General features: G+C 40.1%; 1 protein-coding gene across 3 annotated transcripts; it reads left to right on the forward strand.

Moving 5' to 3' along the window:
* The first annotated feature begins 6349 nt into the window (after positions 1 to 6349).
* Positions 6350 to 102172, forward strand: LOC126302903 (zinc finger protein 492-like). 3 transcript variants are annotated; one of them, XM_049991757.1, is made up of 7 exons: positions 6350 to 6502; positions 8125 to 8213; positions 25729 to 25791; positions 33536 to 33628; positions 34554 to 34634; positions 65029 to 65066; positions 96604 to 102172. In XM_049991757.1, the coding sequence occupies exons 2-7, from the start codon at positions 8142 to 8144 to the stop codon at positions 98501 to 98503; spliced, it is 2247 nt and encodes a 748-aa protein (XP_049847714.1). In that variant the 5' UTR covers positions 6350 to 6502; positions 8125 to 8141; the 3' UTR covers positions 98504 to 102172. The 3 variants fall into 3 exon arrangements, with proteins under 3 accessions (XP_049847714.1, XP_049847716.1, XP_049847715.1); XM_049991759.1 differs by lacking the exon at positions 6350 to 6502 and adding an exon at positions 6703 to 6974; XM_049991758.1 differs by lacking the exon at positions 6350 to 6502 and adding an exon at positions 6703 to 6917.
* Positions 102173 to 144179: the final 42007 nt, after the last annotated feature.

A 144179-nucleotide genomic window follows, 5' to 3' on the forward strand; every position in this document is an offset into this window, starting at 1 on the left:
GTGTAACTCAAACCATGTACACAAAATATGAATCATTCTGTATAGAAAGTGAACATTTCAGAAGTAATTTTCTGTTAATCAGTAATGTAACAAAACAAATCTGTAAGCATGTAAGACTGTGAAACCCTTAACATGGGATTATAAAAGAAAGAAGTTATTTTGAAATAACAAATAAATGGAGAGGTGAAACAATTAGAAATAGGGTAAAAGGAAATACTACTATCAATATGTAAGATATTGTAACAGACTACTGCACACAATGAAGTAGAGGAGTATATATGTAAAATAAGTTACAAATATAAGATGGGACACAAGATAAGATAAAAAATACAACATTATAACAAGGTCTAAGGTACATTAATAAATAATCTAGAGAAAATTTATAACTGGTAGAAAATAAACTTTTTCCCACTTGCTTTGAAATTTCAACACAAAACTTTCCAAGAAGAGACTCAACTCTGTCAAAATTTTAGGTCTGGTACTAATTTTATATTAACTACAACAGAGCAGAAAGTAAAAAAGAAGTCCATAAATGGACAAAAGTCGTTAAGATTTGAGCACGATGCTATTTCATCACTAAAAGCATGCACAGTATAAGTGCTATCTAACGTCAATTTCACCACAACTTTCCAAAGTATCTAAAGAATCAAGAGTTATACTCTCATACAGAATGGGTAATGCTGAATATATAAAATTGTACTTCTGCATTTGATCACTTGGGCCTTAGAAACACAAATGTTTCTACAACTTCTTAAACAGTGACAATAAACTGCAGAACTCGGGGATCATGATCTAGGGTAGTGGAGTTGCAAGAGCAGTTAATTAAGACCAAATAATATGTAGAAAGGTTATCAGAAGTGTTGAAAAAATCCAGACTAAATGGAATTAAAATAAGGCCGTATGTTTTATTACAGATGAAAAGAGTGGAAGTAAATACAAGTGTAGCCTTTATAGCAAATAAGAAAATTAAAAATACTACAGATATTAAAGGAAACTCAAATATTATATTAAAACTGGTTTTAAAAATAAAAAGAGAGATATACTGTGGCAATTGCTTGAACCTATGGACCAACACTCAGATGCTGTTGAGATATAACACCTCTACAAATATTTACAGTTATTTCAAGCAGAATGACCTCCTCCAAACCAACAAGCACGAATTCTGAAAACCTCCATCACACAACACACCCCCCTCCCCCCCTACACTTTTTTTGTATTTATTTATTTGTTTTATTCCACATACCATCCACAAAAACAAAGATTAAGGGAATAAGGTAGATGGAATATTTCCTGATTTATAAAAACAATTTGACTTAATACTGCACCAATGTTTATTATCAAAAGTATGGTGATATGGGTATCAGACAACATATGTGACTGGGTTGATGTTTTCTACGTAAACAGGGTACAGCATGTTTTATCTTAGATTGAGACTCTTCAACAGAAGTACTTTCTGGTGCACACAACACAACAGCAACATCAGAAATCCTGGAGCAGGTACATAAATACCTCAGCCAACTGTTCTCCTATAGATCTTGCATGTCATTCTGACAGACAAAGACAAATTGAACCTGTAAAGAAGTATGGAAAAAGATGATGTCGATACCACCGTTAAATCCACCACAGCTGGAAACTCGCTAGGACACATGGAATTCCCATTGAATTCTACCATATGATCTGAGATATCGTCAGGGACATCTTCACCAGTCATAAATGATGTGATTCGTGGTCAGAAAATACCAGAAGATTTCAAAAAGTAGCACACTATCTTAATGCTGAAAAAAGCAGCATTGTGAAAAATAGAGGATTACAGACCTATCACACTGACTACAATATAGCAGCACAATGCATGGCTGACAAAGTAAAAGTGCTGATGAAGAAAATGATACACCCTCACCAGACATGTGCCATGCCCAGAAGGGCCACCTATGAGGCTTTAGCCGAATATAGAGAAGTCATAGGCATTACAGCAGTAAACAAATTCGACACTGCGATTGTGCCAATGGACTTTGATAAGGCCTTCACTAGAGTGAGCCACGGCTATCTTTACAAGATTCTAGAAAAACTATGCCTGGATACTCTTCCATCTGAATAATAATGAATATACTAAAGAGCACCACCTCCAGGCCATAAATAAACGGCCGTAACACAAAACTGATGGAAGTTCAGAGGTTGGTGAGACAAGGCTGCCCACTCTCAGTGGCATTATTTGCAATGGCCCTGGATCCCCTACAGCGGAAAACCAACACCATCACCGGAATCAAGTTGCCCGGCACTACAGTGAAATATAAAGCTTACACTCACAACATAGGATCCTTCATAAAGATAAGACAGACTTTCCAAGAATACAAGAGCCCTCCAAAATGTTGAAAAAGTGGCAGGGCCCAAAATAAATCCACACAAAACTCCACTCGTATTTATCGGAAACCACAAACTTAACAAAGTGAGCCCGTGGTACTTGAGACACACAAATATCAGTGAAAATGACAGCCAAAAACTGGCAATCAGCACTACACAAAATATGAGAAATTGCAAGATCAAACAGAAACAGACTGATGAACTTATTCCAGAACACAAGTCTCATCAGCGAACAACTACTCTCAAAAGTGTGGTTTCTGGCTGTCAAACTTCCTACTGCTACCTACTATCACTTCCAAGATCAGCGAAATTGTAATGTCCTTCTTCTATGCCCAGGCAGAATTCTTCACTACGTGAAAGCGAGGCGACACAGAACTGTCTGGTATTGCACTCAATATTTGTGGATAATTTCCGCTCTTGGCACTTATGTGAGTCTGTATTTGTGTTTACAAAATCAAGTCTCTTTAGCAAGCAAGCTTACATTCAAATTATTACTATCAGCTAGTTGCATTGTTCAGTGGTTGCCACCAAAGTTGCTCATCAACAGATACTAGATGGTCAATTCACATTTCAAAATCAATTGATATCGTTGATTGGCATAGCACATGTACAATGAATTAATTAATTCCTTCGAATGACACATTCTTCAGTTAACACAGCATGACGTTTTGTATGTTGAAAATTATTTCCTTTAATATTAATGTGGAATACTACATCATCATCTTTATTGTTATTCTTATTGTCCAGGGATAAGCCATACTTGGTTCACTTCTTGTGATGCTCGGTTCGAAATCGTAGGACACTACAGTTTTTCCTTAACTTGGTTTTTATTAACACAGTTTTTTTAAATATGATTCACTACTATGAATGGACACACTTGTTTTTGGGCATGACGCAGTATGAAACTGACCAACTGAACTATATACAAAATGACAATTTCAGGGCCTACCCTCCAAATAAATTTCTTGGCCAACCTCTGTCTCGTCTGTCCTTAGTCCTTTAGCTGTTGTTGTTGAGTATTGTCTTCATGTTCTGCCGGTCACCAGGTACTTTTGACGAGTTTAAGCACAGCTTGTGGGTTTTCCTTGAGCGCTACTGATGAGTTAATTTAAGCCATCCTGCTGCCCTCTGACCACTAATGACAAGTATAAATGTGCAACTTCACAGGCAGCTGTAAACTGTTCATGAATTTAAGTGCACAGTACAGCTTTGACCCTATTTTTAGCAGTTTCTCACAGTTCTGGCTACGAAGTTTGTAGTAGTACTGTGTCTACTACGATATTATTTCACTGCATTCAATTTTACGTCATGTTACTGTTCATCAAGATTAGAATAAAAATGTTTGGGATTACGGAAATGTCCGATTCCACCCATATGCTTTGACCAATGACATCACCAATATGGCGTACACGACCATTCACAACGTCTCCAATATGGTGCTTATGAGGTCATTATGTAAACACAATTACAAAATCCATAAATATAATCAAACTACCGGGACCAGCGCGGGAAATTGCGGGTTTTTGGGTGGGGACAAACACAAACACACGATGACAACAACATAGAACCACTCAAAATTTCCCCAATTCCACTACATTCACAATATTCACAGGAATCTGTTACTTCCCTTCATCTACATAGCTCAACCACAATTGCCGATACCACAAAAGAAAAATTAACATCTAGAAAAATTGCAACACTGCGACTACACATACCATCAGAAATGAGAATCGGACACTTCCCTTGACCTATATAACTCAAATACAACTGACGATACCAAAAAAATTGAAATAAAGTACTTCCCCTAAGATACATAAATCAACCACAAGTGCTGATAACAAAACACCAACCACCAACACATGCAGTAAATAACACTGACCCAACAACACACAAATACCCCACCATACAGTGACCAATCATCATAACATGCAAACAATAGATCCAAAAAAATGGCTACTTACCACAAAAAAGTTCCAGCGCTACATACTAGGTCAGCAACCCCAATCCCCTCACCTCCGCCAAACAAACAAACAAAAACACATCCAAAACAAACCAGCCCCCCCCCCCTCCCTCAACCTTAACCCAATTAAACTTAAAAGACATATCCATACCAAACAAAAGAAGGCAAAAATTAAAATAAATGACTTACCACTCGACAAACAGCAAATGACACCACAACAATATAAACACAACACAAACTTAATTCTTAACTCACTGAAACCAATTTTATTGCACAATTGGGCATAAAACAGATCATTTTCTTTCATTTCATGAACTGATGGTTTTGAAGTTTCCTTGATGTGTACGAGTCTCAGCTTTATATTTAATAATGATAGATGCTGAAGAAATTAATTAAAATTTGTATCACAGCCATGACTTGAGCCTTTTTTCAACTTTATTCAATTGACTGTATACATACAAATAGAGCACATTAATAAGAATTGACACATTATATTTACTTTCAGATTTTCTTTTTACAAATTTCTCCTTTATTACATTTTTGTTGACTATCTTTTCAGTGTTGGGAGTTCATTTTGGTTTTACAATTAGGATATTTTTCCATGTGTGTGTTTTTGTAATGCTTTCAGTCTTTTTATGAAGTTTTTGAGTTAGGTTTGTTGACTTCTTTTCTCATTGATGATTAATGGCAGCAAATAAACAGTTTTATGTAACTGGTGTAGGTCGGCTCAGTGACAGAGAGCTGTGACACCTCTCCCCCACACCCTCCCCACACATCTAGTACAGCAAAGGCTGCCCCAGGCACCCCATCCCCACTGTACCTCAAGGTGGCACTCTGGAGCCAGCTGACTGTGGCCACCAAAGCTTCCAGCTGCATTTGGACTGTGGCTAACTCCTCCTGCATCCGCACACAACAGACACAGTCCCCATCCATCTAGCTAATATATGATTTACTAGAAACTTAAGGAAACCTACTGCCACACAAGGTTAACAACTACACTCTAGGTGGCAGAAAGGGGACTCAACAATGAAAAACAATAAGAATTTATGGTAGAATTATATAATGAATGTTATTTATAAATGTTAAACAGTAACCAGCGGTAAACTACACCTACCGGTTATCCCTCGCATTTACAGTGTAAACAAACGTTTACGTACACGCGAAAATGACCTAATAAAACTATAAAAACGGCTACCTTCGATGTATCGAGTCGAAATGACACAAATAAACGTAAATACTGAGTATTGTACACTGACAGATGCAGGCACAAAACAAAACCTTTAGCTAACAATAAGAGTTCAGAATGAAAAGCACAAATACGAACTCTACTTTATAGGAACCCGTCACTAATGCCCACACCAAGTTAAGGAAAATAAGCAGACGGCGAGGAGAGTATTAGCTTTCTGCTAACTAAACCGTATGTAAGAAGGGCTCAGAAGTTTTATTGTAACATTGATTTACTCAGACATTTTAGTGTAACACTAATTTACCACGTATTTTACGTCTACTTGACTGTTAACGCTCGCAGGTTGCGCTAGACAAACGTATGCAAGTGGCATTAGAGTTCACCGTAAGTATCACTTTTCCTAATAAAACGTATAAAAACTGCTACCTTCAATGTAACGAGCCTAAATGACACTAATAAGCGTGAATACTGAGCATCCAACACTAACTTAAACTGATTAACCCTCGTATTTATAATGTAAAAAAACGTTCACATACACGCGAAAAATGACCTAATAAAATGTATAAAAACTGCTATCTTCAATGTATCGAGTCTAAATGACAGTAATAAGCGTAAATACTGAGTATTCTGCACTACTTAATTGATGATCCCGCGCATTTAACAATGTAATTTAAATATGTAAATAAACGTTTGCGTACACGCGAAGCTGTCCTTCGCTTTTCCTATTCAGACGCAAATAAAAAGTGAAACTTTCAATTTATCAAGTCTATTTCGCACTAATACACGCAAATACTATAGAAAATACATAAAAAACTATTAATTACATATCTCGTAGCACTCACTGAAGAAGACGTATAATTCTACTGTTGGCCACACGAGCGACAACATTCACGCTGGTTTTGATCGAATGTGCTGGTTCTGCCGTACTGTCACCCTTCGTGTACTGTGTAAGCAGCAACCTCGTGGTGTTGTGGAAATTTGTGTGTGACATTCTCCAGGTAATGTATAAGCGTTTATAAACTGCAAACAACAATAAGCGAAGAAATGTGTATCGGAAGTAAATTAACATGGTACTTAATTTCTATCACAGTAACAGTTGAGTTTGATGAGAGTAATAGTTCGCGAATATCTTGTGATGACTCTGCTGTTTGAGGCTGCTGCTTTTTTATGTTTTAATTTTTAATGGGTACATAAGGATGATATTTTATTCTGTATTTAATTGTGATCACATCACCTATAGTGTGCTTGGTGACGGTGTGTGAATGTTGTAATTTTTCAGGTTATGTTCATAACAACTAAATACCTGATTTGTTAGTGCTTGTTTTTGGCCTGACCGGTAAAATCGCGACGTGTATCTTCGTAAAAGAAACGGCTTAGTGTGTGACGTGCTGTCAGGAGAAGTTTGACTACGAGGTAATTTCCTCATATACTTCGTGGCTAACGAGAAAAGGCGGACAGTGAAATTCAAAGGTTGTCCATGTTAGTACGGTTATTTTGACGTACTTAGCAGTAATGATAATTTTCTGTGATGTGATGTAGACATATAGCGGCTCCAGATTTTAGGGCTAACGTAATCATTTTTTAAAGTGCCCACAGTTACTACGTCATTTCATCGTTTGAGTATGTTCGCATGAAAGGAAATGCTGTAATTCTGTTGCATTTTTTAGTTTTTACTGTGCTTTGATTATTCGTGTCGTTAGTATTCGTGTAATCATATGTAAATACCAGTTTGTTGCAGTGTGTGGGTTTTAATGGAGTTCTGTATAAGAGTACTGTAACATCATTTATGAACTGTCGAAATAAGAGGTACAGATTATCTATAATCTGCCTAACATAAAACATTACATGTCATCAGAACTCAATAGATCATTCATCATATTTACAGTTAGTATGAAGTTGTTTCAGTAAATAAGTTTTGTTAGAAAATGCTAACCAATGTTTAATCTTGATGGTAATCAAGAATGAAAACTTCCGCATTGCAATGTGCAGTTTACAGTGCAGGTATTGGTTTCCTTTAATCGCAGGTAAAGATTCTAAAATGATGTCGCTTCCTGTAAATTGAGCATACATCCATGAATGAACACAGATGAAGTAAGTTTAAAGGTAATGCCTATGTTGAAAATTCATATTCACTGATACACAATCCGTATGACTGGATTTTCTTCATGTCCCTATCACACTGAAATTAACACAATGAACCAAGTATAGAATGAAATATTTGATGTTATTAAGTGATATCGCTGCAATCTATTGACTGCTGTGATTGTTTGTAATGCTGAAGTTAATGCATGCACACAAAATTACGCATCTTCCATAATTGTCACAACAGGTGGTATCCATGAGCCAGTGTTACAAAGAAGCAATAGCAACTTTAAATGCTCAGTTTCCATTGCATGTTATTTTATGATTGTTCTCACTCTTCATGACCTGCATAATGTGAATGAGTTTATATCAATGAACACAGTTTTCCTCAGCCACTTTGAATCTGTTTCCTGTGCAATCACCCATTTACTGCACTCAATATATGAGTGAAAATACTGCCTTTGAGCCATACCTCATAGTAAAAACGGAAAGTGAGTAGGCCAAAAACTTTTCTTATCTGATTGCTTTTTCTTTTCAGACTGTAGAACTGAAGCGATGGACCAGGAGCCAACTAAGTGGATAAAAAAAGAGGAAACTGATGAAGTACAAACTGAGTTACACTTCATAGTAAGTGGCTTATTTGTATTTCTTAACAGGGTTTCATTAATTTCTGTGTGCAGTGTGATGTGCGAATACATACAATTGACGTCATACAGATGCAAACATGAATAATTCGGTTTACTTAACTGATGAACTTACTGTCTTAAATATGACATTTTGCACAGTGCATTGAAGTAAGCCTTGTATTAAACCTCACATAGAATTGAGCAAGAGTTTCAATTTAATGTTTAGTAAACTTGGAAAACATTTTTAATGGACGACCCAACTATACCGATAAACTGGTTGCCGTATATTCTGCTCTGATACCCTTCTTTTAAATGACAACCTTAATGTGCAACTTAAGAACAATTATGACTGTAGTGAATCTTAGCACTGCCATTAAATTTATAAATGGTATGGCTGCAGTTAATGTTATTGCAGTGTATCGTGGTATGGAATGAGAATTGTAATTTATTTACTGATAGTGTAAAATAAATTATTTATAAATAATTTTGAAGTGACACTTGCATGGTCACTAATCTGAGAAGTACATTTTGTTTACTTTGAATATGTGAACCATATGTAAGTAGAACTCTCAGCAGTAAAGTTAAATTTCAGACAAATATCACATGGAAGCATAAATTGTTACACAGCAGAATGAATTTGTATGTTGGCAGCAAAGTTCTGATGAAGCCATGGGGCTACACATCAAATATTGACAGGTTTGTTCCTAACCACTTTCTGCATTTGCTGCACGTTGTTACACATATTGTTTCTGAAACTGTCACAGTGTTACAGTTACTGGTGTAAATCATCTTGCATACAGATGTCACATGAAATCTGATGTAGTGCAACCGGTTGTAGGGTATTTACCTATCAGCAGCAAACAAAATCACTCGGTGCCACTAGTATTTTTATCCTGCAAATGAGAATTGAGCACACTGACACAATCACGCAAACTACTTGTGAACTATTTGTGCTGAAAAAATTTGTTTCAACATCCATCTTGAGTGCAACTGCAGAAGTACTGTGATAGCATTAATGCAGCATTTGCATTTGAATATATATGAGTACTTCATTATAGATTATAGAAACTGTGTAAACAGCTTGCAATTCATTTGACAAGCATTATCACAACAGTAATCCTAAACAATCACTGTGAGGAAATGATAGGCAAATAAATATACTAAATTTTATTAAATACAGTAAAAGAGTGGATAGACCCAACACAGTTCAGGCTTTGGCTTTGACCCCTGATGTAATCAAGAATATCAAGAATTTTATTCACCGCAGATCATTTTACAATGATATTGGCTTCGTCATACAAGATGTACTAGTACATATAGAACAATAAAATAAACTTCTGTCAATACATTATAGAATACATTTGAAGCATGGCAGTGTACCAAATTACAAAGGATAGCTTTTAAAAGTTAACGCAACAAGCTATCTTATAATCTAATATAATATTGTATTTGATTGTTTATGGTATAAACTTTGTAATTACACATGATTAACCACAGCACAAAAGAATATATTTAACTACAGACAACTTTTAAATGCTTATATTCTCTTCAGGCATCTCGAAGAATTCTTTAATGTCATAGAATGGATGACAGCCAGCTGTACCTCTTAATTTTAAAAGAATTCGTATCCATATACTGAAACATTAACTGGCAGTTTATTGAACATTTAGAGTGGGTTACCTTTGTGGGACTTTCTTGTTCTCGCTAATCTGTGGCGCTGTGTGTCTAAATTACTGTTAGCCCTGGTATTGTGTTTGTGTATTTCCCTTATGGCAATAAATTCTGAAATATTATTTTTAATATAGAGTACACACACATAGATGTGTAAATTTATAATTGTAAGTATTCTGAGTCTGGAAAAAAAGAGGACGACAATGCTCCCTATGACCTCTTTTACATATTATACGTAGGACTTTTTTTTTGTAATTTCAATATGTTTTTGATGTGAAGGGAGTGCCCCCATATAATCAGACCATATGAAATATGTGACTGGAATAGCCCAAAGTATGTCACTCTGAGGTACTCTAAGCTCACTACCTCCCTTAGTTTCAAGAGAAGGTATGCCACCCGAGATATTTTTTCACATACATGATTGACATGTTCCTCCTAATATAGTTTTGAGTCTAAGTGAATACCTAAGAGTTTTACCGACTTACTGCCTACTTCATTTGATGTTCCCATTAAAAGTTGTTGTGTTTTGTCAGGGTTGCATAGGAGCTTATTGGCTGCAAACCAGTCCAGGGCCTTATCTAGTGTTTCTTTTGTTAGGTTATTCACATCTGAAATGTTCTGATGTGTGGTAAGTAGTGTTGTATCATCAGCATAACACACAACAGGGTGAGCTATATTTTTAGGTAAATCATTAATACCTACAATGAAGAAGAAGGGTACAAGGATAGACCCTTGTGGTACACCTGTGCTGATTTCCATGATGGAAGAATTTAAATTTCTGACTGAAACAAATTGTTTTCGGTTACTTAAATAAGAATTTATCACAAAGTGCTCCCTCTCACCCCAGTAGTATGTCAACAGGAATGCAATCGAAAGCTTTGCTTAGGTCACATAATACTAGTGATACCATGTTGTTATTTTCAAAAGCTGTTAAGGTTTGGTCAATGATTTCCAAGATGGCCCCTGTTGTGTTATTCCCCTTTCGAAAGCCAAACTGATTGTTACGTAGGATATTGTGTTTTTCAAAGAAGTTGCTTATTTGTGTGTGTATCAGCGCCTCAAATACCTTTGAGAATATTGGAACAATGGAGACTGGTCTGTAGCTTTGGGGGAGATGTTTGTCTCCTTTTTTTAAAAACTGGGACAACTTTTGATACCTTGAGTGCATCCAGAAAAACTCCAAATTCTACACATTAATTAAAAATATAATGATGGTTTGGCATTCAGGATGATATGTATGCACAACACACATCATGTAAATGAAAAGCAGTTTGAAGATCCATTGACTTTGGACCTAAACTGGAGAACTATTCAAAGGCTACAAGGTTAAAATGTGGTTCTAGACCCACTCCCCCCTTGTAACATTGGTTGTAGTGGGAGACTGATTCATAGCACATCTCAAGGCTTAGCCTATGTTCAAAAGTGGCAGTGTGGCTGTGAGCTGACAAAGTCTAGAAATGGGAAAGCCAAGTAAAGGATATGGTAACAAATTGATCAATAGCACAGCCTAATGTTAACCAAAACATCCAAATGGTGCCCATAACATAACTTTTTACCTACAAGAAGTCTTCTTATACTCTGTGTGCTGTGTTAGTTGATGAACTGACCTTCCCTATGACCTTAACATTGTATCAGTTGAAAGCCACCTTCTTTGCCAAATTAATTAAATGTTAATTTTTAATTGGTGTATATTTTGGGCATGAGCACATGCTGGAAAGTAATGACACACAATTTCTATTCAGAAATTATTGAGGTATTTTAATTAAAACAAACTTAATATTTAACATATTTATTCTTCGTGTTTGTATATTTATTTCAAACATAGTCACCATGGAACTGAACACCTTTCTCCCAGTGAGACACCAGGTTGTAGGTGTCATCACTGTAGAATGCTTGACTTCATTGGCAGACCCACAGCCTCACCTGCGCTCACACTAATTCATCACTATCAAAGTTGAGTCCTTGAAGGTGTTTTTTAAGTTTTGCAAACAATTGAAAATTCATTGGCTCAAATTGGGTCAGTATGGAGGATGATCAATAATAATGAATCAAAGCTGTCAGACTGTTGCAGGTGCAAAAAAAAAGTTGTGTATGGTCTGGCATTGTCATACTGAAGGAGAGGGTGCTCCACATGTGGATGAACTATTTGAATTGGTGCTGTGTTGTCTGAGGGTTTTTTCATGTGCTGACACAGTTAAATAACACACACACACACACACACACACACACACACACACACACACACACACACACACACACCCTGCAGTTCAGAACTGTTCATCATGAGGGTGCTGCATACTGTATGAGCAAAGTGGTAACATCAACAGTGTCATATGCATGGAAACTGATATTAAGAACAGAATCAAAATTTTGGAGGCATTATTTTCTGGCACACCCTTGTAATAACTTGATGCATTTTACAATTGCCTCAAATGTTGCAGAATGGTTCCCTTGGCATTGCCGAGCATCCACTTGGAATCATAATACTAAATCCATATACACAGCAGCCAAAACATGGTCACTGATCTTCTATCAGTATAAACTCATCCAGGCAATAGCATCTCACCTTGTCTTCTAGTCAGACTTACACACGTTGCATGGAGTATCAGTGATCATCTTGTCTTGTTGTAAAATAGGAAATGCGTACAATCTGAGTTTGACCAAGAGCAGATTTTGATGGCCTGAAGGCTTGGTATGAGCGTTTTGGAAGCTGCACAGCTTGCCGGGTGTTGAAGTAGTACTATGGCAGTTGTTTTCAGCACATGGCAAAACAAAGGTGAGACCATGGCCAGACATTATGGGGTTGGGCAAGTACTCCTCATCACAGATGGTAGACATCAAAGGCTGGGCAGACTGTTAAAATAAGACAGGCAACAAACTGTAGTGTAACTAACATCAGACATTAATGCTGGGCAGAGTACAATTGTGTCTGAATGCACAATGCTCCAAACACTCCTAATGATGAGTCTGTGCCGCTGATGACCCACGCCATGACATCTACAACTGCAATAGATATGTAACTATTGGCACTGGATGTTGGCACAATGGCTAAGCACTGTGTGGTCTGATGAATCCTGATACCTTCATCGTGCCTTTGGGAGGGTGCATTTCTGTCACCCACAAGGGGAACAGCCCCTTGACTCCTGTACAGTCGGGGCCTGCATTATACTCTGGGAAACAACCACGTGGGCACCCATGGGTCCAGTGGAGCTCGTGTGCGACACTGTGTCACAAAAGTAGTATTGTATACTGGTTGCAAAGCACATCCACCCCTTCTGTTGTTGTTGTTGTTGTTGTTGTTGTTGTTGTTGTGCTCTTCAGTGCCGAGACTGGATTGATGCAGCTCTCCATGCTACTCTACCCTGTGCAAGCTTCTTCATCCCTGAGTAACTACTGCAACCCACATCCTCCTGAATCTGTTTAGTGTATTCATGTCTTGGTCTCCCTCTGATTTTTCACCCTCCACCTTTCCCTCCAATACTAAATCGATGATCGCTTGATGGCTCAGAACCTGTCCTGCCAACCAGACCCTTCTTCTATACGGTGGCGCACAAACTGTGTTACCATTTTGTTTTTGAATATAAACTTTATTGTCAATACAATCTGAAAGGAACATATACTACAATGAAGAGCCGTCCATGGAGATTTGTTGTAACTCAATACATGCTCAATATGCCCACCATTTCGTTTCCTAACTTTCTTCAAAGGAACGCTGAAGTTAATGAGTACCCTACAGCACATGTCTTCCCTAATTTCACTGAAAGCTTAAAGAATAAGTCTTCTGAGCTCCATTAAATCACATGGACGTTTCAGGAAATTTTTTTCCCTTAGGTACCCCCAAAGAAAAGAATCACATGGATTGAGGTCTGGACTATTGGGGGGCCAATTTTGTCCGTCATTGAAGTGACCTGGAAACCTGAGTGAAATGATCCGCATGTCGAAATGTTCGGTTAAAAACTCCAACACAGTGTTTGCAGTATGTGGCCTTGCTCCATCTTGCATGAATCACTGTGTGTTGAAGGGCAAGGCAGCAGCAAGAAGCCGTGGAATGAATCTATTGTGAAGCATGCTCAAATAACATTCGCTGTTCAATTTCTTCAAAGAAAAAGGGTCCAGTAAGTCTGTGACTGGAAATTCCTGCCCACACTGTAATCCTTGGAGCATAATGTCGTTCATGAATCACTTGTGGGTTTTCAGTGACCCAAAAGTGGACATTTTGTTTGTTAACCACACCATCTAAATGAAAATGAGCCTCATCTGAAAACCAAACGTTGAGAGTTTCTTCCCTATCCTCCACCCACTGAGCAAACAGTAGTTTCTGCTGCTTGTGTTCTTCAGTGAGCTTCTGTGCACAGGTCATCTTGTATGGGTACATGTGGAGGCCACTTTTAAGAATGCATTGAATGGAGCGACTGGATATTCCCAGTTGCACTGCTCCCTTTCTACACAATTTCCGGGACTTCTCTGTACAGCAACTCGTACTGCTTAAATATTCTCCGGTGAACAAACAGTCTTAGGCAGAGGTCGCTTCGGATCCAATACTGTTCCTTCCTGTACAAATTTATCGTACAACCTGTGAATGGTCTTCTTGCAAGGGACCCATCGTGTGTTAAACTGTTGTCGAAAATGCCTCTGAGTCACAACAAGGCTTTTCATTTCATGAAAACGTAACACAATTGCCAATCGTTGCTGTGCCGTCAGTCTTCCATTGTCAGCCATTGCTGCTTACTAGTCTCGTACTGGCAGTATCGTGAATTACATGTCATTTTGTAACTCATTTGTTTTTCCAAACTCTGCTAGTACTGCTGTAGAGATCCCAGCGGAGTATCTAATGTGCAGCATAAATTGTAAAAGAAACAATTGGTAACACATTTTGTACACCACCCTATAGTTAAGTTGTGCCACAAATTCCTCTTCTCCCCAGTTCTATTTGGTGTCTCCTCATTAGTCACATAATCTACCCATCTAATCTTCAGCATTCTTCTGTAGCACCACATTTCGAAAGCTTCTGTTCTCTTCTCATCTAAACTATTTATCGTCCATGTTTCACTTCCATACATGGATACACTCAATGCAAGTACTTTCAGAAAAGACTTCCTGATACTTAAATGTATACTCAATGTGAACAAATGTCTCTTCTTCAGAAATGCTTTCCTTGGCATTGCCAGACTACATTTTATATTCTCTGCACCATAACCTTCATCAGTCATTTTGCTTCCCAAATGGCAAAACTTATCTACTACCTTAATTGTCTTATTTCATAATTCTGTCATCATCACCCAATTTAATTCGACTATATTCCATTATCCTTGTTTTGCTATTGTTGATGTTCGTCTTATATCCCTCTTTGAATGCGCTGTCCATTCTGTTCAACTGACCTTTCAGGCCCTTTACTGTCTCTGACAGAATTACAATGTCATTGGCTAACCTCAAAGTTTTTATTTCTCCTCCATGGATTTTAATTCTTACTCAAAATTTTTCATTTGTTCCCTTTATTGCTAGCTCAATATGCAGACTGAGCGACACCAGGGATAGGGTAAAACCCTGTCTCACTCAATTTCCAACCACTGCTTCCCTATTGCTCCTCCCCTTTTATAACTGCCATCTGGTTTCTGTACAAATTGTAAATAGCCTTTCACTCCCTGCATTTGACGACTGCCACCTTCAGAATTGAAAGAGAGTATGCCAGTCAACATTGTCGAAAGCTTTCTTTAAGTTTACAAATACTAGAAATGTAGGTTTGCCTTTCCTTCATCTATCCTCTAAGATAAATCATAGGGTCGGTATTGCCTCATGTGTTCCAACGTTTCTACGGAACCCAAACTAATCTTCCCTGAGGTCAGCACCTACCAGTTTTTCCATTCGACTGTAAAGAATTCATGTTAGTATTCTACAGCCATGACTTACTAAATTGATAGATCGGTAATTTTCACGCCTGTCAACATTTGCGTTCTTTGGGATTGCAATTATTATATTCTTCTTGAAGTCTGGGGATATTTTGCCTGTCTCATACATTTTTCTGACCAGATGGCAGTTTTTTCAAGGCTGGCTGTCCCAAGGCTATCAGTAGTTTTAATGGATGTTGTCTCCTCCCAGGGCCTTGTTTCAACTTATGTCTTTCAGAATTGCCAAATTCTTCACGCAGTATCGTATCTCCCATTTCATCCTCATCTACGTTCTCTTCCATTTTCAAAATATTGCCCACAACTGCATCGCCCTTGTCTAGACCCTCTATAGGTCTCTTCAGTATTCCAGCAGGCAGTGTCTGTTCTACCCTAGTCATATATGCCTCTACATCCTTAAATTTGTCCTGTTACCATCCCTGCTGAGCCATTTTGCAGTTCCTGTCGATCTCATTTTTTAGACATTTGTATTCCTTTCAGCCTGCTTCATTTAGTGCATTTTTATGTTTTCATCATTCATCTATTAAATTCAGTGTCTCCTCTGTTACCCAAGAATTTCTACTAGCCTCGTCTTTTTACCTACTTAATCCTCTGCTACTTTCACTAGTAATCTCTCAAAGCTACCCTTCCCCTTCTGCAGTATCTCTTACCCATGTCCTTGTCAATGGTTCCCTAGTGCTTTCAGAAACACTCTACAATCTCTGATCCTTTCACTTTATCCGGATCCCATCTCTTACAATTCCTACCTTTTTGCAGTTCTTTCAGGTCTGTATAGATATCTGCTTATTACACATTACAACCTTCTCCAAATGTCAGCGGTATCTTTCAGTCAGCAGACAAGATTGGCCTGTATGCTTTTGCCCTTCATCCTTCTACTTCACTATCTCATCAGAAACAGTGGATGTAGGAATGTTCAGGAATGTGGAAAGCTCCCATACAGACATGTGACACCAATGACACCCTATCACCTGACCACATTCAAAGTCAATGAGCTCCACGGAGTGCCCGATTTTGCTCTCTCACGATGTATAATGACTACTGAGGTCTCTGATATTGAGTAGGTGGCAGCACAATGCACCAAATATGAAAAAGTAAGTTTTTGGGGGTGGCCCGATGCTTTTGAGCACATAGTGTATGATGAAGTTGTGCTCTGTACAAAATTCTACCAGACGGCTTCCCCTTTCATTCGTTACCCACATTCCATATTCACCTCCTACTTTTCCTTCTCTTCCTTTTCCTACTATTGAATTCCAATCCCCTATGTCTATTAAATTTTCGTCGCCCTTCGTTATCTAAATAATTTCTTTTATCTCATCATACATTTCTTTAATCTCTTCATCTGGGGACCTAGTTGGTGTGTGAACTTGTACTACTGTGGTAAGTGTGGGCTTTGTGTCTATCTTGGCTACAATACTGCATTTACTATGCTGTTCGTAATAGCTTACCCACACTCCTGTTTTTTTATTCATTTTTAAACCTACTCCTCCGTCACCCCTATATGATTTTGTGTTTATAATCCTGTATTCATCTGACCAGAAGTCTTATTCCTCATTCCATCAGACTTAACCAATTCCGACCATATTTATCTTTACCCTATTCATTTCCCTTTTTAAATTTTCTAACCTGCCTGCCTGATTAAAGGGTCTGACATTCCATGTTCCAATTTGTAGAACAAAAGTTGTCTGTCTCCTGATACCGATGTCGTCCTGGAGATCTGAATGGAGGAATATTTGACTTCCGCAATATTTTACCTAAGAGGACACCATCATCATTTAATGAACAGTAAAATTGCATCCCCTCATGAAAAATTACGGCTATAGTTTCCCCTTGCTTTCATCTGTTTACAGTACCAGCACAGCAAGGCTGTTTTGGTTAATGTTACAAGACCAGATCACTAATTCATCCTGACCGTCACCCCTGTAATTACTGAAAAGGCTGCTGCCCCTCTTAAGGGACCACATGTTTGTCTGGTCCCCCAACAGATACCCCTCCGTTGGGGTTGCACCTACAGAATGACTATCTGTATCGCTGAGGCACTCAAGCCTCGCTACCAGTGCCACGGTCCATGGTTCATGTTAGGTCCACTCCTTCGTGACGATCATGTTTCCCATTGAGTATACATTTAAGTGTCAGGAAGTCTTTTCTGAAAGTATTTGCATTGAGTGTGGCATTTTTCATGAAAACAATGCACCATTTCACAAGGCCATGAGTGTGTGATTGATTGGTTTCAGAAACACAGTGGTAAGTTCCAATTGATGTGTTGGCCACCCAACTCGCCAGCCCTGAACCTGGTCAAGCACATCTGGGATGTGATTTAACATAACGTCAGAGATCATCCCCCCTTCCAGAATTTATGGGAATGAAGTGACCTGATTGTATAAATATGGTTCCAACTTCCGATCTATGAAGGCCTCATTGCTTCAGTGACACTATGTCTCCCTACTGTTGTCTGTGCCAGAGGTGTACATACCAACATTTAGATGAGTGATGATAATCTTGGGCTGATCAGCCTATGGCAGTTACCATTATTGAAAGAAGATTGTTTTATTGTAATGGTTTAATGATACTGCCACATAAAGTTTGGCTAAACAGTACATGCTGCCCACGAGCCCTGCATGACTCACCCTCTAGTCCAGCTTCAAGACACCGACTGCCCGTGAGATCCACTGCTGTTCCTCTACACCCATTGTTGCTCCACAATTCCCACTGGTGCCACGAACTCTGAGCTGTGAGAAGTGACATCTGCCAGGCACATGGGGCTCGAATTCGAAGAGGGAGCCCACCGTGGTTCAGCCTCCTCCACCAAACCAAAATCCCCCTTCCCCACCATTAAGGAGCCCCTTACACTTGCTTCTCCTTGATATGAATAATATGCATGTGTGAGGCCTTACTCATCTATAAATTCAGAACCAGGAGGTTTGCTGAGCTCACCACCCTGACAATCTAATAGGGACGCAACACCTGAGGAGCTAGCTTGCTATCGGACCCTAAATCCCCCTTTTCAGCAATATTGAGGTTTCGGACTAACACTGTGTCCCCAGCCTTTCCAATGAACCGTTTAGCCCCTGACTGTAACAGATGGATAACCTGTGACAGGCAGTTTTGGTATTATGTCTAGCCTGGCTCCAGTTGGGCTGTGTTACTGCTAGGGTGACTTGTTCTTGAAGCAAATCATTGATTGACTACAGGTTGAGAAGAGGAAAATTGACTGGATGTGCTAACATAGGGGATACTGGAGCACCCTACAGGGACTTGGGTTGTGCAGTGTTAAAGATAAAATTGAGCCACGTTGTCTGAGCCTTGTTGTGAAAGATAAGCACAGCCTTCAACTTGCAGTTCACCTGGTCAGCAAAGTATGCTGGTAAAAGGATTTGTGGTCACATCTTTAATTCCATTGTCAAAGCAGAACCTCACAAATAGCTGGGAAACAGAAGCCATCAAGCATAGTTGGTGGCCTGGAAACAGAAAAAACTCATAACAAATTATGGCCAGCTGCCAGGATGGTAATTTCTCTGATCGGAATGTGTCAAAAAAAACGAGAAAAGTCATCCATGATAACTAGTAGGTGCCTAATACACACACACACACACACACACTTGATGAAGTGGGCCTGTTTAATCCATACAAAGTTAATCCATCAGGCATTCCTAATGGGTAGACTCTAAAAGCCACTTGAGGGAATTCAAGTTGGGCTCAGCTCCCTTACGGCTCTCACACTCCTCAACCAACCTCTGGACAGTCTTATTCAGGGTGGACCAGGTGACATGTTGAGTGATCTTGACTCCACCAACCTCCAGGCTTGCTTATACAGGGAGAACCAGGTGATGTGTCGTCTGATCTTGACAAGAGTTTTATAAATTCCTAAGAGAGTATTATGGAAATAATGAGCCAGGACCTAACTAATAGCTTGATTGTCAGTCTCTAAACAAAATTCCTGGTTTTCAAAATAAAATCTGAATTTCTTAAGGGCAAACATAACCGCCAAGGCTTCCCATTCATACATAGAATATTTCATCTCTGCAGGTGAAAGTTCCCAAGGTGCATTGCTATAGGGCATCAACATGCAATGCCTCCCCTGCCATTCTGTTCATGCAGGAGGACAGCTACCACTTTCTACTCCAGAAGAATTAGGTGTCTGTCTGCAAGAAGAACACGACCTCAAAATTTGGTATGTCTAATACTAGTGGCTTACTAAGCACCACCGTAATGGCTTCAGAAGATTCTGGATGACTTTCATCCAATATGAAATTTCTTAAATCATTAAGGCACCCCACTAATTTAATAAAATTCGGCACAGACTTTCGAAAAAAATTTGTCATGCCTATGAACCGTGCCACACCTTTCTTATTTCTAGGAGCTGGAAATTTTAGCAAATCACTAGTATTCTCCTGGTCAATTTCAATCCAATCAATGAAACTAAGATGTCCCAGGGATGAAAACTATGTGCCAGTGTCATTTTAGATGGTTTCACAGTAAGTCACACATCCCTCTGGTAAACCAGAACTGCCTCAAGATGTTGCAGGTTTTCAGACAGACTAGAACTGTAAACAACCATGCAATCTAGGTAATTAGAGACACACTTGAATGTGAAATCACCAAAAACACAATATAGAAGGCAAGACATAATGGTAACTCCCGTTGAAAAACCAAAGGGCACCCTGTTAAAATTGTGGAGGTTCCAATCTGTACAGCAGGCAGTGATATACTTGGAATCCTCTGTTAACATGATCTGATAATATGCGAGATTGAGACCCAGGACAACAAAATACTGAGCCTGACTGAACCAAGTAAAAGAATTATGCAGATTGGGAAGTGACACAGATTCCAAAACTCTGTTCTCATTAACTGCACAATAACCCACAACAGGATAAAACACCCCACTGCTGCCCATAGATACTGAGAACATGGTAGAAGCATAGACTGCAGTTGAGGGCCTGATGACCACATTGAACAACACATTATTAATCAAAGCACATACACATTTCATCTTTGATGGAGAAATCCTCTCTGGAATGTCATTTGTAAGGCAAATCTTGTACTGGATTTTATTGGTGATGTCCAATCTGTGAGTTAACATCTGTGGTAACCGATCAAAAACTTCCAGTACCAGCATCACCTCTACTGGATGAAGGTGACTGAGCTGAAATGGCAAACATTGTGGTAACACACTATGAATTCCTGTGGCAACCTGACAGGAGCACAATGTGAATGTTTCAGCTGGGTTAAATTTAAAATAAACAACCCTGCCTTGACAAACTAGCACAAACCCACTACCACTTACAAAAACACGCTGCAAAATTAAGTTTACTGAAAGATTTTTAGTTACTATCCACTTCAGAGGCAAAGAAAATTTTCCAATACTCAGTTTTGCCAACCACAGGCAACATGTGCCCAGTGAGAGCTCAACATTGGCAGGACGGATGCAAACAAGGCAATTCACAGGTATGGCGGAACTTCAAATGCCACAGATAATCTAAACGAGAAACTGAACTACCAGAGTTGAGGAGGGCACACATTCGTTCCTGGTTAAGTTGTACCCAAAAATAAGGCAGGGGTTCCCGTACCTCGGACTTGGCACAGATCCAGCCCTTAGGCAGTAGAACACTACTGTGCCACTTCCATTCTGTGTGATGTTGGCTGTTTGATTCTCCTTCCATGTAACCAGACATCGCCATACAAAATTCCCCTCTTTGTTACACTGGAAACACATCCTACACTTTTTCCTGATGGGTGGTCCCCTTTTAAATTGCTTGGAATCTCAATCCCCATCCTGATAATGACACTTAAACCCCCATCACTGCTGGTCTGCGAAACTCGGACTTCAATAGCAGACACCAAAGCCTCTATTTCAGTAAAAGATGTGCATTTATTAGTGAAGGTAATCCATGAACAGTCCTGTGGCCGCACTTTTTGTATTATATTATTGAGTATTTGTATCTTTGTGACTTGCAATTCCAGGTATGGAATGGTCATATGCATTCATCTATGAACCTAGGAAAAGTTTCATGAGGAAACTGCAATAGCCAAAAATGTTTATGCCTGAGTAGGCCAATAATTGATTTTTACAACTCCCTTGATGTTGCACTTTCATGTAAAATTCGATTGAAAACATGGCTTAACACAGGGGCTACAGCGTCTGAACAACATTGTCAGTGATGGCCAAAGTGTCAGTATGAAACATAAATTTGACCATGATCCATATGATGGATTTTACCCGTCTTTAAATTCTACATTAAAAGTTCCATTATAGCTTGCAGCAGTAAAACTGTTTGGTATGGTAATTTACCAAATGAAATCTCCTTAGCTCCTTAAAGGTGTCCATAGCATTCCTACTACTTCCAGCAGTTATATGTCTGTGGGAGAATCTTGTTCACCACCTATAGCTCCTAATTTGTGTAAATAAAGGCAGCTGTCCCTGTAACTGCAGAGCTAATGTAATGTGCTCAGAATAGAGATTACATTGTAAATACCACACAAGTGACTATCCCAATGGATCAATTGTACCTGAATTATATGTATTTGCTTATGATGGGGTGACTACTTTCTAAACACACTACATTCTGACACAAGATCGTCATGGCCAGAGCTCAGACAGCTAGTGCAACATGTACCTCCATGGTGCAGTTGGTACTAATCACCAAGGGGTCATCCACAAGTTGGGCACACCGCCCTTACATGGAAGCTGACAAACTTTTAATTCGTAGATACACTGTTTATTTTTCAATGAGGACTAACTGGGACAGTTGTGGGACCCCATGTTCCGCAGTGGATACTTGCAAACACACACCTCGTGGTGAATGACAGCATGACACCTTCCCCCTTTACTTCCAGGAAAATAACCATACTCTGTTACCAACCAAACATCCAGCAGGAAAAAGGGGAAAATTAGTGGAAGGACTGGATGGATTGGGGTTCACATGAGTCTCCATTGTTTATTAAAATGTTTTTATTTAAGAAAAATAACTAAAGTCAAATACATTAGCAGGATTGCAAACACCACTCCGAACTTTCAAATGTAAGACATTACACACATTAGTTTAGTGACAATTTAAATAAGGCAATAGTTAACGACCAAAGCTGTGTCTGACACCAGTTCTTAGATTTTAGATTCAAAATTTCCATCTTCACAAACCGCAAATGAGAAAATGCTTCAACAAATAAACAAATAATTATCTGGAAACAGGTGGCTCTTTAAGACAACACAGAAGCATAACACATCTCAAAGGTTAAAACTGAATAGCTATACTGGAAGACAGAGCACTCTATAGCTGCCTTGGGGCCCCTAGAAAAAAGTAAATTCTTAAAATACACCTCCAAGTGCATCTAGGTAATTTAATAAAGTAAACAGGTGCACTGATTTCTAGAGCTACCTTCAGGCAGACAGACAGAGCAAGTCTCTTTAAATCTTGCACCAGTGAGCAGTTAAGTAATTAACAAGAGAATGAGCGTGCACAGATTGATGTAACTGGCTTCAGACACAGTGAAAATTCTATTAAGGCATGCTGTAGAAAATCCCTAAGTGATTCAGTTTCTGAATGTGCATGCATAGCAGCTCAAGAACACCCTTTAAAAAGAAAACCAGTAATTAGTAGTCAGAACCTACTTGTAGCAGTAAATAAATAACAGGTGAGAAAAGCTCACTCCATGACAACTTTAAAATAACAAACACTTAAACAATTAAATCTGGTAAGCAGTAACTCACCCTGAGACGGAATAAATTTCTTTCGATCTCCACCTCCCAAATGGCCAGTGAACAAACACAAAAAATGTTCAGAGCTCAGTAACACTTGATGGTTTTACACACTTTTGCTTGTTCCAGTCTCTGAATGTCAAATGTGCCTGTTACTTACCAACAGGCTATATTTTCACAAGTATGGATGACATCTGAATGTGACGTGTGATTCACATAGAGGTGATCAGCATGTGACCATTCTAACAGTGCTTGACAGTATGTACAGCAAAGGCACTCAACCCAACAAACGCCCAAAAATCAAAATGTACAAAATTTTAGTACAACTTTCGAATAGTGATTTACGTAACTTGAGTGAAGGCAGCCTATTGGTAGCTGGCAGTGGTGAATTCCCTGAGGCTGATATACAGAGGCAATGTTAACAGCTACAGCATGATAACCATGCCCTGATTCCAAGTCAAAAACAATCAAAGTGTGCCACAACAGTAGAAAACTGGAGCAGACTAAGGAGCATCTAAATTCCACTGTTATTCTCACTTAATACAACTGCACGGCCATGATAGTTGGGTAGATCAATGGACTCGTCAGATGATTCTCATCAAAATCTCAGTCTAAGGCTAAACATGGTCACACTTAAAACAGTATTCAGGATTACCAAATCATCATATCCACTGCAGAACATGGGGAATTGAATAGCAATAACAAGCTTGTCTAGTTGCTAAACACAACTCTAACCCCTTCCAAGGCAATGCCACAAGGTATTAAGTCATGCAACACAACTGAAATCGGGCAGTTTTTCAGATGAGAAAGCTTGTTGCATAATGTGACTTCCACAGAGGACAAATAGCAAATCCAGATAGCCAAGACTACACCAATTTACTGTCTTTCATTAACACCTGTGCCTGCAATTATTAACTTGACAGAACTTTTGAAGGGCTACTAGTCACTCCATTCTGTCAATTGTGGCTGAATGGCAAATACTGTCGACGTACCCTATGTGGCTCTTATCTTGCCCCATGACGCCCCGAGCTCAAAGCCAAAGAAGTGACATCATCAAGTGCAGGATGGGAATTCGAAGAGGTAGCCCGCCATGCCTCAGATAGTAATAATAATAAATTCATAATAATCATTATTTGTACTAGTATATTAGTATTATTGTAGGCAGTTAATTAATACAAAGATTAATTAATAAGATGTTGCTGCATTCTTTCTATCTTTTGCCCAGCATCTCTCTTCAAGGCATCTTCTTTGCGTACACCATTTTGCTTCATTATTTTGTCAATATACTCTTTCTGAAAGTTAAGTGGTCTACTTTGTTTCTATCAGTAAGATGATTTCCAATAAAAAATTATTCTTTGGCTGCTAATTATCTAACATCCTCAACAGATCCCAATATCAGTTTAATGATTTTCTTCCTATGCTATCACTGTTTCATTTGTTCTCATTCCAGCACCGCCTTTGACATTATGGGTTTTTCAGTCTTCATATGCTGGTGCTGTTCCATAAATAATCTTTCCAGAGCTTTGTCTTCTTTTGAGATCAGCAAGCAAAACCCATAGTTCAGATCAACAGAATAGGACTAGTATAGCCTGTAGCCTACTCTCTCTTTTTGTTCTGTTAGAAATGTGCTTGTCCCACCAAAAGGAATTCATGAAGTTAGAATAGTATTAAGTAGTGTGCCAACGTAGGGTGTGTGCGTTTAATAATTTTATCATTAATAAGCATTCAGTGCAACAAGGTTTTGATGCAACTGTTCTAGATATTTTATTATTCTGATCATAAAAGTAGTATGAGTGATGTGGCACTTGACAGTCCAGTTTCTGCTCCCCCACACAGTTGGTGTAAACTGTATTGTAACTTGATATGAACAACATTGAAGTCATTGTTTCAGGTAGTGGCTGTGTTATTTTACTTCATTACACTACCATTATGTGCATATGTAGATAATGAAGCTAGAAAATATGATTGAAAACAATAGCATAGGGAGAAGGCTGAAATGAAAGATCATAATGAATTTTCAAAGGTGTTGTCATTAATCAGTCTTAGAATTTTTTGCTGCCTCCCATTGAAGTGTACCATAGCGAAATCATCACTCAGAATTTTGAACTCAAAAGAGAACACTTAACAATAACTACTATTTAGTTATAAAGTAGTGTGATGGTTGGGGTTTATCTGTGTGATACATTTTATATAATATGGGAGGACTGTGACTGCTTAAAAGTACTTACTACAGTTTGTTATTTCTGCCACAGGCCCAAGATTATCCATGCAGCATGAATGTAAAAGAAGAGTTGGAGGAGGGTGTGAATAAAGAGGTAATTTTAGAATTTATATGACTACATGGAAGTAATATTGTTGAGCTGTGGTGAAAATAATGAGATGGTAATCAATTGTGTGTGTATTCACTATAGCAGTCCTGTTTTTTACTTTAGGGTAAATATGACAAGGGTTAGAGTATTACAGTATGCTCCAGGTTGGAAACTGGTAAAATAGAATATTTTGTTACACTTTACCCATATGGATTTAAACATTATCTTTGAGCAGGTGAAGTAGTTTAGCTTGTGAGTTTGTAGAATTGCTTCTTTACATTATAATCAAATATATATATATATAAATATAAAAAATCTTTTTCAAATTCTAAAGGGGGCAGGGGTAAAATACAGGGAGCGAAAGGCTATTTATAATTTGTACAGAAGCCAGATGGCAGTCATAAGAGTCGAGGGGCATGAAAGGGAAGCAGTGGTTGGGAAAGGAGTGAGACAGGGTTGTAGCCTCGCCCCGATGTTATTCAATCTGTATATTGAGCAAGCAGTAAAGGAAACAAAAGAAAAATTTGGAGTAGGTATTAAAATTCATGGAGACGAAGTAAAAACTTTGAGGTTCGGCGATGACATTGTAATTCTGTCAGAGACGGCAAAGGACTTGGAAGAGCAGTTGAACGGAATGGACAGTGTCTTGAAAGGAGGATATAAGATGAACATTAACAAAAGCAAAACGAGGATAATGGAATGTAGTCAAATTAAATCGGGTGATGCTGAGGGAATTCGATTAGGAAATGAGACACTTAAAGCAGTAAAGGAGTTTTGTTATTTAGGAAGTAAAATAACTGATGATGGTCGAAGTAGAGAGGATATAAAATGTAGACTGGCAATGGCAAGGAAAGCGTTTCTGAAGAAGAGAAATTTGTTAACATCGAATATAGATTTATGTATCAGGAAGTCGTTTCTGAAAGTATTTGTTTGGAGTGTAGCCATGTATGGAAGTGAAACATGGACGATAACTAGTTTGGACAAGAAGAGAATAGAAGCTTTCGAAATGTGGTGCTACAGAAGAATACTGAAGATAAGGTGGATAGATCACATAACTAATGAGGAGGTATTGAATAGGATTGGGGAGAAGAGATGTTTGTGGCACAACTTGACTAGAAGAAGGGATCGGTTGGTAGAACATGTTTTGAGGCATCAAGGGATCACAAATTTAGCATTGGAGGGCAGCGTGGAGGGTAAAAATCGTAGAGGGAGACCGAGAGATGAGTACACTAAGCAGATTCAGAAGGATGTAGGTTGCAGTAGGTACTGGGAGATGAAGCAGCTTGCACAGGATAGAGTAGCATGGAGAGCTGCATCAAACCAGTCTCAGGACTGAAGACAACAACAACAACACATTATAAGTACAAATAAAAATTAAATGAGAGAGCATTGATGAAGTTATATGTAAATTGGTACCAAGTCCCAAGACTCAAGCTATGATTTCCTGTTTTAATGAGTAGTTCCCTTAATGGTTCCGTGTATGTGAACTCCAGCATTGGATGTTTTTATTCGCCATGTGATACTGCTGTGACAGTTACAGAATCATTCAAGAAAAATCTACACAAAGTAGTGCAGAAAAAGTAGGTGATTCTAACCTACTGAGTAGAGACTAAGATGTCTGTGCAGCAAGTAGTATGGACAGGCAGTCTTGTGAAGTACTTTAGAACAGTTTTCTGAAAGCTGTGATAAGCTGCTAGTTTAACAGCCCACACAAAATTGAAATAGTTGAAATAATGCAACTATAAACAGGCTTGTCCTTACAGATGGTATTAGTACAGAGAGGGGCTAGTGATCATGATGCCAGCACAGCAACAGTGGTAAATGAAACTTGCTGGCAGATTAAAACTGTGTGCCGGACTGAGAGTTGAACTCGGGACCTTTGCCTTTCACGGGCAAGTACTCTACCATCTGAGGTACCCAAGCATGACTCACACCCCGTCCTCGCAGCTTTACTTCTGCAAGGTTCTCAGGAGAGCTTCTGTAAAGGTAGGAGACAAAGTACTGGCAGAAGTAAAGCTGTGAGGACGGGGTGTGAGTGGTGCTTGGGTAGTTCAGATGGTAGAGCACTTGCCCACGAAAGGCAAAAGTCCTGAGTTCAAGTCTTGGTCCAGCACACAGTTTTAATCTGCCAGGAAGTTTTATCAGCACACACTCCGCTGCAGAGTGAAAATCTCATTCTGGATGGTAAATGAAGTTAATGAATCCTTTAAGAGGGCTAGGTGAATAGATTTGCTAGAAAGAGCAGGTAAGTAGTTGTTAACATACCATTTAAACAATGAAAATGTCATTTATTTCCAATATGATGTACATAGAGGAAGATGGACAAACACTAAATGGACTGTAAATCACATGCTGAATAAGTATGTGGTGAGTAACTGGATTACAGACAGGAAAGACCCACTATGGTTTAATGTCAGAATTCGGAAACACTGAGGAAACAGACTGTTGTACGCTCAGTTCAAAAAAGTATGCACACTGGTGACACGCAAGTACTAATGGAAATTCTGTCTGTAAAAAGGTCTATGCGTGAAGCATACAACTACCACCATCATACATGAGCAACAGATTTTACAGAGAACATGAGACATTTCTGGTCAAAGACTTCTATCCAGGCAGTCATTGACCAGTCTGGTGTGGCTTTGGAGGAAAGCAGAAGGTGGTCACTAACCCCTCTCTGTATTTAGTTATCAAGTTTGTGCAGGAAGATCATACCAACATATTGTAGTTTCACTGTCACGCAGACTCCTGTATTAGGAACATAGTAATAGGATGCCTGGAGTATAGAAGCAACTGGAAGAGTTGAAAACATAGTAGTTGCCATGTCCAAACAGAATCACAAATCATTTGTCCAGAGAGTACTCTGCAGCATTGGCCTCATACTTACCTTGCATTTATTGCAAATCTCTCGCGTAGTGCAAAGACTCAGGCAGCTGGGAAAAAGTTCAGGTGGCTTCTGTACATAAGAATGGTAAAAAAATGTACCTGCAATATTACAGAAAAATATCATAATGATTATTTGCTCCAGAGTTCCTGAACATATCCTCAGTTCAAATATAATTAATTTCTTTAAGACAGAAAAGTTTTTATCCACAAATCAGCATTGATTTTGTGCAATACTCATTTTGGTCTTGTATCAAATTACATACTGTGAACCATGGATGATGGGCAACAGGCTAGATTCCACATTCCTATATTTCCAGAAAGCATTTGAACAGTGCACCACTGCATACTGTAAATAAAAGTATTAGCATATGGAATAGGTTCCCCGATATATGAATGGTGCAAAGACCTCTCAAGTAACAGAGGCCAGTACTTTGATCACAGCAGCAACTGTTTTTTCAGAGACAAGAGTGTTATCAGTAGTGCCACAGAGAAGGGTGCCATATCTATATATGAAACAATCTGATGAGCAGCATTCTGTGCCTGTTTGCTAATGGCATTGTGTGTGGGGAAGGATCATCACTAAATGACTACGAGGATACAAAATGACTTGGACAAACTTTTTATGTGGTTTGATGAATGGCAGATGCAGAAATTCAAGTAACTGAAGATGAGTAGGAAAAACAATCCCATAATGTTGTATACAACATCAGTACTCTACAGATTGACAGTCTGGTCAATAAAATGTTTAGGTATAACATTGCAGGGGCCGGCCAGAATGGCCGAGCGGTTCTAGATGCTACAGTCTGGAACCGTGCGACCGCTACAGTTGCAGGTTCGAATCCTGCCTTGGGCATGGATGTGTGTGATGTCCTTTGGGTTAGTTAGGTTTATGTAGTTCTATGTTCTAGGGGACTGATGACCTCAGAAGTTAAGTCCCATAGTGCTCAGAGCCATTTGAACCATAACACTGCAAAGTGATATGAAGTGGAACAAGCACATAAGGATGGTAGTAGGATGGGGAATGATCAACTTTTTTTGTATTTGAAAAACTGTGGTTCATTTGTAAGGGACACTACATGTAGAACACCGTAGAAGTACCTAGTAGTAGTAATTGTTGTTGCTCTGGTAATAGATTCCATCCACAATGCACCGTTTGGTGGCTTGCACAGTTTTAATGCAAACGTACTTGCACAGAAACCAGAAAGAAGATAATCAAGCTGCAGATTCCATGTGAAATGCATTCTCAAGCTTTATAAGTTTGGAAAGTCCGTTTGTAATGCTAATAAGTTGTTAACTGGCATATGTGACAGAGCCAATTATCAGTCATCTGCTTGTGTCATGAAGAGAATACATGACAGAAAGGTAAACATAAATATAAACTAGAGGTAAAGCTGTCATCAGCCCGGAGGTTTTAAACACCGGAGTTCTCTACTACCAACAGTCCTACTGACTACCATGTGCTGTTACCCTCTTTCCACATCTGAACTGATTTACCCAACTAGTTACAAAGTACATGCTGTTCAACGATCAAGGACCTTTGGATTTGTAGTGTCACAATTACCCATTGAGCCACCAAGTACTAGAAAAAGGCAGAAGTATTTAGCAGTAAAGTCCAGCGCCATAATCGTTATAATTCCATATGGAATGCACTCCAAAAGGAGATGATGAACACACCAGAGGTCACATGACCGTAAAGTGTAGTTAGCAGATTCAGTTACACAAAAAACGGTGCTGAACTAACACCTTTCTGACATCCGAATTGTTCATTTATGGAACAGTGGTTTGCACATGTATAGAAACAGGCAAAGGTCATTCCAGTTTGTAAGTTGGTAGAAAAATCTTCTTGAATGATTTTGTGATCCTGTATGATGTCTCTTGAAAAAAAATCAATTCATCTGGAAGAATGGAAATGGATCCCATAATTACTGGTCATGTGAAACTGTTTAGTCTGATTCTCAACAGTGCTGCCACAATGTAGTCAGCCTGCAAAATGAGACCGTAGTTCTGTAGCAGTATCTGTGGGAGAACTAGCAAAGTTGATGTGCCTTTCAATGACTTAGTACTTCTGCTATGCAGTTAGTCATTACTTTATACCTTAAATTACGTGAAAACAGTAAGATACATTAGAACCGAATGGTACAAATGGATAGGTGTGATGTACCTGCCATTACCACATTGTAAACTATACAAGTACCTTCTCTTGTGATGGTGTCCAACAGTCATAGCTAATCCACAAAACATATGGAATGAAAATGAATGTTTCCATAACTGCCTACTTATTTGTGACAAAAAGTATTTTAAGTACAGTTATATATGTTGCCAATATAAGAATATTATTGAGTCTGAGAATCCTACTTTCACTACTGTTTGGGGGGTTACCACCAACAGCATGCGCTCTCATTTGTTGCACAATTTTCACCCATATTCATTCTTGCCCTTCGTCTCCCCTCCACTCTTCTGATGCTAACATCCCACAGGTGTGTCATCTGTCACTTCAGTGTACATTCCATGGCTTGCTAAATATTTCAAGGGTTTCTGCTCAATGTTCCAGCCAGCTTTGGTCCAAGAGTATTTTGAACATGACAACTTTCTTGGAGGGCATTACACTCAGGAACTACAAACACATCAAGAATTTACTGTTAATGGTAGTATGGTCTTTACTTGGTATGCAGTCTGACTAGCGTGCATTCATCAGAGGACCACAAACAACTGCCTAGCCTAAAAAATGCTTGCTTTGTGTAGTGCACCACTGACCCATGAAGTATTTCTACAATTCTCCACCACATAATGCATTTCCAGCAGTCTGCAGTTTGGGCCGTCAGAGAATCAATGAAGCCTTTGGTTGAGACCCTCCACTCACGCCAAACCAAAGGACTTGAATCAATTCTGGAATGCTGATACAAACTGTGTGTGCTGCATGCACTCATGTGTGACACAGGGGCTCTTCGCCATTTGTGCTACCCCTCAATATAAACTGAAGGTGGCCTCAGAACTCAAACGATGGATATCATTATCACCAACATCAGCCACAACTTGTAGACAGCCACACCCTGTGTGTTTCTTAGCCACAGGCAGTACATTTTCTACATCTCAAATCCTGGATGCCATTTCCCTAAGGAGCTCCATAATGCATTTGACATTGGAGGTCCTGATTAACTAGAAAACTTCTCTCCACGTGGGCCTGTCTGGACCCTGATGAATGAACACCTGCCAGTCCACCCACAGGGTCAATGGGTGAGGCAGCCTCCACATCACTCTCTGCTTCAAACAGTGCTAACTGTTATGACCCATCCCCCACCATTTGGTGAGGACAACTCAGCCACATTGGGTACACCACAAGGTGTCTTGACAACAGAGCCAGTGGGCAAAATAGGTGGCACCTTAGGCATTCTATGTGATAAGCCAGGTTCTCGGCCCCCACTATTAAAATAGGCAGCAGCCTGAATGCTGCTGAATGTGGCAAAACACATCTTCAGCTGTTGGTGAACTGAGGCTAGCTCCTCCATCTGCACACAGTGTGCACACATTATATTCATTCCATTACTACTAATCAAGAATTAACAGTAAAACACACAGAGAAAGCTATATATGTAGCTTGCTATTGTTCTGATATTTCACCAGTGGAGGCTAATGCATTATTGCACTGTGTAGCTTTTCATTCAAAAGAATTAAGATCTGTGCAACAGACCACGAATATACTTTAAAGTTACTAAAATATAGGATTGCACCTCTTTACTACAAAAGCATGGAAGGAATGTAATCATAAAACGAGCAAGAGCAAGAGAGCGAGAGCAAGAGAGCTACATATGAAGGGCTCACTTCAATAGTGGTACAAGTCCATTACCTACACTTTTCTGCCTATAATGCTTCTGAAATTAATGATCCAAACAAAGAGAAAGAAAGGTTCGTGTCTAGCAAGAAGCCATATGCTTGAGTATATTTGTGGTATCTCAACTGCAGATTTTTCAGCACTCATTTAACTGTAGGACTCTGTATTTCAAGATGAACAAAAATGAACTTGTACCACTATTGAAATAAGCCCTTCATATGTAACTTCATTCTGAAACAACCCTTATTAAATCTGGGTATTGTTAGCAGTCAAATAATGTACGGGCTTCGACTTTTTTTCAAGTAACGGTAACCTAATGCATACATGCTAATCGATTTTGAGTGCTATGGGTGTTATTTCAGGCAGAATTTGGCTGCTCAATAATGCTGCATTCAAGGAGCAGGGATTGTTGACTAAAGAAGTTCGTGTAAGTTAGCCCGAGGTAAAGTTACATATTTTTGGTTCAACATAAATGGAAGGAATCGCTAACACTGCAAAATAAATTATTATTCATATCTAATCTCAACGTGTCAAATATGCATGTGTTGTCTGTTCTTTTGAACATGACCAGTGGGACAGACAGCATTTTATCCTGCAGCCACCCCTTCCTCCTGCCCCACCCCACCCCGCGCCCCCCCTTCTCCCACCCCACCCCGCGCCCCCCTTCTCCCACCCCACCCCACCTCGCGCCCCCCCTTCTCCCGCCCCACCCTGCGCCCCCCCTTTCTCCCGCCCCACCCCACCCCGCGCCCCCCTGCCTCCCGCCCCCCCCCACCCGCCCCGCACCCCCTGCCTCCCGCCCCCCCACCCGCCCCAACCCCCTGCCTCCCGCCCCCCCACCCGCCCCAACCCCGTGCCTCCCGCCCCCCCACCCACCCCGCGCCCCCTGCCTCCCGCCGCCTGCCCCCCACACACCCGGCGCCCTGCCTCCCGCCGTCCCCGACCACGCTGTTTGGCGCCCCTGTCTCCCCCTGTATCACAGTGCCGTGAAGAAACAAGAGACAGATGCTCTGATACGTCACTTTCTTGATTTTTCAGTTTCTTGAAGACCCATTAAAGGCTGGGGCCCATCTTGTTCGCTTGAAGCAAGACCCCGAACTGAAACACTGTGCTGCTGGATCTGAGCATAATGTAAGTTCTCACACAAGCACTGTATTGTGCAGAAAGTGTAGTAAGAAACTCTAGTTAGATGTGTTATTTGTAGGGTATTACCAATAGTATTTTAACAGCACTTACAACAAGCATATCTTTATGAACCATTACTGTTGCATTAATATTTTATTGTGATTCTATGTAATGAATGCCTTAAGAACATATTTTGTGTAAATGGAGCAAGGAAGACTTCCTCTTGGAAGTAATTGTTAATCTTTTTACATCTCTGTGTCACAGTGGTGTAACATATGTGGAACTATGACATGTAATTGGTGTATATTCTAGAATTCCCAGTCGCTATTCACTGTACTATTTACATCATTACTGAAATCCTGCTGTGGAATTCCTTATGATTTTCCTTCAGTACACATGACATTAATTTGCATTGTTCCCTAAAGAGCAGGCACTGAAAATAAATGGTGATATGGCAAGAAGCTGTGTAAATAACAATAAATTTTGGTAATTTTGATGATAATGTGTGGAATGCCACATTCATTTGATTAATGACCAAAAATTCCTCTTGTTTATGGGTTTACCGTTGGAAGATTATTTACGTCTTTATATTATCTGTGTTTAATTTTGAAATGTTGCCACACACGTATATCAGATTTGTATATGGGAGTACAACCATCCGATAGAGTAGGCCATAGTGCCTCTGAAATCAGAGTGGATTATGTGACAGGAATAGAAAGTGAAAGTATGTCAAATAAGTACTGCACAATGGCTGATAGCAAAATCAGGGGCAATAGAACTGATTTGGATGCATTCTGACACACTCTCTTCCCAATTGATAAGAATCTCTGCAAAGTTGGATGATACTAATGAGAAAAGAATATTGAGAGCTGTCATATACACAGAGAAGATAGCAAGCAGTTATAATTCACAGATTGTGTTTTTCTTTCAGTCTGTTGAAGATCCATTGGGAATATCTTTGTCCACTGATTTTATCAAGGAGGATCCTGAATTAAATATAACTGAGAATACTGTAAGTATTTACATCTCTGATGTATTGCATGTATTCAAGTAGTAAGTATTTTGTTAAGTGTGTAGAGTAAAAGATGCATTGCAGTGGAATTGTTACAGATAGTCAGTTTCCTGGAATTTGTTGCTGTTCGTAATTGTAGAGTAGTCTTGTACTCCTGCACTTGACTTTCAGATCACCTCTTACAGTCTGTCTGTTTTAAGTAGAAGTGGAAGTGGACTAGTGGCTGGTATAATCCTGTTCTCAGTAGCCCTTATTCTTATCAACTACATTGTATAATGGTTGTCTGTGATGGTTGCGAAATTCACATTTAGATGAAGTGTAAGTTCTAATATTGTAGGTGATTTGAGAGATACTCCTACTTTCAACAACTTCTGATCAATAGCATTCAAAAGAACACTGGCTGTTCTTATCTTTTGTGTGAATCATAGTTATTCTTGACTTTGCCCTAAATTTTTTTGGGATTTGAAAAACAGAGATGAAATTTGTGGGTTCGAGATCAGCCCCTATATGTTGGCCACAACCTGTACATATTGTGGCAGCTAATGTGGTGCCTGTTCTATTACTTATAAAATTTTCATTAATAGAAAAACTCTTATAGCTTTTAGTGAATGATTGTACATAGCTGAAGCCATGTATAGCCCCACCATTCAAGTTCTGGCAGATGTGAAGAAGAAAGATTATTTTTTTTAAATATGCTTTATGACCTTGCTAAGGGAAGGAGAAGCTCACATTGATAAACATGTCACAAGAATGAAATTAGACAAATATTGGCGAACATTGAACACATATGGGCAAAGGTTAGGTACTGGCTCACTCTTGATCTGATTGTTCATAAACAAACTTTCTGAAGCTATAAAGGATTTTTCAGGCACTGAAATGTTAGCTTCTTCAGACACTGGATTGTGTGGTGATTATACAAGCATACAGGTCTAGGATCTAAACTATCTTGCTAGGGACAGCTCAGAGAGTATATAAAGGAGTGTAGCTGATTCACAGGTAACAGCCCAAGACTTAAATGTCACAGGGACTCATGTTATGCCATTTTAAACAAATGAAAGGGATGCATTGGCATCGCAAGTAGACAGGACAGTAAGTGAAACAGTAGTAGTGTTGTTCCACAAGAAGGGTTTTACAGAAATGAGAATGCTGCGCATAGTAGTCAGGGATGTGCATATGAGGAGTTCGGCTAAAACAATGATCTGTAGGGTGTCCTAGGGCATAGCTGTACTTGTCAAAGTAGCTGGATTGTAGTTGGTGACCACTTACATTGAAAATACAAAAGGCCATCCTGGCCTTCATATGCAGCCCAAGAGATCACAGGTCAAACAAGATGTCTCCATGGCACCGGGCCAGAGGTTCAGGGACAGTGTCCACTGCATGGAGTGCTTCTCCCATAGCAAGTGTGAAGAACAGTGTGTTGCTGATTGTGTGGTCTGGAATACCATGTCATGTGGTTGGCACTGAAATCACTGATGTTGTACCCCACTTGTTACTTTGAAAATATGTAACTTAGATTAAACAGTGGTATACACCTGAGAAATCTACGGATAGGATGTGTGACCATAACAGTGATGCTGGGTAGTACATGCAGTTGTGCAGTAAATATCTTAGCTCTGTCATCTAGAGTGGACATGCAATCTTTGTGGTCTCGGGTGCATAAAATGCAAGAGCTTAATAATGATGCAGAAAAATAGGGCTGACCAATTTGATACTGGCACATGGCCAGCAAGATTCTGTAGTAATTGTGGAATTGGGAATTTTATTAGGTAATTGCATGAGAAGCTAGAGCAAGCTAGCAAGATTGCAAATTAATACTTTGTTGGAGAAGCAGTTCAGTGCTAGGCTGCTACATCTGTTACTGGTAGGTTCAAACAACACACAAGTGTAACGGAGATCCTTCAGGAACTCAAATGAGAATTCCCAGAGGTAAGGTGATGTTCTTTCTAGAAACACTATTGAGAAAATTTAGAGAACTGCCATTTGAAGCTGACTGGTGAACGATTTTGTTGTTTCTAACATACACAGCACAGAATGACTATGAAGGTGAAATTTGAGAAGTCAGAGCTGATTGAGAGGCGCATATACAGTCTTTTTCACTCATATTTGTGCCATTAAGTGGGTAGTGGAGTATAGATGTATGTGGAAATTCTAGGCAAAATGAGTAGCTGACCAATGTAGTAGGAGCAACAATGATATTTTTTCATAGTAGTAAATGTACATATACATACATACAAAAAATCTATTACTAGTTCCCTTAATTAGCCATGCAAGTAGATTAGCACTAGTCACAAACAGCTGGTTGTCACTATACTTCACAGAGATAAATCCCTGTGGGAGCTTCTGCCTTAAGATTTGCAGTGTGGCTCATCCCACATCCATCCACATCTTCATTTATGGAATGCAATGTGTAAATTAAAGAATGAATAAATGAATAACATTCACACCATGTATCAAGCCAGGGCAGAGATTACAGTGTTGCAAGCAAATTTAATTTTCTGAATAACATTGTTAAACATTCAATAATAGGTGCAACTCATCAAGACAAATTAAGATCATCATATTTCACTGAAAGAAGTTATACCTGTATAAGAAATTCCTCAAGGATGTTTAAAATCATCAGATTTCACAAGACTATAACTTTATTTATTACAAAGGCACAGAATTGGTGTCAGATTTTTATTTCTATATATGCCTGCAAAGCCTTTATTTCCAAAGGAACCATATAATTTTCATGTTGCTCACATTTTGTGTGTGTGTGTGTGTGTGTGTGTGTGTGTGTGTGTGTGTGTGTGTGTGTGTGTGTGTGTGCGCGCGCGCACATAAGGTACTTTTCACAGCTATGTCTAGGACCAGATCCGTCATTTACTGATCACAAATATCAAAATCCTTTTCTACACATTTAAGCATCCAGACAATAGACTTGATCCATGCATTTGCAAGCATGTCACGTTAGGAAACTCAATGCTGTTCCCATGTAGCATCACAGTTCATCCATTGTTATTGGTACACATACGTGGAGCCTGTCACAAACACCCACCAATAAAAAAGATACCATACTGTGAGATGAAGAAATGATGTCCACAAATTGGTAAAATTGTCAAGTTGATCCCCTCAGCATTACTCACCTACAGGCAATTTCAATGGCATCTTTAGAAGTGTTCACTTCTTTTTGGAATTATCTTCTGGGAAAGCCAAATAGAAATAAATAAAATATTAATATTATTTAATGTGAAAGGCAATAGGGAGTTCCATAGTGATATGTAGATGCGAAGTGTTCACATCACATTCCTACTACAAGCTTGTACAGGATAAATACTAATTTGTTCATTGCTGCCATATTATCCTATAGGCTAGGACTGAGAGAAAGCGTGCTGGGAAGCATTTCTGCATGTGGACACTCTGGAGGAACATTCATTAATTGCAGGGCAGAGAGAGATGAGCTTTTTGGTTATCTTATTCTCATACTGGTGCCTCCATAATTTATTATCGATCTGAATGCCTGAGAACTTAGCTCTTGGAACCTCATCCAGTGTCTGTCATCGGTATCTCCTTGTATCTGTAAGTCATTTGAATTTGTTTGGAATTGCATGATGTATGTTTTTGTAGGTATAAAGGTTGAATTTTTGTGCTGTTGCCTGTAAACCAGTTGCAAGCATGTTCCATTTTTCTCCTGGCTGTTTTTAGCATGAATGTGTTTGGCCATTATCAGTGTACTAATTATTGGCAAGCATTGCAGATTTTGAAGGCATCTCCAATAGCTTTAGCACAACATTCACGTAGGTCAGTCCTGTGGGGCGTCATATGTATTGTTTCCCCATTCTGTATTCTGATTTCCTCCCAAGGTATCATTTATTACTATTACCCAGTTTATTGTTGCTAAGCTAAGATTCAGTTCTTGTAAGTGCAATTCATTTAACATGACAACACTTGTAGTTTCCCCGAGTAAAGGGAGATTAAGGCTTTAATGTGATGCCAATAAGTTATCTCCACTTCTATGTGACTTGTACAGTTACAGAATGAAAAAGTCATCCCAGCATTGGGGAACTGCTGTAAATAGTGAAGGAGAACATTTTGTTGATTATTTTAGTCTCTTATTTGTATCTGTTATATATTAAAATTAAGTAAATATGCCATGAACCATATACCAACCAAATAATTGCTCGAAATGTCTTACCTTTTTTCACTTTATTGGTAAACTGTGTTTCCTTTCATCACTGTCTAACCAGTATGTATGATGTTCAAAACAAAACGTGGTCTGTTAAGCCCAGAGTCTGAATACAGATGTTGCAAACACGGATTGGTATTGTACATATCTTTTGCAACACAGCTAACTCAATGGATGTGTGCTAAGTCTTCAATGATGAATCATATTGCCTTTAGTAGTCAAGTTTATAAAGGATTTAATATTTTCTCAAAACAATTCTGATCTACAAGTAAGGTTATGGCTGAGTAAATGTCAGAACATTCTTAATTTCTTGTCGTAAAATGATGTGGCTCTGTTGAGAGGTTAATGTAATCTGTCCACTATTGATTCTCATAGTATTTGAGAAGCAGTGTTTGGGTCAGCTGTGTTGTGACAGTTAACCAACATAATAGCTAATTACTCTTGTTGTGGAGTATTGTTTAAAATAATTTTAATGAACAACCCATAGGGTGCATTAAAATATTTTGTAGGTTATCAACTAAATTTGTTTACTTCATTGTAGAAATGACTGAACTACTAAATATCCACCAATTGATGTTGGAAATAATTTGATTTTGTTGTATGATCAGTAGGCCTGGTAGTTACATTGGATAGAGATACAATTATTTCTTAATGGAATACAACAGTATAGTTACTTATTAAATGTTAGTTGAATCAAAAGCACAATTCAGCTGAGGAAAGAGTGATTCCAAGTTTTCTCTTGGGCAATCACATGTTTGAAAAGTGGGTTTCATTCATTGTTATAGTAACAGTTCCTTTTCTAAATGATTGATAATCGGTTCACACAATTGGCCGTGTGGAATTAAAGATAGCTTCTGTAAGAATTTCTTAAAATCATGTTTAAATCGGAAATTATTTGAATTGCACCCTTACTTTAAAATCCAAATACATAAGGAATACGTTAAATTAGGAATGCAATAATTGAATCTAAAACTTGAAATCTTGAAGATAAAAGTCAAAAACTAATTGCATTTGGGACACCATGGATTCTATACATAGTTCACACAAATAGCATTAGTCATAATGCCATTTTTGATACTCAAAAAAACTAAAACTATACATAAATCATACGATTTAAATACACGAGTCTTTCGGTTTTTCATTATATTACATTTTCTTATTTAAAAAAAATTCATCTTGCAACGTAGTCATAGCTCCCAATTCTAAAGACATAAGTAATATCTGATGCTTTTTAAATGATACTACAGATAAACCTTGATGCAAAAACACAGATAAAGTTCAGAAAATTATATTTTACTCTCGTGTTCACATTTTGGATTGGATCAAAACTGCAAATTTGTCAGACAAAATGGCTGGTCTTCACTGAACTTAAAAAAAATTCTTACATCACTCAGGTGTGTCTTATACTCAAAATCAATTTTAAAATGTCCAGTGTTTAATTTAAAATTCCTGCCAGGCTTAAAGAAGGCCATATATTCAGTGCTGTGGGAAACCTATAACTTTCTGGCAACACGATTCAACTGGCAACAGCAGTGCACCAATGCAATGAACATAAGCTGTAGAGCTTAACAAGCTTGTTAACACTGCCCCCCTCCTGCCCCGCCATCACAAACACAGAACACTGTCAAGCCTATGATGTATCACAGCAGTCTACAGTGCCAGTGAACTTGAACTGAAAGTGATTTGTATTATTGTTAGCAGGAGAGTATTTTCTTTAGTAGTTTATTAATGAAAAAATAGGGGTTTCATCTGAAGTGGGCTATAAATTGAAGATAATAGCATATGCAGTACAATATGGCAAGACAGCAGCTGAGTGGCATTTTGGTCCTCCTCCAACAGAAAGAGCCATTCGTGATTGGCTTGCCAGTAAAGTAGAACTGCAAAAATTAGTAAGACTACATGTGCCAATTGAGGACTGAATGCAAAATGGCCTAAACTAATCTTGTATCCAGAATTAAAGCAACAAACTACTACTTCCCCCTCTTGTGTTTCATTCACAATGCAATCCTACAAACTGTAACCAGATGTCCGTATGATCGTGTTCTGCATGGAAGATGGCATTCCGGTCAACTGACAACTTTGCCAATGATGATGTCAGGGGACGTATGAAATGAGGTAGTGTTTGTTGGGTAACCTCACATTCACAATCACCATGTACACAGCTACAGACAGTGCAGTTTGACAGAGAAAAAGCCTACTAGACTTGGCATTGGAGGGCCATAGAAAGAAAGGAAACAGGACAGTCAAAAATTGATGTGGCCTGATGGCTTAGTGTGAATTCTGCTATTGTTTCTTGGATGTAACAACAGTTCATAGAGACTGAAACTGTATCCCAAAGTCCAGGGCAGGGTCGACCACATGTGACTTCTGAAGAGAGGACTGTTATTTGGCTGTAATGTCACAACAGACTGCCTTTGTACTGCACAGTAGCTGGCATATAAGGCTGCAGCATCTGCTGGACATGTTGTATCAAGGGAAAATGTGTGCAGATGGTTTTGGCAGAGTGGCCTTTATTGTTGGAGACCTGCTGTATGTCGACCTCTGACACATCTTCACAGAAGGCAATGTCAAGAGTGAACAGGCAGCTTGCTTGTGAATAAGGGCAGCCTGCCCTGTCTTGTATTTGAATGGTTCCAGGATGTCACTGTGGGTGTCACAGGCATTTTTGTAACTTTGCTTCCTCCATTTCTATATATCTTCCTTCATCTTTTGCAGTTAATGACAGTCGCTGAGTTTTTCCTCCTACAAATTTCTTCAGTGTTCCCCTTGTGACGAGTTGTGCATGAATTATGTAGCACTCATGATGTTCTTGTTTCCCTGCTACTGTTACAGAAATGGAAATAGAAACTTTTCTTCCATCAGTTCTCAATTATGCTGTGGCTATTCCAAATTAAAGGGCAAGCCTTTGTGCTCAGGTTCTTAAACCAACCTCAACTTTGGCGATAGTTTGTTCTGTACTTTCCTTAGACCCTTTAAATACTTCTCTTCTTGCAACAAATTTACCCCTAGATGGAACACTATCTTCTACGGGCTGCAACCATTTTAATAACTACTTCCCTCTCTAAGACTTCTATGTGGATTTGTAGTTCTTCGATATTCTGAGTAATATGTAATACTGCTGGTTTTCTACTTCATCTATCTGCATTCCCATGCTTCTTCTCAGTTTTATGAATAAGTTCAAAATCAAATTCGCTTAGCCTTGCTGCCCATCATGTCAACCTATTGGAAATGATTCTTTAACCCCAACAACTATTTTAAGGCCGTATGACCTGTTATTACTCTGAATGTTTTACTGTACAGATAAAATTTGCAGTATGAAAGTCCATAAATAAGGTTAACTTCCCATTCTCCATTTTGGAATAATTTCATTCTTCAGAATTCAGTTGCCTTGAGTGTAAGCTACTGGATGTTCTACACATTCTACCTCTTCTGATAAGAGACAGGCTGATGCATGAATTTACGCATCACATAATAAAACATTATGTATCAAAATCTGGAAATGCTACAGTTGGAATCAATGTGTAAGCTTCTTTTAGCTCCTCAAAAGCATTCTGGCACTGTTCTGGCCACACAAATTTAATACTCTTCTTCTAACAATTGTCAACCTTTTGGCAGTACCCACGCATCTTCTTACGAACTGGTGGTAATAATTCAAAAGTCCAGAGTGAGTGCAACTCTTTTACAGATTGTGGTACGGAAAGTTCCCATACAGCTCTAATTAATATTGGTCTGTGTTACATCCATCTTTTGATATGTCCTAGGTATGCTCTCTATTCCATCAAAAAGTCACACTTTTTTGTACTCGCTGTTAACTTCACTGCTTTTAACCCTTAAGCACTGCATATACTGACTGCTGTCACTTCCATAGACGATTATTCCATCAAGGTAAACAGCATTTCCATGGTTTCAAACTTCTGAGAATTGTGTCCAACAATCTCTGAAATGTTATACAGGTGCATTTTTTTAAAATGAGGATGGCATCCTTCTGATTTGGTAGTGTCCCCATGGTTCCAGAAATGCTGTTTTGTGTCAGTCCTGTGATACAGGCTCTATCTGGTGATACTCACTCTGCAAATCCATTGTTGAAAAATACTAGGATAGCTCTAAATGATCCATAGTTTTTGTGATGTTTGGGAAATGGTAGGCATCCATTATGGTTTTCTCATTTAGGTGTCTATAATCAAACCAAACCTATATTTTTGGCACAAATATTTTTGTCCACTGTCGACATCACATTCTTCAAGTATTCCATCTTACAGCTGTTGATTGATTTACAACTTCAAAATTGGGTGAAAGTTGCTAGCTCTTCTGCATGGTTTGTGGTAGACTGATGACTCGTTTCTTATTGGTATGCAGTGTTGTGTAATATGCATACCTGATAATGGTCATTTTGGAAAAAATAAACCATTGAATTCCAAAAGTAGTTTTGTCATCTGTTTGCTCTTGCTTCCCTGTAGATGCTTCACGTTTGCTCCTCATACAGTTTCAGTGATGTCTGGCAATTCTCTGTGGCTGACACCCCATATGTTCCATTCTTCTTCCTCCAGGATATTCATATTGGAGATTAACAACTGGTGTGTTAATCATGTGCCCTCTGTCCTGAAATGGTATGTAGAAACAGGTATGGGCATCATATGTCTGTTGAATAAACAACCTACCTGAATTCTCTTCTAATGGTTCCATCACACACAAAATTCCTGCCGGCAAGCTGGACTTGACATTGACCCAAAGAAATTTCCCAGTACCCTTAGATACATAATCATGTGAATCGAGTCTTAGTATAGTTTTCATGGTTTAATTGGTTCATCTTTCACAATTGACTCTTCTTGCCACCTCTCTATCATGACTTAACCTAACTGAAGCATTTTTCTGCCATGTTTCACCCTATGTAGCTGGGAGTTGAGTATGGCACAATGCTGATAAGGAAATCTAATCCAGAATCATGTTGTACCCCTCAATTGCCTGTGACACAATCTCTAATCATTGTTTAAATTAAGCCGTATTCAGGTGGATGCCAGTGTCCACAGTCCTAATGGTGTGATGATGTCTTTATTCCCACTCCATGCAGTCTGTGTACTGTGGTGGGTCCAATTGCGTACATTTCACCAGATCACTACTGGTGACTGAAACATTATCCCCTGTGTCCAATGATATCGTGGAATGATTTTTGTTCTTATTCGTCTTACCCATACAGATCTTATGGCATCCACATCTGAATACAATTTTGTAGCATCTAGTCTTACTGGGAAGACCATAGGTGGACCAGGGGTCCCAGCTAGTATTCAATACCTTATTTCTACCTGCTCCTCTACTTTTAAAACTATTACTTCTTCTTTCGTTATTCACATCACCCTGAGGCTGGCAACACTTTATCCTTACTTGGCCTGTTTGTCCAAACTTGAAATGTTTTATATTAGCTGCAAACAGTGTCCATTTGCCCTGTATTCCAGTAGACAAACTGATCTCCTCACACACTGTAGTTACTGCACTGCTGTGCGCAAATTTTTAGACACCCTGTCCACACACATTCTGCAATTTCTGCATGCAGCCCTCTTAAAAAAGCTTTGAAGACCCTCTGCTATGCTTCTTGCAAAATAATGTCATTAACTTCAGCATCCTGCCCCAATGCACAAATACATCCATTGATTTTCCTTATCCTACCTGCAAATTCTTCCACAGTTTCTTTATTTCTCTTAGTTATTACTGTGAATTGTTCCCTATAGTGTCTGGCACTATTTTGATCCATATATCTTAGAATTAACCCTTCTTTAAATTCTTCGAATATTGTGGCCCCCTTCACAGCTCTTGTATACCCTAAATATGTTTTTACTTCCTTTGTTAGTATCTGTTTTGTAACAGTCAGTAATACTTCATTAGACCAACTGTGCATCTGAGCCAGATATTGAAGGTGAAGACATGCTCATTGTCGGTTGTTTTACCAGGACAAGGACCAATTAAACTTTTGTCTGACAAATTTACACTGTGTTGAATGATTGTGATCCTGTCAACCCACAAAGTTCCGTACTTTCCGCTGGTAATTCTGTTACCTTCTCGAACTATATACATACTACTTCTGATTGTGGTAAACCTTGTGTCTCTGGTTCTATTCAAGCTTTGTCCTTGACAACATTCACTTTGAGAGCTAACATTCTTAAGACAAGAAGACAAAATACATTAACTTAATTCTTACATGTAATTATGAGCCATATTTTCTCCCAGCACTGCCTAGCCGTATGGCCCAAATGATTACATGTGTAACATTTTCCTAGAAGTGATTTCATACATTGCACTTATGACCCTTGAGGTTACACTGTGCGCATCTAACAGTCACTAACTAGTCATACCTTCCATTACCTCTAAGAGTAGAAAAATCCACTGGTTCTCTATTCGCAATAAAATCTACATTATAAAATTCACCTCTGTCAGATGGCTTTTCTATGACCAAAATATAAGGATTTTCTTTTTCTTTAATTCACTGTGACATAGGGTGTAGGTTGAAACATTGCTCTAAGAAGTGATGGCAAAGTTCTGACATCAATGTTGCATGACACTTGGATTGTCACATGTGGAGGGTGAAATGAGGTGTCAGGGCGACTAGATATGTTTAATTACTTTCTTTTTTCCAGCCCTCAGCTGTAGTAAATCAGGAATAGCTTGGTAGAGGCTTCCAGTTGCCTCTTAAGTGAAATAGTAGACATCTGTCATTGCTGACAGGTCAAGGAGCAAGGCTGAATATGGGGTCACTCAGTGTTGCTGTCAGCAGTCACTCTGGCTGTGACAGTGATGCAGCTAATGATGGCTGTAAACTTCCTCCAGTGAGCAGCCAGCTCCCTCGTGCCTCACAGCAGGCTACCCTGTGTAGTGGTCAAACGGCAGACCCCATAGTGTGTTCTAGGATGTCACTCTGGGTGTCACAGGTTTGTGGGTGTTGTTCGCTCTTATATTGAGACAAGAATCATTTAATACACAAATAGCTGAATGTTTATTTGTTCCAGACTATGTTCCTGCTAATGCACTCCATCGTTGGCTATTGCTATATCACGCCCAACTGACTCAGCTTCACAACACCAGTTGGTTGTGTATTGCTTTGCAGCATCTAATACGCCCACCCACCTGCAGCTGGCACTGTTGCAGCTCACTTCTGCTCTGGCGTATTTTCTGACCAAATTCAGTTGACATGCTACAGCCGAAACCCAACAGGACTTACAATAGAGAGAGCATTGAAAGGACCTACAATCACACCAGTGTGTCACTGGAAAAAAGTTGTTGTCTAGCGTAAGAGAAGACATTTTGGTCAAATCTTTCAAGAAGTACTGCATAGGTAATGCTCTGGTGGGCAATGAAGACCATCTTTTATATGAAGAAGACAGTCGTTATGAAGGGGAAGTTCAATTTTGATATTCAGGCGCCTTTAGGTCAGTGCGGTTCTATTCACAGAATTGTTGTTAGCCTGGCTTTGCAATCTAATATTACAAATTGTAAAAATGTTACTTTTTAAAAAGTGCTTAAATATGAATGTGTACCCTATAGCCTGCAGCATCTTATATTCTGTAAAATATACTGAGGACCCTCACTGATCGTAATTATCCTCCCAGCCTTGTACAAAAACAAATATATCATGTTTTATCTTTCCAGTCTCACATTTTATGGCCACAGAGGATCATACCCCATGTAACTCAGTACCACCCAGGGTTTTGACTACCTCTCATCTTGCCCTGAAGCGAGAAATGTTCTGCTCACTATCCTTCCCACACCCCCCACAGTGGTATTCCACCATCCACCAAACTTACACAATCTACTCACCCATCCCTACACAACCCCTGCTTCCAACCCCATACCTCATGGCTCATACCCCTGTAATAGATGTAGATGCAAGACCTGTCCCATACATACTCCCACCACCATCACAAACATAGCCTATCCCATCAGAGACAGGGCTATCTGTGAAACTAGTCATGTGATCTACAAGCTAAGCTGCAACCACTGTGCTGCATTCTATGTGGGCATGACACCCGACAAGCCACCTGTCTGCATGAATGGCCAGCGAATAAAGTGGACCACCTGGTTGCTGAAAATGCTGCTATTCATGACATCCTTTGTTTCAGTGACTGCTTCAAAGTCTGTGCCATATGGATCCTTCACACCAACACCAGCTTTTCTGAATTGTGCAGGGAGAACTGCCCCTACATTCACGTAACCCTCTTGGCCTAAACCTTCATTAGTCATTGTCCACACCCATTCAGCCTCCTGTTCCATTCCAGCACCATGCAGCCCTCATCATTCCATCTTTGCACCCAGTCTTTTTACTACTCTCCTTGGCTGGTGCCCCCCTTCCCACCTCTCCCCTGCCCACTGTCTAATTGCCTGACAGCATGTAGCTGCCCTACCCTCTTTCCACCTCATCCTTGCATGCTCCCCAGCAGCACTGCACTGTAAGTCACCCCTACCTAACTATCCCTCCCCACTCCAGCCTCCTCGTTACCCCTGCCCAGTCACCACTCTCATCATGCAGTGGTGCTGCTGCTCAGTGTGGCTAAAGTTGCCCAGACTGCAGTCGTGTGTGTGTGTATGGCATCTATTTCTGACGAAAGGCTTATGGGCCAAAAGTTTTATTTGTCACACTCTTTTTGTTGTTCCTATCTGCAACTTAGCATCTGTGCAATATGGCAAATGTCAGCTTTGCTTCCCCCTGCAGGTCTGGGGGTTAGAATAGGCTTAAGGTATACCTGCCTGTCGTAAGACGTGACTAAAAGGAGTGTCTCATTCTTCGACCCTATAACTTCAGGTTTCATTTTATGGTTTGACCTGCCACTTTCCAAATTCTACAGAAGTGCGGGCCATATGGGGAAGGATGCCTTACGTGGTGCATGAGTTATCCATAGTTCCCCTAGATTGGATGACGTGAGCCTATTGTCTTGGCTTTGCATCTCCACCTGCAATTCAACTATTTGGATGAGCACACTTTGTGGGGTATGTCATCTTCTTCCATTTTCTCCTGTACTCTTTCACCCTCATGGCAGTTGTATTTCTCTGCACCCAATATCCAGCATAGTAGCCAGTATGTTGTGGTGGGGCAATCATGTACCCATTTGGTGGTAGTCCCCTTACAACACAGGGATCGCACTGCTGATGCCTGAGCTCCCCATGTATGCCAAGGAGTAGATGCCTTTCTTCCTGGGGCATCAGGACTCCTGGCAATGACCAGCATGCCATGTGGCCTTTGCTGTTGCTGGGTGGCACCCGTGGGGAGAGCCCATGATGGGAATGGGTGGCATCAAGGCAGATGACTCACAATGAAGCGGACTAAGTCATCCCTTGCTGGTGACTGTAAGACAACAGCTGTCTCCAAGAAAGCAAGATCGAGTACAAAGCTGACAGATATGATCCTAAATCTTTTCCCTCCCTTGCTACACCATGAGAGAAACATAGGGCTACAGAAAGAAGATAGCCATATTCGCCTCAGTATTTAGTCTGTAGCAGGACGGACAGGGACTCTTTCTACTCATGAAGCCTCAGTTTTTTAATATCTTGAGGATAAGTTTGAAGAAGTGGCAGCACTGTCCAAGATGAGAAGCACTGCAGTCTCGATTCAGACAGCATCTCCAGCCCAATCCCGGGCATTACTCACTTGTGACTGTCTGGGTGATAATCCTGTTTCTGTCACTCCCCATAAAATCTTCAACATGTCCAGGGGATTATTTTGCATTGTGACCTCCTCTTGCAGTCTGACAAGCTCTGTGCCAATGTAGAATGGTGGGGTGTTTTTTTTTTCATCTGGCGCATTTACAGGGGACCCAAAGACAACAAGGTCACTACTGGTGCTTTCATCTTGGCCTTTGCGGATGATTCATTGCCTGAGAAGGTCAACGTGATGATTTACCACTGTGATGTTAAACCAAATGTTCCTCCCCATATGCGGTTCTCTATGTGCTGGAAATTACGGCACATGTCTTCCCACTGCACTTCCAATGCCACATGTCGAGACTGCGGATGTCCACTGCATCCATATACTCCCTGTGTGCCCCTTCCCACTTGTATCAGCTATGGAAACCAGCACTACCCCGGCTCGCCAGACTGCACAGTACTCCAAAAGGAGCAGAAAAGCATGAAGTACAAGATCCTGGACAGATTGACTTACCAAGAGGCTGAATGAAAATTTGAACGATTACAACCCATATGGTTGACGTCGACATATGCTGCAGCTACATTACCATCGCCATCACAAGTACCTAGTTTAGGAGCAAGCCCCCCCTCCTCCCCAAATGCAGGGGACATCAGTCCCCCCCCGCCAGCCAGAGAAGCAACAGCATCCTCTGGCCCATCTCGTGTGGAAGCAGTCGCTTGGGACTCTTTCTCCCAAGGTCTCCACTAATGCTACAGCGGACACTCGCCAGTGGCCTGAAGCTACTTCAGAGAAATCCTCCCAGCAAGCCCCTAAAGAGTAGTGAGAGGGCAAACAAAAAAAAAAGAAGTCTGCTAAGAAAGAGAACCCTCAGCTGGCCTCAACACCACTACTAGCTATCAGTTCTATACCTGTGGATGAGGTGGAGATCTCAGTATCTACTGAGGACCTGGATCTCATTTGATGCCTCATCCACAATAGGAACGGATACAAATACTCAATCGGTGGCAGCAGGTGATGCTGAAGTGTAACCTGCCTCCTTGCATGCTTCATGCCTTCCCAGCCTCACAATAACCTCATACTCCAGTGGAACAGCAGCGGCTTTTTCCACCACCCGGCTGAGCTACAGCAACTGTTTTGGTTTACACCTGCTTTCTGCATTGCCCTCCAAGAAATCTGGTTCCTGGCAATGCGGACCCCTGCCCTTGATGGCTATAGGGGGTATTACAAGAACTGTAGCAACTATAATACTGCGTCAGGTGGAGTTCTTGTCTATGGCCTGAACTCAGTATGCAGTTAACCTGTGCTCCTTCAAACCACTCTTGAAACTGTGGCTGTCAGGATAAGGACAAAGTAGGAAATAACTGCCTGCAACATGTATCATCATCCGGATGGTGCAGTACCCCTGAAAGCATTGGCTGCACTGATTCATCAACTCCCTAAACATTTCCTACCTATGGGAGATTTTATCGTCTATAACCCCTTGTGGGGTGGCACAATGCTTACTGGTCAAGTTAGAGATGTCGAAACTAGACCTCTGCCTCTTAAATACTAGGGGCCCCCACACATTTCAGTGTGGCTCGTGGCACTTACTCGGCCCATTGCTTTATCCCTCTACATCCCAGGACCTCTCCCATCTCTCCACTGGATAGCCCATGATTCCTTGTGTGGTAGTGACCACTTCCCCATCTTCCTGTCACTTCCCCAGCACCATTCCCCCCAGATGTCTACCAAGATGGTCTTTAAACAATGCAGACTGGAAGCTTTCACCTCTGCTGTCACCATTGAAACTCCATAACATGGTACCATCAATGTGGTAGTTGAGCAAGTCACTAGAACAATCGTTTCTGTGACAGAATTAACAATCCCTTGTTCTTTATAGTGCTCCAGCGAAAACCTTGGTGGTCGCCAGAAATCCTTGATGCCATTAAAGAGCATTGACAAGCTCTACAGTGACGTAAGTGACTCTCTTCCCTAGCACAGTTAATAGCTTTGGAAGGACTCATGCTCGCATTCTCCAGCTTATAAAAAGACGGAAACAGGCATGTTGGGAGAGGTACGTCTCAACCATTGGTGCCGTATGTCACCTTCCTAAGTCTGGAAGAAGATCGGACATGTATGTGCGTACCAGACCACGACAAGTGTTACTGGCACTAACATCAATTGTGTGTTATGTACCGACACACAGGCAATTACCAAGTACTACGGTTGAGCCTCTGCACCCTCAAATGACAGATGGAAAGGAAAGCACTCTAGTTCACTGAATGTCACCTTGAAACCTATAATGCTCCATTTACAGTGGGAGTTCCTCAGCGCCCTTGCACATTGCCCTGACACAGCTCCTGGGCCAGATCAGATCCACAGTCAGGTGATCAAACATCTATTGTTTGTCTAAAGGTGCCACCTCGTTATCATCTTCAACTGGATCTGGTGTGATGGCGTCTTTCCATTGCAATGGTGGGAGAGCACCATTATCCCAGTGCTCAAACCCAGTAAAAACCCACTTGATATGGATAGCTATTTGCCATCAGCCTCACCAATGTTCTTTTTAAGCTGTTAGAACGTATGGTAAGTAGACAGTTGTGTTGGGTCCTGGAGTCATGTGGCCTACTGGCTCCATGCCAGGGCAGTTTCCACCAGGGTCACTCTACCATTGATGATCTAGTTTCCCTTGAGTCTGCCATCTGAACAGCCTTTTCCAGCACTAACACCTGGTTGCCGTCGTTTTTGATTTATGAAAAGATTAAGACATGACCTGGCGAAATCATATCATTGCCACACTATATGAGTGGGGTTCCCAGAGCCCATGCCAGATTTTTATGCAAAATCTCCTATCGCTCTGTACTGTCTGTGTCCAAGTTGGTGCCTCCTGTAGTTTGCCCCACATTCAGGAGAATTGGGTCCTGCAGGGCTCTGTATTGAGTGTATCTCTATTTTTAGTGGCCATTAACTGCCTTGCAGCAACTGTCAGGCCGTCGGTCTCGCCTTCTCAGTACGCAGATCACTTATGTATTTCATGCAGCTCCTCCAGTACTGGTGTTGCTGAGCAGTGCCTACAGGGAACCATTCACAAGGTGCAGTCATGGGGTCTAGCCCACAGGTTCTGGTTTTCAGGTGCGAAGTTGTGTGTCACGCCCTTCTGTCAGTGTCATACCATTCATCCGGAGCCAGAACTTTACCTTAAGGATGATCCACTCACTGTAATGGAGACACATCGATTCTTATGACTGGATTTCAACACGTGATTGATGTGGCTTTTTTCATCTTGGTCAGCTGAAGTGGAACTGCTGGCAGCACTTCAATGCCCTCTGGTGCCTGAGCAACACCAACTGGGGTGTGGATCGCAATAAGCTGCTGCAGCTTTATAGAGCCCTTTTTCAATCTCATCTTGACTATGGGAAACTGGTTTATTGTTTGGTGGCGCCCTCAGCGATTTGTTTACTCTACCCAGTTGATTGGCAACAGGAGGCTTCAGGACGAGTCCAGTGACCAGGTTGGAATCCCTCCATTGAAGGTTAAACATGCACAACTGCTCGCCAGGTATGTTGCACACATTCATAGTTCTCCAGAGCATCCACATTACCATCTCCTTATCCCATACACGGTATTTCATCTCCTGCATCGGAGGCCCAGGTCAGGGCTTATAACTGCAGTTCACAATTGATCTTGTCTGTCTGTAGTGAAGTCTTTGCTTTTACCACCTATGCTCAAGGTCCATTCGTGTACACCTCCATGGTGTACACCGAAGCTGAAGCTTTGCCTGGACCATTCACAGGGTGCTAATGGATGAGTTAACTCTGCAGCTCTCGGCTGTCACTTCCTCTTGATTCTTGACAAGTACAAGGACCGTGAAGTGGTTTACTCGGACTGCTCCATGGGCGATGGTCACATTGTCTTTGCATATGTTCATGGAGAACATACTGAACAGCACTCCTTGTCAGACGGCTGTAGTGTTTGGACTGCAAGGCTGGCAACCATTTATCTTGCTCTTGAGCACATCCAATGTGCCGAAGCAAGTCGTTTCTTCTCTGTGCTGACTCCTTGAGCAGCCTACAAGCTATCGACCAGTGCTACCTGCACCATCGTTTGGTAGTGACCATCCAAGAATCCATCTATGCCCTGGAATGGTCCAGTCATTCCGTGTTGTTGGTGTGGACCCCAGGCCACATTGGAACCCCAGGAACTTTCCGACGGGCTGGCCAAACGGGTTAAACGGAAACCACTTATGGAGGTCGGCATCCGTGTAACTGACCTGTGATCATTATTACACCACAAGGTTTTTCAGGTTTGGGAGACCGAAATGCATAATCTCAGTATGCACAACAAACTCTGCGCCCTTAAGGAGACTACAAATGTGTAAAAGACTCCATGCAAGCCTTTCGCAAGGACTCTGTGGTTCTCTGCTGGCTCCGCATTGGCCATACGTGCCCTAAATCACTCCAGGCAAATGTCAGGATGGTTCCTTTGAAAGGGCACGGCCGACTTCCTTCCGTAATCCTATGAAACTGATGACCTTGCTGTCTGGTCTCCTCCTCCAAAACAAACCAAACCAAACCAAACAAATGCCGGCTATACATGGCTAACACATGGCTAATTCCTCTGTCGTGAGGACCCACATCTGTGTCACTGTGGCTCACATATGACTGTCATCCACATCTTGCTGGACTGCTGAATTTTAACCACTCTAAGGCAGACTTTTAACCCTCCTAGAACCCCACCTTCGGTGTTGGGGTAACAATATTTCAAACCGCAGATTTAATTTGACATTTTATTTGTGAGGAGGTTTTGTCATACAATCCAAGGGTGGGCATTTAGCTTTCTCTATGAGGTCGCCACCCTCCCTCCATTGTAACTCTGTCACACTTTCTTTGCGTTTGTTTGTCTTCATTGTCATCTTTTCCCTACATGTGCTCTTCTCGCCTTGTCTTTTTGAGGTGGACGTTTTAATATGTTGCAGAGTGGCTGGCTCATCCTCATTTATTATTGTGATCAGCCAGCCCAGACTATATGCTCTATGGTTTTAATACCTTCTTCTGCTTTTCTTCGTGGCGTATGTTTTCCCCATTTTTTTGTTCATTCCATTCATTTTCTTTTTAGGTGTGCTGCTGAGTGTTTTTGTACCTTGAGCCTTGCTTCTGTCAGGAAAAAAGGGTGTGATGACCCTGTGGTTTGGTCCCTTTATACTCAGAACCAACCAACCGATCAAGTTTGCTCTTTATGATATTGTTACATTCCTTCCCGGATTTTCCATTACTTGTTGTTGATCCAACATTGAAATTTGTCCCATAATTCTAAGACCATGAATAAAACTAACTGCAGTTCTGTCTTTATCAGTGATGAAAAAGTAGAAAACACACTGCTATATTATTGAACGAGAATGTGGAGTACGATAATTCAGTTGAATATTGGGTAATAGTATTGACAGTATGATTCAGGACCATGTGTGCAACACAGAAGTGTGTTCAAAAGAAGGATTCTAGGACATAAATATGTAAATTAAGTTAAGGCTGTACAGAGAATATCATGCCTTGATGCACAATGAAAAGGCAATTTACTTGATAAACTCTACGTAAATAGGTGTGCCAGGCAGACGAAAGGTAGGTAAGACAGACAGTACTTCATTGAAATCAGCTGCTTTCAAATATGAAGTCCAGTCAAAAGAAGTGTGTCAAAAAACATTGCTTGACATATTTTGCATCACCCAGCAATGAAAACTCTCTCTTCAACATAAACTGGAAAGTGGAGTGACCACTCCTGAAGATGGTCGAGGAAAATATTTGTGTAGGCCACATGTCATATCAAATGATGACAGGTCCCTGATTCAAGAACTCAGTTTGAGTTTCTCGATGTAAGAATAAATCTTCGAAAGTCTGTACCACAATCTCAATCTGTTCTGAAATTAATGATTCTGTATGATCACAGCTTCAGATGAGATACAAATGCACAACATAGAACTTAGTCAGTTGTCATGTAAAAGCAGACTGAGCATACAAACTGCTAAAAAACAACACAGAAATGGCTACAAAGGAACAATATATATGTTACATGTATGGACGTACAACACGTTCTACTTTGGCAGAGTACCATGGAATGTGCCAATTTATGACAGAGACAGTTGCCGTCATATAATTTCATGGTTCATGACTTTGGTACTTAACTAACATGGTAAATTTAGGGGATGGATCTGGTGCAAGGTGTGGTTCAGCCAAAATAGTTTCTTGTCTGATTAAATTTGTGATGCTTGAAAAAGGTATGGGTCACAAACTAATTATATGGTCTGACCAACATGTTGGGCAGAACGATTACTGGAGAATTTTAGCACTTTATTTCTATCTGGTCAACTGCAAGTACTGTGTAAAAATAAATAAAAAGTTTTTATGTTAGATTGATAGTTTCCTGTCTTGTGACAGGAACTTTACAGTGATTGAGGAAAGAAAGTGTCAAAAGTTATGGCTCCTTTAGAATGGAAGCATGTCATTGCTTAGGCCACTGTAGAACCTTCGAAGTTGAACATACAGGAGATGATGGAAGACAAGGGCATTGGATCTGTTGAGCTGGTTCTCAAAATGCCACCTACTTTGAAAATTACTGCTGTGCTTTGGTTGAAGCATAAGTGGTTTCATCCATGTGACATTCTGTTGAATTTTGGGTTTTGGTTGCTCTCCAATGGGGTACTGAAACTTGTAAGGAGAAGAAAGGCAATCTATTGGATGTGACAAAATACAGGGAATCAAAATCCAGGCATTTTATGAAAACATTCAGTGTGTCAACTGAGTGTAATGTGCCAGCTTTGTGCTCAACTTCATAACAAACTCATATTCTATTACTTATTTAAGACCAAAGCAATCAGTTTACTATAAATATAAGTTTGTATCTTGATATATTTTTTTATGTGAAACTTTGAGAATCTAGGCAACATTATAGTTGTAGTAGAGTGTGATATACAGCAATGCTGTATATCAGTTGCTGTACACTGTTTTTCCATTTTAATAGTTACGTATTTTCTAAAACCTATCCTTAGTGCAATTTTAAAAAGCACAACCAACTATTTTCAACAGTCTGCATCCGCAAACAATAAATATCTGCTATTACATTTTTATTAATGGTTTTTGTCGTTTTCCTAAAAACTTGGAAGTATACCATACAGCGTTATTCATGCACATGCTTCATTTTGCTATGATTATGTGCACCTATCAGGAGACACTAATTGAGAATATGATTGATTGGTACCTTTTTCCAGCCACTAGGAAACTTCCATGGGCTCAGAGATGTTTGATATGCTGCTGTTAGAGAAGGAACAAGTTTAGTGTAATATGAGTGGTATTGTACAGCCATCTCATATTGCCCAGGTGCCTTTTCTCTATTGAGTACACAGTATAAAATCAACAAAAATTGATCATCTCAGAATCTGTCATTATGATGTTTATGCCAGTACTGAAAAAAGGAACTCCATTATGATATTCCACAATGAAACAGATTTGTAAGAGAAAATTTAATATTTGACCTTGTGTCTGTTATCTTCAGTTTGTGTGCCAATAGTGCAACTGATAGTGATTTCAGTCCAGCTACTGACACTGTGTGCTGATTGCTTAGTGTGAAAATTCAATCAAGATGTGTAATGTTAATGCTTTGAAATTGGTCCTATGATATGCTGAGTTGCAGGGTAGTGAACAGAGCTGATTTCAGAATGTCTCTCTACAGTCCCATGCATGGGTCAAGGCCATTTACCAATGAGTATCTGTCCCGTTAAAACCACCAGCTGCCTGCCAGTCAAGCAACATCTAAAAGTATGAAGTTAGGCATATATTGTAATAGTTAATGTATACTTAAACAAAATTTTTAAACGAATTTAAATGCAGTGACAACTAAATAAGGAAATGTAAACACAGTGACATAGTTAAGTTGAATGGTGTACTGTCAATGTAAGACACAAATATAGAAATGGCCATCCTTAAAATCATTAAATTGAATTATATAGGATCACATAGCAATGTTGAACACTTCAGATTGAAGATAATGCAGTTCAATTATGTGAATAATTATGAATATTTGACAGATTGCCCAGTTACATAAGCGAATGTGAAATCGGAACTAAGTCCAGCTGGGTGTTAATCATCAGTGATACTGTGTCACTGCCAATCAAAGTTCAGTACAAAACAGAACTATCAGTTGGGCAAAGTGAAAGTTCGTCAGTCACAAAAACATACAAGAAGTTAATGTAATGAGAAAATGCCAAAATCCTCATGAATTGCTCAAAATCTTATGATCCATGCAATTTTAGAGCTGAAATGACACAACTGGTTGGCTGCACAGAGACTTCGGTTCAACTACTGTCAAAGCCTATGCAGACTTAACAATAACAGTTCACTGGCCCAGACTATGTGGGAAACACACATACATTACCAAAGACTATGAGGCACAGCAGCACTGTTTATTTAAAACCTCAAGAAACCATACCGTGCTAGTAATTTTCAAAACATCTTACAAAACTTAATGAAAATATGTGATTGAAAGTACATTGTTTTTATTGAAACTAATCAACTTGAAATATACACCTTCCCATACTGGTCACTTTGGAAGCTTACCAAACATTAACATTAAATATCAGTGAAAACATGATAAACAGCCATCATATGCAACTGTTAAAATAAGTCAATACAAGGAAATATTACTATAGAAACGAGTTTGTCATATCAGATGAGATCATAATTTCCTGCTCATTTACATAGTGCTTTAAGGTACTATGTAGCACATACCAAATTCAAAGTACAACCAGTTGAACTGTACCCATCTTGATCACATTGCATAATAGCTAATTTGTCAAAAATACCTGAACACAAATTCACTAAGGATGTGGGATTTAATTTAATTTTGGCAGAGAAGCTAAGACAGCTTTGGTCTAACCTGGCACTGAAAGAGTTTATTGTGCAGTATTGCTCGCTGTATATCTAGTGAAGCCAACCAGTGCCCTTAGTGCAAGGAGTCTCTCTACACATTATTTGTTAGACACAATTTCTTCACTTCTAGCTGCACTGAAAATTCTGTCTCCTTGCTCTCCAATGTCATACATTGAAAGATTAGGTGTGATGCAGTTTCTTCACTCTTCATAACAGATGCTACATTTATGGTCATCTTCCATTATACCCATTGTATGCACGTGTTTTTTTTTTTTTTTTGTTTTTTTTTTTTTTAAATTCCCATGACTGATCATCAGTCCAAACATGAGCTCTTAGAGGCTAGGGTTACAGAGTGTCTTTAAAAGCACAAATTTGGCATTGTTACCTTACCATGTTTTTGCTTATAGACCTTGGTCTAGTATTCTATGTGCTTCTTCTAAGCCAGTTCCATAGTTCGTTTGATCATAGCATTGGTGATTATCAGAGCAGATACCGGTCCACTGAATGGAGTCTTTGCCCCCATCCTGGCCAATCTGTCAGCTTCTTTATTGCCACTGATCCCTGAGTGTCCAAGGACCCATATTAAGTTTCTGCTATTGAATCCCCTAACTCCACCAAAATCCTGTGACATTCTGCAATAATAATATATTGTGCTGCAGGAGCTCCCAATAATTTCAGGGCTACCTTCCTGTCTGAATAGATGTAGATGCTATAGTCCTTGTAGCACCTATATATATTCTCCTCCACACACACCTTGATTGCAGTAATTTCAGCTTGGAATGCCAAGGCCAGTTGTCCTAGAGAGATGATGCCCTCCAGTTTTGGCTGAACCCTGTACACCCCACCCCCAGCGCCTTGGTCTGATTTTGACCCATCAGTGAACCAGACAGTGTCCTCTGCATGGTGTCAAACTGTTTTCCCACTGCTCCCTTCTTCCAATTATTGTATTGTAAGGCTTGTTGAAGCAGTTGGGAGTTTTTACATAGTCAGGCAGCATTTCTCAAGCCATTCCTATATTTGCCTTACTATTTTAGTGTGTGTGTCTGGATATCCCAATGTGATCCAGTTTTTACCAGTTTTGAGTGTGTGTGCACCAGCTGCTGCTTTCATCTTAACCCAAAGATGTAGTGGAGGCATGTCCAGCATGACTTACATCCCAGTGGTTGGTGTGCTACTAATTCTGCCTATTGTGGCAAAGCAGGCCAGTTTGTGCACCTTAGCAAGCTCTTTAGCTGCAGCCTGCTGTTGTTCATTCTTCCACGACACTACGGCCCCATAGGAGATCCTAAGTCTAACCACTGCTGTGTGTGTCCAGTGCATACATCAGGATCTTAGGCCCCAGTTTTTGCCACAAGGCCTTCTGGTACTCACTAGAGTACAATTCGCCTTGGAGCAGATGCTCTTAATGTGAAGGGTCCATTTTAGTTTCTCATCTAAGATTATCTCTAGATATTTCACTATCCCCTTCACAGATAGAGTTTCATCGAAAAGCTTTAGATGTGCTTCTTCATGATTGGTACCACAACAGTCTTGTTAGGATTAACGTTTAGGTCCTAGGTAATGTACCAGTCTTGCACAATGTCCAGTGCACCTTGTGCCATATTCCTAACCGTGTCAGCAAATTTGCCGGGTATTACTATGACAAGGTCATCTGCATATCCGTGACAAAAGCATTGTCTGTAATTTAGTTCCTCAATGCATTCGTTCTCCAGTAGATTCCACAATAAAGTGGACAAATCTCCTTGTGGACAACCTCTAGTGGCGTTAACAACTATTTTTTCATTCATCATGTGGCCTCTTCCACTAAGCATGGCCCTAGTCCACCTACATATAGTGGTCACTAGGTCATGCACCTCTGATGACCTAACCATGGAAGCAAAGGTTGTGTTACTAAAAGCCCCCTTGACGCCCAGGAAGATGCAGAGGGCTGTTTCTTGAAAGGAAAGTGCTTTCTCCACCCTCCCAACAAATAGTTGGAGAGCTGTCTAACTTGATTTACCTGGTTATGTGTGTTAGTTTGGATGTAGAGGAGCCCTAGTTAGCCTCCTCTCCCCAGCATGTACATTAACTCGACTGATTGGTCTCATATCCTTGGCCTTTGTATGATCATTTCTCCCTGGCTTTGGAATAAAGAATGACTCCCACTGCTAGGCTAACTCTGAATAACGTGCAGAGGACTCTTATAAGATTGTCTCCTATTTGTTTTAAGAGAGCTGGAAAGACTCCATCTGGACCAGGTGACTTGACCGATTAGAATGTTGCCACCGCCCATTGGATTTTACTGAAATTGACACACACCTTCGCTGATTCCCAGTCCTCTCTTTGAGTGCCTGAGAACCATTGTCTTTCAGAGGTCACATTTTGCTCTATGTTATCCGCCAGAGCATATTGAGGAAAATGAGTTTTGAGGAGCAGTTCCAGTCTCTCATGTGCTCTCTCTGTATTTTCCCCATCGTCCTTCCTCAATTAACCTCCTGGATTAGTTGGTAATCTGGTGGGGATTTTGTGAAGCCTGGCTTGAGATAAGCACCTTCCCATGCTGGTCACTTTAGAACCTTACGAAACATTCTGAGATAAATATAACATTAATTATTAGTGAAAACATGATAAATTGCCATCATATACAACTGTTACAGTAATTAAATACAAGGAAATATTTCTATACAAACAAACGTGTCATATCAGGTGAGATTGTAATTTCCTGCTCATTTACATGGTGCTTTAGGTTACTACTTAGCTCTTACCAAGATTGAATTACAACCAATTGAACTTGACACACCTTGATCACACTGCATAATAGTTAATTTGTCAAAAAAGTATCTAGTACACATTTGATAAGGATAAGGGTGTAGTGTAAAATATGCTGTCTTTTGGTGTATGGAATTGTGGAGTACATTTAGCTCTGGTCAAATTAATTGAGTAGTTCTAATCAAATTGCAGATACCTTGGATCCAGTAGAGTTTCAGTCAAACTATGTATTCACTGTACAGTTTGTGGTATTGTTTATGCTTGTGGCAGTTTTGTCTTACATGTAGTACTATTTAGCATTATTGTAATCAGTGTTTATAAAATTAATGAAAAACTATACAGGACTCTATTTAACTCCTGAAGTTGGGCTGCACAGTTTGAAATAGTACTGTTGAATTCAATTTTAGTGTTTTTCTATATAATATTTGTGAATAATATTTTGTAGCTGGAAAGTGACAAATTAGCAGTTGGCTATGCATCTGATTTTATGAGAGATCAGTCAGAAGAGTTAGAATATTTGATTTGTTACATCCTTTGTTTATTACTGTCCCTCACTAATTTTGGCTGCATTCATCTTTTGTTTGTCAATGAGTTTATGATTATGTTTAAATGTGTGACAAAAATTCTACTTGCCATCAAAGCTATGACCTTGGGAAAGTTCTAAAATTGCTTAAAGATTCAAGTGCAAAAGTTACATCAATGTGAATTTAAATACTGCTTCACAGTTGTCGGCCTTTTCTCACAGGAAAGTAACCCCAATGGATAGTAGGTTATGGGCATTTCTCTTGACTTAGAAGGAACATAGTTCACCAGAGCAAAATATTAAATGTATAGATTTTCATGTTTCAGTGTTAAATGGGAAATGTTCAGTGTCAATCAATCCTGTGCATTTGATGGTAGATTCACATTGCTATCTCACGTATAATATTTGAAAGTTTGAATGCATGACAGATTTTCAGTTACCTTCATCATTTGTTCAAATTAATTTCCAGTGGTGCTTACAAAGACTTGATATCATATATTGCAGTTTATAAAATTCATTTGTTTCTTCAAAAAAGTGCCTCGAAAATTGAGGTGTGTTATACTCAAATTTAATATAACAAGTCCAGTGTTCCAGTTAAAATTCCCGGTTGCCTTAAAAATGGCCATATATTCAATGCTGCAGGAAATCTATTTCTATCTAATAACACTGGAGTCAATTCGCAGAAGAAATGCACCAGTGCAACGAACATGTTACAGGGATTCACAAGCTTTGTTGAGATGTTTCTCTTGGAACACCAGCTGATTGTGTACAAATCATTCTGTCCTTCCTCCTCTCTCTTCAGGGATGACCTGACCTTGGTTTATTGGTTACAGTTGTTTCATGTTTTTGCTATTGACTGTGCACACTTGTTTGTGGTTGTGATATGCCATAGTCCCTAGAAGTACTCCCAATCTTGAAGACATGCAAAACAGCTTGTCTCACATCAAGCGAGTGTTCTGTTTCGCTATACTTCTAGTTCTCTGCAAGTAAACAATCACTGAGTGAATATCTCGGTCATAGTAGTTACTGGATACCATACCATCAAGGCAAGTTACAAACTTTCGAGCTAAAGGAATACATATGTACATTGTTGTTGTATGATCTTATTTGTTCACTAGATACGTAACAACAGCAGTGTGCAGCCCTTGACGGAGTGACACTTGAATGCATTGCTCTTTTTTGACTGCATGCAAGCAGTACTGACAGCATAACACCACCACTGCAAAATATTTCTGATCACTGCTGTAGCCTAACAAAACACTCCAAATACTGTTATTTGCATATTTGCAGAGACTCTTTGAGGTGCTTATTGCAACTTGTTTGCAGTACATATATGATCACTATGCTTTACTGATAAGGTACTACAAATATGAAACATTTTTTTTTTCCTGATCAATTACAGACCAGCTAAGGTTTTACATTTATTTATGCTACTCCTTCTTTTGTACACATTTTTCTTTCCACGCACCTGACGTTCAGTTTATATCTTGTCTTTTTTGGAACTTATGCTGTGGAGAATTTACCAACTCAATCCTGTTTCTGTATTTGGTTTGGTTTTAAATATCTTGCTAATTTATACAAGTTTCTTGTAGGTCTTTGTGCACTCTTGTAAGGCAATGAAATTTTTTAATGGGTTTAGTACTGCTACACAGTTTTTCTTTTCAGTATGCTAAGACTCATGAACCTTGTATGCCAAATGTTGTCTCCAGTTATTTTCCTACATATTTATCTATACTTCTGCATTGTTCCTGAATTTAAATGTTTGTGGTGGTATTCTGTTTCCTAATATTTTTTCTTTATCGTAATTTTCACTATCTTTTGTTGATTCTAAAATTAGTATTTGTGATACAGGTGTTTATTCTGTGCGATGCAGATGTGTATTTTGGCCAAATGACTGCCTTGCAAGTTGGAAGTTCTGCAATTTTGGAGAATGAATTTTTACTATAAACATCTTCTGTTAACTGAAATGCAGACTCCATCTTTTATAGTCTTCCTCTTGTGGTTCCATTTTCCTCACCATTTGGCTACATGGCTTCTCATAGATCCTGAAATTTGTGTTCCCCTGACCCTCCCACACTTTGTATTTGATAGGGATGTTGCAGTCCTGTAGTTACCCATAACTGCTTCACTGCTGCTTATCAGAGGAGACGAGTAGTCATGCTTTTCCTACTGGTTTTCTTTCTCTCTGTTGTGTGGTTCCTCTACATTGTCAGCATTGCTAAATTATCTACAAAAGTTGAACAAACAATTTTGAAATTACCAATTTTCTAACCAAGTTAAGTAATGGTAGATTCTGACAACTGCTCCATCTGTGCAATATTCACTTTTATAGTATAGTCTGAAAGAAGAATGGAGTTAGTACATGGCCTTGTCTGAAGTCTGTTCTTATCTCAAATGAGGCTGTACTTCTTTTACGAAGACCCATGTTGTCTTCTGTATTTCAGATTATCTAAGAATTTTGAAATAAAGCAGTCTTGCTTTATAGTCATAAGCCTTCTAAAATGTTACAGATGTGTTCCAATAGTATTTTGCTCCTTTAGTCCTATATCAATTTGGCCTTCACAGGACCATCCTGTCCTAAGCCATCTCTGATATATCTTGTATTTTAGAATTCTGCTGTTGTCTCCTTGAACTTTTCATGGAATTTCATTGAATCTAATGTGAACATGGTTATCAGTTATTCAAGGCCAAGAATCTTACTTTTATTATTCAGTGGTAATGGTCAATTTCAACAGATATCTATGTCTGACTCTGGAATTCATCACCTTTTTGGAATTGTGCTTTGTTACTGGCACACAAGCTGTCTGATATTCTCAAATCATATTATTGTTGTCCTCGTATCTTTTTAGTGGTATATGCTAAATGTCTTTTTCTTTGCAGTTTTCCTTTTTTCTTACATCTAGTCAGGCAGACATTCATAAATGAAAACATTTTCTACCAGGACTGATATGGAATGTACTTATTCAAAATTAATTTGGCAGTTGTACAATTCTCAAGTAGTAGCTCAGTGTGATGTCTGAATCCTTTATAATTCCTTTTGAGGTAATACTTTCCTTGTGTTAACCATGTTTACAAATTCCATTTTCTTAATTCCATTTTCTTTACAAGATGGGAGTCTTTGTAATCTGTATGCCTAGAAATTGGTAGTACTTCATGTACTAATTTCTATCAAAGTCATGTCATACTGCACATCTTAATATCCACTCCCCAAGCACTAGGCATGACATTTAATAGCACTGACTTAGTTCATAGTAAGCTGTCACTTGAGTATGGCATAACAGTCAAAATTCCAGTTGTGAATAAATTCATTTAATAGCAGTTTAGGCAGATAATGTTCTCATCTCCATTCTGTGCTAGTCTGAGGATAAAAGTTAAATCTCTATGTTTTCTTCTGGAACTTCATCACATGCTTCTCAACATTGTTCTGAGGACTGTTTAACCTTCTGCATTGTTATCCTGATCTATTGGTGCATGTGCATTAATTATTGTGTACCTCTCACCTAAATATTGAATTATTGCAGAGGTAATGAAAAATTTGGATTTTGGATTGTTTGGGGGAAGAGGCAAAACAGCGAGGTCATTGGTCTAATCAGATTAGGAAAGGATGGGGAAGGAAGTCGGCTATGCCCTTTCAAAGGAACCATCCCGGCATTTGCCTGGAGTGATTTAGGGAAATAATGGAAAACCTAAATCCGGATGGTCGGGCGTGGGATTGAACCGTTGTCCTCCCAAAAAATTTTGTACCGTTTGCAACATAATTGCCATTTATGAATGCAGAGCCTAGTTCTGTAGTAGTTTCACGAATTTCTTCCCTGTGTTCTCCGTGAAGAATCTACATTCCCCGATTGTGGTATTTCTTCATCTGTGAATGTGATATTTTGTAATGCCAATTTTAACTTGTCCATTTACAATGTGTGAAACTATTTTGAGTTTGCCAATATTTATTAATGTTTGTATATTTAATGGTCCAAGCCTGTATGTGTCACTCCCCACCTCTACAAGTTGGTCTGGGCTGCCCAGAGCACAGAGGTCTAAATGTGTCACTTACGATGATGGATTCATCTGTCGTTGCATGATAGTTTTCATAACGGAAAAAAAATGAAAGAAAATTTTACGCAAAGTGTAAGTGCATAACAGATTAAAGATGTTATTGGTCACTTTCCTTTATGAAGTGTCTAGTAGGAAGTATGGCCACAACCAAATTAGTGGCTTGTGTAGTTATTTACAGTACTGAAGACAGTGAGAAAATAGAGAATGAATTCTTACTAACATTCTGTTTCATTAACTGCAACAGCTTATCATGTCCTCTTTAATAATATTTTCAAGCCTAACTTACAGCATTTTGTGGACCAATCACATGTTGGTGGGCGTTAATAGAATTCTATGTATTTACTGTCTCATCAGTTGTAAATCACTGGCCATTTCTTCAAATATTTCAGATGGAAACCTCAACAAGATATGCATCTGATAGTGCAAGGTAAGTTTTCATAATTCACTGCAGAACTTTTTCAGAAATATAAATTTTTGTTTATTAATTGTGAGATTACTTCAGTTATATTATGCACTACTGTAATGATTCATTAATACTAATCTTTGCAACAACCATTATGTGACTATTCCTAGATAAATAGAGCAAATGTCTGACATCCATACAGGAAAATAAAAGTTCAGGTGGTATATCAGCAGCTGTATTGTGTTTAATGCAGAATGTCACATGAAATCACTGAAATTCAGCAGATTCATCTTGATGGGCACAAGCTAATATCATACTGCAGTAGAACAAGTTAGAAGAAAGGGTGAATGGCTATATATCCAAAAATTGGAGCTGATTTCCAGCCTTTCAGATTAATGAATATAGTGTTGAACACCCCTCTCAATGCGGTGCCACAGTGGTGCTCAGGTAACGCACAAGCTTGTAGTGGTTTACAGGCCACCATCAAGAAGAAACATAAGTAGCTGGTGCCACTTTCAGTAAGGCTGTGAAGACTTCACTGGCGAATCCTCATTATCTTTGTTTCTCCTTCGTCTTGGTGTGTTCCTGAAGGCTGTCTCATTCATTAGACACATTACAGGTGACAAGGTAATGCATAATAGGCAGCTCCAGGTCAACGGGTAGGGTTCTCATGTACCGTCTGATACAGGTCAGGCCCAGAAGCGTGAGTGCCTGAGCTATTACCTTCCCAAATGCCAATTGGTCCCTCTGTCAGGAGTTTGGGGGGTGTGACCCGAGGTGCGAAAATCATTTACAGTGGGTAAATCCCCCTCTGAGGGGGTTCCCAGTTGGAAAGAGCATGCCATTGGAGATGTTGGCAATCATGGGGGATTCTTTTGCAATGTATCAATCGCCATCTTAGCGTGTGTCTACTAAACATAAACAAAAACATAAACAGAATGAGGCTATAGATTTGAAGGCCATCCCAAATGCACCTTGGTTCCTCATGGTATCACGTACTGAAGACAGTCATTTCTTTGCTACCGTTAATGCATGCCTTGTTCTGGAAGTTGTTGCAGTTGGAGGCTCTGAAATTTTTCTCATTTACGAAAAAGATGGATGCAAACTTAATGCCCACATGCACCCCAAAAAAAAAAAAAAATGCTTCAAATGTCTCTGAGCACTATGGGACTTAACATCTATGGTCATCAGTCTCCTAGAACTTAGAACTACTTAAACCTAACTAACCTAAGGGCAGCACACAACACCCAGTCATCACGAGGCAGAGAAAATCCCTGACCCCGCCGGGAATGGAGCCTGGGCACAGGAAGCGAGAACGCTACTGCACGACCATGAGCTGCGGCCTCACATGCACTCATTTACTATCATTTGCCCGAGTAGTTTTTGTCTCAAAGATTAAAGGAGGCTGTGAAGTAATCACAGTCCAACCATACATTCCAAACCAGATGAGTTCATACAAGTGTCAACGTTATAATAAAACATGTATCCGGTCAAAACATGGCCGAGTGTGTTATTTTTGGCAGAGATGCTCACGAGGGCAGGTGTTCGCCTCCTCTCTGCTGTATCAATTGTAATCCCGTGAATATCGCAAGTGTCTTGATGAGCAAGCATCCAGGAGATCTGATTGAAGGACATGAAACCCCACCCTGTCACCTGCAATTGTTAGCTAGTCAAAATCCGTGCATTTTACCATTTGGCATTTACAGTACCATTTTTGCTATGCCGTGCGTAACAGAGGATATGCCCACCAAGACTTCCAACATCAAGTCAGTGTTGCAGTAGTGAAATCACACTGGTCACAATAGCATCCCTGTCTCCTACTACAGCTACGCAACAAGCAATCAGATCTTTAAATTTGGTGGCGAAATCATGTGCTACACAACTGTCAGGCTGAAAGGACAAAAGCAGTACTCCTGCAAAGACTTTCTACAGCTAAAAACATACTCTTCATCTGTCAACTAGAAAGTTCTAAGAACTCTAACAAAAACAAATGGTCTTCTTCCCTGACTTGGAGATCCACTTCAGTGGTGTTGGCATATGTATCCTTACCTGGCTGACCGCCATTTTGCTGGTGCCCACTGCCTACCGATTTTCTGCCGTGGAATTCAGACTGACCCGGGGAGAGTGCCAATATGGTTGTAGATCTCATGGAACAGGATTCACCAGCCTCTTCCCCCTGTAACCATGGATTTTTGAAGGCTGGCTCTCAGCAGCCACCAAGGTGACTAATCTTCATTTGTTCTCTCTTCCCCAATCCCCATTATGACTTCTCCAATGGAAAATTAATGGCATTAGATCCCAGGAGGGATTACAGCTGCTCTTGGAATTGCAGTGTCCGCTTGTTTTCTGCTTCCAAGAAAAAAAATTATCCTTGCAACCCATTTGACCTTTCATGTTTCTTTCTGGTCCTCTGTGACCTTTACCTCCAAGGATAGCATTCCACCTCATGTGGGAGCCATGCTGGCCATCCATCTCATTTAACATGCGACTGCTAGCTGTTGCAGTCAGCATTGCCCTTCCTCATTTCACCTTTTCTCTTTGCAACATCTACATCTCTCCCATAATTTGGTGTTACCAAGTCGGACTTACTCTAGCTCATTGGTCAACTCCCTCACTCTTTTTTGCTGCTAGGCCACTTCACTGCCCACCATCTGCTTTGGGGCTCTTAGAGAACCTGTCCTCTTAGCTGACCTTCTGAATCATCTCTTACCACTAGAGCACCCACGTACCTTTCACGTTCCATGCACATTTCTTACCATTCGGACTTCTCGTTGTGCACTATCAAGCTCGCCTGTCATCTTTGGAATGTGTGATCTTGTAGGACAACTATCCAAGGATTTCCATCCAATAATCCCTAAACAGCTTTTAGAGTTTAGCCAAGAGACAAAATCCAATAATAAGTTAACTTGGCAATACAACTTAAGATCATTTACAAAAACCTGTAAGAATGATTACAGTTGGCACCATAAAATCGGAAAACATTAAGAGCACCAATAAACTAAAAAACATTAATAATAATGGCAACTTGGCATCATAAAATAAGAGAAATTTATTCTGCAAGAACAAATTACAATTGTGCTTTAAACGATTTTACACCTGAGACCAAGATCCAGTAATAATTTAACCTGGCATTGCAATTTAAAATCACTTATATAAAAGAACTTTGAGAAAGATAATGGCACTTGGCACCATAAAATAAAAGAAGCGCAACACACAACCAATAAATATAATAACAAAATAACAATTTGATACAACCAAAGGGCAAGGGGAACTCCCATCACAATCACAGATGACCGAGCTCTCACACTTCAGAGCCGTCCAACAAAAAACGATCCCCGAAATAAGTGGTGAGAGCCCCCCGACATGGCACCCACAACTGCCCATCACTTATACACCTTGGTTATGTTCTGTAACACTCGACAGATAATATCAACACAAGATAAAATTCAAAAATGAAATAACAATATAACATCCCGATAGCACATGATAACCACAGCGTCGTAAACTCAAGTGCTCTTAACATGTGCCAGAAGACAAGACACACAAATCTTAATAAACAAAACAATAAAAGCGAAGCACACATGAATAGACAAACCACAGTCTTAGAAGTGCCATAACAACACCAAACGCGACTATTCCACCAAGTTAATAATAATGCTGTGGCACAAACCAAATTGAAGAGATCGTGTTGTTCAGGTCACAGAAGACCATATATATTAAGCAGAAGTAATTCACTATGCATATACTGTCCAAACCGCCTTCCTTAGGCAGACTTTACCTAACACGTCAAATGCCAAATATACCATACATGAACGCAACTCCGGGCAGGTAACAGCAACCACCTACATGAATTCCTTCAAAAAGGAACATACAGGCACCACCAAAGGTTACGCTGAGCAGACCGGGTGGGTAACGACCCACTCAGCGGTATAAACAGAAGATACTCCAGTTGAGCAAATAAATTAGTACCAATGAATATCGTAATGTGCCTCACACACACACACACACACACACACACACACACACACACACAGCATAAACTTCCAATTACGCTGTCCCACATCAGAATGAAGTTCAGAAACTACAGCTGGAGCTTCCAGCAGAAAATCTGACGAGCCAACCGAGCTCACCCTAACCTGGCAGACGACTCCAAAATTTAGCAACTAGTTGTCTTCGGGCCAGAGTATCACAGGACCCCACCGGACCTCCACATCGGACAGGCAGGCAGAACAAGTACTCCGACGCCAATTAATCACCTCCACATGGCCAGCACAATGGCGAATTGATCCGCCCCAGACCACTCTGCTCATATTGCGAGGTACAACCACCTTAGCGCTAGTCACCAGCAGGTCAGGCAGAGCAAACTTCACATTATGTGCAATATCCAGAACCCGATTACCCTCTCACTTTCCGCCAGCCACTACGAACACACGCCAGCGACATATAGCAAATCACCACCGGAGCGCCACCCGCACTAGAACAGCGAACTATAATCGATAATAGCGCGCGCTCTAAACAAGATCACAGGATAGCAGCGCGCGCTGTATCAACCTGGAATGACCCATTCCCTCTGACACATACTCAAGTGATCACTTCCTGTGTGCTATCCATGCGCTGACTCCTTCCCCACCTGAGTGCAAATCCAATTGGCAAATTTCTACATCTACATTATACTCCTCAAGCCACTTAACGGTGTGTGGCGGTGGGCACTTTACGTGCCACTGTCATTATCTCCCTGTCCTGTTCCAGTCACGTATGGCTCGCAGGAAGGACTGCCGGAAAGCCTCCGTGCGCGCTTGAATCTCTCTAATTCTACATTCGTGATCTCCTCGGGAGGTATAAGTAGGGGGAAGCAATAATATATTCAATACCTCATCCAGTGGTTTATAAACCAACTGTTTTTTGGAGGTACATCGATGATACTTTCATAGTCTGGCCCCATGGAGAAGAAAAGTTAATGGAGTTTTTTCATCATCTTAACTCCATCCATCAGAATATTCGATTTACCATGGAACTAGAGAAAGATGGTGTCCTTCTATTCCTGGATGTTCTGGTTAAACGGAAGAGTGACACTGTTTACCGTAAGCCAACTCAAACTGATTTGTACCTGCATTCTTCCAGTTGCCATCACCCATCCCAAACCATGAGTGTACTTAAAACCCTTGTGCACAGGGCACACACGGTGTCGGATGCAGAGAATTTGCCTTACGAACTTGCACATTTAAGAACGGTGTTCAGGGACAATGGTTATTCGACCCGGCAAATTAACAGGGCCTTCGCAACTAGAGCCAGGAACCGGGAAGTGGATAAAGAAGAGAGTGCGCCAGCCAAGTCTCTAGCTTTTCTTCCCTTTGTTGGTAATATCTTTTTATAAAATAGCAAGGATTCTAAATACTTTCCATCTGAAAGTTGTTTTTCGTCCGCCTTCTAAGATTTCAGATTTGCTGGGTTCGGTGAAGGATGATCTGTTGCTGCGGAAGACGGGAATTTACAAAATACAGTGTCAATGTGGTATGGGCTATATAGGACAGACAACACGTATTGTGGAAGAGCGTTGTACAGAACATCAACGTTGCACTCGTCTACTGCAACCCAGTAAATCTGCAGTTGCGGAACATTGTATTTCTAACGGACATTCAATGGAGTACGACAAAACTTCGATTTTGGCCACAGCAACAACTTTTTGGGACTCCATTATTAAAGAATCCGTTGAAATATGCATTGCTGGAATTTTAATGAACCGGGACAGTGGTTACCAATTGAATAATGCATGGAATCCCGTCATCACAGAAATTCTCTTGAGACGAAGACGCCAGAAGACATCGATACCTGCGGCCAGTGACAATAACGACGGCACCTGAGTTTCGCAGTTCCACCAGCGAGGGCACTTTTGCTGGGCGGTGTGCTCCTTCTGTCTCCGCGACTGCAACGCATGCGCGGCAGTACTATCAGCGCACTATATAAGACGGAACGGAGAACGTCTTCGTCAGTCCTCGTTCGGCTCACCTGAAGATGGCTGGCAGTTGTCCAGCCGAAATATCGTGCGAAGAAGTTTACGACGACCGGCTGCAAGCCCGAAATCTATTTGAACAATTGATTCGCCGGGAAAATTTCAAATTTTACATAAAAGCATGTTCTAAAATTCTAGAGGAGATCGATGTCAGAGAGATATAGGCCTATAGTTTTGCGCTTCTGCTCGATGACCCTTCTTGAAAACTGGGGCTACCTGTGCTCTTTTCCAATCGTTTGGAACCTTCCGTTCCTCTAGAGACTTGCTGTACAGGGCTGTTAGAAGGGGGGCAAGTTCTTTCATGTACTCTGCGTAAAATAGCATTGGTATTCTGTACGGTCCAGTGGACTTTCCTCCGTTGAGTGTATTCAGTTGCTTTTTTATTCCTTGGACACTTATTTCGATGTCTGCTATACTTTCGTTCGTGCGAGGATTTAGAGAAGGAACTGCAGTGCGGTCTTCGTCTGTGAAACAGCTTTAGAGAAAGGTGTTTAGTATTTCAGCTTTACGTGTGTCATCCTCTGTTTCAATGCCATCATCATCCCAAAGTGTCAGGATATGCTTTTTCGATACACTTACTGAATTAACGTAAGACCAGAACTTCCCAGGGGTTTCTGTCAAATCGGTACATAGAATTTTACTTTCGAATTCACTGAACACTTCATGCATAGCCCTCCTTACGCTAACTTTGACACCCTAAGGCCTTTACACAGCTGTGATGACCACGTAAAGTATCTTCCAAATGTTATCCTTATCGCCGAAGAATGTTCCATACTGTGCACTTAAAGTTCACTGTAGTGTGTCCTGGTCTCTGGTGGACTGAGTTATGCAGCGATATGATTCGCTTGCAGAGATATGCACTCCACATTTTGAGCCATCGTCCTGACACATCTGCTAGAGGGCTGGTATCCTCTGTAGTCCGTACATGTGGGGCTTTAGAAGCTGTCTGCCCCATTTACTAGAGGAAGTTTTGAAAGACAAAGTTGTCTCAAGGTTTATATGGTTTGACTTGTCAACACATTTATCGACGAAAACGGGTTGCCTGAATGCTCGTCCTGGGTATCATTGCCTTTGCTATCCCAAGTAACCACATTATGTAATCAGCCAACAGGCGTCTCAGCTCCATTTTCGCCAAGGATTTTACACTCTGTTACAGTTCCACACAAACGTGTCTCCTTTTGTGGCGTCTTCAGCGTCGTTCCTATCTTCTTTTCTCGTCAAGCATGGACAGTGGCTTTCACTTTTCCACTGCCAAAACGTTTTGTATGAATATTTGGCTGCGTAATAAGTTTCTTACACCACCTTCACATCTTGCACCTTTCGTTCTTCCGCTAATATCTGACAGGAAACTTACTTGGTCCTCCCATGTATTCTTACCTGGCTGTACATGGTACCCAGTTCCTCAATGTCCTACATCTCCTAAGTGTTACTTCCAGGGAAGCGGATCAGACCACCCTCCTCCATTTTTTTTAAATGCCATGCCCATTCATAACTAGACTGTGGGTGTTTAGTTCATTCCTCTGCACTTCTGTTCATCATTTGCTGTCTTAACACACTCCACCATCATGGAATATGTTTCACCACTGTTGGCTTTTATGCGAGCACGGCTGAGAGTCTATGCAGAAGATGCTGAAGAACTAGTCATACTGGCAAGATGTCCTCCTCAGTGGATAGGCATGCCGTTTCTCTTTCATGCCTGACCACTCTTCTTATTCCATGACTCCCTTGCCTTCTAGTTTGGGTCATGCCATTCATATCAGTTACCTCGTGGAGTTTACTTTTGGCTTCTGCTTTGCAGCTTAACTTCACAGTACCTGCCATTTTCCTGATGGTTGTGAACCCTTCGCAACCTTGGCTTCATGTAGCAGCCCATATTCATTGTGGACGTCATTTTCTTCACTTTTATAAGCAAGACTCACTATAGGAAAAAATGCATAAATAATATGGACTAATCTGTCGTCAAGGTACAAAATTAATTACTATATTACACTCTACACGAATTTTACTGACTGGCAGTTGGTTCACCAGTTGGTAACTCAAAAATTTTATCAGTATTATGCACCATCACTTGTCCCTCTGAGAAACCTAGTAGCGATCCTATTAAATATTTGTGACTGAAGTCCGCAATGTGTTTTGTTTCTATCTTTGACTTAAACATATTTACGTTTGCCTTACCGAGCGAGGTGGCGCAGTGGTTAGCACACTGGACTCGAATTCGGGAGGACGACGGTTCAATCCCGTCTCCGGCCATCCTGATTTAGGTTTTCCGTGATTTCTCTAAATCGTTTCAGGCAAATTCCAGAATGGTTGCTTTGAAAGGACATGGCCGATTTCCTTCCCAATCCTTCCCTAACCCGAGCTTGCGCTCCATCTCTAATGACCATGTTGTCGACAGTACGTTAAACACTAACCACCACCACCAACGTTTGCCTTCACCTCATACCTCAAATCCCTTAACAAAACGTTTCTAGTGTACATATGAATTGTCGGTGTTGCAAGTGCCAAGAGGTATTGACACAACTTCCCAATTCTCTAAATGCAATTTATTATTAATTCAGTTACGTTACCTATGCTTCCGTATGTTTCCAGCCAGTCAATGCTGTACATCGCTAACCTCTAAACATATATTGGAGGAAAGTAGTTTGCTTTCAATTTAAACCAATTAGTATTAGAGTGAACATAATTACATCGCAGATTCAAATGACGTGAAGACTTGCATACTGCTTGTTTTTATGCAATTTTCAGGAAAAATATCATGCTGAAATATCCTCAGAGATATGAACTGAAGTCATGGTAGCGTCAAACATTGTACATCAGCTGGTTCCTATTGGTGAAGTGACAACACAGTTCTTCAGGTGGCCATAAATCACCAAGAGCTCTATACCCCAAACAACTTCTAAATTGACAGTTCCATGTTTCTTGGATTTCCACATTGTCTTAGGCAATGTATACTTTATAAACACGCTGTAAAATCTAGTGATTTTAAGTTTGCTGACGAGTTTAACCAGATCTGTGTTATTAATCCTTTTTTCCCAGTGTCATTGCTGTGGGCCATTATAGGTTTTTCTCCTTCTTTAGTATACAGTGAACTGAATTCAGTAATGCTTGAAGGTTAGTCCAGTACCCAATTTAAGTTCGAGCAAACATTGCCTTATCAACTACATATTCAGAAATAGCTTGTGCTGCATGAATATCTGTTGTTTGACATACCTGTGTAGCCTTATCAATGAATATTTGCTCTGCAATATGGTGATCTTTGTCTAGTGTAGGCAATGATGTTCACTTTGTATACAATGTCCAATGCATTAAAGCCCTTATCACCATAAGCTAGGTGCTATTTTAATTTTGTTCCAGCTCCACAGAAATTGTATCCAGAGATATACGCTTCTGATGGCAGATTCTCGAGAATACTACCTCCAAGTTTGTTGATACGTTTCGTAGCACTCATGTCACACTACTGCATGGTTTCAGCTTTGCTTTTCGAATTACATAGCAAATTGTGGGTGTTCACCCAGCTGTTGAGCTTTGATGAGAAACTGAGCCATTTCATCAATGCCCTGTTCCTTTGACATCATATGACCCTCTCTATGAGGATCATAATGGGTTCAAAGCTTTCCTATAATTCCTTTGTGACTTCAATAGGTTTGCTCTTAATGGTGAATAGTGCGATTATACTCGTCAATGATTTTTGGCTGTATGTTCAGCCATTTGCACATACATTGAAGATTAAATTGCTTCCACATTCCATTTTTGATGGTCCAGTTGAACCATTTGGCAATACTGGTTTCCAAATATGAGAATGTTGAGTAGTGGTTTATCCCACTTAATTCGAATTCTGCTTTGAAATGTCTATCGTAAAATTCACTTCCATCATATGTCTTCAAGGTTGATGGACAGTCGATTTAGTCCTGTCTGCAACAACTGTTCAGAAACCTCTCAAACCTCCTTCCCTGTCTTTACATTCAAAGGTAAGGACCAAACGAAATTGGACTGTGTCCGTGACTGCGAGAACATACTTGACGCCATTATTTGATTGTAAGTAGTTTTGCATATCCAAGAGATCAGCCTGCCATGCATAATCCATTCCTCATATTATCAGATATATTCTGCATGCAGGTCTGTAAAGCTCATGAACAACTCTCTCCACACTTACTCGATGATGCATAATTTTCGTAGCTCAGGTAAGATTGATAATAATTGTGATCTACAATCTCTTCACCAGCTAAAGTTGTAAACAGTCGTAATCGATCCATGATTCCATTTAGTTACCATAATTTATATATTCTAGACGTAGACTGTTTGGTCTTTCAGGCTAAAACTTCGACTATTTTACCTGCACTAGGGGGAGCTGCTAATGCTGGTTCAGTTAAAATCCTGTATTTGTCGCTCTGAGACTTCCATTCATCCTTTTGGGGTTTCACATGCTTTGGTCGTATGTGATATTGAACCACATGTTTTTGTAGTTTCAGGGTATATTTTTAACAGTCGACATTTTCAAAATTATTAACTGTAACAGTCTAGGCAGTCTTTCAAATTCCTTGTTCCCAATTCTTATTGCCTTCTTCGTTAAACGTATTGAGTGCTTACCTAACAAATACGGTTTTGCCCTGATGACCCCATATATTCTTTCTTAACTCAGCCCTCCTCCTCCTCTTCCTCCTCCTCCTCCTGTTTCTCGTTTCATCCATAGTCCATGACAGCTCTTTCAGCCTGTCAGTTACTGGCTTAAATGTTGCTGAAGGACACTGGTCTCGTTGCAGTTGACCTAACTTTCACGAAAGTAACTTCTGTCAAATCGTCTTCCACACCCCAGTTTTAACATTACACTTCATTGACAACATGCTGCTGCGTACTAATCCATTTTTGAGACAGTTTACAACTTACGTATATTCTGAGACAGTCGGTGGTGATGGGCATGAAGTGCCTTAGCTATCACATTCTTGTTCCACATATGCGTTAGTTTTACATTGACTCCTTCAATTTTCTCGTTGACACACGGGTCATATTGCTGAATTTGAGCAATCAACACCTCAGCATTCATAGCACCTTCCTTGACAAGACATTCAGTTCCATTACTTTAGTGTTGATTACCTCCATTTTTTTTGTCAAACGCACGTGCTTTGCATCCTCTGAATGAATGTGCAACACATGTGTAAATTTGTACATAGTGTACAATATACTGACAGGTGCGTTTTGGTGCATTGCCTTTTTGAAGAATCATTTTGAAGTTTTGACTCTCATTCAGTTTAGTAGTTTCATCTGTAACCAGCAAGCTATACTGAGAGTTACTGCAGCAATCCTCACATATAACGAATTCATTGAGTGCCATGTCAGTTCCTACATCTACTTGGAAAATATGCTTTAAATTCAGATTGTCCTGTTCGATTGTTATAAGGTTGGTGTATCCCAGACCAACAGCTTTGGTATGCTTAAGTATGTCTCACTCGAATAAATTATATTCACTTCCATAAGGCGAGCAAAGCAGAAATGTCGGCGGATATCCTGATTTTCCACAGAGATGTTGCCAAAAATGAATATGCTGTTTGGTTTTACGTTTTCAGGTAGTGGAATATCACTGCTTTTGCTGGCAGTTTAGTATGTTAGTACCTTAACTCCATGCTAAATCTCCTACAGTAGCTGATGTTTTGATTGAAACAGAATTTTTGAAAAATGTATACATACTCTAAGTGGACTCCCACAGGATATTTCAACAGAGTAAAAAGTAATTGTTTTCTGCAGCATGAAACCCCAATAACCAAAGCACCTCTAATATCAGGAAGTAATGGTCCATTCGTCTCGTTCTTCAGGTTTCTACCTTCATCACTGCAGGACCAGTCATTTAAAAACCCTTGTGGTGAGATTGTTTCGTCCACTTGGTTATGGTGTAACTGTTTATTTACATTTAAATGGAGGGGTTTTATAAACACTTGCTTACAGCTGGGTATATAAACAAACTTAAATTAGATCGTAATTCAGTGCCCACATCTGGTACTGATGATTCATACATTTCCACTTCCATCAATGCACAGAATGCATCATGGAGTCGAGCTATGGTAGTTTCCAATGAGTGGAAATTTTGGCAAGCTACCGACAGTAAATTACTTGTAGAATATGTGACTGCCATCTTTGCCAACACTCTAGCTCATCCTGTACCACATTTCATTAAAATGTTAAAAATCAACTCCTGTAGATCTGTGCTCCCTCTGTTGTTAAATATTTTAACAGTACCAACTCTATCCTCTACAGAGATGGTACGATCACCTGGTAACAGTAGGGGAGAACAAACTTTTCTGTGGAACAAGGCTGACATCTGCTTTGTGACATTGCATTGTCAGTGTCATTGATGCAAAGCGAATATTACTTTGTCATCACTAAATCGATGGTTTTCAAGAAATTCCACTAACTAGAACTCCATATTCGATATTACACTGACAGTAACATGCTTATACCCACTGGTATTCAAACAGTAGATTTGATGGAACAGCATTATGTTGACACCAGATGCCTCTTGATGCAACGACTTCACCTTTGTTGGAAGGAAAGCATATAGGGTTCATTAGAATCTTATTTGCTCATTTTTTGTTCGTCAGCATTGATACATAAAATGGCTCACAATGGGCACTTTTGATGCATGACGTGACGTCTTTATCCTTTGATGTTTGTCACAAGTGAGCAAATTATTTATCAATTGCTGTAAGTATATTTTCGCGACATCTACTACTATTATAGTTGTAATGGTATTATTATTGTTAGTGTTATTATTGTTATTTAGCTTCAAATCCCGTATTTTGTGCACATGTGTGTATTTATCAGACACATTTATAAGCTTTATGAACTGTGTGGTCCATAGAACCACTGGCTGAAATGCATCACTCCTTTGTTTTGTGTTACTTGCAGCACTTAGATCGCCCAATCCAGTGGAAGCTCTCATAGTACCAGCAGTAGTACACAGAGTACTGTGAGCTGACATGTTTTCATAAGAAGCGACTTATTTTAAATATTGACTGTGTTCCTTACATTCAACTCCTATACTTCGTATATGTCTGCTTATTTACCATGCCAACTCTGGTATGGACAGATATAGTAATTGCTGTGTTCAGATGTGAATGAAGTTGGTGATTCTTCGCTCACAGCTCCAGGTAGTGTTGTCCACCAATTAGTCCACGGCTGCGGTCACCTTGGGTACTGCCCATACTGAGATTGACCTCTCACTTGGTCCACAGCTCGTGGTTGTGCGGTAGCGTTCTTGCTTCCCGCTCCCGGATTTCTGGGTTCGAATAACGGTGGGGTCAGGGATTTTATCTGCCTCGTGATGACTGGGTGTTGTGTGCCGTCGTTGGTTAGTTAGGTTTAAGTAGTTCTAAGTTCTAGGGGAGTGATGACCATAGATGTTAAGTCCCATAGTGCTCAGAGCCATTTGAACCTCTCACTTGTGGTCGAGTGGGAAGTCATTCCAGCGTTTGGGTGGCAGTGAAAGAATTTCCATGTTGCTGATCGGAGAGCCTGCTCAGTTCGTCTGATGAACAATTTGATTTCTGTCTATGGCTGATGAAATCCATGAGCCAGATGAAGTCGCTTGCCATGTTCCAGAGAAAGCCTCTCAGTGTGCAAGACAGGACAGAGGATAGTATTACTGGTGATTGGAAGCTCCGGTGTTAGGTGTGTAATGGCACCATTCAGAGAAACGACTGTATAGGAGGGGAAGGAATCCAATGTGCATACTGGGAGGACTTTTTACAGGTAAGAAATGGGTGCTTCTGGATGCCATGAAAGACATGGAATAGCCAGCAGTAGGTGGTGGCTCGCGTTGGTGCTGTCAATATGTGCCACATTGGATTGGAAGAGGTTCTCTCAGGTTTCAGGTGACTGGCTAGTAAAGATTGCCAGATGAAGGCAGAGCTCACCATCTGAAGCATCATGGGCGGAACTGAAGGTGGTTCTTTTATACAGAGTGGAGTGAAGTCTGAATCAGATTCCCACACAGTTCTGCAGCTGTGTAGGTTGCAGATTCCCCAACTTGTGTCAGAAGGTAGTGGATTCACGGATTCAGCTAAATGGCTCAGGAGTCAACTACACAAAGGAAGCAGTTCCATGAGAATGCGGATGTGTAGAGGGGACTGGGCTTTTTTTAAAAAATTAGAGGGTCTCAGATAAGTGCAGAAAGTGCTTCAGTTCCAAAGGCTGCAAGTAGAACACCGAAAGAGGGTAGATACAACACATTAAGTATCGTAGCTGTAAATTGTCATAGTTGTATTAGAATAGAACGAGGGCCCAAAGCGCTAACAGAAAGCACTGAATCTCAAATCGTTATAGGTATTTAAATAATTTCAGCTGAAATTTTTTAAGAGACCCAAGCATGTTCACAAATAATAGATGAAATACATTTGATGGTGTAGTGTGCATTGCTATTCGAAGTAGTTTACGTTGTAGTGAAATTTAAGTAGATAGCTCCTGTGAAGTAGTAAGCGTAGCGATCAGTTAAAAGTTTTGATCTGAGATGTCATGGTCTGTCTGTAAAACTACCTCTTCCTGACGTTTCATTGCCTACTGCAGCCAACATCTTCGGAGATGAGTAAACAATGTCTGCAAGGCCATGGATTTCCCGTTTATATAGTGTGCATAGAGGGCACCAACATATGTCACGTGGGGCAGACTATAAGTACACTCCTGGAAATTGAAATAAGAACACCGTGAATTCATTGTCCCAGGAAGGGGAAACTTTATTGACACATTCCTGGGGTCAGATACATCACATGATCACACTGACAGAACCACAGACACATAGACACAGGCAACAGAGCATGCACAATGTCGGCACTAGTACAGTGTATATCCACCTTTCGCAGCAATGCAGGCTGCTATTCTCCCATGGAGACGATCGTAGAGATGCTGGATGTAGTCCTGTGCAACGGCTTGCCATGCCATTTCCACCTGGCGCCTCAGTTGGACCAGCGTACGTGCTGGACGTGCAGACCGCGTCACACGACGCTTCATCCAGTCCCAAACATGCTCAATGGGGGACAGATCCGGAGATCTTGTTGGCCAGGGTAGTTGACTTACACCTTCTAGAGCACGTTGGGTGGCACGGGATACATGCGGACGTGCATTGCCCTGTTGGAACAGAAAGTTCCCTTGCCGGTCTAGGAATGGTAGAACGATGGGTTCGATGACGGTTTGGATGTACCGTTCACTATTCAGTGTCCCCTCGACGATCACCAGAGGTGTACGGCCAGTGTAGGAGATCGCTCCCCACACCATGATGCCGGGTGTTGGCCCTGTGTGCCTCGGTCGTATGCAGTGCTGATTGTGGCGCTCACCTGCACGACGCCAAACACGCATACGACCATCATTGGCACCAAGGAAGAAGCGACTCTCATCGCTGAAGACGACACGTCTCCATTCGTCCCTCCATTCACGCCTGTCGCGACACCACTGGAGGCGGGCTGCACGATGTTGGGGCGTGAGCGGAATACGGCCTAACGGTGTGCGGGACCGTAGCCCAGCTTCATGGAGACGGTTGCGAATGGTCCTCGCCGATACCCCAGGAGCAACAGTGCCCCTAATTTGCTGGGAAGTGGCGGTGCGGTCCCCTACGGCACTGCGTAGGATCCTACGGTCTTGGCGTGCATCCTTGCGTCGCTGCGGTCCGGTCCCAGGTCGACGGGCACGTGCACCTTCCGCCGACCACTGGCGACAAAATCGATGTACTGTGGAGACCTCACGCCCCACGTGTTGAGCAATTCGGCGATACGTCCACCCGGCCTCCCGCATGCCCACTGTACGCCCTCTCTCAAAGTCCGTCAACTGCACATACGGTTCACGTCTACGCTGTCACGGCATGCTACCAGTGTTAAAGACTGCGATGGAGCTCCGTATGCCACGGCAAACTGGCTGACACTGACGGCGGCGGTGCACAAATGCTGCGCAGCTAGCGCCATTCGACGGCCAACACCGCGGTTCCTGGTGTTTCCGCTGTGCCGTGCGTGTGATCATTGCTTGTACAGCCCTCTCGCAGTGTCCGGAGCAAGTATGGTGGGTCTGACACACTGGTGTCAATGTGTTCTTTTTTCCATTTCCAGGACTGTATATCTCTGACTAACATAATTATTCTTGAATGAATGTAATCGATCGTCACATCGTTGGAACAAATTAGACCACAATATCCTGTCTAACTTTAAACCGTCCCCTTTTGTCTTGAAATCATTGTGGTGTTCCAGAATTTCTATAGCTTTCCTATACATACGTGCATAGTAATCGATGTTCTGGCTAACATGCTTGTCTCACTAAATTTTATTTCATGACCACCTGTCTTAAAAATATGTTTCGGTACAGCTCATTTGTCGGTATATCCCAGTCTACAGTTCCTTTTGTGTTCGGTTGGCCAAAACTTTCCCAATGCAAAACGTAGTATTGTGAATACATGGAAGGAAAAACTTTTCCAGCTGACAGTTGTTGCTGAATGTTGTCACATACTTTTCTTCTGGCATGAAGTGCTCGCTCGATGTCATTGTCGGCGTATCCATTTTTCTTGACAGCCATTCACAAATGATTTAGATCAACTTGAAAATAAACTTACTAGCTCTGTCCACCATTGTTTTAATGACACCCCTCTTCTTCATGGGGTGATGGTTCGAATGCTTATGGAGGCGATAGTCGATGTGTGTTTCTTTTGTATACACCTTATGCCCTAGAATCCCATTGCCTGTTTAATTGCTGATACGTCCAAACAATTTAGTTGCCATTTCTCTGTTTCTCCATAGTAAATTGCATCTTTGGGTTAATACTATTCAGATTCACCAAGAAACCGTACAGTTCCTCTCTACTGTGATTCCATATCACAAAAGTCCCATCCACGTACCGACACCACTTTCAAGGATTTTTTCTGCCCGACTGCAGCCCTTACTGTTCAAAAAATTCCATGAAAACATTAGCAACAGCTGGACTCAGAGCGCTGCCCATGGCCATGCCTTCTGTTTGTTCGTGAAACTCATTATCATACTGGAAATAAATCATGGACGGCCACCGGTGGCCGAGTGGTTCTAGGCGCTTCAGTCTGGAACCGCGGGACCGCAGGATCGAATCCTGCCTTGGGCATGGATGTGTGTGATGTCCTTAGGTTAGTTAGGTTTATGTAGTTCTAAGTTCTAGCGGACTGATGACCTGAGATGTTAAGTCCCATAGTGCTCAGAGCCACATAAATCAAGGACATGCAATGTTGGGACCTCCATAGCCTGGCAGCCAGTCATTGACTCACTGCTGCCCCCAGTTGGTAACGAAACGTCAGGAAGTAGTAGTTTTACAGATTGACCATGGCCTCTCAGGCCATATTTTTAACTAATGGGGATGCTGACTGTGAAAGCCTATACAGTGTGATAAGTACAGGTGGAGCTTACACCTACAAACTGGAATAAATTAAGAAGTTCCCTTCACCAATGCTCTTACTTGGATGAAACATGCTGAACAGTTCAAAGAAAACTTGTCATTTGAAATAGGTATGCCACTCGTAGAATTAGAGTTTGTGGGGACTTTGGTCTACCCTCGATATATTGGCGAAAATACAATGTCAGTGGCAGGCATAAAACGTCGTTGAAAACCGAACTAAATGGTGTGTCTGAAAATTATTTTGCATAGTGAGTCCAGAAACGCACTGAAAGTGTAAATGGTTGAGAAAACATCTTTGACGTCTTAATAACCATGGCCAAACATGGAGCGTAACAGGTACAGGGATTAGTGACCACAATGTTGTTGAGCCATGAAAAGTTCACAAGAGTGAATACTGTAACATCAAAACTCACCAAAATAAACGCATAATACATGCCCTTGAAAAGCAGATAAAAATTCACTTGACACATACCAGAGAGAGAGTTTCCACTCCTTCAGATAAGTCTCTCTAAACATAGTCCAGATGTGGTTTAAAGTAAAATAAGTAATAACTGAGAGATACATATCAAATAAGTTAATAAGTGGTACTGACACACAACAGGTCAGACCAGTGTTTCAGAAGCAATGAAATACACATGGCAAATTTAAAAGAATGCAAAATCTACAGGATTGGCGAAGTTTTACAGAAGCTCGAAATTTAGTGCAAACTTCAATGAGAGGCCTTTAATAGTTTCCAGAACGACACTCTGTGTCGAAATCTGGCAGAAAACCCAAAGAAATTCTGGTTGTATGTAAAGTATACAATTGACAAGGTGCATTAATACCTTCACTGTACGATAACAATGGTAAAGTTATTGACGACAGTGCTACTAAAGCGAGTTACTGAAGACGGATTTTATAAATTCCTTCACAGGAAAAACAAAGTATTCCAGAATTCTAATTAAGAATAACTGCCTATATGAGTAACTTAGAAGTGGGTATCCTAAATGTGTTGGAGTAGCTTAACACTTAAGAAAGGAAATGCCTCTGGGGCAGACTGTACACCACTCACATTAAGAAAGGCAATGCCTCTGGGGCAGACTGTACACCAGCCAGGTTCCTTTCAGAATATGCTGATACAATAGCTCCATACTTAGCAGTCATATGCAACTCTTCAACTGCAGAAAGATCAGTACCCAAAGACAGGAAAGTAGCACAAATTAGACCGCAGCCCAAGAAAGGAAATGCGAGTAATCCGATGAAATGCCCACCCATACTACTAACGTCACTTTGCAGTGGGATTTTGGAAAATATAATCTGTTTGAACATTGTGAATGACCTTCAAGATATCATTTATGGACACATTCGGAGAACATAATTCTTGTGAAACACAACAAGCTCTTTATTCTCGCAAAGTAAAGACTGATTTGGGCAGATGACATCACATTGATTCCATATTTTTTGTTTTACAGAAATCTCTTGACTCTATTCCTCAGAAGTGATTACTGATTACGTTGTGTGCTCCTAGAGTATCACCTAGTTGTTTGCACTTATTCGTGATTTTGTACTAGGAAGGCAACAGTTAATAATATCTGACAGAAAGTCATCGAAGTAATGTCTTTAAATGTGAACATTTTTAGCTTAGGCTTTACCATGACTGTTACTGACATTAAATGAAACAACAAGTTCACTTTTACCACTCACCGTTTTATGTATTTCCACGACGCGTTTCGAAGGTTTAAACCTCCATCATCGGGTGGATTTGCATAAGTAAGTATTTCATTTGTGTGTGTGTGTTGTGTTAGGATTTTTGGAGGAACTTGTGACACTGCCTAGTGGAGAAAGAAGACACTATTTCAGAATATGGTTTAGGATTACTTTTGACAAAAAAATTAAACTAATATCTAATGGTAAACGTCAAATAAGTAAACTACAGTACCTTCAGTGGTCACAGGTTCCTTTTGCTGTCTTAATACATCACATGTATACTGCCATATTTGTAAACAAATATGGCGTCAGAAATCAGCTGGGTGTAAGGATCGTATAGCAGAAGAGAAGGCATAATCGCAAAGTGCAAAGAGTATACATCGTAAAAACATTATTACAGAATAATTGCTTTAAGCATTTGGCGGTGTTTGTTTTGAGGTGTCAAATGTATGTGTGTGTACTTCAGGTGGCATATAAATCCAATTCTCACAAGTTAAAACTGCTAAACATTCATACTCGTTTATACAATTGTGCAGTGTGGCGTGGGACATCAAAGAAATTTAAAGAATAGCAGCTGTTTTTGTATTATCACGAAATCGGAGAGAGTGCTATGGATACGACACATGAAATGGGATGGCGTTTTTCGCTAGAGCCAGAGGTTTTCGTGAAATTTCAAACACGAATTTTGTCGTCAGAGTTCGATACAGTTTTGTTGGCGCCCATCTATGTACGGAGAAATTACCATCATAGTAAAGTACGAGAAATCAGAGCTCATTTGGAAATACACTCCTGGAAATTGAAATAAGAACACCGTGAATTCATTGTCCCAGGAAGGGGAAACTTTATTGACACATTCCTGGGGTCAGATACATCACATGATCACACTTACAGAACCACAGGCACATAGACACAGGCAACAGAGCATGCACAATGTCGGCACTAGTACAGTGTATATCCACCTTTCGCAGCAATGCAGGCTGCTATTCTCCCATGGAGACGATCGTAGAGATGCTGGATGTAGTCCTGTGGAACAGCTTGCCATGCCATTTCCACATGGCGCCTCAGTTGGACCAGCATTCGTGCTGGACGTGCAGACCGCGTGAGACGACGCTTTATCCAGTCCCAAACATGCTCAATGGGGGACACATCCGGAGATCTTGCTGGCCAGGGTAGTTGATTTACACCTTCTAGAGCACGTTGGGTGGCACGGGATACATGCGGACGTGCATTGTCCTGTTGGAACAGCAAGTTCCCTTCCTGGTCTAGGAATGGTAGAACGATGGGTTCGATGACGGTTTGGATGTACCGTTCACTATTCAGTGTCCCCTCGACGATCACCAGAGGTGTACGGCCAGTGTAGGAGATCGCTCCCCACACCATGATGCCGGGTGTTGGCTCTGTGTGCCTCGGTCGTATGCAGTCCTGATTGTGGCACTCACCTGCACGGCGCCAAACACGCATACGACCATCATTGGCACCAAGGCAGAAGCGACTCTCATCGCTGAAGACGACACGTCTCCATACGTCCCTCCATTCACGCCTGTCGCGACACCACTGGAGGCGGGCTGCACGATGTTGGGGCGTGAGCGGAAGACGGCCTAACGGTGTGCGGGACCGTAGCCCAGCTTCATGGAGACGGTTGCGAATGGTCCTCGCCGATACCCCAGGAGCAAGTGTCCTTAATTTGCTGGGAAGTGGCGGTGTGGTCCCCTACGGCACTGCGTAGGATCCTACGGTCTTGGCGTGCATCCTTGCGTCGCTGCGGTCCGGTCCCAGGTCGACGGGCACGTGCACCTTCCGCCGACCACTGGCGACAACATCGATGTACTGTGGAGACCTCACGCCCCACTTGTTGAGCAATTCGGCGGTACGTCCACCCGGCCTGCCGCATGCTCACTAAACGCCCTCGCTCAAAGTCCGTCAGTTGCACATACGGTTCACGTCCACGCTGTCATGGCATGCTACCAGTGTTAAAGACTGCGATGAAGCTCCGTATGCCACGGCAAACTGGCTCACACTGACGGCGGCGGTGCACAAATTCTGCGCAGCTAGCGCCATTCGACGGCCAACACCGCGGTTCCTGGTGTGTCCGCTGTGCCGTGCATGTGATCATTGCTTGTACAGCCCTCTCGCAGTGTCCGGAGCAAGTATGGTGGGTCTGACACACCGGTGTCAATATGTTCTTTTTTCCATTTCCAGGAGTGTATGTAACCCTGCACGCAGTGAGAGTGGAATACAAGAGAAGTAAATTAAAAATTATGGTTTGATGCCCATCTGCCAGGCCCTTAATCGCGAATTGCAGAGTTATCATGTAGATATAAATCAACAGGCATCATCGTCATCATATATATATGCTTGTGGGCTTAGGACGTTTAGGTGGTGTGGCTGATAATTGTCTCAGAGCCACTTGCTCGTCACATATTTACTGACACTGTTCTCGTTACATTTTCTGGAATACCATAGCAACAACAGCAAATTGCGTCAATATCTTCATCATCAGCACTCCCGTTACAGTGTACCATGGACAAAAAGTTAATTAACTGAATATAGAAAATCTAATGCTTAGCAGTGAGATTTCTTTTTTGTTTTTAATATGTACAGTTGATGTCTTAATCAGTCATTGTCAAGATGCAAATGCTGAGAGTGCTGTGCATAGATGGTTCAAAAGAAAGAAGAACCTCCTCCTGAAACAATAGTAATAAAACATAATGAGAGTTACAGGTAGACCAGTTTTTAAACGTTTCTTGTATGGACAGGTATTTTAAACAGTTCAAACATATGCAACACTTCATACATGTTAATTGCAGTAACGTTATACGACATAATGGGCTCAGAGATGAGAGGTGCACGGGGCAAAGTGTGCTGCATGATAGTTGGAGCGCTGGCCATGGGAGTGGAGGTGTTCATGGCTGGATGCTTATGCTTATAACAGTGAATATGCATTTGAACTGTACTGAAGTCTTGGTCCTGTGCATGCAGAGCCGAGGGCACTTCAAACAGGAGCTGCTACATCTACAAGTAGCAGAAGCACAGGGAGGAGGCACAAGGGTCTTCTTATCCCTCTCCTTCCCCCCTCCCCTCCCATATCTCCTTTCCATCCTGTGCACTGCAGGCACTAGTTCATTTCCTGTTTTCTCTTTAACTTTCCCACCCTCCTCGCTCTGTCTCCCATGTATCTTCCAAGCCCGTATCTGCAGGTAGGTTGAGATTGCTAAACTGCCAGAAAGTTCTATACTGGCTTATAAATCCATAACCATTCAACGGATTGATAAGGTTTATAGCTCCTGTGGAAACGATACCATCTTTTAACATAGAAAAATGTACTTCCACCCAATAAAAAGTTTTTCACCTTAGGAAGCGCATTTCTAGCTGAGAAATCAGGATTTTTTTTCTTGTTTGTATATACACTCAGTTAAGAAGGTATCTCTTTCATATGAAATGAAGTACCTATTGAGAAGAAATGCTGTGCACAGTTGGTACAGCTGTTTTATCAGAACAGCAGCAATGCAGTGCAGGAATATCATTGAAATAAATGGCTGTGAATAGGCCCCATGTCAATAACTGTGTTGAAGAATACAATCAAGGAATTTGAAGAAGTAAGTGAATTGGGTGGTGCAGCAGATTGCCATAGCGGTTGTTGAAGTTGCTTTTAGCTATAGCTAATCATGCAGCAGAAGCCTCAAATTCTGCAGTAAATGCTAGTGGCGTTCTCACAGTCTCTCTCTCTCTCTCTCTCTCTCTCTCTCTCTCTCTCTCTCTCTCTCTCTCTCTCTCTCTCACACACACACACACACACACACACACACACACACACACCCTCCCTACCTACCTCCCCCACCCACCCACCCACCCACCCTCCCTCCACGCACATGCCAGCTCTGACTGCCTCACCCCCCGTCAACAGTTAAAAATATTTGGTGACACATTTTACACTAGTATCTCTAGAAGGCTCTGAATGTGCTGCTAAAGAAGCCCCAAGTTAGGCTACAACACTTTCATTTTGCCTTCATTTTTGGCTCACATGGAAATGAGCGAATTTTGGCTGGGGAATATTCTTTGGATGGACAAGGCATATTTTGCACTGCATGTGGCTGTGAATGCACAGAACTGTCAAATATGGGTGTTTTCCTCCCAAATCTTGTGCAGGAACATCCACTGCTCCCAGCTTATGTGATAGTGTGGTGTGATTTCACAAGCCCCCTTCATTTTCAGTCAGTATTCCTAGAAGATAATGACAAGTCACGCACCTCTTAGGAGTACAGTGATATCTGAATTTTGTTATGCAACGTGATTCCAGCATTTCATGAAAACGTGTACCATTATTTTGATGGTATGTCATTGGTTTCATGTAAATTTCAGTATCATCTGCGTCGTATCTCGGCAGTTTCAAGATATGTGGCCTTCGAGATCCTCTGATATAAATTCATGTGACATGTGGATGTTGGGATATGTGAAAGATTTATTGGGGATGAATCCAGACACCCCTGATCAGTAAGCTGTCATATGATGACAGTCAATCTGCTTACACTGTATATGATGTAGACAACTATTAATTACGTTATGTCATGGATACATCAAGCTGCAAAGGCAGTAGACCATTTTGAATATGTAACTTATGATCATACCCTAGCAAAGGTACCAGAACCACCATTATCATTTGTCTGATCGTTCTTCTCTTTTCCTGCCTGATATCTCATTCTCACTGCTTACAGCGCCATATTTTCACCTGGTGGCCGAAAGTGAAAAATTTTTCAGCATGATCGTTGAGGAGACCAGTTAATATACATCCTACAATGTTACAGCATCCTGCAAAGTATAGAGCCCACACTGCAGCACCCAGAGCACTCTAAGTTTAATTAAAATCAGTTAAAACACCATGAATAGATTTCTTGTTATGAAAACAGGGTGCTTTTCAGACAATTTAACGCTCAGTAAATTCCTAATAAAGTTGCTATGACGTCTAGCAGATACCGCACTCGTTCTATGATTGCCACTCAGCAGGGGTTTTATCAACAGCTTGCGTTCATTGTTATTACAGTGCAATAATTATGGTGACCTCTGTCAGTGTCTCTTACAATATGCAGTGTGCCCCATGTCTCCCTGACCATTCAAACCAGTCAGCTCGGACTTCTTATTCTCCATGAGTTCTGTCCACAGCTCGTGATCTAGTAGCTAACATTGCTGCTTCTGGATCATGGGATCCTGGGTTCGATTCCTGTCTGGGTTGGGGACCTTCTCTGCCTAATGACTGGGTGTTTGCATTGTCCTCATCATTTGATCATCATCATTCGTGACAGTGGCTACATTGGACTGTGTAAAAAAAAATGGGACTGATGACCCACAAACCAATCATCATCATACATGACTTCTGAGAGTAAGAGAACTGTACTTCAACGTATATTTAGGCAAATGATTTATGAATTTGTGGATGACACTAATATTCATGAAGATTAAATGATGGAAATTGGTGATACAAATTCAGAAAATGGCTTGATGGTGGTGGTGGTGGTGGTGGTGGTGGTGGTGGTGGTGGTGGTGGTCGTGGTCGTCGTCGTCGTCGTTGTGAAAATGATAACAGAGGACATACTCATATCACCATGACTCCTTCTTTTATTGTAGGGGAAAGTCAAATGGAGACATGCACAATCCAAGCAATGTTTATGCTAGACAATATAACATTGCTTTGCAGATTCCTGCCCTGTGACTTAGTGGTAATGCGTGGGGCAGGAATCGAGACATTGAACTAGAAATCAGGTGTACTTTTTCCCTGAAGATATTTTAGATATTCAACAGTGATGAAACAAAATCTTGATAATATAAAAACGTTCAAAAGAACATACCTTCTTTGCATGATATTAATGTTTCTGAGATAAGATTTAATAGGCTTGCTTGTATTCACAACAGTCTCCAACCCTGGCATCAAGTGCACTGACAATCTTTCCTTAGTAGGTGGAACCAGATGTAATAGTTTCACAGTGATGTAATAAACGACCCACCAGGGTAGCCGAGAGCACTAACAAACTGCTTCCTAGATTTGAGCAGGCGTGCTGACCCCGGATCGAATCCACCTGGCAGATTAACGACGAAGTGCCAGTGTGCTGGCCAGGCTGGATGTAGTTTTTAGGTGGTTTTCTACACCCTTCTAGGTGAATAGCAGGCTGGTCCCCACATTTCACCTCAGTTACACAACTTGCAGACATTTGCATCTTCCCATGGATTACACTGGATGAATACAGTTGGGGTACACTAATTCACTAATTATGTCCTGGAACGGGGGGGGGGGGGGTGACGATTTTGGGAATGGCGACCCCCATTGTAATATTAGCCTGTAGTGGCACTTTGCTACTGAGTAAAGGTTGTGAAGTCCCATTGATCCCCCAACCCAAATAGTTGCTGGGTAGAGGAGTACTGGTGTAGATAAATCGAATGTAAGAAACTGTTTTTGTTCGTAATGACAGCCCTTTGGTTGGGAAGTTGAGAGAACAAAGGAAGGAATAAAATAGAGGTAACAGTTGTCATGCCAAAATTTTTAACAAATGTGGTATAAACCATCAGCAGTGTTACTGTCCAAGCTGTAGTATGTGTGTCGATAAAATACATGTGCACTTCCATCATCACTGCAACCATCAAAAAGAAGCGCAAAGTATATCTATTTAAAAAAAAAAAGCTGATAGAAATGCTCTTAACGCCCTCTTAAGAGACAGTCTTCTCCTTCCAATCTGATCATGTAAGTGTAGAAAAGTTGTGGTATGTTTTCAAAGAGATCATATCGACAGCAATTGAGAGATAAATACCACATAAATTAATAAGTGATGGCACTCATCCCCCATGGTACACTAGGTGGGTCAGATCGTTGTTGCAGAAGCAACGAAAAAACCATGCCAAATTTAAAAGAGCCCAAAATCCTCAAGATTGGCAGAGTTTTACAGAAGTTCGAAATATGGCGCGTACTTCAATGCGAGATGCTTTCGATAATTTCCACAACGAAATTCTGTCTCGAAATCTGGCAGAAAACCAAGAGAGATTCTGGTCATACATAAGGCACACCAGTGGCAACACGCAATACAACGGTGAAGTCCCTGAAGATAGTGCCACTAAAGCAGATTTATTAAACACGGTTTTCCGAAACTCCTTCACTAAAGAAGACGAAGTAAATATTTCTGAATTCCAATCAAGAACAACTGCCAAGATGAGAAACATAGAAGTAGATATCCTCGGAGTAACAAAGCAGCTTAAATCACTTAATAATGGCAAAGCCTCCGATCCAGACTGTATACCAGTCCGGTTCCTCTGAGTATGCTGATGAAATAGCTCCATATTTAGCAATAATATACGACAACTCGCTCACCGAAAGATCCGTGCCTAAAGACTGGAAAATTGCTCAAGTTACTCAAATACCCTTAAAGGGAGTATGAGTAATTCACTTAATTATAGGCCTATATCACTAACGTCGTTTTTCAGTAGGGTTTTGGAACATACACTGTATTCAAACATTATGAAGTACCTTGAAGAAAACGATTTATTGACACAGTCAGCATAGTTTCAGAAAATATCGTTCTTGTGAGACATAGCTGACTCTTTATACTCTGAAGTAATAAGGGTTATCCACAAGGAATGTCAAATTGATCCCATATTTTTAGATTTACAGAAGGCTTTCGACACTGTTCCTCACAGGCGTCCTCTAACCAAACTGTGTGCCTATGGAGTATCGCCTCAGTTGTGCGACTGGATTCGTGATTTCTTGTCATAAAGGTCACAGTTCGTACTAATTGATGGAAAGTCATTGAGTAAAACAAGTAATATCCGGCATTCCCCGCTATTGTTCCTGATCTATATTAACAACATAGCAGACAATCTGGGTAGCTGTCTTAAATTGTTTGCAGATGATTCTGTCATTTACCGTCTTGTAAAGTCATCACATGATGAAAACGACTTACAAAATGATTTAGATAAGATACCTGTATGGTGCAAAAAGTGGCAATTGACCCTGAATAAGGGAAAGTATGAAGTTACTCACATGAGTCCTAAAAGAAGTGTGCTAAATTACGATTACACTATAAGTTACACATAACTGAAGGCTGTAAATTGAACTAAATACTTATGGGTTACAAATAACCTAAATTCGAACGATCACATAGATAATATTGTGGGTAGAGAAAAAGGGAGAGAAGGAAACATAGTAGGTGAATATGGATAGGGGGTAAGAAATGAAATAGGAATTCGTCTGGTAGAATTTTGCACAGAGCATTACTTAATCATAGCTAACACTTAGTTGTTGTTGTTGTTGTCTTAATGAATCATAAAAGAAGGTTGTACACATGGAAGTATCCTGGAGATAGCAGAAGGGATCAGATAGATTATATAATGGTAAGACAGAGATTTAGGAACTAGGTTTTAAATTGTAAAGCATTTCCAGGGGCAGATGTGGACTCTGACCACAATCTATTGGTTATGAACTGTATATTAAAACTGAAGAAACTGCTATAAGAATTTAAGGAGATGGGACCTCGATAAACAGACTAAATCAGAGGTCGTACAGAGTTTCAGGGAGAGGATAGGGGAACAATTGTCACGAATGAGGAAAAGAAATACCGTAGAAGAAGAAGAAGAAGAAGAAGAAGAAGAAGAATAGTAAGCTTTGAGGAATGAAATAGTGAAGGCAGCTGAGGATCAAGTAAGTAAAAAGACGAGGGCTGGTAGAAATCCTTGGGTAACAGAAGAAATATTGAGTTTAATTGATGAAAGGAGAAAATATTAAAATGCAGTAAATGAAGCAGGCAAAAAGGAATACAAACGTCTCAAAAATGAGATTGACAGGAAGTGCAAAATGGGTAATCAGGGACAAATGTAAGGCTGTAAAGGGTTATCTCACGAGGGGTAAGATAGATACTACCTACAGGAAAATTAGAGAGACTTTTGGAGAAAAGAGAGCCACTTGCATGAATATCAAGAGCTCAGATGGAAACCCAGTCGTAAGCAAAGAGGGGAAAGCAGAAAGGTGGAAGGAGTATACAGGGTGTTACAAAAAGGTACAGCCAAATTTTCAGGGAACATTCCTCACACATAATGAAAGAATATGTTATGTGGACATATGTCTGGAAACGCCTACTTTCCATGTTAGAGCTCATTTTATTACTTCTCTTCAAATCACATTAATCATGGAATGGAAACACACAGCAACAGAACATACCAGCGTGACTTCAAACAGTTTGTAACAGGAAATGTTCAAAATGTCCTCCGTTAGTGAGGATACATGCATCCACCCTCCGTCACATGGAATCCCTGATGTGCTGATGTATCCCTGGAGAATGGCGTATTGTATCACAGCCGTCCACAATATGAGCATGAAGAGTCTCTACATTTGGTACCGGGGTTGCGTAGACAGGAGCTTTCAAATGCCCCTATAAATGAAAGTCAAGAGGGTTGAGTTCAGGAGAGCGTGGAAGCCATGGAATTGGTCTGCCCCTACCAATCCATCGCTCACCCAAGCTTTTGTTCAGAAGTGCACAAACACTTCAAATGAAATGTGCAAGAGCTCCATCGTACATGAACTACATGTTGTGTCATACTTGTAAAGGCACATGTTCTAGCAGCTCAGGTAGAGTATCCCGTATGAAATCATGATAACGTGCTCCATTGAGCGTAGATGGAAGAACATGGGGCCCAATCAAGACATCACCAACAATGCCTGCCCAAATGTTCACAGAAAATCTGTGTTGATGAAGTGATTGCACAACTGTGTGCGGATTCTCGTCAGCCCACACGTTGATTGTGAAAATTTACAATTTGATCACGTTGAAATGAAGCCTCATCCGTAAAGAGAACATTTGCACTGAAATGAGGATTGACACATTGTTGGATGAACCATTCGCAGAAGAAGTGTACCCGTGGAGACCAATCAGCTGCTTATAGTGCCTGCACACGCTGTATGTGGTACGGAAACAACTGGTTCTTCCGTAGCACTCTCCATTCAGTGACGTGGTCAACATTACCTTGTACAGCAGCAACGTCTCTGATGCTGACATTAGAGTTAACGTCACCCGCACAAAGAATTACCTCATCCATTCTCCTCATTGTTCTAGGTCTTCCTCAGTCGCGAGTCATAGGCTGGAATTTTCCGTGCTCCCTAAGACGCCGATTCATTGCTTCAAACGTCTTTCTGTTGGGACACTTTCGTTCTGGAAATCTCTCTCGATACAAACGTACCACGCCACGGCTATTGCCCCGTGCTAATCCATACATCAAATGGGCATCTGGCAAATCTGCATTGGTAAACATTGCACTGACTGCAAAACCACGTTCATTATGAACACTAACGTGTTGATACTACGTACTGATGTGCTTGATGCTAGTACTGTAGAGCAACGAGTCGCACGTCAACACAAGCGCCGAAGTCAACATTGCCTTCCTTCAACTGGGGCAACTGGCGGTGAATCGAGGAAGTACAGTGCATACTGACGAAACTAAAATGAGCTCTAACATGGAAATTAAGCGTTTCTGGACACATGTCCAAATAACATTTTTTCTTTATTTGTGTCTGAGGAATGTTTCCTGAAAGTTTGGCCATACCTTTTTGTAATACCTTGTATAGAGGGTCTATACGACATTCTGTTGGCACCCACTTACATAGGGAGAAATGATCATCAGGATAAAATAAGAGAAATCAGGGCTCACACAGAAAAATTCAAGTGCTAGTTTTTCCTGAGCGCCGTTCGACGGTGGAATGGTAGAGAGTGAGTTTGAAAGTGCTTCATTGAACCATCTGTGAGGCACTTTATTGTGAATAACAGAGTAATCGTGTAGACGTAGATCAATAGTTTATCAATGTACCTGCCACACGAAATGCTGTGCAGTAAAGATTACGGATATGACACAAGCACCCAGTATCTACACAATGCTTACATGGTGGTCTCTAAAACAACTGATAAATAAAAACCTCAAAATTTATTTATTGCTAAAGCTTTCCAGAAATTCTGTTTCTTATTCTGGTTGGTTTATGGTTGACTGGCATATTGTAAAATTTTAATTGTAAGTTTTATTTCTAGTACTTTGACAAACAGAAAAGTATTTGTTTGAAATCTTATTTGCATATTTTTCTGATGTGTTTTATCATTATTAGTGTTCAGTTACTTCACTTACATGAGTATGAAAATACAAGTTGTAAATTATTGAGTTATAAAAGTTGCAATATTTAGTGATTCAGTTGTCAACTTCTAGAATCTGACACACCATGATACCAGTTACATTTAAAAAAATCGTATGATCCAAATCATGCCAAACAAAACTATAGACTCAACACAATGCAAAAAAGTGAAAAGGTACAGTCAGAACAAAAGAAAACTCTGGAGCATACACACCTTCAGTAGTTTGTAATCTTTCATATCCAGCTACGTACATGCTGGGGACCTGAAAAGCATTAGTTTTTTTTCTGTGGGGAAGGGTTTAACTGCATGTATAATAATGAAACTCAGATACTACAGGTGTAGCTCATGCATCAGCTGTTATCACTGCCACTCAGTATGTAGTGTTACCCTTAAGTATTTAATGGGTGATGATGTGACCATTTATGTGTATGTCCTTCAGTCAACAATGTTCTGCAATGCCAGGAGACTAGATGTTGGGAAGATGTAAAAATTTTCAACAAGGCTCACAGCAAGTGTACTGGAAAATTTGCAACCATTTCCATCTGTTCAGACAATATTTCCATTTGTGGAAGGCTTCACATAAGTTGCAGTGCCAAAAACAGTTTTAGATTAAAACAATATGCAATTGTGTTGTTCACATTCATTCAACAGTGTGCAAATTTATTCCCTTGATTGATGTCACATTGAGTCTTGTTCATGAACAGTCATTGTCCAGCTGATCAACATCCATTGTAGATAACGAATGAAAATATTGATGCTTGCACTAGTAATTGATTTATTTGGAATCAAACAAAAAAATAGTTTACCAGGTGAAATAAATTTACCATTTCTAGAGGTGAAAGTGTTGGCAAAACAAGGAGAATGCACTTACAGAGCTAACATAATGGAAGAGGAACATGTAGAAATTATTTCTCTTAAATAAATCTGAAATACCTTCAACTTAAAAATTTGGAATTAAAACATGTAACTGATTCATTTTTTGATACATTTGATAAATTGTTGTAGACTATTGACTTATAGCACTGTATTTTATAACGATTGTAACACGTGAAAGTGAAGTATTTTAGTTCTAATCTGAAAATTACAGATCATATTGGCAGTGACTCAGAATAATCATTATTGAATTTCCTCTGGTTATTTTCGTTTTAAACCTCTTTTACCTCAACAGTTCTTTACTTCTGGGAGAATATTATAATTTTAAAACAGTAACAGTTACTGAATATGTCAATTCTTATGCACTTTTATGACTTGTGGCCTATAGTACTGGATTTATGGTCACTCAAATATTGTTTCTTTGTTGTATATCTCAATATTTAACATTATCCTCCTCACTCTTCAGATTTACTCAGACTGCTGGTGGGAGTTGCAGCATATCATGTGAAGAAACTTGTCACCATAGACTGGTCCAGGATGAGTTGGTGATAGACACGGAGAAGTCAACACATGGGTTCAGTACCAATACAGAAGATGTGGCCATTGATAAGGAATGCTCAGTTGCCACCCAATATGACTGTAGTACGAGGGAAAAGGAATTAGATGTATATAGCTGTAATTTCTGCCAACAGAGCTTTTCTTCAAAATACAGACTCATAATGCATGTGTTCATGCACATGGATGGAATGCAACCACCTTCGTATGTTTGTAAGCGGTGTGGTGAGGTATTTCACAGTGATGTTAGCTTGAAAAAACATATGAGAATGAGTGAGTATTGTCAAGTTTTAAGTGCTGACAGTCATGAAAAATATGGACATAGTGATGAGCATCAAACCACTACCTTGTTGGATAGCGAGTTAGAAGTTTCTGTCACAGAACACAATGAGCAGTCTTCGTGTAAGGAAGCTTGGAAAGATTCAAAAAAGCCCTCTAATGACATATGTAACACACATATGACAAATGATAGAGAGAAAACAAGTAATTATGGAACTTTGTCTATAGCTGTTAATGTCAGTACCCAGGCTGATCTACTTACTGCAAACAGAACCGACAGATGTGGTATTTGTGGCAAATTGTTTGCTAGGTCAGGTGATCTCGAGAGACATGTTTCCATTCATACTGGGAAAAGACTTCACAAATGTGATATTTGTGAGAAGTGGTTTCCCCAGTCACTTTATTTAAAGGCTCACACATTAATTCACACCGGAAAGAAACCTCACAAATGTGAGATTTGTGGGAAATCTTTTACAGTGTCAGGTGATCTCAAGAATCACGATTTAATTCACACTGGAAACAACCCGCACAAATGTGAGATTTGTGGGAAATCTTTTGCTAGGGCAGATTATCTCAAGACACATACATTAATTCACACTGGAAATGAAACTCACAAATGTGAGATTTGTGGGAAATCTTTTACTACGTCAGCGTATCTTTACAAACACACATTAATTCACACTGGAAAGAAACCGCACACATGTGATATTTGTGGGAAATGTTTCACTGTGTCAGGCTATCTCAAGAAACACGTAGTAATTCACACTGAAAAGCTACCGCACAAATGTGAGGTTTGTGGGAAATCTTTTGCTAGGGCAGATAATCACAAGTTACATATGTTAACTCACACTGGAAAGAAACCTCACAAATGTGAGATTTGTGGGAAATCTTTTACTATATTAGGCAATCGTAACAAACATTTACTAATTCACGCTGGAGAGAAACCTCACAAATGTCAGATGTGTGGGAAAGCTTTTGCGTTTTCAAGGTATCTGAAGGAACACACATTAATTCACACTGGAAAGAAACCATACAAATGTGAGATTTGTGGGAAATCTTTTGCTAGGGCAAATTATCTCAAGATACACACATTAATTCACACTGGAAATAAACCTCACAAATGTGACATTTGTGGGAAATCTTTTGCAACTGCAAAGCATCGCAAGATACACAAATTAATTCACACTGGAAATAAACCTCACAAATGTGAGATTTGTGAGAAGTCTTTTACTATATCAGCCAATCTTAACAGACATTTATTAATTCACACTGGAGAGAAACCTCACAAATGTGAGATTTGTGGGAAATCTTTTGCTGCGTCAGGCTATCTTAAAAATCATGTTTTAATTCACACTGGAAAGAAACCTCACAAATGTGAGATGTGCGGGAAAGCTTTTGCGTTGTCATGCTATCTGAAGGTACATACATTAATCCACAGTGGAAAGAAACCTTACATGTGCGAGATTTGTGGGAAATCTTTTACTGTGCTACATAATCTCAAGAAACACTCATTAATTCACACTGGAAAGTAACCTCACAAATGTAAGATCTGTGGGGAATCTTTTGCTACATCAGGTGATCTCAAGACACATGCATTTGAACACACTGGTAGTGGACCTCACAAGTGTGGTATCTGTGACAAAAGTTTCACTTACTTGGATACTCTCAAGACACATGCATTTCTTCACATCAGAAAGAAAATGTAAGTATTTGTTAGATTACGCAAATACACTCCTGGAAATTGAAATAAGAACACTGTGAATTCATTGTCCCAGGAAGGGGAAACATTATTGACACATTCCTGGGGTCAGATACATCACATGATCACACTGACAGAACCACAGGCACAGGCAACAGAGCAAGCACAATGTCGGCACTAGTACAGTGTATATCCACCTTTCGCAGCAATGCAGGCTGCTATTCTCCCATGGAGAGGATCGTAGAGATGTTGGATGTAGTCCTGGGTAACGGCTTGCCATGCCATTTCCACCTGGCGCCTCAGTTGGACCAGCGTTCGTGCTGGACGTGCAGACCGCTTGAGACGACGCTTCATCCAGTCCCAAACATGCTCCATGGGGAACAGATCCGGAGATCTTGCTGGCCAGGGTAGTTGACTTACACCTTCTAGAGCACGTTGGGTGGCACGGGATACATGCGGAAGTGCATTGTCCTGTTGGAACAGCAAGATCCCTTGCCGGTCTAGGAATGGTAGAACGATGGGTTCGATGACGGTTTGGATGTACCATGCACTATTCAGTGTCCCCTCGACGATCACCAGAGGTGTACGGCCAGTGTAGCAGATCGCTCCCCACTCCATGATGCCGGGTGTTGGCCCTGTGTTCCTCGGTCGTATGCAGTCCTGATTGTGGCGCTCACCTGCACGGCGCCAAACACGCATACGACCATCATTGGCACCAAGGCAGAAGCGACTCTCATCACTGAAGACGACACGTCTCCATTCATCCCTCCATTCACGCCTGTCGCGACACCACTGGAGGCGGGCTGCACGATGTTGGGGCACGAGCGGAAGACGGCCTAACGGTGTGCAGGACTGTAGCCCAGCTTCATGGAGATGGTTGCGAATGGTCCTCGCCGATATCCCAGGCGCAACAGTGTCCCTAATTTGCTGGGAAGTGGCGGTGCGGTCCCCTACGGCACTGCCTAGGATCCTATGGTCTTGGCGTGCATCCGTGCATCGCTGCAGTCCAGTCCCAGGTCGACGGGCACGTGCACCTTCCGCCGACCACTGGCTACAACATCGATGTACTGTGGAGACCTCACGCCCCACGTGTTGAGCAATTCGGCGGTACGTCCACCCGGCCTCCCGCATGCCCACTATACGCCCTCGCTCAAAGCCCATCAACTGCACGTACGGTTCACGTCCACGCTGTCGCGGCATGCTACCAGTGTTAAAGACTGCGATGGAGCTCCGTATGCCGCCGCAAACTGGCTGACACTGACGGCGGCGGTGCACAAATGCTGCGCAGCTAGCGCCATTCGACGGCCAACACCCTGCTTCCTGGTGTGTCCGCTGTGCCGTGCGTGTTATCATTGCTTGTACAGCCCTCTCGCAGTGTTCGGAGCAAGTATGGTGGGTCTGACACACCGGTGTCAATGTGTTCTTTTTTCCATTTCCAGAAGTGTAGGTTTTCATGGTTGGTGCCCTCAAGGCCTATAAAATAATGTATATACCAGGGGACAATAAATTGTACTTTCGGTGTAATAATTTTAAAATCTGGTAGAATTGTGAAAGAACTTGTAATGATGTGTACTATAGAGTGCTAACAGATAATATGACAAAAAATTCATATCTGTAGCTTCAGATACCAAGCAATGGTATTACCAAATACTCAGGAAACATGAATCAAATGTGTTTTTGTCATTAGCACTGCTGCTTTTTCCTATTGATCTTGTGACAAGAAGATTGTGAATTGTGATAAATCCTTACATTTGTCAGTAATCATAAGTATCTTGCAATATTCAGTATAAGGCCAATTAAATGTGATGACTTTCTGCTTAATATTCCAAACAAAGTCATCATATAGTTCTTGTAACTCTGTATTTTAGAAACAGTGACAGTAAAAATATATTCATGGCACTGGCTTCAGTGAGGTTAGTAAACTCAATACTGGAGAAACATGATTATAACAATTATTTTACTCAGATATGTTTTCTCAAGAGACTTGGTGTGTCATTAATAGTGTGTACATTTATGTTCTGTTGGTACTAATCCTGCATTAGTAAACATAACAAATATAAGAACGTGCTTAATAGCATGTTTGTCCACCTTTGGAATACAGTACTTTGGCAATTCTACATGATTTGGACGTGACACATCATTTACATATTTTGGGTGTATGTTGCACCAGTTGTATTCCACACATTCAGATTAGCTAAATGGTATGGTCAAGACACCAGTGTTAGTTACCATGCTACTCAGGCCATGCACATGTGACATGGACAATTATCCTGCTGAAAGATGCCTCCACTATGGGAGAGCACACCAGTCTGAAGGAATCCATGCAGTTGCAATAAATGTCACATAGTCTGCAGCTGTCATGATGTCTTCTGTTGCCAACAGGTGTCCCACAGGAGCCAAACTGACTGCCCCCATAGCATGATGGGCCCTCTATTTGGTGCCATTCATTTAGATGATTGCATATCTGGATGTGCAACTGACCCGGTGTAACAAGAAATATCACCCATCCTGACAGTTAACGTTTGAATTGACCTTCACTCCAGCCTCAATGATCCCTTGCCCACTGCAGCTGCAAGTGAACATTTTGGTGGATCAGTATGGAAACATACAGTGACCATATGTTCCAGAGCCACACATTCAACAATGTACATTGAACTGTGGATTCCAAAACGTGTATGGCTGCCCCAGCGTTGTTTTCTGTCATTAGATATGCCACATCTCCAGCTTTACAGAGCAGGCAAGCTTATGACCTCCATACTTTGTGAAAAAGTGTAGATGTATTACATCTTTTCATAATGTGATGGACTTATTACCTTTCAGCCACTTTCCTCAGATGTTCACAACAGTAGCATAGATCCATTGTACCAACTTCACCACTGTTGAGGTGCTAGTTCCCAACTGCAATGCCACTTTAACTTTTACTTTGCTATAGTCACTTCCATAATTAAATTTACATGTTCACAGCTCATCTTACTGATAGAACAAAAAGTGTAAATCTCTGGTCTGCTTATATACTTGTTATCTGCTTACTGCATCATGTGAATACAACATGGCCTTCATTCTCCTTATGAACAGTGTTCATGACATTTTTGCCCATCAGTGCCTTTTCATGTAAATGGGTCAGATGCAGAAATGTGTAATCTAAGAAGTTCATCACACTTGGTTGCCATTTACACTAGTGCACAATAGCTATATTTTTGTGAAATATTTTTGTTTCACAAAGCTGTGTACATAATTCAGAGATAATATAGGTAAGTGTTATACACCAAAGCTCTTAATTACTTGTTCAGCATCTAATACTACGTAAGTTCTACAAAAAAGAGATATAGGTAAACAAACATTAGGTGTTATGATTTGATTCCAGTTTTTTGTATACACAAGAACAACACATAGGAGAACTCAGAACGTGAGCACTAAATATTTCTTGTGTTATATTCAAAGATGTTTCCATTGTGTGTATTTTTCTTAATTTGTTTTAAATATACATGAGGTTTTTGGAAAATTGTACTTATGCTTCAATTTCAGAACGATTGTTTTCAATTTTGATTTCCTACCTATTTGTTATTGTTGAAAGTGGTTTAGTATGTTTCATCATCTGTGTAACAATGGGAGACAGTTATAATTAAGTGATTGGTACTGTTCTGTGTTGCTACACTTCAGCTGTGACACTTTGTAGTGATATGATTACATTGTATTTCATCTTTCCCATGACAGTACACCCACAACTGCTGTATGGGTTATTCATAATAGACAACATCCGCATACATTTGTATTAAATATTATTTTCCAATAAAAGGAAAGAAAAACCGGGTTTCTGGACAATAGCCTTATATTCCAATGAATCTGAAAATGTACTACAAAGTGTGATGACTAAACATATTATGAATCTCTAAGAAACAGTAAAATTTGTAGTAACATGTTAAAAAAATGTACACAATATGGACTGAATATCTATAGATGTCAGCTAAAGATGAGTCATATGATGTTTCTCTGGTACATGAGATGTAAGCAGAAAATAAACATGTTCAGTGTTTGTGTGGAAAACCACCCAAAGAACTGAGTCTACATAAACACTGCACATACCCATAAATTAAAGAGTGTAACTGCACCTATTAAAATAATAACCTAAGCTAATCACTACAGAATAAACTGTTGTATAAGAATTGTCAAGGACAAGTCAGTTGTAGGTTTTGGATCCAGGAGTAAGGGTAATCAAGCATATTGTTTAAAAAAAACAATGAGGAGTACTTTAAAACAACTAACTGGTATTTACATCAGAACTTTACTTCTAAGGCCGCTAACAGACTGAGGGGCGTGTCGCTGGAGAATGGGATAGAAGCACACCTCTGATCAGACTGAAAGCTGGTTGCCAATAGTGAGCCAAATTTATCCCGGCTATGCCCTATGACCCCATGTGACCATTAACAGCGGTCTCATTGGTTGCTGGCTGGTTTTCTATGTTTTCCTCACTAAGGATGCTTCTCTGAAATGTCTCCCCATCAGTATTTTCACTGTCAGAATTGTATGAATGTGAACAAGGCATATACAGTGGTAACTGATACAGAACTAGCCCCTCACTAGCCACAGCTCTGAAGTGATATGTATTTCATGAAGTGTTCCCCACTCGGTCTATCAATTTACCACACACACACTTCACTACCCCTCCATAGCAGCAGGCTAATTATTTCAAAATTATAAAAGTACTAGTTTGATATTTGAAAAAGTTCTTTTGGACTGGTGGCTCTTGCTAAAGGATGCAACGTTCCAATAGGGGAAACAAATAATTTTCAAAATGCAGTAAAAAAGTGGACAGGAATAGAAAACTAAAAGTATTTAAGAAGTGACAAATAATAGTACAATTATTTAGAGTTCGAATAGGCCAATTTTGGCTATTGTAGAAATACACGCAGCCAACTGAAATGATGCACTGATACAGTGGTGTGGTGCTGCCAAAGCAACATGTGTGCTGACCATGTACTGAGCCAGCAGGGATAGCATGAGGGCTGCCAAGATACATCAGCTGGGCAGTGGCTAAGCTGGTGCAATGGTGATGCCAGTGGACAGTGATGGAGTATTGTGGTTCAGAATGACAGCATTGGGGTCAGCAAATGTTGTTACCAGTTGTGAAGGTCTAGCCTTGCAGATCATGAAAGGCGAAAGGCTGTAACACTGCATCAGATGGGTGCATCATCGAAGGCTGGCTGGTTATTTCCATACAAAAGGAGGTCTAACTTAATAATATTAATAAGATTTATTACTTTTCCTATAATCTCTACAGTTTGTAGAATAACAGTTAAAATTACAAAGTTATTGAAGGATACATTACAAACTGATTATATATCCATAATAAACTAATCTCATGAAGACAACTGTAACACTTTCATTGTTTTATTAAATCTTATTTTATGTACTTAGGCTGACAGCCCTGTAGCCAGGCAGATGTGTGTGTATGAAGCTCTCACTAAGTTAAGCGGTTAATATTGAAATAACAGCTAATTTAGTTAATATTACATTTTAGACTAGTGCATTTACTTCTTATCTAATCTATGTATTGAAGGTTTGCTTTTCTAAACGAAATTACATCGAAAAGGAAATATTTCGTTAAAGGCCGGCAGTTGCGTTGTTGTTTACATATTTTAGCGTAAATTTCGTATGAGTGTAGATATTTGTTTTTGACTAGACTTAGCTCTTCAGAGTTAAATTAATTCGTGTCTCTCATCCAGAATTTGTGTGGTTGATTAAAAGTTTCTGATCCAAGTTTATAAGTTTGTGTACATTAGTGTTTAGTTACTTATTAGGACAGGTTAAAACATATTGTGCTGTTGAAGTTATTTTCTGCTTTTGTGTCACGTCTTACTATCAAACCATGTGTGACAAGTGTGGTGGTTACCGTATAAATTTGAAAGAGGGAGTGTTCTGTATAGACTGTAGGTTGTGGTTTCATTGGGGAGAGTGTAGCGGAGAGGAAACAAGGATAGATAATTAGGCTCTTCCATGGCAGTGCAGGGTACATAGAAAGGATAGAAAAATTGTGGAACTGGCAGCAAAGATTTGTGCCCTTAAGGCTGAATTAGAAATCGCGAATTTGGAATTATGTAAACTAAGGGAGTAAAAGGACTCTGGGCGCTGGTAAAAGGTAGCAAGCAAAGGGCAAAAAAGGGAAACAGTTGATAAAACTTACATAATTCAGTTAGGAAATCAGTTTGGCTTGCTATCTGTAGTAGTGGAGGAATGGCCTCATTCAGATTTAGTTGAATGTAAGTTTAAGCAGAATATTAGCTTAAATTAAAAAGACAGGTCGGGATAAAACCAGAAAAGGAAAAGAAAAATTCTGCTTACAGGTAGCAGTCTTGGGAGGGGTGTGGGCCAACAGCTACAGGAGAAATTAGGGACAGAGTACCAGGTCACAAGTTTTGTGAAACCAAGTGCTAGCCTTAGCCAGGTGACAGAAAATTTATGTCAGTTATGCAAGGACTTTGAGAAGGAAAATCAGGAAATTATAGTTGGGGGAGCAGTAAGCAGCCTGGGTATGAATCCAGGGTATAGTATTAGGAGTGACCTGGATAAAATAGGAGCAGAAACGGCACACGAATGTTGGGTTTTTGGAGGTATTTCAGCACTATGATCAGCCCTGGGTATAACATGTTAACACTGAACTGAACAGGATGCTCCAGACACCGGCAAAGTCTCACATGAGTGTTGGTCCAGTTGATGCTATTGGTAGGTGGGGCTACACTACACACGGCCTGCACGTTATTAGGAAGGGGGAAGCTAAATTAGCTTCTCTATTAGCAGATACTGTAAGGGGGGCAACAGTCACACAAGGGGTGATCCCTGTGGTTATTGCGACCAAGGCAAACAGGTTTTTTTAAAGTTAAAGTCAGTTTCCAGACAGACAACAACCAAGGAAAATATATGAAAAGAAACTTCATGCACAGCAAATAAGGATAAAGCTAAGGATGATATCAACTTCACCAAAATATCAGAGGAATTTTAAAAAAAGTAGGTGAGCTGATAATGTATTTAGATGATCTCGAAAATAAGAATGAGATTGATATACTTTGTCTGTCTGAGCACCATGTAACTGTGGGGATGGAAAATGTCAGTATAAATGGGTATTATTTAGCATCTTACACTTGTAGATCTAGTATGGATAAAGAAGGAGTTACCATTTTCATAAAACAAGGGTAAAAATACAGAACTGTTGAAGTGAGCAAATTTTGTGTTGATCAGCACTTTGAGGTTTGTGCATGTTAACTTCAGCTAGATAATGTTGATATTAGCAACAGTGTACAAGTTTCCACTAGGAGATTGGGACCTATTCATAAAAAAAGTTTGACTCCGTATTATGCTGTCTGTCAGACAAAAAGAAGAAGTTATTAATCTAGGGTGATTTCAGTGTTAACTTTTCTAAGCAATTCTGATAGGAAAAGTGAACTAGAAGTGTTGTTAACAACATATAACTTAGAATTAGTAATCAGTATCCCTACACGTATAGCTCAAGACAGTAGTACTCTAATAGATAATGTATTTGGACAGCAAGAGGATGTAGAACAAACACGTGCTTTCCCTGTGGTAAATGGATTATCTGACCATGATGCACAACTGATTAACTTACAAAACACAACAGGGTGTACACTGCAGAAACCATTAAGTAAAAGTGTGAGGGTGCTCACCCCAGTATCTATAGATCACTTCAGAGAAAGTTTAGGAAATGTAAACTGTGAAGATATATATAATGATCCAAATGCTAATGATAAATGCAACATATTTCCTAATAAATTTATATCCCTTTTTGAACATTGTTTTCCAAAGAAAATTACTAAATGTAACACCACAATATTTTTAAAGAAACCTTGGATTATTGTAGGTATTAATGTATCTTCAGACAGAAAAAGAAAACTGTATGAGACAGCAAGAAGTAGTTTTACACTATAAAAATTATAGCAATAAAATCAAATCAATATGGAATGTTGTTAGAAGGGAGACAGGAAAACTAACCAGTGGGGTAGGTAGTATTACTGATAAAGAGAATGAGACCATCTTAACCAACATTACACAGGTAACCAATGTATTTAACAATCACGTGTGAAGTGTAGGAGAAAAAATTGGTGAGAATAGTTCAAAAGAAAAAGCCAGGCAGCACATGGAAGAGTGAGTTTTGAAAAATTTTAGTCAGATTAGGTTTCATCTAACAAACTCTTGTGAAATAAGGAAATCATTGAAAAATAAATGTTCTGCACGAGTAGACGACATCAAAACAATTTGGAGCAAGTACAGCTGATATTTTGAGTCACATATGTAATGCATCACTGACTCATGGAATGTTTCCAGACAGGTTAAAATATATCCATTGTGAGGAATTTTTCCAAAAGGGGGAAACCACAGAAGCCAAAAATTACCAGCCAGTATCCTAGCTTACAGCATTTTCAAAAATGTTTGAGAAAGTAATGTACTCAAGAGTGGTTAGCCATCTCAACAGTAATGGGATACTTAGTAAATCACAGTTTGGATTTCAGTAATGCTGTTCCACTGAGACAGCAATATGCAATTTCACTGTCTACATAATATAGTGTTTAAATAGTAAAATGTCACCAGTAGGAATATTCTGTGACTTATCCAAAGCATTTGATTGTGTTAACCATGACATTATGTTAGAGAAATTACAATTCTATTGTATAAATGGAAAAGCATATGAGTGGTTTAAGTCACATCTACAGAACAGGAAGCAAAAAGTCTTCTTGTATGCTTCTAGTTATTGAAGGAGTTTGCCACTTCATCTAACTGGGATGAAATTACATTAGGAGTTCCACAAGGTTTAATTATGGGTCTCCTCCTGTTCTTGATTTATGTGAATGATCTCCCTTCTTATGTGAAACAAGGTGTTGAACTGACACTGTTTGCTGGTGATACAAGCATAATTATTAATCCAGTAAAGGAAAGTCCAATAGAAAATGATAAAAATAAGGTCTTTTGAAAAGTTATTAATTGGTTTTCTGTCAATGGGTTTCCTCTGAACTTCGAAAATACACAGTACATCCAATTTTCTGCTGTGAAAAGTTTAATTTCTTCAATAAACATAACACATTAAAAGAAGTCTGGAGCCAGGGTAGAGCATACTACGTTTTTGGCTGAACATATACATGATAATCTTAATTGGAAAATTCGTGTTTTGGATCTCCTAAAGCGACTAGGTTCTGCAACTTTTGCAATAAGAATAATTGCCAATTTTGAGGATGTAGAAATTAGTAAGCTAACATACTTTGCATACTTCCACTCTCTGATGTCATACAGAATAATATTCTGGGGCAACTCAACACTTAGGCAAAAGGCATTCATTGGTCAAAAGAAAGTAGTTACAATAATGTGTGGGGTTCATAGTCGCACATCTTGTAGGCATCTGTTTAAAAGGTAAGGAATTCTTACAACTGCTTCACCGTACATTTACTCAGTAATGAAATTTTTTCTCAAAAGCATCGACCAGTTTAAAATCAACAGTGGCATTCATGATTACAATATCGGGAGAAAGAAAGACCTACACTATCCTTTACTTCACCTATTTATGGCATGGAAGGGGGTAAAATATGCTGCTATAAAACTTTTCGATAAATTACCAGATGAAATAAAATGTCTGACAGACAGCAGTAATAGTTTCAAAAACAAATTGAAATCATAACTCCTTGACAACTCCTTCTATACCATAGATGAATTCTTGAATATGATTAAATACATCTGGAGATATAATATATGTATTTTGTGCCATTTAAGGGAATGGGGTAAATAATAGAAATATTTAGGTAATGTAAACACTATACTGTAAACAAAAAAAAGCAACTTCTTTCCTGTGCGCATTTCTTGTGCATTTGACACGTTCCACATCATAATGGTTTTTCCGTGCTATTGATCAATGGAACACGTAACTAACTCAATAACTAAGTAACTTAATTGGTATTGGTTATTAAATCCTATATCATTGGTTTGGTCCTTAACTAAGTGGAATTTAATGCTCGCCCATGTTGCAAAATACGCAAAATGACAAAATTATACAATGAAAACAATCTAATACATATTAGCATCCCATCTCCTAATGCTTAGTCATAAACAAGAGTCATGACTGAATTGCGCCAGGATCCAAAATCCACTTCAGTATAAAATTATTTAACAGCTGCTGCTTGTGCACCACTGGTTTGGTGATCTGAATAGTTCACAGTATCCTGGATTACATATGATCCATATAACCATTCTGAGAACAACTGCAGTGACTGGAAGATACATGACACTGGGGCAACCACTCTATGTAGGAATTCCAGCTTACTCCACTCAGTGATGTATGCAATGCCGTGGTCGATGGTAACTTGCAATTTTCCCAAGCTAGTATTCATCAATGGTTTGCAGAAGGTGAGTCTTCGATTTTTTTTGATAGTGTAGGCAGGCTGTCGATTGGGTGCCAGTACAAAAGGTGTTTCAGGAAAATTAGAAGAAAAATTTAAATGCTATTCCGTGTGTAAGTTAAATGAGTAAATAACCTAATGGTGCGTGTGATACATCATAATAAGACCATTGAATAAAAGTCTACCGTTAGAGAAACTTGAGACGTCTGGAGTGTAAATGCATGGTCACAGCAGAGAACTGCAACTATATTTGACTGTGCTACCAAATACAGTAATGTGTTCCCAGTGGGCATAAGTAAAGATTTGTGCATTGCAACAACAATGTGAGAGCAAGGTAATTCTGTAGTTTCCCCTAAAAGCAATGCAATTTCACAATGCACTAATGTAGAGTAATAAGGTATGAGGCTTGTAATAATTAGTGTGAATGCACAGTTGAAACTCGAACTACATGACAGTGTGATGGACAACCCTTGGAAACAATCAGTATGCCCGTTTGCCAAACATTGCGTTCATAGGCAGCCACACAGGCGACAGAGAAAGAGAAGGTGATAACACTCAAATTTGTGACTGGTGCAAGTTATGGGCAGGGATATCTGCACATTTAAAACATCTGTAGATCATGACAGTTGTACAATAGCAGCAGTGCAATAATACAGCAAGGTTGATTCCTAGATGGAGTAGATCATTTGCATGTGCACTGAAAAATGAAATGAATTATTAGTTATGGTTTGCTTGAAGGTTTCAGCTGGCACTAAGTTAGGGCTGAGGCTCTGTTGCAGTCTTGACTGAATGGAACTGCGCACAGTGTTAACATGCAAGAGTCGCGTGGGTGCTATACAACAAGATCTGTAAGGCGTTGGTCCCTTCCAAAGTAGCAGTCAGTTTGCACAGTTCCCTGTGTGCAGTTATTAGGTCACACTGGATGGCATTTTTAAGTTCTTAGTATTTCAGTATTAGCACAGCGGCTATATTATGGATTTATCAGTTGGTAACCAAAAGTTGTCTTCAATGTGATTGAGCTGCACATGCCAGGATACTAGGATTTCATGATACTGCATAACAAAGAACGAAGCTCGCTGGGGAGCTTTATCACAGCGATCATCATCGGTTTGATCAGGGGTACCAAATTTGTTTTCAGCACAGCTGCACTTCTATTAAACCAAACTTGTATAGCAATGCGGAGTGGTACTGTGACTGTTTGTTCACAGGATGAACAGTGTTTGTAATGCAGTGAAGGAGAATTAAATCTGTGAAAAGACAGAGATGGTAGTACTCATTGTCTGGTCGTTTCTGCTTGCATGCTGCAAGAGACAGCACTCGTGTAGAGGCAATAGCAACAGGTTACTAAGGTTCAGCGGCTTCGCAATCAAGATGATTGATCTGCAGTATTTATAGAGTGTTCACAGGTGCTAGTTGTCTTGAAACTTTGCAAAAGTTTAAAAGATCATTATTCTTTTGAAAAAATACTGATGAAGTATGTTGAGCAGGGCTGAATTTTGAGGGGACTGAATTCACAGCCAGTTGTTTTTGGCATGCTTTTAGAAAGAACAGAAGACTTTATAGCCTGGCATGTTGCAGAATGAGGTCAACAGTTGGCTAATGTGTGTGATTTACTGTAGTGTGCTAATTCTATACTTTGTTGAGGAAATAAATGTGAGTTTCTATCACCACTTTTCTGGAAACTAATGAGAATTAAACCACATTTTCGAAGCGTCCATAATGTAAACTGGCGTGAATATGGAAATGTTAGATTTAGGACAAGGATGTCAAAATGGGAGCCAGTAGACATACCCAGTAGTGATAACTTCCTTGGTGAGCTATGAGAAAGAATAGAGGGCTTAGCTGTTAGGAAAATGGCCAAACCAGCTTCAGTTATCTGTAACGAAATTACAAATGAAAGTATTGGTTACATTTATAATTGTAATGCATTAAAATATAATGGGTGGTGCAATGAGAGTGGGAGGTGAACTAGGAAGGGAATCATGATTAACTGTCCAGACTCATGATGGCTAGGAGTGTAGTCTTGTGACTGTTGAGGGATCTAATTAGTTCATGCCAGTCCTAATTAAATTAGGTGATAAAAACATATCGCAGAACATGACAATATGAACTGGAAAACAGAAATACATTAACAGGAAAAGAGGTGACATCATGCACTACAGTTACTGCAACTTAATCATAAAGGGAAGCGAAAGGAATGGCAGGAGCTCGTTTCTAGATGAATCAGACGTTTTTCGTCATCTCATCAGGCTATCAAGTTGTAATGAAGTGGTAGGAATCGAAAAGAGTGTGCTGCCTCCATACAAGATTTGTGTCATGAAACCATAGAATTTTATTATGCTGCTATAAAAGTATGTCAAAGCTAAATATGGTAAAGGAATGTGAAATGAGCAGAAATGCCTCTAGATATGTGAGGTAAGTAAATGAGTTAAAAGAGTCGAAGCATTTAAACTTTTTCTCAGTGATGCAGTGCTGACAAGTAGTACATTAACTTTGTAGGTGTGTAAGGCGCTGGGATGTATCCTATTGTATAGTTACTTATAGTGTACTACATGTGAATGCATAATGTGGTACGTATCAGTGGATATGAAAGGGTCGCAAAAGAAACCTGTATCAGTAATGTATGCATATCCACTGCTCTCTTGGTTAGTGACAGATGGGGAAGCACAGAGAATTTGAACAGATTGCATGAAGCATTCTAAATCTTCCCATAAACGGATTGGTGGGCATCAGATGCGTTTGCATTCACGTCATCAAAATAGTAGAGCCTAACTGGCAGGTAAAACACATCACTAGAGGGGCAGATGCACAAAATTGTCGGTTAGTGAGTATTTAATTAATGATGGTAACTGATAACATTGGTGGTGGCCACATTGGAAAAAGACTTCATTTTTCATATTTCTTCTTGAAGGAGTGAGCAAGGCTGAAATTGGTGTGGTGCCAGGTGCATCAGCCAGGAACTGCTTGATAAATGTAATTTTTGTACTGATGAATGCCACAATTTATTCAATGGAGGATGTCGATAATATCTGAGGGACGCTTTTGCACAATGGCGACGAGTAATGTAGAGCAGCTGGCCGCTGTGACCGAGTGGTTCTAGGCGCTTCGGTATGGAACCGCGTGACTGCTATGGTCGCAGGTTCGGATCTTGCCTCGGGCATGACTGTGTGTGATGTCCTTAGGTTAGTTAGGTTTAAGTAGTTCTAAGTTCTAGGGGACTGATGACCACAGCAGTTCTAAGGGACTGATGACCTCAGATGCTCCCATAGTGCTCAGAGCCATTTGAAACATTGTGAATGGCATGCCTGTTTTTAGAGTAACTGTCACAGTGACAAGAGCAGTTACTCCATCACTGTGTAATTACAACAATCAATGCATTTACCCTTGTTTGCAGAACCGTATGTAATTCTTATTTGTCCATATGACAGTGAAGATGCTACTGTTGTTTGAAAATTGTTTGTCTCTTAACTTCATATAGAATGAGGCATAATTACACATTACCTTTCACAAACCATTGCTGTGAAGCTACATTTGACACCTTCTGTGTACTTAGTACCTTTCAGGTATCATTGTTTGGTAATGAAGTTAAGTCATTTGCGATACATAAGTAGTATATAATTCAACTCATCTATGCTTTCGTTCTCCTGACCTTCCTTTGATATCCTATATTTTTGTCACGCTGGATTTATGGTCTCGACATGTAGCAGTGTCTGCTGACAATGCACATAACTGTGATGTTCAGGATTTCACATCTGAGAATGGAGGAAAGTATAGTTTGTAAAGGCGTAATACATTTCCTGTAATGGCATATGGCAAAATTCGTAACCATAAATCGCTTGTTTCACCAGATCAATCCACATGAAGTACTATACATTCTACCACAAATTACGAAGGCCAGGACTTATTTTTGTTGTGTTATCCTTCTCATACAAAGAATATAGATCATCTGACGTGCAAAAGTCCTGCCAAACAGTATGCATGTGTTGACCTTACTGCTAGCAATATCTTGCAGTGTGAGTTATTCTTTGTTTACAAAACGCTAACACAACTTCGAGATAATACCGTCTTATACATTATAACTTCCCACTAGTGTATACTATGAAAGTCTTGGGTAATTTCATAGCTGTGGTTTGCAGATTTTAGGCGAGTGTAAGTACATGATCTCTGTAGGGTACTCATTGCATGAATTAGTCTTTGGTGTTAACTCAAAGCACTTGATATAGAGGTCGCCTGGTTGTTGCAGATTTGATTCTTAACTGTTATATAAATGAATGCACTTATCTCTTGTCTCTTCATGTATTAAATTAAGAAGTTTACTTGCCTATTGTGGACAATATAACTGTGAATTCTAAAGTAAATTTTGATTGTAAAGTGGAAATAGCATGACATCTGATAATAAGTGAAAATTTGTTGTATGTGTTATTCGCACGAAACTCGGCAAAAGAAAAAATATGTATTGCTGTAAAGAAACTATTCGATCAATATCAGCTACTGGAAAGAGACTTCGTTGCTTAACGTCTCCAATTATCTATTTCGCTTCAATGCTACTTATGAGTTCTACCTCAAAACTGTAATTCTCATCTTATAACAATGTAGTACTGAGTAAACCTCGTTTTCAATAGTATAAATGAGTTCGTAAAAAGTCATTTTCACATGATGTAAAGTCTCTAGTGCACATAATGTAACACTAACAGTTATTTCATGTATCACCAAAGTACAGTTCTCACATACAGGAAGGTTTATAGCTTTACTGAGTAATATAGTAATCTCCTGATGGTGTTGAATTGTAGCCCCTCACATTCTCTTTTACTGGTACTTGATTACTATAAAACAACTGATCTCTCTAAACTCGTGTCCACTGTATAAGCAATTACTTCTGGTCACTCTTTAATCGTTTACATTATCACTTCTCTCGTTACTTTGCTGTTAATATACAGTAACTTATAATACAGCAAAGGCACGCTCTTACTTTAGAAAGCAATTTTGGCAGCATCTTGCATTAAAGAAACTGCAAAAGAAAGATGGCCAAGTAGCCTCAACTGAATACTGGTTTTATAGTCTAGCACAACTCGTTTGCACTAGCCAGTCAAAATGACTGACTGAATGACAGAATTATTACTCAAAACAGCATCAACAAAATAAATTTCTTCCTATACTGAAGTCACTCCTACACAGAACGAAATATCACATAAAGCTCGTTCGAACAAACGATACCTCAATCCCATGATCGCAAAGGCATAAGGGTGCTTATTTCTCAAGGCATACAGAGGATGAGCTGACAGCAACTTGTCCTTTTTTCCTGAATTTCTGCATGATAGTACCTGTGCCTTGTCATAAATAATTTTGAACTGAAGTAAGTGACACTGCAGAGGGTGGCGGAGCTTGACCATGGTAAAGCTGTAACCAGCCAGAATATACTACCACTGTATGGTCAGAAAATGAATATCTGCATAAACAGAAGTCACTCGTGTGATGGAATAAGACATTTCGTATTGAGACATGAATTTCTTAGTCTTCTCTTTCTTAATCATGAGGGTTACAAATCAAAAGCAGGTCCCCAAGTTAACACTGAGAAAGCACAGTCCCTTACTTCGTTCATCTTGTTTCTGGGTAGCTTATATTTATTTTGCTTTATCTGCTTCCAGATAGCCTTTAGGTGACAACTTCTGCCAGATCCGCGGCAGATGGGTGTTTATCATGTTCAAATGGGGAGCTCATAGGCCCTCCATATACTTCCTCATAGGATGTATACCTAGTTGATTCATGTATATGACTATTTTATGCAGAAGTTACATAGGCAACATACCTGTCCCAGTCATTGAGTGGTTTATGTTGTAAGACAAAATCCGAACTGCTGTTTGATGAACACATTGAAGGTGGCTATTCGCTTTTGGATGATAAGGAGTGTTTCTCTATTTTTGGGTTCATAGTAATTTGTACACTTGTAGAAACAGGGTGTACATTACATTAGTCCTCTGTTCAGTCAAAATATCATCATGGCCTCCAAATGATAAAAAATAAGTATTTACAAAGGCACTCATTACTATTCCTATAGTCATACCTGGAACTTGTACTAGACTTAGATATCTAGATCATTGGTAGATAGGATACATTAATAATTCTGTGTGGTTTGTGGGAACGGTCTGACACTGTCTAAGGCAACATTCTGAAATGTGTTTATAGCGTCTATAAGTGTTTGCAAGGCAATTTAAGTCCATTGTGGGACTGAACTCTGACCACAAGGCACATAGTTTGGTATATACTTATGAACAAAAGTCTGTCTACCTTCTCATCAATACTGTGTGTCTATTCTGGCATTCATGGCTTTTTGTCCATTATGACATGCCTGCAAACTGTCATGATACTGAGCTATTATACATGATTGCAACTCTTTCTGCAATTGTGACTCTGTTGCTCAAGGGGCATTTATGTGGCATACAATATAATCAACTGTGACAAAATTTTGAAGAGAATTGTACCAGTTACATTGTACATCTCTTAATTCTTCTATTAAAACATTGTCAGTATGGATCATTTTGACCTTATGGCCCAGTGCATCAACATTCAGGTATGAACAGCCTGGTTTGTGGCATGTGTCGTAATCCTAAATGGTAGTTTTAATGCCCAACGAGTCAAATGACTACTGGGGTCCTTTAAACTGCGCCTCTACAAAAGAGCAGTATAATCAGAGACCACAGCGAATTTTCTTCTGTAAAAATAACATCTGCGATAGTTGACTCCGAATTTAAGTGCTAGCAATTATTCCTGACAAAGAACGGCACTTATAGCATATTCGAGGTGTCTGTTCAAAGGCTAAGAAGCTTTTCATAATCAGTATATTAATAATGTGAACCTGTCAAATCATATTTAAGTTTCATCATAGCCTATTCATATCCTTCTGTCCGCTCAAGCACTGCACCTTACTTTAACAACTTAGTTAATCGTTTGGCTGTCATAGCAAAATCCTTTACCAAAGACGATAATAATTAATGGAGGTAAGAAAAGTTGCATTTCCTTATCGTTAGTGGGCCAGGAAGAGTCTCAACTGCTTTGGTTAGCTGTGGATCTGTCTTAACTTCATCTTAACTGATAATATGTCCCAGGTACTTAACCTTTGATTGTGCAAAAAAAACTTTTAAATTCAAATGTGTATGCTGTAACCTTGATAAAACGTACCTCAATCTCACCAAATGTTCCTCAGTACTCCTTTAAAATATCATGTCATCCAAATACACAAAAGATGTTGTAGGCTTCAATTATCTTATTAACAAGTCATTGAGTCTTTGGAAAGTGACAGGCGCATTTCTAAGGCTGAAGGGCATGTGTAAAAACTCATACAACCTTCATGGAACCAAAAATGTGGTATTTTAGGTATTCTGGTGCAATCAGAATTTGGTGGTAATTAGAATACATGTAAAATGTAGTAAAATACCTACAGTTTCCCAATCTCTCCAATGTTTCGTCTCTATGGGGTAGAGGGTAGGTGTCAGTGGCAGTTATCTTGTTTACTGCTTGTACGTTAATGAACAGGCGATAGGCTTTCTCTCTACTGATTGCCTTTTTCTGGTCCCACAACCATAGGGACCAAGCAGGGGTTCGCAGAGGAATGATTTATCCCTGCAGCCAGCTGTTGTGTAACATCCTGAACAACAGATTGTAGATAAAATAGGAATCTGCCCAGTTCCGACCTTGTCCAGTTTCTAAGCAATTGGCCTAAACTCTTAAGTTTGAATTTTGTGTTGTACAACGTCAGTGACTGTCATATACTGCTGTTCCTTGAACAACGAAGGACATTCATTTACTACCGAGTACAAAAGATTTCACTTATACTGGCAATTGTGCTAACTTCTCATAGGCCTGATTTTTAAGTAAGGTTGCTACTGTGCAAATTCTCCTTCTATCAGCTGCTTCTTGCTCTTACACTTTAACTTATTTTCACACTAAAATTCTTCAACTTTCTGAGCACTAACAAGTATTGTTTCAGGTGTAATCTCTATATCTTCTTACCGAAAATCATCAATAAATACTGGAGCACAAAACTTCTGTACCAGTGTCTCTATTTTGTTTGTACTTCTTCTCACACGAATCAACAATCTGTAGAGAACGTTGTTTAGACCGAGTGTATCAACGAGAGAGTCTAATCTAGGCAACATTTGGATTGTGAAGTCGGTCCCGTGCCACCGCTGATTGTTACCAGTTGTGTAAGTTTCAAATGCCCATGTATGTGATTCTGTTGGATGTTGTGGAAGAGGCCTCATTCCACAAATTCCTAGTGATTGAGGGTCGCAAATTTCGTCGAAATAGTTGCCTCACTGAATCTAACAATATGCGCTCCATAATCTACTACCACCCAGTACTGATGTAGGATATCCTTCTGTAGAATGACACTGAAATCATTTCTGTGTCTTCTCCCAACTTACCTATTAAAACCATAATTCTTACCATCCATCTGCACGTTTACAAAACATTTTCCTGTGGGCAGTATTACTTCTTCTCTTAATCCACTAATGTTACAGCGAAACGATTTAAGTACACTCTTATCATTTAGAGAAACAAATTATGCTCTAATTTGAGCCCCTGTATCTACTGACACTTTGGCAACTCTTCCTCTCATATTGTCCTTTAAAATTATGTAAGTCACCTCATTTACACTTCTGTCTTGGTCTGGATACATTACCCACGTTACGTTGAGGATGGGTGGTGGGGCCTGATCCCCCTACGTGTATATCAGCGTTTGGAATTCGTGTCGTTTACAAAAACGTGGCGCAGCTTATTGCTTTGTGACAGAGTAGAGATGAACCTTGCAGCCTTCTTGCAAAAATATGTCAGTCTTATTGCCTGATGCAGTGAAGTATGTGAGGCCACCTTTACTTCACTACATATCTGCAGATCTATTCCACGTATGAAGACGGCAATTGTTCTGGCTCTAGCTAGCTCAATTAACATGTCATTACATATGGCATCCCACCCTAACACATATGTGCCGCCTGACACAGCTCGTATTTGATCAACCAAATTTTCATTCAACTTGTGCCTTAACGTGGATGAATGGTCTCTGTAGTAGCTGACTTCTTATGTGTCGGAATAGTGCTCTGCTGAATCATATGCCAGGGCTTCAGAGAAATGTAATTAAAAAGATTACCAAGGACTGTCCTCAAAGTTATGTAAGTGGTCCACTGGTTTGGGATCTTAGTATTGACCCTGTTACATCTGGGGCAGAAGCTATTGAACGTGTTGTCGCATACGCAGGTGTCATCCTAGTAGGTGTGTCTGCAGACTCCAGGGCGAGACTTTAAGGCAAAGGCGAGCGATGCGCTTGCTCAGTTGCAGCGTTGGTGCAAGAGCAACAAACTGACTACATCTGTTCATAAAACCACATACATACTTTTGAAGGGAAGGTTTTCTCTTAGTCGGAATCCTTCCCTGAGGCTTGAAAGAATACCTGCAAAATGCAGCTCTACTAGTATATGTTTAGGCTTTATTCTAGGTAAGAAATGAAACTGTCTAGAACTTGCTCAGTTGCAGCGTTGGTGCAAGAGCAACAAACTGACTACATCTGTTCATAACACCACATACATACTTTTGAAGGGAAGGTTTTCTCTTAGTCGGAATCCTTCCCCGAGGCTTGAAAGAATACCTGCAAAATGCAGCTCTGCTAGTATATATTTAGGCTTTATTCTAGGCGAGAAAAGAAACTGTCTAGAATACTAAGAATCTGTTACTCAGAAAACGGCCAAAATTATGCATAATATTGCCTGTGCTGACTATAAATTACCATTTCATGTGGTGTGGTCATATCACGAAGCTAACTTCGACACCATTATGGACTTCACTGCCAGCATCTTGACACGTCATCTTAGACTGGTCAGCAACAAAACAATACTGCGACGAGCTCTGTGGAGCATACTTCTGCAGGTGACTGTGACTTTAGCACTACACCGGTAGAGGGTTTAATTGGTGATAGTCGGGCTATGTCTGATGAATAACGTGGTATGTTACAGGGCAGCGCTGTTTTGGTTAGGGTGTGAGCCATATGATCATGTGTATGAGATCACAAGAATGCATATTAGTTATAAAAGACATTTATGAGCCTGGAAGTGTCACCATTATTAACCAATATGTACGACCTGTTTGGAGTTTCCAGAAAACAGATCTAAGATTCGTAGCAATAAACTAAATTGAATTGAACTGAATTGCTTCAGATTTTATTGCGTTTTATAATGCTTCAACATATTAAACGTACTTACATCTTGTCATCTGGCAACTTTGACCTCACTATGTTTAGTAATATTCCATTCGGCCAAGTCTAAAAATGCCCCAGATCGCGAACATTCTGCAAGAAAGTGGTAACACCTCCATTCGGCTTTCCCAAAAATGTAGGTCTAAGAGAGACGGCAGAGGAGCTGTTTGGAATGATTGCTACAGATGCTGCAGAACTAGCTGGAGGGGTTCCTGAAAAACTTGCAGCTATCTGACAAGCTTTGTGCTCAGTTTCATCCCTTTGCACCAATTCTTCACACTATTCCTGTAACACTAACATCTGACAGGTAAGTATATTAATTTGTTCAGCCGACGTATCTATCAACTGGACTAACACCATTAGAAGTAATAGGTAAACCCTTTATAGGTGAATCACTTATTAAATATGCACATGGTCTGAACAACATACTACTGATGACCAACTGAATCAAACGACAGTTGCTAAGAACTTAATTAAGAGAGCTCAACAACTAGTAAGCAAACGTAACGAGAAGGCTGTTGTTGTGGTCTTCAGTCCTGAGACTGGTTTGATGCAGCTCTCCATGATACTCTATCCCGTGCAAGCTTCTTCATCTCCCAGTACCTACTGCAACCTACATCTTACTGAATCTGCTTAGCGTATTCATCCCTTGGTCTCCCTCTACAATTTTTACCCTCCACGCTTCCCTCCAATACTAACTTGGTGAGCCCTTGATGCCTCAGAACATGTTCTACCAACCGATCCCTTCTTCTAGTCAAGTTGTGCCACAGACTTCTCTTCTCCCCAATCCTATTCAGTACTTCCTCATTAGTTATGTGATCTACCCATCTAATCTTCAGTATTCTTCTGTAGCACCACATTTCAAAAGCTTCTATTCTCTTCTTGTCCAAATTATTTATCGTCCATGTTTCACTTCCATACATGGCTACACTCCATACAAATACTTTCAGAAATGACTTCCTGACACTTAAATCTACACTCAATGTTAACAAATTTCTCTTCTTCAGAAACGCTTTCCTTGCCATTTCCAGTCTACATTTTATATCCCCTCTATTTCGACCATCATCAGTTATTTTGCTCCCGAATAGCAAAACTCCTTTACTACTTTAAGTGTCTCATTTCCTAATCTAATTCCCTCAGCATCACCTGATTTAATTCGACTACATTCCATTATCCTCGTTTTTCTTTTGTTGATGTTCATCTTGTACCCTTATTTCAAGACACTATCCATTCCGTTCAACTGCTCTTCCAAGTCGTTTGCTGTCTCTGACAGAATTACAATGTCATCGGCGAACCTCAAAGTTTTTATTTCTTCTCCATGGAATTTAATACCTACTCCGAATTTTGCCTTTGTTTCCTTTGCTGCTTGCTCAATACACAGATTGAATAGCATCGGGAAGAGACTACAACCCTGTGTCACTCCCTTCCCAACCACTTCTTCCCTTTCATGTCCCTCGGCTCTTATAACTGCCATCTGGTTTCTGTACAAATTGTAAATAGCCTTTCGCTCCCTGTGTTTTACCTCTGCCACCTTCAGAATTTGAACGAGAGTATTCCAGTCAACATTGTGTGTAAAGAATTCTCGTTAGTATTTTGCAGCTGTGACTTATTAAACTGATAGTTCGGTAATTTTCACATCTGTCAACACCTGCTTTCTTTGGGATTGGAATTATTATATTCTTCTTGAAGTCTGAGGGTATTTCGCCTGTTTCATGCATCTTGCTCATCAGATGGTAGAGTTTTGTCAGGACTGGCTCTTCCAAGGCCGTCAGTAGTTCTAATGGAATGTTGTCTACTCTGGGGGCCTTCTTTCGACTCAGGTATTTCAGTGCTCTGTCAAACTCTTCACGCAGTATCGTATCTCCTATTTCATCTTCATCTACATTCTCTTCCATTTCTATAATATTGTCCTCAAGTACACCGCCCTTGTATAGACCCTCTGTATACTCCTTCCACCTTTCTGCTTTCCCCTCTTTGCTTAGAACTGGGTTTCCATTTGAGCTATTGATGTTCATGCAAGTGGTTCTCTTATCTCCAAAGGTCTCTTTAATTTTCCTGTAGGCAGTATCGATGTTACCCCTAGTGAGATAAGCCTCTACATCCTTACATTTGTCCTCTAGCCATCCCTGCTTAGCCATTTTGCACTTCCTGTCGATCTCATTTTTGAGACGTCTGTATTCCTTTTTGCCTGCTTCAGTTACTGCATTTTTATATTTTCTCCTTTCGTCAGTTAAATTCAATATCTCTTCTGTTGCCCAAGGATTTCTATTAGCCCTCGTCTTTTTACCTACTTGATCCTCTGCTGCCTTCACTACTTCATCCCTCAAAGCTACCCATTCTTCTTCAGCTGTATTTCTTTCCCCCAATTGTTCCCTTATGCTCTCCCTGAAACTCTGTACAACCTCCGGTTTAGTCAGTTTATCCAGGTCCCATCTCCTTAAATTCCCATCTTTTTGCAGTTTCTTCAGTTTTAATCTACAGGTCATAACCAATATATTGTGCCAGAGTCCACATCTGCCCCTGGAAATGTCTTACAATTTAAAACCTGTTTCCGAAATCTCTGTCTTCCCATTATATAATCTATCTGAAACCTGTCAGTATCTCCAGGCTTCTTCCATGTATACAGCCTTCTTTTATGATTCTTGAACTAAGTGTTAGCTATGATTAAGTTGTTCTCTGTGCAAAATTGCTCCAGGCGGCTTCCTCTTTCATTCCTGAGCCCCAATCCATATTCACCTATTACGTTCCCTTCTCTCCCTTTTCCTACTACCGAAGTCCAGTCACCCATGACTATTAAATTTTCGTCACCCTTCACTATCTGAATAATTTCTTTTATTTGATCATACATTACTTCAATTTCTTCGTCATTTGCGGAGCTAGTTGACATATAAACTTGTACTACTGTAGCAGACGTAGGCTTCGTATCTATCTTGGCCACAATAACGCGTTCACTATACTGTTTGTTGTAGCTTACCCGCTTTCCTATTTTCCTATTCATTATTAAACCTACTCCTGCATTACCCCTGTTAGATTTTGTGTTTATAACCCTGTAGTCACCTGACCAGAAGTCTTGTTCCTCCTGCCACCGAACTTCAGTAACTCCCATTACATGTAACTTTAACCTAATCATTTCCCTTTTTAAATTTTCTAACCTTCCTACGCGATTAAGGGATCTGACATTCCATGCTCCAATCCGTAGAACGCCAGTTTTCTTTCTCCTGATAACGACGTCCTCTTGAGTAGTCCCCGCCCAGAGATCTGAATGGGGTACTATTTTACCTCCATAATATTTTACCCAAGAGGACGCCATCATCATTTAACCATACAGTAAAGCTGTATACCCTCGGGAAAAATTACGGCTGTAGTTTCCCCTTGCTTTCAGCCGTTCGCAGTACCAGCACAGCAAGACCGTTTTGGTTAGTGTTACAAGGCCAGATCAGTCAATCATCCAGACTGTTGTCCTTGCAACTACTGAAAAGGCTGCTGCCCCTCTTCAGTAACCACACGTTTGTCTGGCCGCTCAACAGATACCCCTCCATTGCGGTTGCACCTGCGGTATGGCTATCTGTATCGCTGAGGAACGCAAGCCTCCCCACCAACGGCAAGGTCCATGGTTCATGGGGGGGGGGGGAAGAACGAGAATTATATAGGACCTCAATATAAGTTAGATGATCTAGTCTTAGTAAAACAACATCTTCAGAGCTCTGCCTTGAAGAGAGAAACGCATAAATTTTTTTAAAAGTTTGTGGAGCCTTACCGAGTACAATGGGTTATCCACCCAAAAACCTTATTCTTAGTGAATCATAAAACTGGAGAAGAAAAAGGAAAATATAATGTTAAAGATATAAAGTGGTGTATTCCCCAGGAACGTTAACATTCTGTGTTAATGGGGGATTGACAACCATCGATTCCTGAGTTGGGTGCAGTGTTACTTCCACAATTAGTTTTCCTACACTGAATTCCCTTCAAATCTTCAACAATTCTGTAATCCATTTATAACCTCATAAAGTATCCTATCATAATTGTATGTAAGTGGCTGATTGTGACTGCACCGTTATGACTACTTTAAGGAGTTACAGTAAACAGTAACATCTAAGCATGAGGCAAAACTAACAGAATAACATTCCAGAAGAAGATATAATATGATGGTACTTAATGATACCTAGATGAATAAAGCGAACAGGGTATCTTATGTGTGTATAAGATATAATGTGAAGTGACTAACTGGTAAAATAACTATTTGACTTTAGTGTATAAATTTTTATAGAGTATTTTATACCTTTTGGTAAGATAGCATATGAATGGTGAGGGATTGTACCAATTTTGAAAGGGGGTTGTTAGTGTAGGTACACAATGTTAACGCTACACACACACACACACACACACACACACACACACACACACACACCACACCACACCTTTCACCCAACCCTCGCAGACAAGTGTGACTGATTCTTCATCATTTGCTATTCCATAGGAGTTGCTAAGATCTTTCTTCGGGGACTTCAAAGGTGAAGGTGAGAACGTCCATTCTTTATGTGGTGTTTGACATCATACACTCTCCGGCTCCTCACTTAAGTATCGATGAAGTGGGGATCCTGGGGAAGGGCGGTGCGAAGAATTTCCTGTCTTTAGGGCTATCTTCTTTCTCTTCTTCGATCTTAGCAACCATTTCTACTTCTCCCTTTCTTACTTATCTTCTGAGTACCAGTTCATCTTTCCGTCTTTCCATATGCATACACTTCTATTGCTGAAGTTCTTCTTACTTTCTGTGGTTTCCTATAACCTTCAACTTATTTAAAATAAGTAGGCCGAAGAAGCAGGCTGCATGAAAACATATCGACATACACACAAAATTAAACTTAGATGCAAACATGAAAATTACGAATTAGAAAGCTAAAAGCGATGGCAGACCCGCCAAGATATGTAGAGAAATATAGATGTATGTCCATCTGCATCGATGCTCATATTACATTGCTGATATGTGATAGTACTGCATCGTTAATTTTGTAGCTCTAACATATATTTACATGTGCCATTGGAGGAAAGTTAGTAAATACACATAGACATAGCATCTACTAGGTGTGTGCATGATCTATATTTATATAGCAAAAGTGAGGAGTGAAAGAGGACTCTAGGGTGTAAGATGATGCATTAGAACATGGAATATGGGTGTAAAGTAGATTGGTAATCTGACCAGAGAATATTTAAGAATAGTATACATAAAGATGTGTGCTAGGACAATGAACCAGGAGGCCTAATCAGGAAGGAGAAGGAGGGCGCACCCAGTATTTATTGGATGGTAAGGCGCAGATAGGCAGACCCAAGAGAGGCTGACCTATACTGTGCAGCAGGGGCACCAAGATGTGGATGACCTGTGTACCATAGATTAGGAATTAAAAAGGGGTGTACCTACACAAACGGAAGTAGAAAGGGTACTCCTAGGATCAACTCATGTGAGATATCAGTACTGTTCCAAAAGGGAAAAAGGGCCAGTATCGTGACAGAAGTTGCACGTTTACAGAGATTATTCTGGTAAGTTTGAATTCTCTATTCCACTAGCCTTGTCAGGTTTACAAATATCCAAGAAGGGAACACTTTTATTCTACCCAGAGTTTCTCCAGATTACTATAAGTTATAATTAAGTACATACTTAGAAAAAAGAGTAGTACGGGAAGTAAGAACAAAGCAAAAGAATGTTCATGAATCATGTGCACCTGGGATTTACTGTGGCAAGAGGAACAAAAAACAGAGGTAACTCCAACCTGGATTGAAAGTTTCACAGTTTGTAATTGTGGTATCATTTTATGTAATATTAATATATAGAATGCATATGTGTAAAATGTTGCGCGTTCGATCTAAAAGGAGGGATATATAGTGCTTCGAGAATTTCGGGGTAAATTCTAGAAACACTTGGCTGTCCACCATTTCGAACACCCGGTATTTGAACGATGAAGGTGAGAAAGCCTTTTTTTACTGCGCCACCGGTATTTGTGTGCGCAGGTAGGACAGCTGTCACGAGCAGCCTGGAGCGGCGTCAGACGAGCAGCCCTGACAAGTGGGGGCCGCGTACGCCTTGGAAGCCGTATGTCCGGTCCAAGGGGTAATCAAGGGACACTCTTTGACAGTGAAGTAGTAGTGACTGTTGGGAACAAATGAAATATTTTTTATGGAGAGACTCTAGATACTCTGTTGTTTGACTTACTAGGAGCAAGAACTGTTTTAAAAGAGGTTATTAAAACCAAAAGAGTTTTTAGTGTTATATATGAAGTACTAATGTTTTCCGGACAGGGTTATTTTGCTAGAAATGGAAAAGAATGTGAAACTTATGTATTTGTTATATTGGGAAGAGGAAAATACAGACCAGATAAGATGAAAGTATTCTGAGAGTAAGAGATCATTTACAAAGTAGAGAAGTAGTTGATTATAATGGCAGCATCGCCACTGATCAACTTTATACTGTGGCATTCTTACTGTATGGTACACTGCTTCTTCCTGTCTCTTCAGTACTCGTGTATTTGCATTCTGTACTGTATTCCAAATTTCCCTAATCGCTCTGGCAAATTCCTTAACAGACTATCTAGTCTTCCCGTTCATCACTTTCAATATGGTTGTAAAACGACATCACCTTTTGACATATTGAAAGTGACGAAAGGGAAGACTAGAGAGTCTGATAAGGAATTTGCTATTTCATATAGCCATCATCCTGGATTTGTATGCTGCTTTAAGTCGAAGGTGGAGATGATATAGTTCAAATAGACATCCTACTTGGTTTGATGTGAGTCATTGCAGTATCCAAGCATGTCCCTGATCGTCCTGTGCACTGTTTCACTTCTTCCATTGGCTTGTCGATGGAGAGAGTTCATTCTTAACTTCTTCACATTCAGTAATGTACACAACTTCTTGAATGGATCTGACATGGAATTCGTTCCCTAGTCTATCGTTATTGTTTCAGGCAATAAAAAATCAGCATCCAATTATTCAAAAGAGCTTTTGCCACTGTTTCTGCCTGTTACTTTGACATTGTGACAATTTCTAAGTATCATGAAAAATGATTTATGATTATGAGTATGTACTGATTGCCTGCAGGTGTTTTTTTCAATGGACCGAAACATCTATCCCCAGAAAAACCTTATGCTTCAGGTAACCCTGCAATGGTACTCTCATTAGACACAAATATGCTCTCGGTGTGCACTGTATGCAGTTCTACGCATACTGGTTTACGTCTGTCTGCCTGCTCCTCTATCAATACCTTTTCACTACTCTTCTGTTGGTAGATCTGCAACCTCCATGACCCGCTAATATGTGATTTTGAGCTTGTTGTAGCACGCTATTCCTTAGCTTCACCTGCGGCCCCAACTTGGTTTCTTTATATAGCAACCCATCCTCCATACAAAACTATGACTGCTTAAAATACTGCTTAATGCTTCATCTACTTTTTGTACAGCTTGCCATTCTTATGCTTATTACCCACAACATTTAATGCTGCTACTTTTCTGCTTAACCTGCCCATATTTCTGTGATTCTTCCCACATTTATGCATAACTTCAAAATCAATTTCACTTAGTCTTACTGCCCAACATGACAACCTATTGGAAGTATTCTTTAATCCCAACAACCATTTTAATGCCACATAATCTGTTACAACTGTAACCTTTTTACTGTACAGATAACATTGGAAATATGTTGTTCCTTAAATAAATCTTAACTTCTCTTTCTACGTTCTGGAATAATTTCTTTCCAGAGAATTTAGTTGCCCTGATACATAGGCTACTAGCTAGTTACATTATATGACGTAGCTTCATTCAGTAATTCAAAACTACCCTCCAAAGTTGTGCATACAATTAATGACTCAACAATAAGAAATTTCAGGGAAGATCTTCAGCAGTTAGACAGGGATGAGGTGTACAAGGAACCCAATGCTAATTTAAAATATAACTTTCATGATACACTTGTAAGATAATTTGAAAACTGTTTCCCCAAGAAAATAGTTAAATCTAATTATAAGAAACTATGCAAAAAAACTTGGCTTACTAAAGCAATAAAAATATCTCGTAACCACAAAAGGGAACTGTATCTAACAACAAGAAAGAGTAATTTAACAGAAACACCCAAAATTATAAAAACTACTGTGCTAGATTAAGAAAGGCTATTACAAAGTCCAGAAGCAAGTGCATCATATCTGAGATTAATACCTCTGAAAACAAAATCAAAACAATTTGGAATATTATTGCAAGAGAGACAGGGAAACCAAGAGTACAAGGTTATGGCATTACCATCAAAGCAAATGGAAACTTGACAAACAACAAACTGGAAGTCGAAAACCTTTTGAATAATCATTTTATAAATGTTGTAGAGAAAATAGGATCTAAATGTTTATTAGAAGAAGCAAGACAATTGGAAAGGAAGAGGCCTTACCACACAATTTGATACAACTGAAATTCCACCCACCTCTCCTTCTCAAATTAATAAGATAATAAACTCTCTCAAGAATAAAAGCTCACATGGAATTGATGGCATTTCCAGCGGGATAATAAAAGCTTGTTCCCAAGAGATAAGTGGGATTCTTAGCCACATATGTAATAGCTCTCTGAAGCAGGGTATGTTCCCAGATAGGCTGAAGTATGCCATTGTTAAACCACTGCATAAAAAAGGGATACATCTGATGTCAACAACTACCGCCCATTCTCCCTTGTGACTGCCTTATCCAAAATTCTTGGAAAAAAATGTATTGTACAGTAGCTTCACACCTTTGTAAAAATAAAGTTTTAACAAAATGTCAGTTTGGTTTCCAGAAAGGTTTTTTGACGGGAAATGCTATATATACTCTCACTAATGAAATATTAAATGCTGAAGTCACCCATTGGGTTTTTTGTTATCTCTCAAAGGCTTTTGATTGTGTATATCGTGGAATACTCCTAGATGAGCTCAAGTACTGTGGTATGAATGAGACAGCGCTCAAATGGTTTAAATCATACCTAACTGGAAGAGTGCAGAAGGTTGAAATAAGCAGTTCACATAATATGCAAAAATCTGGCGATATCCCAAACTGGGGAACAATCAAGAATGGGGTGGCACAAGGTTCAGTCTTGGGTCCTCAGCTGTTCTTAATATATATTAATGACTTGCCATCGTATATTAACGAAGATGCAAAGCTGGTACTTTTTGCTGTTGATACAAGTATAGCTATCACCCCCAACTGACAAGAATTAACTAATGAAATTGTAAACGATGATTTTCAGAAAATCATTAAGTAGTTCTCTGCAAATGGGCTCTCATTGAAATTTGGCAAAACATGGTATACAAAGTTCCACACAGTAAATGGAAAGACACCATTAATAAATATAGACTTCGATCAGAAATCGGTAGCTAAGGTAGAATATTCAAAATTTCTAGGTGTATGCGTTGATGAGCGGTTGAACTGGAAAAAACACACTGAAGATCTGCTGAGACGTTTGAGCTCAGCCACTTATGCTATTAGGATCACTGCAAATTTTGGCGATATGCATCTCTGTAAATTAGCTTACCACGCCTATTTTAATTCTCTGCTTTCGTATGGCATCATATTCTGGAGTAACTCATCAGTGAGTGAAAGAGTGTTCATTGCACAAAAGCGTGCAATCAGAATAAGTTCTGGAGTTCACCCAAGATCATCCTGCAGACACTTATTTAAAGAGCTAGGGATCTTCACTGTAGCCTCACAATATATACATTACTTACGAAATTTGTTATTAACAATCTGAACGAATTCAAAAGCAATAGCAGTGTACATGGCTACAAAACTAGGGGAAAGGATCATCTTCACTACTCAAGGTTAAATCTAACTCTGGCTCAGAAGGTGATAAATTATGCTGCCACAAAAGTCTTTGGTCACTTGTCTAATAGCATCAAAGTCTGACAGATAGCCATATAGCATATAAAAGGAAATTAAAAGAATTTCTGAATGGTAACTCCTTCTACTCATTAGACGAATTTTTGAATATACTAAGTCAGTAATTTTCCCACCCCTTACCCAAAAAAAATAAAGTGACATGTAAAATTTTGTGTAATTTAATATCTCAGATAGACACCTTTTATTAACCTGATACATTTCACATCATTACGAAGTGTCGTATTCATGATCTATGGAACAAGTACTAATCTAATCAAATGTCTAAACGACTTCTACCTCCTTTACAATACACATTCCAGTGTATGGTATCATGCATCACATGATAAAAGAAATTCTCTATTAAAATCCGGAAATACCAATATTGGACTCGATGTTAAAGTTTCTTTTAACGCATCCAAAGCACGTTGGCACTGTTCTGACCACAAAAATTTAGTACCCGTTTTTAACAACTGAACTGTGTCAATGGTATGGTAGTATCCACAAACCCTTGTGTGAACCACCGGTAATAGTTTGCTAGTGACAAGAACGATTACAGCTCCTTTACAGATTCTGATACAGGAAATTCACATACAACTCTAATGTTGGGTATGCCGTAAAATCATTTTTACTTATGATGTGACATAAGTATGCTATCTGTTCCATCACAAAGTTGCGCTTTGCTGTACTCAGTGGTAAGTATGCTAAATTTAAGCTTAGGAAAACTTCCTTTAATTGCTGCATATGCTGTCCCATATGACTCCCATAGACGATTGTATCATCAAGATACACTAAAAACTGCCGTGGTTTCAAACCTCTGAGTACTCGGTCCAACAACCTCTGAAATGTTGAAGGTGCATTTTTTTATCCGTATGGTATTCTTCAGAATTGGTACTGTCCACACTATGCTGAATAAGCTCATTTATGTTGATCCAGGCGTGAAGCTTCTATCTGGTGAAAATCGCCCTTCAAATACATTGTTGAAAAAAATTGCATTACGCTAAGTGATCCAAGGTTCTGTAATACCTGGTAACAGGTAAACGTCTATTACAGTTTTCGCATTTAGGTGTCTGTAATCAAAGGAGAACCTGTGTTTCTGCGACCCATTGAATGATTTTTTTTGACATGATAACTGTTCCTGACCCCCATGGACTATTACTTTCTTCAATTATTATATCTTTCAGCTGTTGATCGATAAATTCCTCCAAAACTGGCTGCAAGTACCTTGGTATTCTGAATGATTTGCACTAGAATGGTGATTTATTTCTAATTGGTATGCAGTGGTGTGTAATATGCATAACTGGTAATGATTCTTTTGGAAAAAATAAATCTTTAAATTCCTAAAGAAATTTTTCCATTTATTATGCATAGCTGCTCTTTAGGTGCTTCACTTTTTCCATTATGCAGTTTCAATAACACCCCTCATATCCCATTCTTCTTGCTCCATACTAGCGATTAGCAACCTCTTTGTTAATCCTATGTTATCTGCGCTAAAATTATCTATAGAAACAGATACTTCTCTTCATGCCTTATTTTTTGAATGTATACAATACCTCTTTTAACTAAGCAACACACCTGACCTAATACTTCATTTTTCTAACGGTTCCACCACTCACAAAAGTCCTACTGGCATGCTAGATTAAGTACTCACCCAAAGCGGTTTCGCAATACCCTTAGGTAAACAATCGTCTGAATCAAGTTTTAGTTTGGTCGTTTGTGGTTTAGTCGGGTTGTCTTTGATGACAGAATTCCGTCGCGACATCGCTACGTTGACTATGGCTTCTCCTAACTAAAAAGGTTTCGATGAAGTTCCACCCTATGTAGCTGGCACAATACTGATATAAGAAATCAAATGCCAGGATCCTGTCATAGCCCTTACTCATGTGTAGTACAATCTCTACACATTGTTTAACTGCACTGTATCCAGGCAGAAGTCTGTGTCCACCGATTCTAATACTGTCACTTCTTCTCCCCCGTTGCCACTCAGCCTGTACTGTGTTGCTTACATTTCACCAGATCACTACTGGCGACCAACACATGCGTCCCTGTGTCCATCAATTTCCTGTGACCTGTCTTTCCTACTGTTACCCCTCTGCATACGATTTCGTAGCATCCAATCTTACTGGGAAGGATCTTAAGTGGGCCTGGGCACATTCCTGCCTGGTGCTCTACTTCTAAATCTATTACTTTCTCCTACTTTATTCACATCATCTGGACGCTGGTGACACTGCCTCCTTACATGCCCCATTTGCTCACACCTGAAACATTTTATATTATTTGCCAACACTGTCTGTTTCCTGAACATTCCAATCAACAAGTCGCTCTCTTCACATTCTATAGCTAGCTGAACTGCTGTGTGCAAATCCGTCTGACCCCAGCCCACACATGTCTTGATATTTCTGCATGAAACTTTCTTAAAAAAAGCGTCGAGCACTCTGTGCTTAATTTCTTGGAAAATAATTTCATTTTCTATCCCAATTCATAGGTAAATCCATTAATTTTCCTTAGCCCATATGCAAATTGTTCCACGGTTTCCATATTCTTCTTAGTAATCAGCCCTAATTGTTCCCTATAGTATCTGGCACTATTTCGTTCCGTATGTCTTTGAATTGACCCTTCTTTAAATCCTTCGAATGTTGAGGCTCTCTTAAGTGCTTCTGTATACCCTACATAAGTTTATGCTTCCCCTGTTAGTCTCAGACCAAACTTCCATCTGAGCCAGATTTCGAAAGTCTCCCACAAAGGCCTGCACATCCTTGGTGCCTTGCGGGAAAAAAGCAGCAATGAAACCCTACTTGAAATAATATCTACTTTAAAAAATGCATGACCATCAAACTTCTTCTCCATGACCAAAATAAAATATTTTTTTTGAATCACTGTACCAAAAATTGCAGGTTCATACTCTGATCTGAGAAAGTGACATCAGTGTTCTGACACCAGTGTTTAAAGACCCTTACATTGTCTCCCGTGCAAGTTGAAATGAGACATCAGTACGACAGTAAATTTTTTCAATTAACTTCTTTCTTCTGGCCCTCGGCCGTAGTACATCAGGAGCAGCTTGGTGGAGGCCTCCAGTTGCCTCTCGTGTAAAATAATTGACGTCCATTACTTCTGAATACGCAGAGAGCGAGGCCTAGCATGGCGTCACTCGAATGCTGCTGTCAGTCACATCTCTGACAGCGACCCGAGCGCCTCCCTTGTGACTCCTGGCAGGCTGCCCTGTCTCATGGTCGAACAGCGGACCCCAAACTGCACTCTGGGATGTCGCTATGGGTGTCACAGGGCCGTGGATTAGGCTGTGATACTGAGACGAGAACCATTTAGTACGTGAATGAGAATGGCTGAGAAATTCAACGCTTAAGGCACGTGCTCTAAATTCTTCCTTAGTTGCTAGTGAGGAAAGGCTTCTACATCTACATCCATATCTACGTGGATACTGTGCGAATCACATTTAAGTGCCTAGCCGAGGGTTCATCGAACCACCTTCACAATTTTCTATTATTTCAATCTCGTATAGCGCGTGGAAAGAATGAACATCTATTTCTTTCCATACGAGCTCTGGTTTCCCTTATTTTATCTTGGTGATCGTTTCTACCTATGTAGGTCGGTGTCAAAAAAACATTTTCGCATTCAGAGGAGGGTGATTGCAATTTCACGAGAAGATTCCGTCGCAACGAAAAACACCTTTCTTTAATGGTGTCCAGGCCAAATCCTGTATCATTTCAGTGACACTCTCTCCCATATTTCGCGATAATACAAAACGTGCTGCCCTTCTTTGAACTTTTTCGATGTAATCTGTCAGTCCTATCTGGTAAGGATCCCACACGGCGCAGTTATTTTCTAAAAGAGGACGGACAAGCGTAGTGTAAGCAGTCTTCTTAGTAGATCTGTTACATTTTCTAAGTGTCCTGCCAATAAAGCGCAGCCTTTGGTTCACCTTCCCTACAACATTTTCTATGTATTCCTTTAGATTTGACAGATTTATCGTGTAACTGAAGTTTAACGAATTCCTTTTAGCACTAATGTGGATGACTTCACACGTTCCGTTATTTAGGGTTAACTGCCAATTTTTGCACCATTCAGATATCGTATGTTCCAGAATGCTACTGCATATCGATGTTAATGATATGGGCATGTAATTTAGTGGCTTACTCTTACTACATTTCTTAAATATTGCTGTGACCTGTGCAACTTTACAGTCTTGGGGTACGAATCTTCCGTCGAGCAAATGGTTGTATATGACTGTTAAGTATGGACTAATGCATCAGAATACTCTGAAAGGAACCTAATTGGTATACAGTCTGGACGAGAAGACCTGCTTTTATTAAGTGATTTAAGTTGCTTCACAACTGAGAGGATATTTACTTCTACATTACTCATTTTGGCAGCTGTTCTTGATTCGAATTCTTAATATGTGCTTCCTCTCCTTATGTGAACGCATTTCGGAAGGCTGTTTTTGCAAGCGCTGTCCTCGATAGTATCTCCATTGCAATCATGCAGAGAAGGCATTGGTTGTTTCTTTCCGCCAACATACTTCACGTACGACCAGCCGGTTTCTAGACAATGTTTCGTTGTGGAACCGTTATAAATATCTCACATTGAAGACAGCGCTAACTTCCGAGCTTCTGTAAAATATCGCCAATAATGGGGATTTTGTGTCTGCTTAAATTTGGCATTTGTTTAATTGTTTCTGCGATAGTGTTATGACCCGATTTGTATACCAAGGAAGATCTGCTCCGTCGTTTGTTAATTTATTTGGTATATATCTCTTAATTGCTGCCCTTGGGGGTAACCATATTCAGTCTTGCTATGACAACCCTGTGTTTGCTGATCCCTGTATCCGTTTTTATCCTCGTCATCAACTCAGAATTATTTGTTGCTAAGAGGTCAAGTATATTTTCACAACCGATGGTTGCTATACCGCGCCCAGATGGCTCTGCTTCACAACGCCACTTGATCGAGTTTTGCTTTGGAATGCATAATGCTCTCGCCCACCTGCGCCTGTCTCTGTTGCAGCTCTGACGTACTTTTTTACCGAATACAGTCGATACGCTACAGGAAGAACATAGTCCACTGTGTGGGAATTATAAAGTACCTGAATGTCAAGCTATTAATTAAAAAACACCATTAATTTCACACTTGTTTATTTCCTAAACACACACACACACACACACACACACACACACACACACACACACACCGTTGTTGTAAAGTCAGCGTTTCTGTCATGTAACCAACCTAGAAGTACTAACAAAAATTTTCCAGCAGACGATAATAGCTGACGTATCTGTTCCATAAATGAGTTTAGAGCGACTGGCAGTTCTGTCTGAATGGTCCTGATTAATTTTCAAGCATGAGTCAATACTTGGTTAGACCAACATAGTTGCTCACTGGAGTCCAGATTGAAACATAAATGACGAGGATACAGTTTCATGAGAGTGAGTCAAAAATTATTGGGACTTTTAATGAGACACTCCTTTTACTTGAAAAATACAATTTGATTTACACATTATTTTTCAATATAGTCTTCTTTCTGTGAAATGCGCTTTGTCCAGCAGTCCACAAGCTTGTGTATGTCTGTCAAAGAGGTTTTCGGTGGTTGTGAAGCCACTGGTTTGCAGTTGGTTGTGAAGCCACTGATGCAACACTTCTGACATCTGTGTGTCCCAAGAAAATCGGTGACCACGCAAAGCGTCTATCAGCGGCCCAAACGAATAAAAGTCTGATGGAGAATGACCTTGATTGTTAGGTGGTTGTTCCAGCGGCTCGAAAGACAGTTTCTGGATTGTGTCAAGGATGAGGCGAGTCATGTGAGGATGGGCGTTAGGCCTACTATGTAGTGGTAAAACGTATCACGACAAAAGACCTCATCCTTTATTGCGAATTGCTGGATTAAGTTTCTTAGTCAACAATGCACAACAATAGACTATGTTGATGGTTTTCCCCTTCTCCATGTAATAATCCTTTTGCATCGAAAAACATGGTTTGCATAACCTTTCTTGCTGGTGTTGCAGACTATAATTTTTTCTTCACTGGTGATTATGGGTGCTTCCACTCCATACTCTGGTGTTTTGATTCTGGCTCATACTGATGAGCCCACGTTTCATCACGCATCACTATTATTTCCAAAAATGGCTCGCCTTCTCTAGTGTAATGGTCGAGTACTTATTGGCTGACCTCAAGACGCTTCAGTTTGTGTTCTTCAGTGAGTTGTCATGGCGTCCATGACAATCAAACTTTATGGAAGCCAAGTTCATAACGGATGATGGTATCAGCAGGACCTTGACTGATGTTCAGTGCAGGCGCTATGCCGTCGACAGTAATCCGCCCATTCGTCAAAACCGTCAACTGAGCGTGCTCCATTTTGTCGGCCCCTGTGGACGTTGACAGGCGCCCTGCTTCCTGTTTGTGAGTCAGTTTTGTCCAGACACATTTGAATTCTCGACCCACTTGAAAGAACTTAACCTTGGCAGTGTAACGTCCCTTTATTATGCTAATAGTCTACCATGAATTTTAGATCCTTTCACTCCTTACGTCCAATTAACCGTATCACTGGTCCTTGTTCTTCGTTTGTGCATGTTGCTAATGGACGGGATATTTTTAGGCTGCCACTGCCAGCTCACTTCAGTTGCGATAAAGATCAAGTGAATTGCATACCACCATAGCAGTACCAACAGTAAGTATGATTTCACAGACTACCACGAAAGTGTTATTTTTAGAAAGACTTGGATAATTTTGACTTACCGTCGTACATTGTGTCCTTTGCAAAACTGCAGTACGCTTCGTTTGGAATTACTTGATTGAACTAAGTTTACTGGAAGATGATACAAGTGCCACCCGAAGATAAAAAAACGGTCCCTCATTAAAATGTAAAAGTAGAAAAGTAATTGCTGATGCATGTTACTCATTTACGTTTTGTGTATAACTGTTGTTCCTGTTATTAAAATTCTCCCTTTATCGATGTTAAGGAGGTAGTTGTCAATTTAACAAGGTTAAATTAATTATTTCATTAATTAACTGTGTTTCACTTATAAGGGGTGAGATAATTCCGTGCACTACATACGCTACTTACGTAGGCCACTCATCTATTGTTCGTATAAATTTCTGCAAGGTGGAGCTGTAAAGTTGTACATCTGTTTAGTTTTATGTCTTTGGTTCATGAGAGAGGTATCTGATGTAATCATTTCATGTAAAAATATGTGCCCAGTGTACATGAGTATCCCACTGCAGTGGTTCTTGAAGTTAAGCTTCTTTTTGTAGCGTATGATCACCTGATTTTAACATATATTGTTATAACTGAAATTGTTACACATCCATTGTCTTTTTCCGTTACTACCAGTAACCGTTTTCTCTTCAGGCAAAATTAAAGTTTCGTCTAAAATAATAACTTCTGGGGAACAAATATGTATCATTTGTGGAAGAGGCACCAAGGTAGAAGGCTTTCAGCATTGTGATATTAACAATGAAACATTATATCCTTAGAAAAAACTCATCAAACCTCAGTACGAAACCCTGTCACCTGTGTTCGTGGGACTATACGAGTTTATGAAATGTAAAGCTTGTCATGTGCCTTGAAGGTAGAGTAGAAATAATGTTTGTCACGAGGTCCACTGAGACATAATTACAGTCAAAGAATTCTGTGTCAAAGGCAGTTGGGAGTTATCACTACAGTCTGTGATTATAGCACTTACATAGGTTACATTGGGACACTTCATAAGGTAGAGTTCCCCATCTCAAGAACATCAAAGTAATGTCTTCTGCTCCGTAACAGAGACAAAACACGAAAGCGACTGTTGCAGATGGCCTAAACCAGGTATGGACAACCGCAGCTCTCACAATTGATATGATGGTGGCACACCGCTCACTGTTCATTCTAGTAAACTTTATTACCTACCTTTCAATCTTGCCTGGAAAGGAGTGGCTTAGCCCTTGTACAACTTTTGAGTCACGTCAGTATAGCTGGTATTGCGGCAGAGGAATCCACCTTCGATATAATAACTTATTTTACTGAAAATTATTTCTGAAGTGGCACACTTCCACAACAGAGCAGTTCCTGTAACAAGAGCTGCACGTGGGCCTGTGGGGAACAGCGTTGTTTAGTTGTCAGTGGGTTGGGTGTTATAGAGTACATGCTTTGCGTCAGTGAAATTCTTCACTTTATGTCATTAGCCCACTAAACATGTATTATAATAACAAAAGCATAAAAAATAATGAAAATGAATCTTTGTGAAACAAATGACATCGACTTTTCTTAACTTGCTGCGATCCTTACATAGCTAAGCTGAATACCCTTGGTGTAAGACATTTTCCCTTTAGCAGAGTCAAATTACAAAAGAACTCACAAGTATGTGCAGGTAGGTATGGGAGGCGATCTCCCTATCCATTCTGTTTAGTTATTGAATAAATACTGAGCCATGCTGTAACGTTTCTAGCTCTCAGTGCTGCGCTTGAGCTTTGATACACCCACAACAGAAGTCATGTAGCGACATATTTCCCTCGCTACAATAATTGGGCACAGAAGATGAAACCTAATGAGAAACGAAAAGATAAAAATTAACTTTAAGGAATCACTGTTTCGACGACTGACATCTAGATTTGTTCATCGTTCACATTTTCGAAAAGACATAGCTGAAGGGATCCTGTAAGTAACTTCTATTTAAAGTGTAACTGAGTTTGGTCAGACTCAGTTCACTTCACTTTGCAATAACAGAAATATAAAAACGTATGAGCATTACAAAATGGTTTGCTCGCCTTTACAATATCTGGGTTAGGTGATATGATATTCTAAAGTGATCAGCTGAGGTACAATATATCAACTTGGATGATCATAATGAGGTTCGTAATAGAAACGCAAATAAATACACTATGTCAACACCAATGAATAAGAATATTAAACAGTTTCTATTTTAAGAGTGGGAATTAACATTAATCAAAACTAATAAGGGACCCACGCAACAGATGTAAAACTCTCAGAATACTTTGCACTACCCAGAAGGTACAGTACTTTTAAAAATTGGCCGATTTTTAAGATTTTGTATCCGGTGTTTAGTCCATGATACGTTAACATGAATGTAGAAAATCTCTCTGAGCGTTCACAGAAACTGAGAAACAAGTATATACGAGTATGTCTCGCCAAACATCTTGACCTTAATAGCTGCCACTACATAACCATTATATAATTAGATCCCTGGAAATGAAAAACAAGAATTATTTCAGTCCAATGGTAGCACAAAGAAAAGTTGCACCTCATTGTGAAAATGTTATCAAACCCTGTTCCGGTAAAACCTAATACTCAAATGAAACTAGACCAAGCACAATTGAACAGAGCATTTAAGTAAAAGGAAAGCATCATTATAAATATAAACATGTATAAAAAACCATTAAACATCTTTATCAAACATCCTAGCCATTATATGTCACATAGTCACATTTAGGTAGATAAGTAACAAATAATGTGATCCAATAAAGCATACAACAAATAGATGACCACAGTAGTAGTCATAGAATAAACCATTATCATTCGTTTATCATGTATTACAAAAAAAAAAATGAAAAAAAGGAAAGTAACGTACTACCTAATTCTGTATTCAAAGCTCACCTTACAGAATTGCTTAGGAGTTTCATGTTTTCCATCATATTTACTTATTTCTCAAGATCGAAGGCCTACGGGATATTAATCACAAAATTCTTTGAAATAAAAATGAACTTGAAACGGCAATAACGAAAACAGAAAAAAAATCTGGCGTCCTACAGCACAGAAATACACTCCTGGAAATTGAAATAAGAACACCGTGAATTCATTGTCCCAGGAAGGGGAAACTTTATTGACACATTCCTGGGGTCAGATACATCACATGATCGCACTGACAGAACCACAGGCACATAGACACAGGCAACAGAGCATGCACAATGTCGGCACTAGTACAGTGCATATCCACCTTTCGCAGCAATGCAGGCTGCTATTCTCCCATGGAGACGATCGTAGAGACGCTGGATGTAGTCCTGTGGAACGGCTTGCCATGCCATTTCCACCTGGCGCCTCAGTTGGACCAGCGTTCGTGCTGGACGTGCAGACCGCGTGACACGAAATTCATCCAGTCCCAAACATGCTCAATGGGGGACAGATCCGGAGATCTTGCTCGCCAGGGTAGTTGACTTACACCTTCTAGAGCACGTTGGGTGGCACAGGATACATGCGGACGTGCATTGTCCTGTTGGAACAGCAAGTTCCCTTGCCGGTCTAGGAATGGTAGAACGATGGGTTCGATGACGGTTTGGATGTACCGTGCACTATTCAGTGTCTCCTCGACGATCACCAGAGGTGTACGGCCAGTGTAGGAGATTGCTCCCCACACCATGATGCCGGGTGTTGGCCCTGTGTGCCTCGGTCGTATGCAGTCCTGATTGTGGCGCTAACCTGCACGGCGCCAAACACGCATACCACCATCATTGGCACCGAGGCAGAAGCGACTCTCATCGCTGATGACGACACGTCACCATTCGTCCCTCCATTCACGCCTGTCGCGACATCACTGGAGGCGAGCTGCACGATGTTGGGGCGTGAGCGGCAGACGGCCTAACGGTGTGCGGGACCGTAGCCCAGCTTCATGGAGACGGTTGCGAATGGTCCTCGCCGATACCCCAGGAGCAACAGTGTCCCTAATTTGCTGGGAAGTGGCGGTGCGGTCCCCTACGGCACTGTGTAGGATCCTACGGTCTTGGCGTGCATCCGTGCGTCGCTGCGGTCCGGTCCCAGGTCGACGGGCACGTGCACCTTCCGCCGACCACTGGCGACAACATCGATGTACTGTGGAGACCTCACGCCCCACGTGTTGAGCAATTCGGCGGTACGTCCACCCGGCCTCCCGCATGCCCACTATACGCCCTCGCTCAAAGTCCGTCACATAAGGTTCACGTCCACGCTATCGCGGCATGCTACCAGTGTTAAAGTCTGCGATGGAGCTCCGTATGCCACTGCAAACTGGCTGACACTGACGGCGGCGGTGCACAAATGCTACGCAGCTAGCGCCATTCGACGGCCAACACCGCGGTTCCTGGTGTGTCCGCTGTGCCGTGCGTGTGATCATTGCTTGTACAGCCCTCTCGCAGTGTCCGGAGCAAGTATGGTGGGTCTGACACACCGGTGTCAATGTGTTCTTTTTTCCATTTCCAGGAGTGTAAGTTACTTGAGCGCAAAATTCCAATTACAGGAGAGATTTGTGCCAAACGATGACTAGTAACGTTACAACGATTTGCAGTGGTACGTGACAGAGATGAAGCACATTCTGCCATAATTTATGCGCGTAATCAGAGCGAGCAGGAGGTTCAAGAAGACGATGGCCACAAGCCTGCACTTTCTATTGTACTTCTAAGCAACACAGGCTGAAACAGAGCAAGCAACTTTAATTTAAAAATGCCTCTTCTGTGTGGGAATATACATAATGGATATTCGAGTGCAGATTGTAGACACATGGTTGATGACATATGGAGGTTTTGGTTTGACCGTGACTCGTGCTTGCATAGCCTAATGGTCAGGCGACTGCTTGCGATGAGCGGGAAATCCTGCTTCAAACTGAGGTCTGCCACAAATTTTTACCCTGTTGTCATTCGGGTATGCAGCTGACAGTTGCCCACATTTGCAACTGTGAATGAATTTCATGTATTTCATAACTGCTTTAGTCGCTCCAGTTCCTGTTCCTAAGACATGTATACATGTCCAGAGGAACTCTGTATCGTATTTCTGAACAACACAGGCATTGTAATATCGTACAAACAGTAATACAGAGAACTGAGAGAAAAGGAGAGGTCAAGCAGTACTCATCTGTTTAGAGAAAGGCTATACCCCATAACCTATAAGAAAACATGTGCTATAAATCATAAATATTCACATCTTACAGCATGAAGGAGAAGCTTTATGAGCTAAAATAATTTTGTGAAATAAAATCTGTCTCTACTTCTCACCTTCTCTTTCCATATATCCCCTCCATGAAACCTCTGTAGTTGCAATAGATTTCATTTCCTAACTGCTTGTGAGAATTATTTGAATATATTTAGTGTTTACCAGACTTCTTATTCTATTCTTTTCCTTTATTTTTTTACCTCTACGTCATATTATTTTTATAAATGCATCATTCCATAGTGGAAGGTATGAAGTGTATGTACTCAGAAACAAACACATATACTCTAGTATGATAAAAGAAAAAAAATAATTAAATGTATTTCAATTTTAACCTGATATATATATACCTGTATATATATTGTGTTTCATACTAGATTGTTGTGTTCACAGTTTGGCACAGCTTTGTCCCCGGAAACACAGAAGAGGCCAAAGACGTCCATCTTCTTGTCGGCTCCTGATCGCTGTGAGAAGGAGGTTAGTTTTTGATTATGCAAAGGCTTCTATCATTTGGAAAATAACAACCCGGATTCCTTTACGTAATCAGTATGAATTTTATAATTACCTAAGGGACCTTTAGCAAGTAACAATAAGTAGTTGCATTTGCAAGTGAAATCATTAGTAAATTGGGCAGCTATGAGTTGTATAGAAGACAAGGAGCGGCCTTCTGTCTACGACAAGGATGCCGAAGTATTCTCTGCTGCAGTATAGGCTGTTTTGACATTTATAAAAGTAATATGACGTAGAGGTGAAAAAACAAAGGAAAAGAATAGAATAAGAAGTCTGGTAAACACTAAATATATTCAAAAATTCTCACAGGCAATTAGGATTTATTTATACACAATAGAACTTACATAAGTAATTTTCTGACTGTATAGTGCGATCAGATTTCAGCCTATCTTATGCTAGCTTCTTGGTTCACATTTTTGTCACAAATTACAGTCATTACTTTTCTCATTCTTTCGGAACAATTCTTGCACCGTTCATCACATCCATAAAAATAACTTGACGATTTACATTATGAACATAAATTACTTGAATTTTATTAATTTATAACTATTGTCTGCAAGCTGGTAAGACCGCTTACTTTTATGGCTTAAAGACAACCTTCTTTACGCTTTCGCATTACAAGCAGAAGTACGATAAAATCTGAAGATCTATAAAGTTTTTTTTATTTATTTATATCGAAGCAGAACCCTCAGTTCAGCTTCTGTTAAAATATTTCTTTGACTGCGCAATCGACGTATTAGCGTTAGCTCTAGATGTGAATGTTTACAGTTACGTAAATTATTTAAAACAAATGTCTTTCAAAGGATAGGTCTCATCTCACAAGTCAATCATTTAATACACAGCTAGGTGAATGCCTTTCCAAGGGTACTCACAGCTTTCATACGATGGGAAGCCCAATAATATTACAACACCTGTTCATAATTTCATTTTACCAAGTAACTCATAGAAAGATGGCCAGTTTAGAAATTTGACTAACAACAATAAAAGCCACAAGAAATGACCAATCATGTTCCTCTAAAACCTGTAAAGTTTAAACATTAAATTAGGTAAGAATTCCTTTGTTGTTGCCAAATTTTTCAGCAGCTTTTACACAAGAACTGATGCGTCTGGCATTCCAAACATGTTTCCTTCTCAAACAGGTATCAATTATTAAAACAGAGCGGATCACACTCTTCAGTGATCTAAAACACACAGAAAAGGAAGTATAATGAAATTACCTTAAAATAGAATAAGCAATTAAAACCTTTTACACTTTAAAACAAAGGAACTCTTTAAACAAAACCCCCTTGCGAAAAGACTGTGAATCTTTTTGTGTAATATAATTTGAAATACAAGTAACGATGCTAGAATGGATCTTGAAAAGGATAAAAATCTGACCTTTGACTATGACTTGAATGAAAAAGATTTTAGTAATAGCTAGAGAAAATACTATAGATAAAAGTAATAAATAAAACTTTTGCAACATAAGATTTAAAAAGCACCAAGATTGAAATGAATCGCAGGCTACTCAAAACCCTTCTCTCTAAAAAGATTCAGTACACTAATCTTAGCCAAGAGGAAAATTACAAGAATTTATTTCCTTTTTATTATAGTTGAAAACATTTGCAAGAATAAACGTGGCTGATTATACATAATTTCAAAAACACTGCACCTGTAAAGATCAAAATGAGTAATCAAGATGAAATATGGCACTCAGCAAAAATCAAACACTCAAGAGGGCGCTGAACAGTCTGACAACACAGTCTACCGTTCATAGTATACAACTTGGACACAAACGATCCCATACACTATCAGGGTATTAAACAGAGTTAATCGGTGGTATACATTAATACTAGAAGCTAACAAGAGTTTCCATGCTAAACAATGAGGTCACCATGTATTGGTTTGTGTTCTTCCTTCTTTTCATATTATGAAAATCCACAATCTATACATTGGAATCCAGCGTAATTAGCAAATGGCAAATGCTGTACTTTTTGCGCCTGTAGAGCTTTAGGTAATCCAGAGAGCCCATTCAGCAATGCTTAAATAGCTCGTAATCTCGTCAGAAAACTAGATGCCCCGCCAAGCGTAACACCCTCACATCAGTGCTCTGTTTGGACTCAAGACGTATCTTGAAATTCCATTTCACTTTCAGGTGACACTGCGATCATACACTGAAACTGACGTCACTGCGAATCATTCCAAAGTAACATTGTGCGGACATCGCTGCATCAACTGCACATGCAAAAAGCTACCCAGCTGTCCACCAAGAGTCACTAACTCTTTCATTCACTGGAAATTGCAAGTCCACAAGGCAGTCTGCTATGGCGTTTTATAGCCTCATAGCTCGACTCTGCTGATGTCTAGCGAGACACTGACGAATGTGTTGCCTAGGGATGCCTCAGTACCTTTGGGTATCGAAAGCGGACTGGCTCACTGTTTTTAGACTGTTCAGTTTTACAAGTGAAGTATGGTTCACATTGTCTGCTTTCAAAAGAACTACAAGTTCTCTCTCATTACTATGTCCCAAGAATTCAGCCATACATATACTTTCAGTTAGCTTTTGTACTGTAATTTAGTGTGCCTAACTGCACTTACCAAAGTGTGGGTATGGCAGGGCTCCCT

The sequence above is a fragment of the Schistocerca gregaria genome, unplaced genomic scaffold (genome assembly GCF_023897955.1).
Source record: "Schistocerca gregaria isolate iqSchGreg1 unplaced genomic scaffold, iqSchGreg1.2 ptg000180l, whole genome shotgun sequence".
NCBI lineage: Eukaryota > Metazoa > Arthropoda > Insecta > Orthoptera > Acrididae > Schistocerca > Schistocerca gregaria.

What these genes read in the sequence shown, in the direction of transcription:
- LOC126302903 (XM_049991757.1), top strand. Translation starts at nt 8,142, where the DNA reads ATGGACCAGGAGCCAACTAAGTGGATAAAAAAAGAGGAAACTGATGAA. An exon ending in AAACTGAGTTACACTTCATA is followed by an intron (nt 8,214 to 25,728) that starts GTAAGTGGCTTA and finishes TTTCTGCCACAG; the next exon opens with GCCCAAGATTATCCATGCAG. An exon ending in TAAATATAACTGAGAATACT is followed by an intron (nt 34,635 to 65,028) that starts GTAAGTATTTAC and finishes CAAATATTTCAG; the next exon opens with ATGGAAACCTCAACAAGATA.